Below are 144,179 nucleotides of genomic sequence, written 5' to 3'. Positions count from 1 at the left end.
AATAACACTGATTACTGGTCATTACAGTCAATGAGTGAATAGTGTCACCCGTCGCAATCAGCACCAGATCGAGGTCTACGCCATTTGAGGAAAAACTAGTTATATACACACAAAAATAAGAATTGAGTTTCACTTTCTGTGAATTCATTGGAGTATGCATGGACCTTCATAGAGAAGGAGGTCCAAACTGTATGAACATCGGAGCTTGCGACTCACTCTGTGAAGGTTCATACTGCAATGCATTCACACAAAGTGAAAGTCAATTCTTATAAAAAAAATTTATATAACTCGTTTTCCCTCAAAGGACGTAGACCTTGATCTATACACAAGTATATTAAGTATGTGTGACTTCCTGTTTACACTGACAGCCATACAACAACCAGCTGTATCGCGGAATAAAATAGTTCCTCAAAACGAGAGGTGACACGAGCTTATGTATGCTCAACATGCTCAACAGGGACAACTTTTGTAGTTTCCTTAGAACAAATGTACTCAAATAATATCCTCATAATGACATTAGATGAGAAAGGTCTGTTAAGAACTACCTTAGTAAGTCAGTCACAATGACAGCGCGTCGTAATACATTTACATCAAGTACAAGACGTCAAAATGGCCGACACGATAAACGTGACGGGAGAGATTTCCGAAGTTGTTAATGAACCTGTGGTGGTAACATGTGTTACTCATCATTGATCAACTCGTCGATCATTGAAAGGTGATTAAAGATGTGTCAAACAGACACTAAGGTAAATTCATAGATTGATGTAGACTGTCACTGTCAGCCTAGACACGGATCGAGTAGATACTTCGATTGTTTGCGATGTGCATTTCTTTGTTTTGTTCATTAGGATGGGCCAATAGGATCATATTCGTGAACAGTCATGCAGTCAAACTCTCTGACGTTTCTCAATGTATACTGACACTAGGGCCGTAGGTGCAGCCATTCGGTAAAAAAATACAAAGGGAATTCCCAGGGGTTTCCCCAGGAATGTGGAAGTAGTCCGTCAGTGTTTACGTCATTTCAAGAACACGGTCTCGTGAAAAACGTATGAACGTCAAATTGTGTCGGTCATACACTTATGAACGTCAATTTCACGGTTGTGAAATGATCACAAAATGACTGCAAAATGTCTCTTTATAATGGAGGCAGATAATGTTATACATTGGTTCATCTCGACGGCGATGGCTTGCTAAGAATTGTAACATATTCATATATATGTATATCCATTGCCTATAATCTATATCTACATGACCTAATGTATATCCATTGCCTATAATCTATATCTACATGTGTATCCATTGCCTTTAATCTATCCGTTTTTCGTTTTTCAAACGTTTATCAGATTTATGCTGAATGTGATGTCCTCAATGACGTGAAGATGAAAGTATCCTCTACGTAGATATTTGTTTTGGGTGTGAGTGAGCTAGGTTTAACGCCGCTTTTAACAATATTCCAGTTATATCACGGCGTGTCAGCTTAATGTGGAGGGGTAAGCCCGAAATGATGCAGGCCTCAGACGTTTACCACTTCGGTAAAACCCACGAGCACGGGTTTGGTGCTGACAAACCAAGAAACATAATCGGGGAGAACCGGGATTCGAACCCACAATCATAGGTTTCTGGCGTGCCCAAGGGACGCAACTCTGCACGGCGAATTGTGGCGCCTTAGACGACTGGGCCATCCATACCCCCGTTTATTTAAGAGGTTCTTGCAATTAGCTGTGATGTATTGATCTGGGTATCGCTGTGTTCAGAGTTCATCTGTTTCTGTACAATTTATTACATTACAAATTACAGACATGTGTAGGTCGTCTTTATTACACATGTTCATTGCTGGACCTCAAATGCACGAGGGCTGGTATGGGTAGCTCGGTACTCGAATGGGTCCTGAGTAGGACCCCGGTACCGACAGGACAACCTGGACCTATGGTTCATCACATACCTAGTCACATAATCAAACACCTTCACTTTGAGACAAAATCATCATTTATTCATTTTAACAACTTGAATAACAATGTCTGTACAGATCAATATGAAACAAAATGAACTCAGTTCATTGACTGAGTTGGGTACTACACCACTCTGACAGAGTTGGGTACTTCTCCGCTCTGACCGAGTTGGGTACTACTCCTCTACGATTGAGTTGGGTTCTTCTCCACTCTGACCGAGTTGGGTACTTCTCCCCTCTGACCGAGTTGGGTACTACACCACTCTGACCGAGTTGGGTACTACTCCCCCCCCGAATGAGTTGGGTACTACTCCACTACGATTGAGTTGGGTACTACTCCCCCCCGAATGAGTTGGGTACTACACCACTACGATTGAGTTGGGTACTACTCCACTACGATTGAGTTGGGTACTACTCCCCTCTGACCGAGTTGGGTACTACTCCACTCTGACCGAGTTGGGTACTACTCCACTATGATTGAGTTGGGTACTACTCCACTACGATTGAGTTGGGTACTACTCCCCTCTGACCGAGTTGGGTACTACTCCACTACGATTGAGTTGGGTACTACTCCACTCTGACAGAGTTGGGTACTTCTCCGCTCTGACCGAGTTGGGTACTACTCCTCTACGATTGAGTTGGGTTCTTCTCCACTCTGACCGAGTTGGGTACTTCTCCCCTCTGACCGAGTTGGGTACTACACCACTCTGACCGAGTTGGGTACTACTCCCCCCCCGAATGAGTTGGGTACTACTCCACTACGATTGAGTTGGGTACTACTCCCCCCCGAATGAGTTTGGTACTACACCACTACGATTGAGTTGGGTACTACTCCACTACGATTGAGTTGGGTACTACTCCCCTCTGACCGAGTTGGGTACTACTCCACTCTGACCGAGTTGGGTACTACTCCACTATGATTGAGTTGGGTACTACTCCACTACGATTGAGTTGGGTACTACTCCCCTCTGACCGAGTTGGGTACTACTCCACTACGATTGAGTTGGGTACTACTCCACTCTGACCGAGTTGGGTACTACTCCACTATGATTGAGTTGGGTACTACTCCCCTCCGACCGAGTTGGGTACTACTCCACTCCGACCGAGTTGGGTACTACACTGATTAGTATATCAGTCAAATACCCCTCACAACATGGGCACACCTTCCTTCATCAGGAATGCACAGGCTGTGTCCCTCCTGGGCCTGGTTACAAACATTCAGCACAAATGTTCCGCCTCCCTTTCATGTGATACACGTGATGTTCCTCTGGGTACATAGAAAAAACACCTGTATAAGGGAGTGAGTTGGTTTAACGCTGCTTTGAACAGTGTTCCAGTTATATGTGTCTCAGCTTTATGTGGAAGGAAATCCCTAAGTGATACAGGTCTTAGATATTTACCACTTTCGTGAAACCCATGAGCATTGGTATGGTGCTGACAAACCTAAAAACATAATCATGGCAAACAGGGATTCGAAGTCATGAGCATAGGATTATGGCATGCCCAGTGGACGGAGATCTGCTCAGAAAATTGTCGCACCTTGGACGACTGTTCCACCCATGCCCCCCAGGACTTGACTTGAACCAGTAAATGAAGTTACTCCATTAGACCTAGGCTGTGATAGTCCAAAGCCTGATACAAGCTTAGGCAATACAAGTTTTTTATATTATGAGAAAACAGAACACACAAAACAAGACTAAGTTTTTGGCACAAATGGATGTCTGAACTGTCAATTTCATTTTTATGTTACGCCTGCCCAATTTACTTGTTTTAAAGAAGAGTCTATATTTTTTTCCCAACAAAAATTACAATTACACTTTGTTTGATTACAAATATTCTTACCTTGTTCGTATTTTACTTCAGTCATAATTTCAAGAGTTCAAATCAAATCTGAAACTTGTGTTTTGTATTTTGCTCCACTTGCATATTGAACAAGTAGATCCGTTAATCATGAAAAGATCAGTCTCACCTTCATAAAAACATACATCATTAGTAGGACTGCTCAGTATTATTGATATACCGGTATACTGATCACGCTTTTCAAATGATACATATTGCAATATTTTGCGTGTTTCTGTATATTGGGTGAAAAAATTAGAACAAGTTTTGATATTAATTATACATTTAAACCTAAAATCTACACATAAAACCTTTTAAAATGATGTTCCCCTTTGAAATTGATTGACAAAATGGCAGAAATGAGGACTTGATAGTTATCTCACATTGTTTTGTTATCTCCCCTGTATCCATGACTACAAAAAGGCAGCTAGAAATGCTAAGAAATATTTACTTCAGTTTGTAGTAAATAGGATCAGAATGGACAATCCTTGTCAATGAGTGTCAAACACTTTAGCTCCTAATATATCCCAATATGTATTGCAATACAATTTTATTTGCAAATATCCCCGTGTTATGGGTTTTCGGACGGTAAAGAAACATTCGTAGTTTTCTTGCTAATGACAAGAACAACCGTAAAACATCTCACTCACTTTATCGTAGAATCAAGCCATCATCTCAGTACTTACAATGTCTGTGTGACCCCACAACCCTCATTTTAGCAGGAGTACTTGCAATAAACATGGCCGTATGAAAACGTTTGATGTCCGAAAACAGTTGATCCGACGATACACAAATCTATGATTCAATAGTGGACATAATTGCATAAAATATATAATATAGCTGCCTGGTTATAAAAAACTCCGCAGAAAGCTTTACCCTAAATCAGTTTAAACATGGAGGTGAAACAGTACCAAACAACCTCCTCTGTGTCTTGAGTCATATGGGCCAACACAGATCAGGTGGTCAGAAACTGGATATTAATTTTCAGAATATGGACCCTATGTTATAACTTGGACTTCGGGGTGTTTTGTGATCCGCTTGTACTATCATCATCATCATCCCAGCGATAAGCAGGAAGTTTCTTGTGCTCTGAAATCGTGAAATTGTAAGCAGGATTTCTTAACATGTCATAGGTTATCAAGTAATGTTCAAATCGTCTTGATTGTTGTTTCATAAAAAATAACTACGCAAAGAGAATTAAAAAAAGGTTCAAAGGTAATATTCCCAGGAACAATTATTAAAAATGCTTGTGTGAATGATTATAGCAATAAGGAGACTCAAGGTTGCTTAATGCATTATAATCAGCATGCTACCATGAATTTGGAAATTACTCGATTCTGATTGGTTAATCAGAGGTTATCAAATCACAACAAAACCCTCTGATTTAAACAGACAACTTGACGGACACGTCTCCATGGAAGATAATATTTATAGAACAGTATTTCTTTTGAAGTTATCATTGGTAGGCTTTTTAAACAGTTATATGTACAATTATAGGTTACAAAATGCAAAGTTGCTGTCACTACAATATTCAAAGGATGTGTGGTCATACATTTTGTCCAGAAATATACGAAGTGAATGTATTTCCAGTTTTGAGGACAACAGCGAGCTTAAATTTTGGCGCTTTTCTATAAATGACTGACACATCCTTTGTGTCATAATGAGCAATGTGCCTACTTCAAGTTTAATTTACGAAGTTGCTATGCTACATGCTTACAATGTCTGTCATATGTCTTAGCGAAATATTACGGTGTAAAATATCTTCTTAAGCATATACACATATGCCTCATAACAGCAAAGTAATGGTAAAAGACGGTTATTTAAATAAGGTTGTCATGGTGATCATGTTGAAAAAAAGATTGGAACCCCTTGAAAAATTAGGAGGTATTAGAGGTGTTCTCCAGTGTAAGAAAGGAAGAGACTCACCTGGTATAGAACAGTACCACTTGGTATAGAACAGACTCACCAGGTATAGAACAGACTCACCTGGTATAGAACAGACTCACCATGTATTCTCTTGGTCATAGAGGGGACCTTGATGGTATTCTACGGGTCATATATGGGACTCACTAAATATTCCACAGGTCATAGAACACTCACCAGGTATTCTCTAGGTCACAGAAGGGAGTCACCATGTATTCTTTGGGTCATAGAGGGTACTTTGATGGTATTGTCCAGGTCATATATGGAACTCACCAAGTATTCTACAGGTCATAGAACAGACTCACCAAGTATTCTCCAGGTCATAGAACAGACTCACCAGGTATTCTGCAGGTCATAAAACAGACTCACCAGGTATTCTCCAGGTCAGAGAACAGACTAACCAGGTATTCTGCAGGTAATATTTATGGTACCCACCAGGTATTCTGATCAGAGAGGGACTTATTGGGTATACTCAAGGTCACAGACCAGACTCACCAGGTATGGTCCAGGTCATAGAGGGGTAGATGCTTGATCCGGCATCCACTTTGAGGGTCTCTCCTGAGATGAAGGATGCGGCTGGAGAAAGCAAGAAACACACAGCCGCAGATACCTGTGGATGGAGACATGGAGACTGTGGAGATCTGCAATCATCTCCAGCCATTATCAAACTATCCTAGCATCTAGGTCCTATACTGGTGCTCTCAACTCCAAGCACCTAAATCCTATACTGGTTCTCGCATCTCCTACAGCATAGAGGTCCTTTACCAGTGCTCACAGCTCCAAGCTTGTAGGTCCTATGCTTACCACCCTGATTGCAACAGAGCAAAATATCTTGAGTGAGTGAGAATTGTTTTACACCGCTTTTAGCAATATTCCAGCAATATCACGGCGGGCTTCACACATTGTACCCATGTCAGGAATAGAACCCGGGTCTTCGGCATGGCGAGCGAACGCTTTAACCACTAGGCTACCCGACCGCCCAAAGATATCTTGATATGTTGCCACATAGATGTGTGTCGCATATCAATATTAAAACAATAATTAAAGTAATGCTCACACAGTGAGTGAGTGAGTGAGTGAGTGAATAAAGTATCACTGTAGGGGACACCAGAAAAGGGCTTCACACATTGTACCCATGTCGGGAATCAAACCCGGGTCTTCGCTTAACCACTAGGCTACCCATGCTACCCGACCACCTCTGATGTTCACACGATATAATCTTTCCTACTGGATAAGCAGCCAGGTCACATGACTAAGAAGCTGTGGCTTTGAGCCTTTATACTTCAATCAATTCAAAAACAGTGAAGAGCCTGCAGTTTGAAACATAATACAACTTGACATATGCCTCCACAGTCTATGTATGTTTACCTCCTCTGTTGTCCCGAGTCGTTTAGCTGGCACCGATGGAATGTTGCGGGAAAAGATATTGGAATCTCCATAGTTGGCGGCAGCAGTCTCCGAGTAGATGGAACTTCCCTGCAAGCATCAGACAATACTGTCCCAAGCTGGTACATGATACACACTGTCCCAAACTGGTACATGATACACACTGTCCAAAGCTGGTACATGATACACACTGTCACAAGCTGGTGCATGATACACACTGTCACAAGCTGGCGCATGATACACACTGTCACAAGCTGGCGCATGATACACACTGTCACAAGCTGGTACATGATACATATTGTCCCAAACTGGTACATGATACATTCTGTCCAAAGCTGGTACATGATACATTCTGTCCCAAACTGGTACATGATACATACTGTCCCAAACTGGTACATGTTACATACTGTCCCAAACTGGTACATGATACATTCTGTCCCAAACTGGTACATGATACATTCTGTCCCAAACTGGTACATGGTGCATTCTGTCCCAAACTGGTACATGATACATTCCGTACCAAACTGGTACATGGTGCATTCCGTCTCAAAGTAGTACATGATACATTCTGTCCCAAACTTGAACTTGGTACAAACTGTCCCAAACTGGTACATTATGCATTCCGTCCCAAACTCGTACATGAAACATACTGTCCCAAATTAGTATGTCATTTATGCATGCATGCAAACAAAAAGCAATGATATTCATGAAGTATGAATATGTTTAAGAATTTGTCTCTTCCATATTGTGCTGATTCTGTTTCCTATCACGGAAGTGATATAGTGAATACAGTAGCCCTATTTCATTGATGTTTTAATGGTACAATACTACTGAGTATGTCAGCTTTACTCACAGGTGCTACAGAGTTGACTCGCACACCGTCCGCCGCCCACTCGATGGCCAGAGACTTGGTGAGATTATCTACAGCTGACCGGGCAGCACCAGTGTGGCTGCAGACAGACATGGACAGTCCTCAACACACTGTAACATCCTCAACACACTTTAAAATCCTAAACACACTGTAACATCCTAAACACTAACATCCTCAACACCTATAACATCCTCAACACACTGTAACATCCTAAACACACTGTAACATCCTCAACACACTGTAACATCCTAAACACTAACATCCCCAACACACTATAACATCCTCAACACACTGTAACATCCTAAACACACTGTAACATCCTATACACACTGTAACATCCTCAACACTAACATCCTAAACATTAACATCCTCAACACACTGTAACATCCTAAACACACTGTAACATCCTCACACTGTAACATCCTCAACACTAACACTAACATCCTAAACATTAACATCCTCAACACACTGTAACATCCTAAACACACTAACATCCTCACACTGTAACATCCTCAACACTAACATCCTCAACATTAACATCCTCAACACATTGTAACATCCTCAACACTAACATCCTCAACATTAACATCCTCAACACACTGTAACATCCTCAACACTAACATCCTCAACATTAACATCCTCAACACACTGTAACATCCTCAACACTAACATCCTCAACACTGTAACATCCTCAACACTAACATCCTCAACACACTGTAACATCCTATACACACTGTAACATCCTCAACACTAACATCCTAAACATTAACATCCTCAACACACTGTAACATCCTAAACACACTGTAACATCCTCACACTGTAACATCCTCAACACTAACACTAACATCCTAAACATTAACATCCTAAACATTAACATCCTCAACACACTGTAACATCCTAAACACACTAACATCCTCACACTGTAACATCCTCAACACTAACATCCTCAACACTAACATCCTAAACACTAACATCCTCAACACACTGTAACATCCTAAACACACTGTAACATCCTCAACACTAACATCCTCAACATTAACATCCTCAACACATTGTAACATCCTCAACACTAACATCCTCAACATTAACATCCTAAACACACTGTAACATCTTAAACACTAACATCCTCAACATTAACATCCTCAACACACTGTAACATCCTAAACACACTGTAACATCCTCACACTGTAACATCCTCAACACTAACACTAACATCCTTAACATTAACATCCTCAACACACTGTAACATCCTAAACACACTGTAACATCCTCACACTGTAACATCCTCAACACTAACATCCTCAACACTAACATCCTCAACACACTGTAACATCCTAAACACTAACATCCTCAACACTAACACCCTCAATACACTGTAACATCCTCAACACTAACATCCTCAACATTAACATCCTCAACACATTGTAACATCCTCAACACTAACATCCTCAACATTAACATCCTAAACACACTGTAACATCCTAAACACTAACATCCTCAACACTAACACCCTCAATACACTGTAACATCCTCAACACTAACATCCTAAACACTAACATCCTCAACACACTGTAACACCCTCAACACACTGTAACATCCTTAACACTAACATCCTCAACACACTATAACATCCTCAACATACTGTAATATCCTCAACACACAGTAACATCCTCAACACACTGTAACATCAACATTGTAACATCCTCAACACACTTTAACATCCTCAACACACTGTAACATCCTCAACACACAGTAACATCCTCAACACTAACATCCTAAACACTAACATCCTCAACACACTGTAACATCCTAAACACACTGTAACATCCTCAACACTAACATCCTAAACACTAACATCCTCAACACACTGTAACATCCTCAACACACTGTAACATCCTTAACACTAACATCCTCAACACACTGTAACACCCTCAACACACTGTAACATCCTCAACACACTGTAACATCCTTAACACTAACATCCTCAACACTAACATCCTCAACACACTGTAACATCCTCAACACACTGTAACATCTTCAACACACTAAAACATCCTCAACACTAACATCCTAAACACTAACATCCTCAACACTAACATCCTAAACACTAACATCCTCAACACACTGTAACATCCTCAACACACTGTAACATCCTCAACACACTGTAACATCAACACTGTAACATCCTCGACACACTTCAACATCCTAAACACACTGTAACATCCTAAACACTAACATCCTCAACACTAACATCCTCAACACACTGTAACATCCTCAACACACTATAACATCCTCAACACAATATAACATCCTCAACACACTGTAACATCCTTAACACTAACATCCTCAACACTAACATCCTCAACACACTGTAACATCCTCAACACACTGTAACATCCTCAACATTAACATCCTAAACACTCATTTCCTCAACACTAACATCCTCAACACTAACATCCTCAACGTACTGTAACATCCTCAACACACTGTAACATCCTCAACACACTGTAACATCAACACTGTAATATCATCGACACACTGTAACATCAACACACTGTAACATCCTAAACATTAACATCAACACACTGTATCATCCTCAAAAAGCTGTAACATCCTCAACACTAACATCAACACACTGTAACATCCTAAACCCACTGTAACATCCTCAACACTAACATCAACACACTGTAACATCTTAAACACTAACATCCTCAACACTAACATCCTCAACACTAACATCCTCAACACTGTAACATCCTCAACACACTGTAACATCCTCAACACACAGTAACATCCTCAACACACTGTTACATCATAAACATCAACATCAACACACTGTAACATCCTCAACACTAACATCAACACACTGTAACATCCTAAACCCACTGTAACATCCTCAACACTAACATCAACACACTGTAACATCCTCAACACACTGTAACATCCTCAACACACTGTAACATCCTCAACACTAACATCCTCAACACACTGTAACATCCTCAAAAAACTGTAACATCATCAACACACTGTAACATCATCAACACACTGTAACATCCTAAACATTAACATCAACACACTGTAAAATCCTCAACACACTGTAACATCCTCAAAAAACTGTAACATCATCAACACACTGTAACATCATCAACACACTGTAACATGCTAAACATTAACATCAACACACTGTAAAATCCTCAACACACTGTAAAATCCTCAACACACTGTAACATCATCAACACACTGTAACATCATCAACACACTGTAACATCAACACACTGTAACATCAACACACTGTAACATCAACACACTGTAACATCCTCAACACACTGTAACACCCTCAATACACTGTAACATCTTCAACACACTGTAACATCTTCAACACACTGTAACATCCTAAACACACTGTAACATCTTCAACGCAATGTAACATCCTCAACACACTGTAACATCAAGAAAACACTGTAACATCCTCAACACTAACATCCACAACACACTGTAACATCCACAACACACTGTAACATCCTCAACACTAACATCCTCAACACTAACATCCTCAACACGTGGTAACATCCTAAACACTGTAACACCTTCAACACACTGTAACATACTCAACACACTGTAACATCCTCAACACACTGTAACATCCTAAACACTGTAACATCCTCAATACTATAACATCCTCAACACATTGTAACATCCTCAACACACTGTAACATCCTCAACACACTGTAACATCAAGAACACACTGTAACATCCTCAACACTAACATTCTCAACACTAACATCCTCAACACTGTAACATCCTCAACACACTGTAACATCCTAAACACACTGTAACATCCTCAACAAAATGTAACATCCTCAACACTGTAACATCCTAAACACACTGTAACATCCTCAACACACTGTAACATCTTCAACACATTGTAACATCCTCAACACACTGTAACATCCTCAACACACCGTAACATCTTCAACACATTGTAACATCCTCAACACACTGTAACATCCTCAACACACCGTAACATCTTCAACACATTGTAACATACTCAACACACTGTAACATCCTCAACACACTGTTACATCCTTAACACTGTAACATCCTCAACACTATAACATCCTCAACACATTGTAACATCCTCAACACACTGTAACATCCTAAACACACTGTAACATCCTCAACAAAATGTAACATGCTCAACATTGAAACATCCTAAACACACTGTAACATCCTCAACAAAATGTAACATCCTCAACACTAACATCCTAAACACACTGTAACATCCTCAACACACTGTAACATCTTCAACACATTGTAACATCCTCAACACACTGTAACATCCTCAACACACCGTAACATCAAGAACACACTGTAACATCCTTAACACTAACATCCTCAACATTGAAACATCCTCAACATTGAAACATCCTCAACACTAACATCCTCCAAACACTGTAACATCCTAAACACACTGTAACATCCTCAACAAAATGTAACATCCTCAACACTGTAACATCCTCAACACACTGTAACATCAACACACGGTGGTGTCATCATAATGGTTTACAAAATGGTAGTTAGGTCAAACCTATGACAGGACATCATACTAATAATGGGGCAAAGCATTGAAGTTTAAAACTTCTGATATTGCCAAACCAACCATGTACTGGTTGTAGCTTGCTCACCTCATTGAGGGGAAACCCTTCCACATGTCAGCGATGATGTTGACGATGATGCCTCCATGCTCCTGCATCCACTGGTTGTAGACTGGTTGTCACAGAAACATTGTTAAAAAGACTTTGTTTTGCAATACCCTGCATGCATTCTAGCGACCTTGACCTTTGATGAAATAAATAAATGACTAAATGGGAAGTACAACAGGTACAGAAGCTACACAAACCCTGTATTTGAGGGATGGAAATATGCTAATCATTTAGTAGGCAGTTGTTAGGAGGACCTACAATATACCAGGCCATGGTAAGGGTGGAGAGAGGAATACAGTGTGATAAGGGGGAGAGGAAGAGGCAGTAAAGCTGGATTGGAAGGGGGGAAGAGGAAGAGGTAGTCACGCTGGATTGGAAGGAGGGGGAGAGGAAGAGGTAGTCAAGCTGGATTGGAAGGAGGGGAGTGAGGGAATCCAGGGGATTGGAAGGAGGGGGAGTCAGGGAGTCAGGGGAGTTGGGAGGAGGATGGGTGACAGAGTCCAGGGGGTTGGAAGGAGGGGGAGTGGGGGAGTCCAGGGGATTGGAAGGAGGGGGAGTGAGGGAGTCCAGGGGGTTGGAAGGAGGGGGAGTGGGGGAATCCAGGGGATTGGAAGGAGGGGGAGTGAGGAAGTCCAGGGGGTTGGAAGGAGGGGGAGTGGGGGAGTCCAGGGGATTGGAAGGAGGGGGAGTGAGGGAGTCCAGGGGGTTGGAAGGAGGGGGAGTGGGGGAGTCCAGCGGATTGGAAGGAGGGGGAGTTGGGAGGAGGGGGAGTGAGGGAGTCCAGGGGATTGGAAGGAGGGGGAGTGAGGGAGTCCAGGGGATTGGAAGAAGGGGGAGTTTGGAGGAGGGGGTGTGGGGGAGTCAAGGTGGTTGGAAGGAGGGGGAGTGAGGGAGTCCAGGGGATTGGAAGGAGGGGGAGTCAAGGGAGTTGGGAGGAGGGGGAGTGAGGGAGTCAAGGGGGCAGGGAGTAGGGGGAGTGAGGGAGTCAAGGGGGCAGGGAGGAGGGGGAGTGAGGGGGGCAGGGAGGAGGGGGAGAGAGGGAGTTAAGGGGGGAGGGAGTAGGGGGAGTGAGGGAATCAAGGGGGGCAGGGAGTAGGGGGAGTGAGGGAGTCAAGGGGGGCAGGGAGTAGGGGGAGTGAGGGAGTCAAGGGGGGCAGGGAGTAGGGGAGTGAGGGAGTTATGGGGGCAGGGAGGAGGGGGAGAGAGGGAGTCAAGGGGATTGGAAGGAGGGGGAGTGAGGGAGTCAAAGGGGGCAGTTAGGAGGGGGAGTGAGGGAGTCCAGGGGATTGTCAAAGAAGAGGTGTAAGCTGCAAGACAGAGCAATACAAACGTAGAATAATGACTGGCCGAGTTATACATGACTTAACTGGTTATCAGATTTATCAGAAACTATGTTAAACTTCTTAAGCATTCATTCCTCTTCAACTGATTTCAGTGAAATACAAGCAAAGAATTTTACTGAAAATTGCTGCAGATCTGGGGCAAAATATCCGCCTCTGAGTATATAATTGATAGGTCCTTGATGACATGTACCTTCTCGGCAGCAGAGGAATGTACCGGTGAGGTTGGTCTCCACCACGGCGTTCCAGCCCTTCAGAGAGATGTTAGCTGCGGCACTGGGGAACTGCCCTCCTCCATTGTTCACAAGAAAGTCGATCTTCCCATACGTGGACAGTGTTTCAGACATCAGGTTCTTCACCTGAAACCATGCTCACACAGTTCAGATAATTTGTCTAAGGCCAGGCATTTTCATTTCTTCTATAACATAATATTTTGACGATAAAACAAAATACATAAATAAAACTCCTTCTTAAAAACAAAGCAGAATAACATGATGATAAAGAAAGTAGTTCTTTTTAGTTCTTGTTTTTTCCACTTTTTTATTTGTTAGTATATTCTTATCTAGATGCAAAACAAAAGAAATGTCGTCAGGGTTGATATGAGATAAACTGGGAGAAAACATTCCTTTTCTTTCTTTAAATTCTTTTAATCACCTCTTCCTCACATACTTTTATGGAATAATTGTACCTCTAATACTGCTCTGGGGTTTTCATTTTTTGAAAACCTAGTAGCAAAACAAATTATCTTAAGTTTCCGTAACACTTTCAGCGGTAGAAACTAACAGTTTTAGTCCACTAGTCCTTATAATGATAACATATAGCAAAACCCTTAAATTTCTACTAGTCCTTATGAGACCTCAACTATTGGGCAGTTTGGCAAGGACTACAGGACTAGTGCCAATTTCTACCGCGGCACTTTATTAATTTTCAGGTTTTCAGATTCAACAGACTGGAACCAAAGGCCACAATCAAACAAAATATATACAATATTCCAGTTGTATTGTCATTTACCAGACTCACATCAGCAGATACATAGATACAGCCACAAAACTAAAACAAAATGAAATTCAACTTTCAAAATAATAATTTATCAGTTGCATTGTTTGTTATCTCTGCCAGCTGCCGATCTCTTACAAAGAGAACAGAGCCTTCTTAGACAACTCCATGCCAAATGATATTTTAAGATATTAAGCAACACAACTTTATTCTAAATTATATTTAGACCTACCTATGCTACTGAGGAGCCAAAAACCAGTAAACAACACAAGAAATAATGTCACAGTGCCCCATCTTGCTGTCGGGTTTGTAACAATGTAACACTTGGGAGGAAATTCCACTAATTCTGACAACAGTGTAAAGGTATATACCTTGGATTCCAAAATAATTTTTTTTATTTTTTTCAAAATTGCAAATTTTTTAATGTCCTTATTTTCTCAAATTCCAAGGAATTTAAAATTGCATTAAATACAATAAGGTAAAACTAAGCATTAGGGCCTATTCCTCTGAGTGAGTTTGTTGTCAGTCATCCCTACAAAGCACAAGCGATAGTTATTAACTGTACTATCATAAATCTGGAAATTTGTTATTCCAATTTTGGAAGTTTTACTGACATTTGATGCATGTAAAACATTTGCTGCAGACTTGTGGTATAATAATAATAAATGGGGCGGTCGGATAGCCCAGTGGTTAAAGCGTTCGCTCGTCACGCCGAAGACCCGGGTTCGATTCCCGACATGGGTACAATGTGTGAAGCCCATTTCTGGTGTCCCCCGCCGTGATATTGCTGGAATATTGCTAAAAGCGGCGTAAAACCATACTCACTCACTCAACCTCTGAGCAGGCCAAGATAAACCCCTGAGTGCTTTCATTTCTCACAAAAAACAACAATGTGTCAACAAGCTCCTGCTCCTGACCTGCTCCTCTTTTCGAATGTTGCACTGTACGTGATGTAGTTGTGCAGGTCCACGGCCCTGTCTGTCGATCTGCTTACACATTTCCACGGAGGCCTTCTCCAGCTGCTCAGTCTTGCGAGATGCGATCATTACCTTGCATCCTTCATAACAAAGCAAAATGGGAATGCATCATCTTACATGCATCAAATTTTCCTTCAGTATGCACTCACACATGCACTGTGATAAGGTTATTTTTATAGAATTCAAATTGAATTTGTGATAATTTGAAAAATTGGAACAGGAATTAACAGTTTCCTTCAGTATGCACTCACACATGCACTGTGATAAGTTTTTTTTATAGAATTCAAATTGAATTTGTGATAATTTAAAAAATTTGAACAGGAATTAAAAGATTATCAACTTAAAATTTCATACAAAATAAGAGAAATTAAAATAAAAAAATCACTGTATGTTGCATTACAAAATGGAGAAAACTGTGACAAAAGAAAGTTCAGATTCTATCAAAAATTGAGTGCCCACAATGGCTACATGATAGCCTTGGTTTGGGATCCGATGTTTTTTTGTTTGTTTGTTTGTTTGTAGTTTAATAACAAACTAAGCAATTTTCCAACTATATATATATGATGGTGTTCTGTAAATAAACAAGTCTGGACCAGACACTCTTGTGACTGCATTATAATTTATGAGCATCAATCTACATAATTCGGATAGATCTTCTGTGAAATGCATCAACCAAGTCAGCAAGCCCGGCCAACTGATCAGTCGGCTCTTACGACATGGGTTGCTGAAGATCAATTCTAACCCAGATCGTCAATAGGGTCAGAGTCCATTTAAAACCTAGAGCCTACCACGCTAGCCTTAGGACACACTACTGGGGACTGGAAAGACGAAACATGTTGTCCAAAGGACATGACACAGGCCCGACCACAGGTGAGATGCCGACAAATCACGACCATAATGACTGGGAGGTATCCCGGATTGGACCTGTGATATGCCTGCTGGCAAGTCTAAGGGACATAACTCTGCATAGTGATTTGCGTCAAGATGACTGGGCAATATTTGCATTAAAAGTGTGTACATATGTTCTGTAAAGGGCCTGGTTCGATAACCAAGTTACACCATTTATTTAATTATACGTCATCCACCAAACTACATCTGATGCAGGTATGCTGTGGATTTCCAGTGGATGTCTCCGACCGGTTTTATCAGGGTTGCTGAGGTTTCCCTCAATGTCTTGCACTGACACGCTTTCCCTCTACAAACCTAGATACAGAAGCTCCAGGGCTATCGCCTTTCCTATTCCTGTTCCTCCTCCTGTTACTATAGCAACTCTGTCTTTGAAAAGACCGGCTCTAAAAACACTAGCGACTTTTGAACTTGGCACCACCATTTTGACCAAAGATGTGTCATGTGATAGGGGAGAAACAATTTTTCATTGGATGTAAGGGACCGATCATTGAAAATATTTTACTGGTTACAATGAGTGGTTTTGGTGATTGACGTCCGCAACTTGGACGTTGTAAGCCGACTTTATTATATTTGAATGTAAACAAATTGATATCCGCTTAAAATTTACTTCTTCCACATGATTTTGATAAATAATTATATGCATTATCATACACTTAGGTTAGGGTGCTGATCTCATCCGCTGAGAATACACAGCTAATGTTATTTCTATACAACTTCTATCCAGATAAACTTAGAAATTATACGTATTTTAAATGATCTTTACTGGAATGTATGCAAATTGTTCTCAATAGTCATACTCAAAACCTCATATCAATTATAAAAAAATATGCTAGCCAGAATGATATAATATTACATAGATAAAATAATATTATAAATGTTTTTTTCTGTCATTTGCACGGAATTAATTATTTTTCTACAGATGACTCTTTTATCTATCGTCTGAAAACAGAAATTTCGAGATAACTAGAAACTAGAAAGTCAACAATGCTAAAACAGCTATACGAATATTTTAACAATACGAGAGACCTGTGAAGATCCTGGGTATAGAATCTGTCTTCAGCCATCCTTGCTTACCATAAAAGGCGACCATACTTGTGGTAAGAGGATAACTAATACTAGTTCGAGAAAATCTCCATGCTTACCATATCCTTCTGATGTGATTCTGATGAACATATGAAACGTTTACTTCATAAGAGAGAGAGAGAGAGAGAGAGAGAGAGAGAGAGAGAGAGAGAGAGAGAGAGAGAGAGAGAGAGAGCTTGTCCGGACAAATGCTGGTTGTATAGTGCTAGCCCACTGAGATACCATGCCGCAGTTTAACAAGGATACCCCACTCCGCCACAGGTATACTGACTCCGAGTCCACCAGCCCGTGCAAGGATACCATATCTTAACGTATAATGGTATGATGCGTCCGGGGATCTGTAGCAGAATGTTAATATCGTGAATTTTAACTTACGTATTTTAAACTAAGGTAAACAAAATTAAGTACGGGTGCGGCTGCAGCTCCATAAACGAACCCAAGCACACTCTACTAATCCCTAGGTAAAGTCATTAAGTATTTTGTGATGTGGTCCAGCCGAGGCTTGGCCATCTTCCCAAGGCAAGTGAGTTACCTGACTATAAAAGTCCAGTTTCCACCCTTGCCGAACAAGGCGGGAATTCCGTGGCTCGATCGTAGCGCCACTAGTGGCTATTACGAGTTATGCCCCTTCTATGCCTCTCCTATGGACCAATCAGATTCAACCTCTCGTATCACTTGCATTTGCTTCAAACAAAATGGTGGCGCCCAGTCAAGATCTACATTGTGATAAAACGAGCCTTACATCGCGAAGTGCATCAAATCACGTGAGCGTCTTGATTAAAAACATGAAAAGATTTTGAATATTTGTTGACAACAATTTGGCGGTGCAAATGCATTGAAAATCCTGCAATCGACCGAAAATTGCATGACAGTTTAAGATTTCGATTTCGTTGCGCGATTTTGATTGGACTATGCATAGACTCGTTAGTCCAGCCAAAATTAACTCCATAATACCAGTCTAGTTCGGCAAGGATGGAAACTGGACTTTTATAATCAGTTAACTCTCCTGCCTCGGGAAGATGAGGCTTGGCCACTGATTGCCTTTTCTATTGTTTCTGTAGCATGTGACCAGATTTTTAGCTTTAAACACTTCGACATTAATGTTCTTTACAGCACTGATTGTGATAAGTTAATTTAAATTTCTTTAGGATTATATTTTAATATTTATCATAAGGAGGTTAGGGTCTGATATTTTAGTCTTAGTAAATCACCAATATACTCTTTATCATTTCAATTGCATGTCTGCTACAGAGTATACTTTGCAGTATCATCCACATGATATGCAATGTTGTACAATGTCATGATACATTAGTATGTATTGTGATTAGAAATGATTTGAGTAGCCAATTAGACTAATGTAATTAAAGGTAAGTCTGCAAAGTACATGATTTTGTTAACAAGATGATATACCGAAAACATATTCACTTTTTAGTCTGAGTAAATTAATGTCCATATCACACAGCAAAACAGCAACCCTTTTTGTGAACAGAGAACGTGCGCTATTGACCGAGAACGTCTGCGAGAGGCACACAGCAGCTCGCGTGTTTTCTCAGCAGTCCGTCATCCCGCTCGTATAACAAAATCCCGTCGCCAATCCCGGTCCGAATCCCACTACAGAGATCCTGATCGCCTAGCGAGTGTTGCGCGAACCGGCGCGCACCACGCCATCGTAATTTCGGATCCGCGAAGCCTGAAACTTCAGTCTGCTTTTATTCGGATCTGTGGCGGCGCCGGCGTACTGTGCTCACATTGTGAGGACCCGCGAAGCTATTTCCTTATTATTTTCCGTGTACTACTTTTCTGCGGAGCTTCGCCTGCATTTGAGGTACATATTTTACGGATTTGATGAAAGTAGTTGTGAAAATGTGTAAGATCGGGACATAGTACCTTCTTGCACGCGCTAAGCAGCTGGGAAGAGGCAATCATGCTTTGAGGGACCATTATTCGGATTTTATGCTCGCTTGATGCAAATTCTTGCCGTGTAAAGCGTCGTACGTCTAATTTCGGATCCATCTGAGTGATGTGTATATTCCTTGGAGCTTCGGATCCTAAAGAGGCATGTCCCCGTAGGACCAACTCAATCTGTCCGTATGTGAATTAGCGGCTATCTTTGCACGCGCCGTGTTGTGGAGGGAGCAGCGCAGCCCTGTACGCGTCAGTTGTGAATTCGGATCTCTCAAACTATTGCTAAATGGGTATGGGGGGACTTTTTTCTACAGGTGATTTTTTTACGTATGTGAAAAAACAAAAACAACATTTGTTTGATATATTAAAATGAATGAAGTAAGTTTACGTATATTTTTTCACATTTAGAAAGCAGTACCAAAAAAACCACTACACACAACAACAACAGCATCCCCCCCCCCCCACCACCACCACCCTCACACACACGCCCCAACACACACCCCTCAAAACACACACACGCTGAGCCTGACCCATACAGAATAATGTGTGCATAAACACTGATTTTTAGTGTGGTATGAAAAAAACAACATGCCGGGCACAAATCTATTGTACGCATTCAAAATAAGACAACAATTAAATGTGTACTGGGTTGCATGGGTTAAAAAAATCCGAGAGATCGCTCACACTGACTACAATCTGAATATACTCAGATGCTCGCTCACACTGAGCGCTTGCGTCTCACCTCGCCATCGAGGGCGATGATGTTTACGCGTACATACTACTATGTACATACAAAAGCGTATAATCTCTCTCGATCTTTCTCTCTCTCTCTCACTCTACATACGTACCAGCAGTTTTCGGAACACCACCATATTTGACGCGGTGATCCGATCCGAGTTTTTGACGTAGACATTTGGACATTATTTGCTGTGCCAGGTTTTGAAATATGTGTATTTCGCGGATCCTTTCGGATCTGCAAGCATAACCGCGTCTTCACGTTCGAGCGACGTCCACGCCGCGCACTCGATAATGTTACTTCGGATTCGCAAGCGTGTGCCGCGGCAATGTTTCAGATAGTTACTGTGTATTTGTGAAGCATGTCAAAACCGTCAGCCGCTCGCACCCTCATCACACGAAACAGGATTGGCCGGATTACGACGAAATATTCGGATCCTTCCCACGTTCCTCGGAAACATTGCAATTTCGGATTCCTAGGAGCGACCGTTGACTGCTTCCTGCTTATTGGATGGACGTTTACAAAATCCAAGCTTAAGCGTTCTCGTAAAGGGACTGCACGATACACCTGATTATTGATTGTTACACTAGTTCCTTGGCAAGACCTTTTTAAAAAAAATCATTTTAAAATAACAGGAAGACGTCAGCGTGGTTATATCACGTCGTAGCTAGTTCAGGATCAGCTTGGCGCGGGTTCGAAGCCCGGAATCGCACGACCGATGATGATCATTTGGTGGTAGAGCAGATGGAGTTGCCTCACCTTAGATCGCTGGACCCTTGATTAATTAGATATTACTTGCCATGAAACCTGTAGATTGATTAAAAATAATATAATCAAACAGCATGAGAACAGTTTGTAGCAGTTTAGTGCGTGTCTTTTACGAGTCAACAAACACATTACGGGGTTGAGGTCTTTATTGCAGATGCCAAAGATCAAGGATCTAAGATATCAGACACCCTGAAACACATAATTACATAATAAATAATAAGGAAACATTATCATTAATGCTAGATACATAGCATAGGCTTATTACAAGTATGTATTACATATATCACTCATCCATTAGACCACTAGATAGACTGTACGCTAAACGATTATAATAGAATATATGCAGTAATATACATGCACCACAATACCGACATACAAGGGAGATAACTCCTTGACTTTCATTTGCCTATAATATATACACAATAACGCTTACACATTCTGTATAAACATATACAATACTTTAAGACAGAAATGAATGATATTATATTGTATTAATTATATTAAATGTGGTCATCACAATTAGATTACATATTAAGTCTTAGACAAATATAAATAATACAATGCATACCCTGTGGATGATACAAGTGTGGGTATCCCAACTGCCACACGTATGGCAACACCATAGATGATCTGAATAAATAATACACTATTTAACATTAAGTAATACACACATTTTATTTACAATGATTTACAATATCTACATGTATCACCTCTGAATCTGTACACTATAAAGCTTTCTTGAAAACATTCTTGAAGTAAAACACTTTCACGCATATTTAATTGAAGTGATAGAATATATTTTAGTGATGAAGTATGGTTGTTTAGCTTATCTTATGCAGATTTGAATAATTAGACATAATCAACATTTTTTATTAGATTACATAGATTTAGTTTACTTAATATAACACTTTAAACATACTGTATTACTTCAATACAACACAAGACAGAGATTATAACGATTTAACTCACCTAATTTAAGATAATGTCTTTATGCTTTGCTGGTCTGAGCAGTTCTGTCAGTTCATGTACTGAGAGAGTATGCAGTGTAATCAAAGCATGCAGTTTAACAATAGGTGTTAGCTTGGCCAATCAGCAAATGAAGCTTCTGGCCATGGGGCAGTTAGTAGGCAAAACAGGTTAGATACACTTTGTTTACAGCTGACTGAAACTGACAACTAGTTATATATAATAGATATACGTAAAAACCTAAAATGAAATTAAAACAAATATATACCCCCAAAAATACATCGGCCACAATGAGTATCTCTGTAATTCTAGATTATTTTGCTCTACGTTGAGCAAGCTAATAATAAAAAATACCATAAAGTAACCAAGTAATCTATCAACAGCGCTCTGCATATTTGCATTATCTTCAATAATCTCCTACCCGGTACTTTTACCTGTAAATACATTTTCTTCCTGCGGGGCAAGGCTGAAGTACAAGTGGAAAAAAATGGGGAAATGATTTGAATTTATGCGTAAGAGATATCGTGAATTTAGATTTTTTGTCAAACAAATTCCATTAACAACAACATGACGTATCTGCGTTTGGCATATACGTCTCATTTTCCCATGTTATTTCATCTTCCCGAAGCAAGAGAGTCAACTGACTATAAAAGTCCAGTTTCCACCCTTGCCGAACTAGGCTGGTATTATGGAGTTACATTTTCTCTACAAAACATCAGCGTATTTCGCCAAAAATGTTGATGAAGTTACTTATTTCCTTAATGTTACCAAACAGTGTTTTCTGGTTGGATAACATCGGCCAAACGCACCGTGTGGTGATTTATTGAAATTCAAACCGGATTTTTGTTGAAATTGTCACGAAATAACTGGAGTGAGTGAGTATGGTTTTACGCCGCTTTTAGCAATATTCCAGCAATATCAAGGCGGGGGACACCAGAAATGGGCTTCACACATTGTACCCATGTCGGGAATCGAACCCGGGTCTTCGGCGTGACGAGCGAACGCTTCAACCACTAGGCTACCCGACCGCCCCGAAATAACTGGAAATAAAACTTCGGGGAAAGAGAGGGTTGGGCTGCAGGTGTAAAAGGTGACCTTCTTTCGATAAGCTGTCTAGTGTTGTCGATATGCCACCGTCAGACACTGCAACTCGAAATAACGCAATCGGGTGTTTGGAGGCTTGAGAGTTTCAGTCGTCATTGTAATAGCCATAGACTAAAATCTAGTCTCTGAAATGAACATATCGTACATAAAAAAACAGTTGTTTAGTTATCTTAATAAAAATATTAAAACAGCCTGATACTGCAGTGATCTAGACTTGCCAAACATTATAGACTTGCATGGGCTGTATTTGATATATATTTGTATCAGGGTCTGTAAGACAGACTATAACAGCCACCCCACATTCCGGTTCGTAAACAACATGGATTTCATCGTGCAGATTTCGGTCGACTGCACGGTTTGCAAAACAGGTGTACCATCAACTGGGCGTCGACATATATTTTGCAAATTCTTTCGTGCTTTTAATCAAAGTTCTCACGTGATTTGATGCACTTCGCGATGTAAGACTCGTTTTATCACAATGTAGATCTTGATTATCGATCAGATCGTCTTGACTGGGCGCCGCCTTTTTGTTTGAAGCAAATGCAAGTGATACGAGAGGTTGAATCTGATTAGTCCATAGGCGAGGCATAGAAGGGGCATAACTCATATTAGCCACTAGTGGCGCTACGATCGAGCCACGGAATTCCCGCCTTGTTCGGCAAGGGTGGAAACTGGACTTTTATAGTCAGTTAACTCACTTGCCTTGGGAAGATGATGTTATTTATGAGAGTGCCAACACCGTCCTCCCCTGAATCCCGAATACCATCTGATTGCTCACCCCGAATTGTATTTAACACTATTGAGAAATGTATGCTATTTGAAGTTTAATAGCTGAAAAAATAGCGAAAAAATAAAATATTATAACGGAAAGTTTAAGTACACCATTACTTTGTTTTACATGATGAATCTGCATACCAAATACGATATTTTCTGCGTTCCTCGTACCACTACCGTGCCCAGAATACCGTTTCCATAGACCCCCGAATCCCACTTGTTAAAAGGTGGTTGGCAGCTTCATCTATGGCACTGACTCAAAATCTTCACGAGAACGTTAAAAGACAAAACTAAAAAGCATATTATTAACTCTATGCATACGTATATACAATTATATAATACGCCGTATGTATGTTGATGCTGGCCAATAGATGGAGGGGTTGAGTAAACTTCTCCTTGTGAAACTCTGTTGATAAAAACAAAATCCGAACCCACCCCAACCCCTACGTGCCTGGTGTTTGGAACAACAAGAGGTGTGATACGTTGTTGGTGAAAAGTGGCGAGTAAAGCGTCCCTAAAATCCTCTAAATAGCCTGGGGATGCAAGAGTCGCCGGTGAGGTATGTTACAGTCATCGATCACATGTGTGGTTTCAATCCCAAGCAGGAATAATCGTATTGTCAAAATGATTAAAGAAATTGGCTTTAATAGCTGACAATGATTTCAGATTTATTGCCAATATTACAAAAGTTCAGACAGCACTGTGCAAACATCACAAGGACAGGCTGGGCATGTTGTACCAATGAAGAGATTTGAACGTGATTCTCGGTTATGTCGAGCGAACGCATTAACCACACTGAAATGAAGTGTAACCATGTGATGAAATAATAACCTTATTTTTTACATTTTCCAGAGACGCACACAACTGTGTGTACACCAATCCAGAGACGTACACAACTGTGTGTACACTAATCCAGAGACGTACACAACTGTGTGTACATAAATCCAGAGACGTACACAACTGTGTGTACATAAATCCAGAGACGTACACAACTGTGTGTACACTAATCCAGAGACGTAGACAGCTGCGTGTACACTAATCCAGAGACGTACACAGATGCGTGTACACTGATCCAGAGACGCACACAAGTGTGTGTAAACTAATCCAGAGATGCACACAGCTGTGTGTACACTAGTCCAGAGACGCACACAACGGTGTGTCCACTGATCCAGAGACGTACACAACTGTGTGTACACTTATCAAGGGACGTACAAAACTGTGTGAACACTAATCCAGAGACGTACACAAAGGTGTGTATACTAATCCAGAGACGTACACAACTGTGTGTACACTAATCCAGAGACGTAGACAGCTGCGTGTACACTAATCCAGAGACGTACACAGATGCGTGTACACTGATCCAGAGACGCACACAAGTGTGTGTAAACTAATCCAGAGATGCACACAGCTGTGTGTACACTAGTCCAGAGACGCACACAACGGTGTGTCCACTGATCCAGAGACGTACACAACTGTGTGTACACTTATCAAGGGACGTACAAAACTGTGTGAACACTAATCCAGAGACGTACACAAAGGTGTGTATACTAATCCAGAGACGTACACAACTGTGTGTACACTAGTCCAGAGACGCACACATCTGTGTGTATACTAATCTTGAGTCGTACACAACTGTGTGTACACTAGTCCAGAGGCGTACATAACTGTGTGTACACTAGTCCAGAGACGCACACAACTGTGTGTACACTAATCAAGAGACGTACACAACTATGTGTACACTAATCCAGAGACGTACACAAGTGTGTGTACACTAATCCAGAGACGAACCCAACTGTGTGCACACTAACCCAGAGACGCACACAACTGTGTGTACACTAACCCAGAGACGTACACAACGGCATGTACACTAATCCAGAGACGTACACAACTGTGTGTACACTAATCCAGAGACGAACTCAACTTTGTGTACACTTATCCAGGGACGTTCACAACTGTGTTTACACTAGTACAGAGACGCACACAACTGTGTGTTCACTAATCTAGAGACGTGCACAGCTGTGGTACCAGTTAATGGTCACCGTAGTCAACATAACATGAATGTATTGATTACACAAACACCAATTCTATCATGTCTTGTGGGTTGCTTGGCGGAATTAAAGCTCCCTATCGACCAAATATCATTCACGAAATATAATCAGTTACTTTTGTACGTTTAGGTTCCTAGACGTTCTATAAAGAAGGCGGTGTTGTAATGCTGCTAAGCTACAAAATCTGTCATATTTGAGTATATCTAGCTACTGATCAACTCTTGACAGTTCATCTATCGAAATCTACGATTGGTTGTTCATCCAGACAAATCTATCATGAGTTGTTCATCCAGTCAAATCTATCATTAGTTGCTCATCCAGCCAAATCTATAATTGGTTGTTCATCCAGTCAAATCTATAATTGGTTGTTCATCCAGTCAAATCTATCATTAGTTGTTCATCCAGTTGAATTTATCATGAGTTGTTCACCCAGACCAATCTATATTATAATTGGCTGTTCATCTAGACAAATCAATTTGGTTCATCAAAAAACAAATAATATTGTTCACCTGACCACGTGTGCCAATGATTGTTCGTTTAACCATATCTAAATTTACCATTGATATTCTGTCTTTAGAAACTGAAAACTCATATATATATATTTGAATCATGCACGTCAATCTTTAGAAAAAAAACATTTTCAATAAGCAAAAATTAAAATGTTTATGTTCTATATGAAAGCAGCAGGGGAGGAAAGGTTCTTTTTAAAAATATAGATTACACTTATTTTAAGGAAATGTTTTCATAGTCTAAGTGTTTGTCTAAAAAGAATACAACCTCCCACATGTATATTTTAGTTTCATAGTTCAGTGTTTATATTTCATTTCCAGACCTGGAACCTCACTAGGCAGTGACCATATACAGAGACAAGATCCTGTTTAAAAAAGCACACATCCTCTGTAATCATATTTCAATGTTACCTATAACATATAGAGCCTGCTCGCTACGCAAACAGACGGTTTTTAAACGACAGGATGAGTTTATATTTCGATCACGCAGGGGAAAGTTTTTAAAGCGAGCACAAGACTACTGTAGCCTCACTCCTCCCAGCGCCTCCACAGCAACCGGCCAGTCTCGGCCCAGCATGGCGCGAGGCCTCGCACTCGTGCTATTCTTCGCAACGCTCCCCACTCTCCTGCAATGCGAGTCCCAGAAGCTCATAGTGTTGTTGGTGGACGGCATGAGATGGGACTACCTGGACTATGACGGGTTTGGGGAGGGTGGATTCCGTCGAATCATGCGTGCTGGGGTGCGAGCCGAGTACCTACAGCCCGACTTCCCCACAACGTCCTACCCCAACTACTACAGCATCATGACAGGTGAGACATCTTCCTACCTACTTTTACAGCATCATGACAGGTGAGATATCTTCCTACCTACTATTACTGTATCACGACAGGTGAGACATCTTCCTACCTACTATTACTGTATCACGACAGGTGAGTCACTTACTCTCAACTATTACTGTATCACGACAGGTGAGACATCTTCCCACCTACTATTACTGTATCACGACAGGTGAAACATCTTACCACATTCTATTACTGTATCACGACAGGTGAGACATCTTCCTCCCTACTTTTACTGTATCGGGGCAGGTGAGACATCTTCCTACCTTCTATTACTGTATCACGACAGGTGAGACATTTTCCCACCTACTATTACTGTATCGGGGCAGGTGAGACATCTTCCCACCTACTATCACTGTATCACGACAGGTGAGACATCTTCCTACCTACTATCACTGTATCACGACAGGTAAGACATCTTCCTACCTACTATCACTGTATCACGACAGGTGAGACATCTTCTCACCTACTATTACTGTATCACGACAGGTGAGACATCTTCCTACCTACTATTACTGTATCGGGGCAGGTCAGACATTTTCCTACCTACTATTACTGTATCACGACAGGTGAGACATCTTCCTACCTACTATTACTGTATCGGGGCAGGTGAGACATCTTCCTCCCTACTTTTTACTGTATCGGGGCAGGTGAGACATCTTCCTACCTACTATCACTTATGACGACAGGTGAGACATCTTCTCACCTACTATTACTGTATCACGACAGGTGAGACATCTTCCTACCTACTATTACTGTATCACGACAGGTGAGACATCTTCCTACCTACTATTATTGTATCGGGGCAGGTGAGACATCTTCCTCCCTACTTTTTACTGTATCGGGGCAGGTGAGACATCTTCCTACCTACTATCACTTATGACGACAGGTGAGACATCTTCTCACCTACTATTACTGTATCACGACAGGTGAGACATCTTCCTACCTACTATCACTGTATCGGGACAGGTGAGACATCTTCCTACCTACTATTACTGTATCGGGACAGGTGAGACATCTTCCCACCTACTATTACTGTATCACGACAGGTGAGACATCTTCCTACCTACTATTACTGTATCGGGGCAGGTGAGACATTTTCCTACCTACTATTACTGTATCGGGGCAGGTGAGACTTTTTCCTACCTACTATTACTGTATCGGGGCAGGTGAGACTTTTTCCTACCTACTGTTACTGTCTATCAAACATCACCAAATGATTGATCGTTACCCTACGCTAAAATCACCAGACATCATTATCACGGTTCATGGACCAGGGTGCATTACAATTACATTCTCAGCTCACTGGGAAATATACAATCCATGCTACCTGTTAGGCCGTAGAGGGCTTTTAATCCCCGCCTGCGTGCATGTAAGTGTGACAAGATGACTGTGGAAAATCGACACGGGGCCTCAGCAACCATAGAAAGTTTTTCCTCTTGGCTCTTCCACCCTTCTTCTGAACAGGTGAGGACAGATGATATATTCCAACTTATCCTACCGAGATTTAACCAACCCTGACCTTGGTCATATCAAAGAAGAAGAACTCTTGTGATCCTTGGCCTGTCAGATAAGAACACCTAATGGTGCCACTTTAGTAGCAAAATTGTATTATTTTTTTCAAATCGTTATCGTTATTTTAATAATTTGTTTCGAAATTTCGAGTTTTTCTCCTTACTTCCATATTTTCTCGTAATTTCGATTATTTTCTCGTTATTTCAAGAAAATTATAGAAATTACGGAAAAATAATTTAAATAAGGAGAAAAAAAGCGTAATTTCGAGTTTTTTAATAAACTTAAATTGTGGAGAAAATAATCGAAATTTCGAAAGAAATAAACATAATTGAAATAAAAAGAAATTACTATTTAAACAAAGTAAATTGTGCTACCAAAGTGGCGCCATCAGGCTTTCGTAGTTGACCAAACTGGTAAACGCTCACGACATGTGACACTTCAGTCTCTTATACGGTCGAATCTGACAGGAATTATCAATGGCGAATACTCGAGGAATTATCGTTGGTAAATACTCGAGTATATTTTAGCTCACATACGTCATTGACCTACATGCATTCCTCCCTAGGTGTCGGATTTAGTTCGTACCTGATGTTCGAGCCAGTTCTGAGCAGCCTGGTAGTCGTAGTTGCCGTAATACACGATAAATGGTTACGTCCCGTAGACGTGGCAGGATTCGATGACCATGGGTTCGAATCTATTTGTCCTTGGTTGACATTAGTGAGACATGGGTTTCACCAGAGTGGTTAACGTCTTATTCAAACATCCCACTGGAGATATGACGCAAAAAAATTACGCCGTCACATAGCTGGAATATTGTCGAGTCCGGCGTTAAACAGCAAAGAAACAAACGTACATATTTTTTACAAACACACGTATGCTCGAGAACAGCGTAATGTAACGTGTTCCAATTACACCGTGAACTATGTTGCCAATTACCACAACGTCACATTACTTGTGTATTTTCAACGACATAGATTTCTCCTTTGTTTTCACAAAACTAAACTTCTGTTTATATTAAGAACATGCGTTTTGGGGGGATTTATTTGGCGATGCTTCTGTCAGTGAAGACAATCTCACGTGGTGTAATGTACGGTGTCTGTCCCTTTGTATGGAGCAGGCCGCGTCCATGTGTACGTCAACTGAAGTACGTCACAGGAAGTGCGTCAAGTGTACGCTCCGGAAATTATACTCGCCTTAAACTCTACGACTCAGCACATGCAAATCTAAGGGCAGATAAGAAGTTTCTAATAGAACCTGTATGCAGTGCTAGATCCATCTTCCCGAGGCAAGAGAGTAAACTGACTATAAAAGTCCAGTTTCTACCCTTGCCGAACTAGGCTGGTATTATGGAGTTACATTTTGGCTGGACTAACGAGTCTATGCATAGTCCAATCAAAATCGCGCAACGAAATCGAAATCCGGTTCGTAAAGTGTCATGCAGATTTCGGTCGATTGCAGGATTTGCAAAGCATGTGCACCGTCAACTCGTTGTCAACAGATATTTTCCAAACCTTTTCATGTTTTTAATAAGGTGCTCTCGTTATTTGATGCACTTCGCGATGTAAGACCCGTTTGTCACAATATAGATCTTGATTATCGATCAGATCGTCTTGACTGGGCGCCGCCATTTTGTTTGAAACAAATGCAAATGATGGAACGTGATTGGTCCATAGGGGAGGCTCAGAAGGGACATAACTCATAATATCCATAACTCATAATGTCGCATACGGAGATGGAGTTCATACCATAGATGTTCAATTTTGGTTTAATCGGGCAATCTTCATGGCCATGGAAGCACAGTAATGTTCAGATTCTGTAGGAAATCCATATTGACATCGCGCTGTCCTGCTGAGAAATCTCTCGTTGAGCCCCGCCGTGATATTGCTGGAATATTGCTAAAAGCGGCGTAAATTCATACTCACTCACTCACTCTCGTTGAGGGTCAGTAACCTGATGGTGTCAAATTGCCCCAGGTTGGTACTTAGGGTGTAGGATATAGATGCACACGATCGAATGTTCACACACCATCGAACACGTAAACGTCGGTGATAACGTCATAGACTAGTCCAATCTCCCAAAGACGATTTCGTATTGTTTGCGGCATCTTCCCGAGAAAAGGGCGTTAACTGACTGTAAAAGTCCAGTTTCCACCCTTGCCGAACTAGCCTGGAATTTCCAGGCTCGATCGTAGCGCCACCAGTGGGTATTACGAGTCATGTCCCTTCTATGTTCCCCTAATTGACCAATCAGATTCCTTCATTCACATATCCATTTCATTTGCTTCATATAAAAAGGCGACGCCTAGTCAAGACGATCTGCTCGATGATCAAGATCAATATTGTAATAAAATGGATCTTACTCCGCTCAGTGCATCAAACTACGTGAGAACTTTGATTAAAAGCACGAAAGAATTTGCCAGTTGGCGGTACACCTGTTTTGCAAATCGTGCAGTCGACCGAAATCTGCACGATGAAATCCATGTTGTTTACGAACCGGAATGTGTGGTGGCTGTTAAAATGACTTCTGAAACTCTCCAGCCTCCAAACACCCGATTGCGTTATTTCGAGTTGCAGTGTCTGACGGTGGCATATCGACAACAGTAGACAGTTTATCGAAAGAAGGCCACCCTTTTATACCTACAGCCCAACCCTCTAATTCCCCGAAATTTTATTTCCAGTTATTTCGTGACAATTTCGACAAAAATCCCGTTTGAATGTCAAAAAATCACCACACGTCGCGTTTGGCTGATGTTATCCAACCAGAAAACACTGTTTGGTAACATTAAGGAAATAAGTAACTTTATCAACATTTTTGGCGAAATATGCTGATTTTTTATAAAGAAAATCGACTGTGCGTTTCATTTTTGGGAGAGTATATACCCTTTTACCTACAGATGTACCTGTCAACCCGATCATGTACATTCAAACCCAACATATGTGTGTTTTAAAGAAATAAACGACGAGTGGGAGTTGTTTATCGTACAATAAAACATGTACGTACGTGTACGTGTACGTGTACGTGTACGCGCGCGCGCGCGCGTGTGTGTGTGTGTGTGTGTGTGTGTGTGTGTGTGTGTGTGTGTTTCTGTCTACCGGAGCTGACACTGTACACGTAGCTGCTGTTGTATTGATGAAGAAAAAAGATATAATTGGCACACTGCCTATCTTTATTTTCCCAGGTACATTAATAACAAATTACACGATATCATTTGGTGTACACTAGAATACATTTTATCGGCACTATGTACCCTTTCGTTCAACACGCGATGCCCGTGCGGTCTGTCAGTTCACATTCAGATAGGTTACCTGGGCCAGACACCAGCTGACGTCTGGATGGAGTCACGTGACTCGGATATGGGATACAGCCATGGGATATCTGAATCATTGAAAGTGATCACTTCCTTCCCTCGGCAACTCTCTCTCCCATCTCCCGTGTCATTCCCGACAACCAGCGCCAGCTGCCCCGTAACGCACCCCACCCCCTCACATTACTCCTGGAGAATTCTTGGAACATTCCTGGTTTTGATTTCCACCTAAATGTTATGGCAATATATCCACTTTCTACATGTGCTCATATACATTTTTTCATGGATACGAACAATAGCGTGTTATAGATATCGAATGATATCAAGGTAGACATGTCTATGGTATCGTAATATGAAGGTAAGGTGGTATTGTCATACCAATAGCCAACGAAATGAGTGAATGAGTTGGGTTTAACTCCTCTTTTAACAGTATTCCAGTTTATCACGGCGTGTCAGTTTAATGTGGGGGTTAAGCCCGAAGTGGTGAATGTCTCAGACGCTTACCACTCTGGTGAAACAAGAGCAGGATTATGGTGCGGGATTCGAACCCACAATCATAAGTTTCTCATGGTGTACCCACGGGCAAATCTGCACAGCTACTCTAAGAAGACTTGGCCACCCGTGCCCCGATCCCGAAAGGAATTAAAGTGGGTACTTTCACCAAAATAATAAAGGTAAATTTAGATATTTACCATATAGATTGTATACGGGATTAATACAGCCAGGCTATAATATTATAAGTATCACATGGCTATTTCATGATAATATAAAGGGGGTGGGGCGGTAATTATTGTGTAACACGTGCATACACAGTGTCAGGCCGCAGTACCACAAGGACAATATACATGTTACCGTATCATGGTTTCACAAATAAGGAATATGTGTTACCATACCATACCATTGTATCATAAGGGCAACGTGTTACCACACGTAGATACCGTAAGGGAAATATAAATGATCACAGTGCAAAAAATATTCACCGAGATACAATGCATATGTACAATACGTGGTATCATAATGCAGTAACAACAGGTGCCATCACATCGTGTTGTCATATCGTAATATCACAGGGATAGTAACACAGATATGTCGTCATTCAAATATACGTGTTACCACACCGTTGTTACAGGGCAGTATTCCTATTATTATTATTATCATACTGTAGTAACACGGGAAATATGATTGTTATTATACTGTTATAGTTAATACATGGGCAATATGACCCGTGAAGATCCAGGGTGGAATAGGTCTTCAGCAACCCATGCTTGCCTTGAAAAGCGACTATGCTTGTCGTAAGAGGCCACTAACGGTATCGGGTGGTAAAGCTCGCTGACTCGGTTGATGTATGTCATCGTATCCCAATTGCGTAAATTGATGATCATTATGTCAATCACTGGATTGCCTGGTCCAGACTCGACTATTTACAGACCGCCGTCATATAGCTGGAATGTTGCTGAGTGCGGCGTTAAACAACAAACAAACCAAACCAAAACATGTTCCAAGAAAATCATCTTGGGTCAAATCCTTCCTCATGATGAGGAATCAGAAAGAAGGCTTGACTCAAACCTCCAAAAGGAATCGGTTATTTAGAGACCGCCGTCGTGTAGCTAGAACATTGCTGAGTGCGGCGTTAAACAACAAAAACAACAACAACAATATACATTGGCATATCATCTGGCGGAAACTCTGCACTGGGTGAGTGACGCCCATCGTAGGATGACGTAAGTCTGCGCATGGTGCCGTTGTACAAAGCGATCTTAGCTCTAACGTGGTCATAAGCCCATGCTTTAACATAGACTGACGACAGTAGTAGTGCTGAGGTTGTTTTGAACAACGGCACCCAGGACTACATCAAGTCAAGGATTCGGATCATTGCAGTCAGGAGTTCGACTAAAATATAACCATGATAACATTCTTCAGCTTAACGTGTGCGTGGTACGTAACTGCAATGCTCTGTCCAAATAATGTTTTCATAGAGAGTTGATGCCTGTTTACTGAGTCAACACTGGATATTTGAGAACATGCAGATCACGTAACGTGTGACAACGCATGCGCACAGCAGGTGGGGCTGCCATACAGGTCAAGTCAGTCGTGACTTCAGTTGTCTGCAGACATTTAATCCCCCGTGCCACAGCGAAAACAGGCATTGCGTGTCCTTAGATTCAGTGCACTGCCCTCTTAACATGCTTGGCGTGTTCGGTTCTCAGTAAGTTGCCTTTCTCTTTGACATGTGGAATAAGGTGCCAAAATATGAAATTCATTCAACGCCTGTCAGGCTTTAAACACAATTTAAGATTAGCTGTATAGTAGCGGGTCGACGGATAAATATAGTTTCATAGAAAGAGTGAGTGAGTGAGTGGGTTTTACGCCGCTTTGAACAGAAGGTCACGGAGTGTCAGCTTATTGCCCAAATTGTTGCTGGGTACTTTTGGAGGTATGCGTGAACCCGATAGTCGCCTCTTCGCCTCTTACGACAAGCAAAGTCGCCTCTTACAGCAAGTATGTGTTGCCGAAGAACTATTCTAACCCGGATCTTCACGGGTTGAATCTGTCTTGAAAACCTGGCATTATATGCCGTATCTTCGATCATTTCCTCACTTACTGTGGTGGCACATGTTCTACGTTCATCTTTTGCCATATGGCAATGGACAATGTGGTCAACATTTGACCCTATCAGTAACACTGAGCCTAAGGATATTGTTTTCCCGACCTTTCAAAACATTGGGCATTCTACCTTCGATAATCTTGAATAGTTAGAGTTTATTTGTCTACCTATCATCTTACCCCGTGTAATTGTCGGAGTAGCCCCAGAGGAGTGTAGCTGCACCCCCGGGATAGCGAGCACCTGTCGCGGGATCGGATCAAGACCCCGGTGCCCTGTTAGATGCCTCAGGATGGAAAAGGTGGAGGGTGGTCGGAATTCCTACTAGAGGAGGGTGAGACTATAATCCCACTGGCTCCATGCCTCTGCGTGAAGGTGTCCAGATCTGATAGGAATTCCAGCTCAGTTGTCCTTCGTTTGTCTGGACTAATGAAACTGTTGTCATAACCGCGAGTAAAGGAAACGCCATTCTGAGCCAACTGTGAAATATCGACATGCATCACAGAATAACAATTACGTTGTTGTTTTAATCGGTTTAAGAAGACTTCCCTTGAATATGAAGTTCCAGGTTTCAAAATAATTAAACCTTGTAATGAATGCTATCGGTAAAGGAATAACAACTAACAATGATCCAGTGAACTGTGCTAGTTCTTAAGTCGACATGATAAAATCATGACGTACATGGAAAGGGCAAAAGATGCTTCTAAAGGACACGTTTAGAGGTTTGAGTGAAGCCCTCTTTCTGATTCTTTATCATGATGATTTTCTTTGAACATGTTTTGGTTTGGTTTGTTTGTTGTTTAACGCCGCACTCAACAATATTCCAGCTATATGACGGCGGTCTGTAAATATTCGAGTCTGGACCAGACAGTCCAGAGATTGACATCATGATCATCGATCCACGCAATTGGGATACGATGACATGCATCAACCAAGTCAGCGAGCCTGACCACCCGATCCCGTTAGTCACCTCTTACAACAAGCATCGTCGCCTTTTACGGCAAGCATGGGTTGCTGAAGACCTATTCTACCCCGGATCTTCACGGGTCGGAACTTGTAGTCAGCCACAGTGTATATATGTTGTGCAAATGTCAACTTGGGTAACTAATCCATCGTTCAAGTAAATATATCTTAAGCTTTTCTGTTTCCCATCCTTTAAACTGTTTGCTAGACGTAGTGCTGTTACAGACGAACCAAACAGGCCATACATTTAACTGAAGTGCTTAGCGGGGTAAAAATACTGTTGTTTTCTCCATTTTTTAATCTGTGGAGAAGGCGGATCCGCATGATAAAAAAGTGCTACTTTTTGTTATTGACATTCCCGACATTTGCTCGCCTCCCTTAACGCTGTTCGCACTGATGCAGACAGCCCCCAGTTAGTTTGTATGATATACGACTTGTGTGATCACCTTGTTGCGGGTTCTCCCGAGTCAGCTGCCCCCTTGTGTCCAACTGCCACCCCCCTGTTGCCCCCCGTGATGGAGGAGGACGTGGAGGCGCTGACTCCACGTACAGGTGATGTCAGGTGGCCGGAACCACCTCCCCGGAAACATGTTCCCAAAGTGGTACTGTGTCATTGTACATTAGGTACGCCTAAATAAATACTGGATAAATGGCAGTCAGCTGGCTCTAGATGTCTCCACCATTCCACGCCCTATCGCATGATCAGAGACTCGTGTCATTGCAAATTTCTCTATCAGTTTCCCATTTCCTATCATTTAAGCTATCTATTTGCCATGAGGCATTACGCCAGACGCTGACCTGTTAAACATTCACGTTAATATGTTGGCGCTTGGTAAAGGAAATCTCTTTATTTGTAGCTTATGGAATCACATGCCAAGGGATTCTTACCTGTTATGACACATGATACGATTTATGTAGAACCCTGAAAGAAGAAATGAGAAAGGCATGCTATATACCTGGGCATGTTGGTGAACACGACCAATCCGTCTGATTGTGTATACCCTGTCATCTATTTGACACTACATGTATAAACGTATCTGGTATGGCATTTTGTCGGATATATAACTTCATGTTCGACATTTAAAATCGGGACGCGTCATTCAAGATTTTATTTCGTATTGTTTCAGGGTGATGTTCTTCCATGACAAGGGCGGTAGCATAGTGGTTAAAGCGTTCGCTCGTCGCGCCGCAGTATGTGTTCAGCAACTAAAATGGTTACAATGTATGAAGCCTATTTCTGGCGTGCCCGGCCGTGAATTGCGGAATTTCTGGAATATTGTTAAAACATCGTAAAACCTCACTCTTCATCAAAGATACCACATTATCATTGACATATCAGCAGCTATACTACAATGCTACTTCACATCATTGCGTGCAACACATTGTAAGTTAACGCTGGTTACTGTAAGGAGTGTGTGAGTGAGAACTAGGACGAATTACCAGACATGTTGGAAACCCAACAAATGTTATCAGACTAAAGTCATGATACGAAGACACGAGATAATGACCTATGGCTAAAACCATCCCAAGACTATCAGTCACTGTGTGGAGCCCTGATCAGCTGGGACGGAAATAGCGCTGTAATGTATTTGTGGTAATTCACTTTATCACTTTTAACACACGGACAGAGAGGCAATTTACGGACAGTTACAGATCACAGGGCAAGAAACTGAGGTTCTTGTTTCTGTCACATTCTTTTCAAAAAGCAATAGGTTATTCTCAATTAATGGTCATAGGATCAGTGGCAAAAATGATGTTCGATACAATTCCTTCTTTCGCCGAGTACCATCTGTTCCCGTGTTTTTAAGATAAATAGTTGACTTGACTTTGCCTGTGTTTGTGACGGGTGCTACCCATGGGGCTCACCTTTTCGCGAACACCTCGCATCATCACTATTTGATAGTTTTTAATAAACATTTGTTCATGATATATTACATGTTATCGCTATATTATTATGCATGTCGATGTGGTATCTGTCCCGGTTAAGAAAAAGTAAGCTGATTATTTTCAATAACATACAGCACAAAATGGGACTTGCTTTATCAAGATCTTATCGTACCAAAGATTTATGGTCAGGGTGTGTGTAATCATTTCCGCGTAGGGATGACGGACAAAAAGCCTGGATTTCATCGTGTGCAGCTGAAAACTGGAACCCAACCTAACATCTTTTCCCCATAACCGTAGTTATATAACTTTCCATCGTCTGGGAATAAACGTTATCAAGATGCCCTTTACCCGGAACTGTCAAAAGACTCCACTTTCTCACACAGACAAAATAAAAATAAACATGGCCCTCGGTGCTTTTTCTACCTTCAGAAATACACTAACCAACTTATCGTTTTGGCAGTCGCGTCAGGCGGTCGAGATCCAAGCATTTTCAAACAGGTAATCTTTGATCACTGAGGGTTTATTGGGTCTTAGTGGGATCTCAGAGTGTAACTTTTTTTTCATAGTTTGAATGCTTCAAAGAACGGCAGCTATTGAAGGAAATACGTCTTGCTTAACCAGACTCACCGACGGGATTCTATATCGCGAGCAAGAACCATCATCGTAGTGTTATTCTATCTTGCAGCGAGATGGCACCCCACCCAGCTCAACTTTTTCGCCCAGATGTAAAACGCAAGCATATTCCCATTCACACTGCCATATCCGCGTTCTTTCTGCCGAAAAACAGCTGTTTTACTGATGATTTTAAGTCTCGTGTTGATGCAGGGGGTGAAAGTAGCGTTAATGTCTCACGTCTTATCTGGTTCACATTGTAGGAGATAGTCCGCTGTCTAACAGACAGTTTATTCATATCTATCACATATCATAGCATTTGCAGCCGCGTGAAATAATAATCAAGACGTATATCTGTAAACATGGTGAAATTGTTTTGGGGTGCAGAGGCAGATCTTTAACATCACAGCATTCTACTGCATGTTTATATTTATTTCTAAAAATAAATTTTCTTAACTACCTCATTTTTAATTCAAGCTTTAGTGCAGTGTTAGACTGACCGACAGAGTGAGTGCTACATGTAGTTTGGTTGGTGGTTAATTGTTTACGACGCAATATTCCAGCAACATGACGTCGGTCTGTGACTATTGAAGTCTGGACCCGGCAATCCAGTGATTGATATCCTGAGCATATATCCGCTCAATTTGGATATGATGACATCATGACGTCAGTACACTATCGTGACGTACTATGTCGTTAGAAATGAATCACACAGAAGCATGATAGCATATTGCGTCTGTTTGTTTGTTTGTTTGTTTGTTTGTTTTTGTTTAACGCCGCACTCAACAATACTCCAGCTATATGACGGCGGTCGGTAAATATTCGAGTTTGGATCAGACAATCCAGCGATTGACATCATGAGCATTTATCCACGCAATTGGGATGCGATGACATGTATCAACCAAGTGGGCGAGCCTGACCACCCGATCCCGTCAGTCGCCCCTTACGACAAGCAAGGGTTGCTGAAGACCTATTCTACCCCGGATCTTCACGGGTCCATACTGTGGACATATCGATGTAATATATGTCTGTGATTGTACGTAGGCAGGACGAGTCCGCGCTGTATGGCTTGATTAGATTACACCCACAGAGAAATGAATCCAGTTGATGTGTAATGTTTTAATACACTGACGGAACACCAGGTGTTTATGTTGCATTTGGTGTCACCGTATCATGGCGACAATGTTTACATACATAGTTTATTGATGCTATCCACACATTATCTGATATCAATATTGTAAGGCCAACCTCTTTTTATGTTTAACGTAATTTCGGCCCAGAAATTCAGATCGGTAGGTCAAATTTAAAAACAATATTTCCAATTTCCAATATATATTTTTATTTTCGTAAAATGTTAAGTAGGTAGGAAAAACGTGAAGTTGGTAGGAACAGGGGCTCGTCACAATTTGTTGTGTTTTGAAGTTTTAAGCATAAATTCTCAACAGGTTTTAATTGTAGTATTTTAAAGACTATATTTATATTGATAGCGGCAGTAAATGAAGTCTTTTTTAACATTTTACTTATTTTTCAAAACAAATATGTCGCATTTCAATTTTGGGAGTCGGTCAATTCGTAAACCAAGTTTTGATTAAAATGTCTTAATGTTTAACTGGCACGTACACTATAAAGTTAAAAAAACAACCTACCTTGTAGGTTAACAACAACTCGAGGTATAGACATGCGACTTGATGTGCTCAGTGGTATTATGTTACAAGACATGAATATTACATTGTAACACCACGCGTGGCTTGGCTGTGGGGTAGCCCAGTGGTTAAAGCGTTGTGGCGTCACGTCGATGACCCGGTTTCGATTCCCATGGCTACAACGTGTGAAGCCCATTTCTGGTGTCCTCCACCGTGATATTGCTAATGCGGCGTAAAACCACACTCATGCACTCACTCACCTGTTGGAGGTGCAATGAACATATACATATATACAACCATGCTGCATTTACGTGGATATATTTCTACGCTGTTTGACAAATACAATAATGACTATATCCTATACCACTATTTAACATAGCTGTAGCAATTATAGTAGACTAACGCTTAGATTAAGGCTTAAAATATGTAACTTAGATGGAACAAACAACTATATTTGAATTGAAAGGGGGCGCCGGTGAGATAGGGGATTCAGAATCTGTTGAAAATCTAGACTTGCTTCATTTACAGCTGTAGCGTTACAGAAAGAGCTGAATAGGCAGAAAGGAAAATACTATTCATGCACTGTAAGATAGAACAATAGCCTCTGTTACTATTCAACATAGAACAATAACCTCTGTCACTATTTAACATACTAAATCAGTAGCATCTACCACTGTTAAACATAGATTGAACAAACGTCTCCACCACAATTAATCAATGTTTAATGTATCGCTCTACGTTACTTTACTATCTAGAAAATATCATATCGCCCTAACACCTGTTTACAAACATGTTTTGTGCAAATTATAAAATATTAATACTTTATACTTGAATTGATTCCCAACAGGTCTCCACTGTGAGAGTCACGGCATGGTCGGCAACTACATGTACGACATCGTCAGGAACCAGTCCTTCCTTATCGGTACAAACCCAGACCAATACAACGCACACTGGTGGGACGGAGGAGACCCCTTCTGGATCACTGCAACCAGACAGGTTTGTTTGTTTGTTTTTTGTTTAACGCCGCACTTAGCAATATTCCCGTTATGTGACGGCGGTCTGCAAATAATTGATTCTTGTCCTGAAAATCCAATGATTGACATCAAGATCATCGATTTACGCAATTGGGATACGATCACATGCATCAAACAAGTCAGCGAGCCTGACCACCCGATCCCGTTAGTCGCCTCTTACGACAAGCATAGTCACCTTTTATGGCAAGCATGGGTTTCTGGAGACTTCCTGGATCTTCACAGGTTGATTCTGTCTTGAAAACCTAGCATTTTATACCGTATAAAAGTAGTAAACGTCTGAAACCTGCATCACTTCGGGCTTTCCTCCCACATTAAGCTGACACGCCGTGATATAACTGTAATACTGTTAACAGCGGCGTTAAACCCAACTTAAACCCAACTCACTCACTCCACGTCCATCTATTGCCATATATACGGCAATGATCAATGTGGTCACCATTTGACCCTACGGGTAGGTACACAGCGAGGTAGAAGAACGCAATGGTAGGTATATGTTAACTGTATGACTAACTGTTTTCAGATCGAAAGCCCATTAATTCAATAAAAGTGAACAAAGGAGACTGGGTGTTCATGATATGTGTTGAGTATAGAATGTAACTCTTATAACTGACCTGACTGAGATTGCAGCTCATCATGCCCTCATAATGTTGTTAATGACATGAATCACCGTTCTTGTAACACGGTACTTCATACCAGATAATCTTGTGTGTGTGTTCCTACAGGGAAAGAGGACGTACATGTACTACTGGTGCGGGTGTGAGGTGGAGATCCGGGGCCTGCGTCCAACCCAATGCCAGAAGTACCCCAACAGGCCCCCCACCATCAATGACACCCGTGGTGCTCTCACAGACGCACTGAACAAGCTGGAGGCAGACACGGCGGACTTCGCAGGTTTGGTGGTTTGGTTGTTGTTTAACGTCGCACACAGCTGTGAATATACGAGTCCAGACCAGACAATCCGGTGACTGGCTTCATGATCAACCATCAACCGCAATTCGTTGTCCAGAAACCCCAGGGGCGGTGGGGTAGCCTCGTGGTTAAAGCGTTCGCTCGTCACGCCGAAGACCCGGGTTCGATTCCCGACTTGGGTACAATGTGTGAAGCCAATTTCTGGTGTCCTCCGCCGTGATATTGCTGGAATAATGCTCAAAGAGGCGAAAAACCATACTCACTCACTCACTCAATCAGAAACCCCTCATCGTTGGCTCGAATAATACATAAACAATGGTTGTGTTTCTATGTTTATCTGCAAAATACGGTGAACGTCTAAGACCTGCATCACTTTTCTCTCCTCATACATCAAGATGGCATCCTGTGATTTGATTGAAATGCTGTTAAATACGAAGTTAAAACCAAATAACTCTTAAAATGTTTTATACCATCAAACTTACATATTATCAATAAAAAATGTTGTATTTACAGGAATTTATTATGAGCTAGCAGACAAGTACGGGCATCGCAGTGGGCCCTTTAGCTCCTTAGTGATGGGCTTTTTACGTGACGTTGATGCTCAACTTGCCTTCCTGATGGATGACCTTGACCGACGCGGTCTCACGGACAAGGTCAACATTATGATAGCGTCCGACCACGGTATGACCGCTATTTCCCCGACAAGGACGATAGATCTGACCAGGGTTATGAGTCCAGATGATGTCTTCATGACTATGGACAGCGGGACGCCTGTCTTGATATGGCCGCGACCAGGGAGGCTGGAGCAGGTTCGTAACGTCTGGTGTGACTGGTTAGTTGCATGGAAGCGTTTTAGACACGAAGGACTACCTCGTGGGGATATCGGGTTATAATAGTTGGTTGGTTGGTTTGTTGTTTAACGCCGCACTCAGCGATTTTCAAGCTATATGACGGCGGTCTGTAAATATTCAAGCCTGGACCAGACAACCAGTGATTGATATCATGAGCATCGATCCACGCAATTGGGATCGATGACATGCATCATCAACCAAGTCAACGAGCCTGACCGCCCGATCACCTTAGTCGCCTCTTACGACTAGCATAGTCGTCTTTTACGGCAAGCATGGGTTGCTGAAGACCTATGAAAAAAAACCAGACGCAATATGCTATCTTTTCTAACGCCATAGTACGTCACGATAGTGTATTGACGTCATGTTGTCATCGTATCCAAATTGAGCGAATAGATGCTCATGATAGATTATTCGAATATTCACAGACCGACGTCATTTTGCTGGAATATATAGCACTCACTCAGTCGGTCAGTCAAACACTGCACAAAAGCTTGGGTTAAAAATGTGGTAGTTAAGAAAATATATGTTTAGTAATAAATATAACCATGCAGTAGTATGCTGTGATGTTAAAGTTTGCGGCTGCAAATGGCATGATATGTGATAGATATGAATATACTGTCTGTAAGACAGCGGACCATCTCCTACAGTGTGAACTAGATAAGACGTGAGATATTAACGCTTCTTTCACCCCCTGCATCAACACGAGGCTTAAAATCATCAGTAAAACAGCTGTTTTTTGACAGAAAGAAGTCGGATATGCTAGTGTGAATGGGAATATTCTTGCGTTTTAAATCTCGGTGAAAAAGTTGAGCTGGCTGGGATGACTCGCTTATTTACAGACTACCGTCATATAGCTGAAATTTTACGGCATCAGAAAATCAACCAAACATCCAGACCAAACATTTGTCTATATAGTTCATGATCCTAGGCGTGTGACGTCAGATTCCCAACAGTACATTTCCGGGATTCTCCCTTGTCTCCCCTTCCAATAATACGGGAGCGGTGTATTAACGTTATGGCTTTAGCGTACGCCCGTCACTCCAAAACCCCGGGTTCGATTCCTCATATGGGTTCAAATTTTGAAGCCCATTTCTGTGGTCCCCACCTCTATATGCCTGAATATTGATAAAAGGGTAAAAGCGCAGCAACACTCACTCACTCACACGGTCATAGGATAAATTACCAATTTACCTTGTGCCCCCCATTTAATTTCCGCTGTAATGTGTACTTTCTTACTGATATCCAGTTGTATGGAAAGCTCGCTGGGATCTCCGACCACTTGAAAGTGTACAAGAAAGAAGATATTCCAGAAAGATGGTATTTAAAAAATGGCCGACTCACTCCACCTCTGCTGGCAGTGGCGGATATCGGCTGGACCATTCTCATTGTGAGTTATATCCCCTACCTTTACTTCGTGTATTTCACTTCTGCCACAAGTAGCTACAGTGTTTGCTACAGTGTTCGCTACAGGTACACAAAGATCTGAGGACATCCCATTACAGATCACGTCAGAACGACCTTTCATGCGACCAATCAGAACGTCGCATACAAGATCGCATATTCAATTTTCAATTTTCAATCGGGAATGAAAGTCGCCATTTTGAAACTAGTGCCGTAAAGCTCGACAAAGCTGTTTTCTGAGTGGCTTATGTCGACTTCCTGTTCGTCATTTCATGAGTCGGTCAATGTTCGCGAAAGGTCGTTCTGTTGTGGTAACGAGCACTGGGACCTGATTTTAATGAGACCCATTTCCCACGCATTATGTGCAACTCTACAAAGAGATATTTCATGTATCAACCAATATTTCGCACTGTCGTGTGTGTGTCTGTCTGTCTGTCTCTCGCTCTCTCTCTCTCTCTCTCTCTCTCTCTCTCTCTCTCTCTCTCTCTATATATATATATATATATATATATATATATATATATAATTATGCAGATTTGCACGTTTGTGTTTTCAGCCTAAATACCCTCATTTCCCTGCTTCCTCCGCGACTATGGGTCCTATGCAGGGCACACATGGATACGACAACACTGAACCAGACATGAGAGGGATATTTATAGCCACTGGACCAGGTGCGTGGATATACTTACTTGGTTACATGCCCAGATTCTACTAACGCATGTGTTCCCAATCTTACTGGATGCAATCATTATGAGAGGTCACCCCCTAAATTTGATAACGATTTTTTTTACCCGAACCGATGTAAACATAGAACCGAATACTAGTAATTGTGTAGTTCTGATATTTAGATTACACTGTTGGGTATATGAGGGTAATAAATGTTCTTATTTTACGTGGGGCGATGGGTAGCCCAGTGGCTAAGGCGTTCGCTCGTCACGCCGAAGACCCGGGTTCGATTCCCGACATGGGTACAATGTGTGAAGCCCATTTCTGATGTCCACCGCCGTGATATTGCTGGAATATTGCTAAAAGCGGCGTAAAACCATATTCACTCACTCACTCACTGCTACCGTATATTATGTACCAATACAATATCATTTTTAAACGTTCAATGAGGAATATATTTAGCTAATACCTGTAATATTTGTTTCTGTATCAAAATATATTTTATTTATTTAAACAGATATCTGCTTCTAATGTAATATAAGTACTATTTCGGTCGGAATAAATAAAAAGAGCGGATAAGAACCCAAAAGATCCAAATTATCATTCGTTTATTGCTTTGAATAATATAAAATCTGTTCAGGATATATTCCACTAATATCTTATCAGTATTCATGTACTCCCGTGAAGATCCGGGTCAGAATATGCCTTCAGCAACCCATGATTGCTGTAAAAGGTGACTGTGCTTGTCGTAAGAGGCGACCAACGGGGTCGGGTGGTAAGGCTCGCTGACTTGGTTGATGCATGTCATTGTAACCCAGTTGCATAGACCGATGCCCATGATGCCAATTATTGAATTGTCTGTAAAAGGCGACCACGCTAAAATCATTCAGACAAATGCTCCCGTTCAGCATACAAGTTGTGGGCGATCTCAAAATCTTTCACCTGGTGTCCATAGGCGTTAGTTGTATTCTCGTCCCGTGACGATCCGGGTTAGAACTGGTCTTCAGCATCACACGATTGTCTTCAGAGGCGACTAACGGGATCGGATGGTCAGGCTCGCTGACTTGGTTTATGCATGTCATCGGATTCCAACTGTGTGGATCGATGCCTATGATGCCGAAGACCCGGGTTCGATTTCCGATGTTGGTACAATGTGTGAAACCCATTTCTGGTGTCCCCCGCCGTGATATTGCTGGTATATTGCTAAAAGCGGCGTAAAACCATACTCACTCACTCTTTTTTTACGTGTCAGTCAGAACAATTCAAGTTATATTATGACGACCTGTAAATAGCCAATTCGGGACCAAACACTTCATAGTTGTTGACTGCATGAGCCACGCTCCGTCGGGGCATGAAGAGCATACACAATCATCCACTTCACACAGTGACCACCCGATCCCCATTTCCTATTTGCATAGTGGGAACTCTTTCTGGAATTCCCAGGGGCATTAGGACTACTTAAGATGCATGTCACTCCCTATTATTATTATTATTATTATTATTATTATTATTATTATCATTATTATTATTATTAATATTGGGCGGTCGGGTAGCCTCAGTAGTGGTTAGAGCGTTCGCTTCCCGACATGGGTACAATGTGTGAAGCCCATTTCTGGTGTCCCCCGCCGTGATATTGCTAAAAGCGGCGTAAAACCATACTCACTCACTATTATTATTATTATTATTATTATTATTATTATTATTATTCACAACGTTCCTGTCTTCCATTTCAGCGTTCCGTAAGAACGAGGTAACTGTCCCACTAAAGGTCACAGATTTGTACCAGGTGATGTGCAAGATCGTCGACATCCCTCCTTCCCCCCACAACGGCACGTGGGACAACGTCAGCGGCATGCTGGCTGAGACATCATCATCTGGAACGTTTTTCCAACCGCTTACTGTAGTTCAGGTGGCTCTGCTCAACTTTGTTGTATTTTCTTAAATTTCAGATTGTCAAATATATATATTTCCCGTCGTATATTTTGAAATGTATACATTAGAGAGAATGTCTTTTATACAAGTATCTATCTCTATTTTCAATAGAAATAAATATTGTTATGTTTAAAATATTGTGTTTCATGATAAAAGCTACATTTATAGTGAACGGACAGAATAAGAAATTAGAGAATAAGGCATGTGTATTTTACGAAAGCACAGATCACTTCAAATGTCTGAAAGGTAGAAACAATAAAATCGAAGTTCAATGTAAAGTCAACATGGCGTCTATGACAAGTCGCAGGTTAAAGAAGCGTTATAAAATCTTTAGCACTCAACAGGAATGTGAGTTACCTCCCTTGGAATAGTGACCTTCATCCGAATTCACCTGTTCCTGTACCCGATGGTGGGGGTCAGACATCGTCGTCAGGGACGCACACTTTTTATAAGCAACGTAATATTTGTTGTTCTATTTCCAATGGATCGACGAGTCCACATATCTACCAGCTGCCTGGGGATGTTGAATACATATGACATACCAATCGATACTTCATGTGGTATTTCCATTTATTCAAACATTCAAAACTTAAACATACAAACACTTGACGTGTGATCTAGTAACACACTAGAACCATGTATATACAAGATCAGATCGTGTCTGATATGAGAGTTTGAAACGACTTGAAGCATCCACGATGAACACAGCAGATGGAGAGGGTATATACATTGAAAACTACAAGTGGCTATTTCAGTGTCAGGCAAGCCACATGCAACTCATAAATCACCCCTGTGTGTTGAAGATGGTTCAACACCTGTACTGCTTTGGAACACATTCGTATGACATTACTAACAAGACCCGCCCGAGTAAAGTGAGTGAGTGAATTGTGTTACGTTGTTGTAAGCAACATTCCAGCAATATCCCAGCGAGATCAGACACGGATATCAGACATCGGTCACTACTCATAGAGGCGTTTTATAAATCTTTGCAGACTATTATACAACTTGCTTGTGATGATAAACATAACGTTAGTCTGGTCACTCTGTGTGGTAAATCAGTTTTAACAGGTTTGCTACATCAGAAAGCAGGATCCGCTGAAAGGGTTCATGATAATACGGTCCTCTGTACATCGACTTATCGACTAGTAGAGCCTGTTTCTTATCTTATCGACTACTATTCCCTATGCTTCCTCAAACTTCCTTATGTTTGTCGCTGTGTTTCCTGAACTTGACGTAGTAGATAATGGCGGCCACCAACACGGCAGCCAGGACTGGTCCGTATGTGAATGTTCTCTTCCACGTGATGAGAGGTCGGTAGGGGACCTTGATGAACGCTTCCTCAATGTTGCTCCAGGTTCCGTTGTTAGGCGCGGCAGTTATCCGTAAAATACGACACATCAGTTGATAAAGGTTTACGTTTTCTATCGCCGGCAAGGTGTAGCCTCGCTTCAGATCTGAAGATAAGGAGGGATATTTTGAACAAAACATTGGTATAATTTCACACAGTAATGGAAAACAGCATGATTGTACGTCTCATTGGCACATTGCAGCACTATCGCGTCAAGGAACAGGGTGAATGGATTTGCTTCATTGTACCAATGTTTGGAATTGAACCCTAAACGTATTCAATAGCAAGCTGTAGCAAGTCAAGTCATTTTTTTCTCCACGCTGGTACAAGACATATTTTGCAGAACGTTTCCCTCCATGTATAAAATTGCATTGGTGACAGGCAGACACATAAATACTGGTATCGTAAACAACATTATTTTTAGTTGACAGTAATGAAAATAATCGAAATAAATTTAGAAAATGTCTTGATATGTTTTATTCTTGTAGGGCATAACACATGTTTATATTAAAATCGCTTGTCCAAGTGAAATATTCTTCTGGTACATATGTATGTCCACAAGAGCTAAAATAACGATATTTTAACACATATAGAAATTCATCTGCAATAAACGAAGAGTCGCACAGATTTCTGTCTTCACATCAGCACAACTGAGTCGACACACATAGGTTACTCACTGGGCCCGAATCCGAAAAAAGTAGCCCTCATCCTGACCTCCTTGTTGTCATAGCCCTCGTAGCTCCGGAACCGCCGGCCTCGGTCACTCTTAGGCAGTCCCTGCTCCGGCTAGCAAAACAGTACATACAGCGTTAGACACAGGTACCCCGGGGGTATGTATTTTACTTAATCATTGCTACAATATGTCCTCGAATCATTTCAAGGTCAGATCAAATGTACAGAAATTGAGAGATGCCATTGCAGTTTGACATGCATACGGTACATCAGTACGATATATTTAGAATCTTTGTACTACAGAATGATAATAGTTGTGCTTTATGAAACAAACACCAGGCCTGAACATACATGAGACATTAAACCATATGTCTTGGTTTTCTTTAAAACACAACCCCACGCCATTGCAAAAAAACCCGACTACAATCGATAATAGTTTCAATTCAAACTGTTTAGAAACATCGCGGCAGTCGTTGACGACATGAGCATCGTAGTCATGACAATAAATACAACACATCCTATACAATCACTGAGAGCGGCACTTACTGTAGCGATCATCCATCCGAGACTTGCTACAAGGGTGACTGGAGCGACCCGGATGTTGTCTCTGTAGTGCCATGAGTCGGGGATGTCGTCCTTCAAGTATACCGCAACGTTGTCGTTATAATCCTTCAGCTTATCGTACACCTGTAGACAGGAAATACACATCAGCCTGTTACATACAAGACAGTGCATCCTCACAGACGCCTCATATTAAATGGGTTTCTGACAGATGTATTTTCGGAATGTAGCAGGTGTCGAAGTTCGTTTCTAAGACCAGCAAAGAGGACTAGTGTCAACCGTATTTTACTTTCCCTCCGAGTTTGTAGATAGCCCTGCTTGAAGAAGAAAAATCTGCGTACTGTGTTTTCATTGTTTGTCAGTTCGCTTCAGTTACAGCTTGGGGGAAATACAATCAGAGAACTGGTTCAGGAGTATGGCCTCAAATGTACTAGTCGATAAAGCTATCATCATTGGATTTTGTCCTCAGCACAATTTGATAGTCTCGGGCTAACAGTCTAGCGTGAATTTCGGAGTATGCTGTAGCCCCTAGTTACATATAAATGTTCTGTAGCAGCACTGCTTCTAACGTGACAATTTTAGAGGATAACACATAATGCATGCCTCTAACATGACAATTTTAGAGGATAATATATAATGCATGCCTCTAACAAGACAATTTTAGAGGATAACATATAATGCATGCCTCTAACGTGACAATTTTAGAGGATAACATATAATGCATGCCTCTAACATGACAATTTTAGAGCATAACATATAATGCATGCCTCTAACATGACAATTTTAGAGGAAATCATATAATACAGAGCCTCCAGTATGGGTCAGAGTACCTGCTGGACTTTGTCCGTCTTCGGCCAGACACTGACAATGGCCCCATGACCTACAATGTGGTCCACGTCTTCAGGGACAAGAACGGCCGTTATGTTGACCACCTTCTTCTTGGAGATGTCTGCGACGCCGTGGTCAGAAGCAACCAGGACGTTGACGTCGTACTCCAACTCGTCGTTGTCGATGTCGTGAATAAGCTTGTCGAATTCATTGTCGAGCCATCTACTCAGTCCTGTGTTGAAGCGAACGAACACGTTTATGAATAGACACTATGTTTTTTTAATGGTGCTTCATTATGGTTCTTCCGCATGTCCACAGTATAAGCATCAACAACATATTGAATGACATATCTCCTGCATGAGTGTTTTCTGGAGCTTAGATATTGTACATGTATTAGTGTTAAACATATTTATCCACTTTTGTCAAAATTATGTTAATCATCAAGAAGTGAGTGAGTTGGGTTTAACGCCGCTTTTAACAGTCTTTCAGTTCAATCACATCATGTCAGCTTAATGTGGGAGGAAAGCCCGAAGTGATGCAGGTCTCAAAGTTTACCACTTCGGTGAAACCCACGAGCACGGGTATGGTGCTGACAAACCAAGAAACATAATCGGGGCGAACCGGGATTCGAACCCACGATCAGAGGTTTCTGGCGTGCACACGGGACGAAACTCTGCACAGCGAATCGCCTCAGACGACTGGGCCACCCGTGCCCCCAAATCAGCAAGGAATTATTCCCTACTGCGTTTATCTTTCAAAAGATGTCTATATAGCGACTTTGCATATAACGTGTGCGTTGCACGAACTCAATGTGAATTCAATATCATTACAACTGTTTCGTCCATATTATATACGTTATCAAGTGATCTAATAATTGTCTCTAATAGATATTAGGCTGGAAGTTGTACATTGTATTTAAGTACAAGCTGTGGATTTACTTACATGTATAGACGTACAATATTCAAAACAATAAAATATCTCTCTGATCTGATATTTCCTTTAAAGAGGGCTGAATGTACAGAGTTTCCACTTAAATCGATTTAAACTTGCGTGTTGTTTTGTGTTATTTGATGTGTCACGCGCGAAAGGTGTGGGCTGGGAAGTTTTGAAACAAAAACGATAAACACTAATCATTTGTTCTGAAGTTTTATCCAAAAAAGTAAATCTGAACATACTTTATGTTCTGGAAAAGGGGATGTGGGTACAAAAACTAGTTTGGTTCCCCCTTTCAAAGAAAATAATTGTTTTGAAGCACTGATTAAATAAATATTATGTCTCTTACAAAAATCCAAGCCACCTTCCCCTTGTCTCGAATGCGTTATGTTACATATTGATATTTATCATTTAATGATTATTTTATACCAACAAGCCCCCCTCGCCCCCTCATCCAACCTCCAACCCCAACCCTTCCAGAATATAAAACGGCCGGCCACGAGGTAGCTGTGTTCTAAGACTCACCTTTAGATTCCTGGCTACCTGGGGAGTACAGGTGGGTGACGTAATCAGTCACCTCGTAATAAAGACCTGCAATTAAACACACCATGACCTTAGGGTATTGTTCATAGATCTGTCAGATTAACCACACCTCGGCCTTAGGGCTATTCATATCTCTGCCAGATTAAACAAGATAAACAGAATAATTATTGAGTATTATTATTTAGTACCCATTTTGTAGATGGACGCCAGCAGTTTATATCAAGATTAATCAGTTTGTACATTTTGAATACATGATGTTAATCAAGTTTGTCTCTAAACTATGCCTGAGGATTGTACAGAATACACACTACGGTAACCAGAAGTAATGATGAGATTACCATTATGCTATCGACCTTACAGTAACGTTTATTCATGGCAGTCGTCCTTGCATAACACAACTAAAAGTAAGTGAATTGTTTAATCTTCTCACCAACAAAATCCGCTGAACCATTCTTGAGCAGCTCCAAACCTTCTCGCTTGGAATTCATAAATTTCTCAAGGTCAGGTGTAAGGTCAGGTTTGACGTCAGAATGTGGGACACAGAACGTGGGCTGAAGAGACCGGATGGTTGCATCACAGCCTGGCCAGTTGAACATGTAGGACGTCTTCCCCTGTGGAAGAATGAGTGTGTAAGTGACGGAGTTTAACAGAATTCGAGTTATATGACATCGTGTCAGTTTGATATAGGGTGAAACCCCGCAGTGAAACTGGTCTTTGACGTTACCACGTTGGTGAAACCCACGAGCATGGGAATGGTGCCGTCCAACTTAGAAACATGATCAGGACATATCTTGGAATTGGAATCACGCCTCTCTTAACAGCTAATTTCGGCGCATTGGAGGTTTGACCACCCGTGCCAGATGGGGAATAGGAGCCGTCCTATCAGGAACAGAATAACCCTTACTGTCAGGTGTGTTTAATCGTATGTTTGTTTGTAGATAACCATGCCACATCAGATATATAAGAAACGTCGAAAGAACTATTTCACTACAATTACAAAAGATGTAGAAGATGTTTTCGATGGCGAAACCATATTATATTTGAATGCCCTTTTACACACTTACACAAACACATTGTAATTCCTAAGAATTTATATATTTATACATGTAGTCGACCCTCGTTAAGTGGCATATCAAGAAACTGCAGAGTTCTCCCGATGCCACTTATCCTACAGCCTGGTTGCCATCTTTAAGGAATCACTTCCTGTTGGTTTTCCATTTTAACAGAGAATATCACATAGATGAGTTTATTAATTATTTCATTGTAAATATATAGCGTCAACGCCGGAGAATGTCCACACTCGATCATCCGCCAAAACAGATTCCATTGGGCATAAAAAGGCAAAATGTCGGCGAAAGCTACATGAACTGATCACTGAAATTTGATGATACCAGGTGTTCGCGAAAAGGGTAAGCATACCCTGTAGTGATGAGACTGGAGACGTATATCATAAGCTTACTTTTTTTCATGCATTTCACTCTTGTCTACATTTACATACAGTCATTTATTCGCGTAGTTATTAAAATTAACAAACCCTTCGTATATATTCTTGATTGAAACAATAAATGTTTTTTCACATTCAAGCTAGCATTCACATTTCACAGTGGCTACTTCACCTATAAGTAGTTACAAGAATATATTTGGGATGTGGTTAACAATAGTGTTTGTATGGGTTAAATAGTTTTGGTATGCATCGCACCTGCTTTGCCGCGGTAACCCAGACTGGCTCGCCCATGTCCCACCAGTAGGGTTTAAGATACTCGGGGTTATCTCCCTTGGAAAATTTTCTCTTCATTTCCGGGTCCCACATCTCGTCGCCGACCACACCATGATTCTCGGGGTAGAGGCCTGAAGAAGTTGGAAAATATTTAATGTATAATATCACATATATATACATACATCAAACATATCATTTTCTTGATGAAATCAATCTTGTCCTTCACTAAACAGCCGCGGACGGTCAGGTGACTATTGTATACAATGTACGTGATGGTAAAATGTTATATTAATTGAAATAGTGAATGTATTACCATATATACATGAGTATATAATAATTAATATACAGCTGGATGGGAAGGTATACGTTACCTGTGACCAGGGAGTAGATGTTGGGGTAGGTGAGGGTCGGGAAGGAGGGGATGAGGTGATCAGCTTTCACCCCCTTCTCAAACACCTTGGAAAAACCGTCGACGTCGTACGTGTGGATGTTGAAGTAGTCCCAGCGGAACCCTCCGAGTACAATCAGCATCACTTTCTCCCCTGTGCACTGCCCGAGACAGGCCAGGAGGAGGAGGGACAGGAAGCACCCCCCAGACATGGTGGACGGAGACGGTGGTGGTGCTGGTGTCAAACACTGGACAAGGAGACACTCGGCTGTGTTTGAGGAGGGTGTGGGTGATAGACAGTCAGACCTGTACCCCTGGTCGCGCTACCCTCGTACGACCATGTAATCTACACACAGAAATGTCACAAACTTCAGATATCAGTTCTCCCTCTATCTGCACTGAGTGAAGCGTGTATCACAACAATTTAGTCACGGACCTGTTCAGTTCTTGTATTAGTATATGCCTGTATGGCGTGTTGACATACACGTGGGCACTGCTGACAAGTCAGACTGGTTTAGTCGAAAATGTACTTTTAACGCGTTACCCTGTGGTACGTATGCAATACAGTCTCGTCCTGTATCAATCCTTCAGTAAGATTCCATAGTCTTCACCCTTCACGTGTTTATCCACCTGTATCACTGAAGTAATGCGATATTTACACATAGAAGCAACACACCCGCTTTCAACACTCCTACCTGTACTCAATTTAACACAGATCTGTTCCAACTTGATAAATGAATCACTATACGTGCATTCACACAACCAGGGTATAGTCCGACTGTCTTGGGTAGACCGCAGGTGAAAACACTGGACCCACCCCCTCGTACACACACAATACCGGTATGTACACTTCCTTTCGCCGAGCGGCAGACTCTAAAACCTGTTTGCAATAATGAAAGAGTGAGTAGACCTCCTTGCATGCCCCCACGTCGCTCCGGGTGGGATATCCCGACACGCTTCGCTGCAGCTTGACATAACTCGTCGTAAGAATGAGAAACAAGTCGTGCCGGTAATGTTCTATTTTAAGATAGTACCCTTTCCACTTGTATTGTTGGGGACTGAGAATAGACTACGTAAATAATCGTAGATTAAAGCGAAATAGCTTGAAGACCCGTGGAACCGGCCTACGGCCAACGTGCCGTAACGGATCACTTATATAAATAAAGGCGTCGATAGAATTGGGCAGTCATAGACTGTGTGTGATTGTGCCAACTAAACAACAGTAACCAAAACAAGTGTAGTTAGTACATTAGCATAAGTATTAGTATTAATATTAGCATTTAGTTTTTCGTATATATTATAATGTATATAGTGTAGCTAGTATTTGTATTAGCATTAGGATTAGTCTTTAGTATATTAGTTTGCAGTATCGGTATTGAGGATTTTAAAGAAGAAGATTTATACTTAAGTGTCACCCAATGTACAGCATGAAAATTGCTACGTAGTTCGGGTAGATATGTACAATGCCCGACCAGTGTGACATGAGAAAAAAAGTAATTAAAATGCGTAAAACATTTATAGATTAAAAGGAAACACTATATGCCATACCCAGCATCGGTCGCACTATAAACTACATCCGCTCTCATGTATTCGTACTCGTGCTTACACACATACATACCACTCTCACCATAACACCACTTCCATCTCACTCCATCTGCATCAGCCCTCATGTATCCGTGTTCATGCTTAAATACACCCACCTCCCACCATTCCCCAACATCCATCGAACTTTAACTATATCCGCCCGCATGTATCCGTACTTACGTACATACATCCCCCGACCATTCCCCAACATGTATCGAACTATAACTATATCCGCCCGCATGTATCCGTACTTACGTACATACATCCCCCGACCATTCCCCAACATGTATCGAACTATAACTATAACCGCCTTCATGTACACTCGCGTAGCATTGCATGTATCCAATTACACGTTTAAAATATTGACTGTGAATATTTTACAATATGCACATATTAAATATCAGTAAACTGAGATTATTACAATAGATTCCCTCCGTCTAAACAAAAACATCCAGGAATTTTACAATGCCATCAGAACGCATTAAGAAGTTCGAATGGTCAGCAGGTGATAGTTGCGGATAATTACGGTAAACTTCAGTTACAGATCTCCATTACGAATATCTGATGTTTAGCAATTTGCATAACACCATTCTCCCAAGATTTACAATATCTTAAAGACCAAGTTTTAATAGAACTAATGATACGGTACCAGTAATATACTTGTATCAGATCGAAAGGTCAACACAGGATTTGGCAACTTTCTTTACGATTTCCTTCAAAGTTTTATGTTCTGTCTAATATGGTCAAAATAGGATGCTCTAAGATAGAATCGCGAGAGTGTCATTGCGGAACTGGTGCCCATAACATAGTCAAACACATCTTTATGTCATGTACTATTTATTACTATGCAAGAAAGAAATGAAATGTTCGATAATATCTTTGATATCACAGATGCGAATTCCTTTGTTGACCTTAGACCTTGAGCTTGAGATATGGGGCGAAACTATGTTACTAGTCTCTCATTATGTTAACAAGTGGCAGCATTTGTTCACACCCCTTCATTATAACATGTAACCACTTTATCGAGTTTTAATCCATATTCATGTATCTGCAATGCATCTTATATAAAGTATCTTCAATACCGGAGGAAAAAAAGACAATCCATACCAGCCCCTTTGTTTCAGCCAGGGCAAATGTTCCGGTTGAGTGGCTGACCCTATTGTTTTCCTTAGGTCAGCTTTGCATGCTTTTATTAACCCTCACTTGCACCTCAGTCACAACACAGACAAGACACTGACAGGCGACAGCAAGGGGACACGTTTAAAGACTTTTAACTGTGAAGGTATGTTTCCAATTAAATGCGTAAACATATATATGTAAATGTATCTGTATGTGTTATATATATATAAACAGGTGTGCGTTAAATGAAATATTTCTATGATGCGTGAGATTTAGTAAATGGCTTAGTCTCCAGGACAGACAGTTATTTAAATATGTTTATAATCTTTTATCATGTATGTGTTAAATGTATTGTAAATATATATATGTGGCCTTTTATGATGGTATTATCATGTTTGGTATTTTATTGTGTTTAATGATAGTGCTATGTTCGGATTTGTAAATATGTATTTAAAGTAGCACTGATTTGATAATAATGTCCACACGCGCAAGAGCATTGTGTAGGAAAGTTAGTTTTATTGTACATTTAAAATAATTTCCGTATTTATATATAGTTTGATGTCACTGTAGCCCTGACCATGTTTGTTTGTTGTTTAACGCCGCACTCAGCAATATTCCAGCTATATGACGGCGGTCTGCAAATAATCGAATCTGGACCAGACAGTCCAGTGATTGACATCATGATCATCGATCCACGTAATTGGGATACGATGAAATGGATCAACCAAGTCGGCGAGCCTGACCACCCGCTCCCGTTAGTCACCACTTACGACAAGCATAGTCACCTTTTATGGCAAGCATTGGTTACTGAAGACCTATTCTACCCCGGATCGTCATGGGTCCATGTAGTCGTTGGATACTGAAATGTGATCTACACCCTTCTGGTATGTCTGTTTATCATCGTGAGTAAATATATACAATTAGGTTTATATATTGATCACGTTTTACAGATTTGGCATTTCGTGCATATCTTCAATATCTGTGCAACTGTAATTCAAGTTGTTCTATCTTAATTGCCATCATATAAAGCTTATGTGTAGTAATGGCAGCGTCATATGTACATTTGCAATGCTTAATTTTCTGCCCCTACACTTACTTAAAGCTAAAGTATATGTCATTGATGTCTGTGTTATGAATACTTTGATTTGCATGTCAAAAGAATTACCATGCTCTCGTTTTATGTTGTATCTTATTGTATGTTATTGTGTATTTCATGGTGTAAACATATACACAGTTTACCAAGTCATTCAAATAAATTGAACTCATACCCGTCGCCGTGTTGTCAAGTTATTCAGCCACGTACACACCTTCTGCCATAGAAACACGCCAGTTACCCATTTCAATGAAAGACAGACAGTTTAGTTTTGTAAATTTCCGTAAATTTAATTGTAGGAAGCAGCAGGAATTCACAAAATGTGCATTTACACCAATATATCCACGAAATAAATTGTTATGCAAATGAGTGGTACATTTAATGCATACTACATGAGACAGAATGGACTGCTTTAAAAAGAATACAAGACAGAGTTTGTATTATGTAGGGCAGTAGCAATGTTTCAGCGTAATATTTTTTACACATCGCGTTTGTGGTGTAACTTTACATTCTCTCTACAATACCTACTTAAATAGCCGGTGAGGTTTTTTGCCTACCGAAAAAATAAGAAGTAAGATTAAGATTCCGAGGTCCACTCTTCTGTCAACGATGGGGCCAGTGCCTGGATCCCATTAGATAGAATGTGCTATGTGTATTATTATTTTGTATGACCCTCCCATCAGGACTCTCATAGTTTTCGGCGACCCTCCTCACCGATCATGTTTCTTTTTCCATTTTCTTATTTCCATTTTTCCCCCTTTCGAAAGCGTCAGCAATCCGAACAAATAGTGATCGCGCACGTCGCCGGTTGTAAAAAGACGCTATTGATTGGCCGGGTTCGCCGCTGTTACGCTCACCATACGTCAGCGAGCGAGCGATCAGAGAGAACAATTGACTTCGCGAGAACGGAGTGTGTGATAAATCGGATTTTAGGATAGTTTCGGATCTCTGAAATAGCGCGAAGTAGAAAATGTTAATTTCGGATCCGTGGCCAAGCGCGGACCTCAAGCGGTAGGAGTGTGTGTATACACACTCCGTGCCTCGCTTAGTTGTCACACGGTAGGTTTCCGTCACTCTTCCTCCCGGAGGAGCACGGCTACACCGCTGAACGCTTTGTGCTGACGCTATGCTATTAGTCGCAAGAAATCCGAGAAGTTTAGTCCGCGTGTTGCAACATGCCACTCAACACCCCTAGAGTATCTAAATGATGACCGTTATTGAATCACTTGATAACAACGTGGTTCCCAGCGGCAGACGATCCGAATCTAGCATCGCCTCCCGCTTGAGCTACGTACTGCAATTGTCGGATCGCAGGCCTGTCGTATATGGCGTTCTCGCTGGTTGTGAGTGGAACGCGTGTTGTGGGTGAGGCATTCCCAACGGTAAACACGCGAATGACTGCGTCAGCCCAGTGATCCGAGTTTCTCGCCCCATGGCGAATAGAAGACCGTAACATGAGAAGGAAAGCGGGATCAGTGCAATTTATTTTTTATTATACGCGTATATATATATATATAAAATTAATATACACAAGGGTAGTTTGCTACTTGTATTTCGCTGCTTTGTTCATGTATATCGGCTTAAAAAACGTCAGTTATTCGGTAAGTCTACCAAAAAGAGTGACGAGGCTTGACTAAATATAGTGCTCAAAATACGTTAAAGCACTATATATAATAAAAACGTGAAAGAATCGGTGTTGTTCAACTTCTTTTGAAAAGTATATTATTTTCGACTTGTAAATTACAAAACTTGACTCCAGACCCTTCTCGCCACGCGTACACTATGACGCTTGCAACGTGTCTAGCAAATTATGTTCATTCATTCATTCATTCATTCATTCACACAGACGGTTTCTCTACAGAGCGAAAAAAACAATTGAAAGCTTTTGTGGTTTAATAATTTTATTATAAATGTCATAAATAAACTCTCCTCACAAAGAAACAATACATCATGTTACATATACACACCGCAGTTAATAAACACATCACGTGCGTTAACAACCAATCTAGTTAAAACCAGATCTCTTACTTCCATGCAATGCTTGCGGATGAAGTAACAAACATTATCTATCATAGCTGATACAGGGAAGTATCTTTTTCAGTGAGGTTGGTTTTCAATAACGCTATCAGGTTCAAATGGACAGATGATACGCACAATACAAGGTGTAATATTTTTCTTGGTTCCTTTTTGCGTTTTCTGATAACAGGACTATTACTATTGATCAGTTCGCGACCTCTCCTTATTCATGACCATTATATATGACGGCCTGACTTTTCATAAACGCAGCATGCGTGACCCTCGTCTGACGACTCCTCGCAGCGAATAGCTGTAAAAGTAATGCTTCAGAGTGAAGCGTCGTCATTGCCTCCCTCCCTATTAATGTTAATTCTTAGGCGTAGGAAAAGTACCGTTAGAGAATTGAAAACCATGCGTTTATCAGCATTGATTAATGTAATTATATTGAAAAAAATCATTTCGACACATCTGTTAGAACCCTCACATCTACGTTAATATCACACGGCACAATATCAAAAGAGAGGATATTATTTGAGAAAATGAACTATCAAGAACTATGCAATTCGATAAGCGATCATCAATCTACGCAATTGGGATACGATGACATGCATCAACCAAGTCAGCGAGCCTGACCACCCGATCTCGTTAGTCGCCTTTTACGGTAAGCATGGGTTGCTGAAGTGTAGGTAGTATATGATGTAATATTTGATATTGAAACCACTGAAATGTTCATGACAGATATCATTTCTAAGCAAGAATTCCAATGTTTGAAAGAGGTGATTCTTGGTAGTTTGTTTGTCCATAAGTATTTTATTGAGAACCTTTACTGGTTTTTAACCAATGAAATATATTAAATGGTAAAATTGGTTAAGTAAGTTTCTTCAGCATCTGAATGCCCTGTTGCCGACAGTATTGCTCAATAGACTGGATCAGACTTGGATAGTTAAGATAATTAATTTTAATGTATTTCTTCCTGCATTGTACAAATGAGAGAATAAAATAATTAATAAATCTGATGTATTTTGTAGGCCATAGTTTCCTTCCCCACGTGTATGTTATTGTGTAACCAGACATCGTGTGAAGGAATGCCAACTGCAGGAATATTATTATTTTCTAGAACGTCCATAAAGGCCCACCAAGACTTTATTAGTAAATCTTAGAACTAGAACTTATTGTTTATTCTAGACAATATACATGGCTTATGCTTGTGGCAATTGATCTCGTACCCAACTTGACCGATTATTATAGAGGTATTTAGAAAGTTAAAAAAACACATTGACTTTACCATTAGAGGCGAAATAGGTTTATATATATCGAGTAAAAATACCAGATCTGTCTCATCACATATAGGTTTTGATATATTATGTTCATAGTGTCTTCCTTGACTTTGCTGGTCCAGACTCGATTATTTACAGATCGCCGCCCTATAGCTTGGATATTGCCGAGTGCGGCGTTAAAAAAGTGTTGATAAGCCGTATGTGACATTATACGCTCGCACTTGCACTGTCTGCAACATATTACGTAAAAAAACGCAACGCCGAATTATTTGATAATCCCATCATCACAGTTCAGGACCAGAGCTAAAGATTTTCTACGTGTAACCAAGTATTATACCACTTACAAAGTGAGGAATATTCAACCGTGTCAGTTTAAAAAGAGGTACTATGGTAAGAACATAACGTTTGAAACAATAACATCTTCACTATCACTCGCAGAACCACTTGAGGTATTATTGCTTCTGGCAAAGTCTCCACGTCTTGTGTCCAGGTCTCGCACAAACGCCCACACCCTAACCCTGCAATGTGAAAGGACTGCGTCGTTAATCTTGACATGTAAGGGAGAACCTACATCTCGCCCATGCAGAGTCTTAACTGTGAGATTACAAAAGTACGTATTGACATTCATATAATTATAGGTTTGGGAAAAAAATCAAATACAAAATTTCAAGTAACTGTAAATTTAACATAGGGCTTATGCAAGAATTACTTCACACGAACCTTCTATACACACGCGCAGGACAAGTCTGTCAGTGCACATGTTCGAACACGTATATACATCATAAGACAAATGTTATATTTGGGATAACGTAATCTAGCCTATCTGTTGTCGGACTTCATTTTTGTAGAAGCCTCGGTGGCTGAATGTTTTAGAACGCTGACTTTGTGTGCTGGCGATTAGGTTTCTTCACGCTGGCAGTGTGGGTTCGATTCCCGGATGGGACTCAACCCAAAAAAGTACTAGAATCTGATCTGTACTTTGTGGTGCTTTGTTGTACAAGAATCTGTAGTTTACTTAGAAAGTGTTATCCCAAATATAACATTTGTTACATTTGACCATTTTCTAAAATGACATTGTGTGTTCACGTTCATGAATACAGCCACATTCACCCCGTTCATCCTCAATAAAATATGCATGTATGGAACTTGTTGAAACAGTGAAATTGGAAGTGACTCCCTCCTGAACATTTGGTTACCGTCACTGTCGTTAATACTGTCAGAATACGGGAACAGGTTCACGCGACAAATTGTCATCACGCGCCATGAATAACCTCCCCTTAAGAAGCATACGTAAAATATAAACACACACTGCCATTTAGAGGTTCTACTACACCAAATCAGAAACAGTTCGGACAGTGCGGTTTTCGTAGGGTTCAGTGCAGACCGAGACATATCTGCAGGCTGTGATTGGAGGATATTCTGTAAGATTTTTATGTCTTTCAAATGTACATCCATCCTGTTATTATAACCGACCATGTTTTTCTATATTTAGTTCTGTCTTTTTTAACATGATGACTTATGCTGAATGTGACCACAGCTATTTTCAAGTAGGTGACATTTGGTGCGAAACTGGGGGTGGTGTGTTTAGCTTCCTGTACTCGGAAAAGGAGCTGGCTAAGCTAGTCATTTTTTATGTTTTTATTGCTGCTCTGAGGCCAAACTGTGCACACACGTACAGGTAATAGCTGTTGAATGCTTAGTTATTTTTAAAAAAAATATAACGTTACTATAGAAGTCTATGGGAAAACATTTGGTTGTGTGTAACCTGTAAAGTGGTCAATTGTAACAAATGTTATATTTGGGATAACACTTTCTTAGTAAACTACAGATTCTTGTACCACAAAGTACGTGATGTAGACTACCAGTTGGCAGACTTTCATTTTTGTGGAAGCCTCGGTGGCTGAGTGGGTTAGATCGCTGACTTTGTAAGTGGGATTACCCTACCCTTGAACACTCAACAGTGGTGTGAGGACAGGCTTCATCGCGACTCTTTATTCGAAAATCAACCGAGTCTCTGTTAATCTATTTGCGTATGAATGTAATAAGTACGAAAGTATAAACATTTTTTGGCGTAGATAAATCTCATACACCCTTCTCAAAGTTATAGCAGCCACTGCATACGTTCCAGCTTAAATATTGTCAGCAGAAGTAAATTACAGTAAACTACGGTTATAACGAAAAGGGACCACTAAGTTAAGTTCGTTATAACCGTTGTTTGGTATAAGCGTGTTCGTAATAAACGTAGTTTACTGTACATGACTGACCTTTTTTGGTTTCCACTTGGGATAGAATGACGATTTCTACTCTGTAGACCGTCAACAATCATTTTGGCACTAGTTTTTCGCAATCACTTTCCATTAAACACACTATTGAGCAACGAAAGATGGTTATCATCAAATAATAATCACTGACCTAACTATATAAAAATGTCCGAATAAAAATATTTTCTTCGTTGTCATCATGTAACTTTGTGACCGTCGACATGCCCCTGTAGTGGGGTTGGGGATGGAGGGTGGGGAAAAACAGGCGATTTAACGTCTCACAACAATGACATAATGCGTGTGAAACATGATTTAAATATAAAATGTACAAGTCCTATTAGCAAGCACACTATATAAAAATGTAAATAAACTCTCTCTCTCTCTCTCTCTCTCTCTCTCTCTCTCTCTCTCTCTCTCTCTCTCTCTCTCTCTCTCTCTCTCTCTCTCTCTCTCTCTCTCTGTGCAAAGAATGTGAGAGACTATGGTCCGCCTCACCTCAGATGCTGATCTTATCCTCATACAAGGCGATGAGCAGCATGAAGAGGAAACCAGTCAACATCCCAACGTTGTGCATCACAAACACCAACTTCCGGTTTCTCGACACATTGTTAATAAAAGACGGTAACTGAAAGAATATTGAAGTCCTATTCACAAGTGCCACAGTATAGGGTTGGATGGTATAGTAACGTTTATGTCGTGAAGAAGAACAGTGTTTTTGAGGAACTACCGCGTCGAGCGTGCGTTTAACACACACCCCTCCCCTCCTATAAATAAGATAAAATTAAATTAAAATAAAATAAAATAAAATAAATCTCGTGGAAAGACAGGATGTATTGAATGACAACTCCTAACAGTATATGCCTGGCGAATCCTGTTGCGTTACGCTTTACATACCAGTGATGCTAAGAGCTTGTGGGCCGAGTTATCTTGTTTTTTTTCTCCCAACTCTCCCTGACAGCGATGACGATCTTGGGGTACAAACAGCATCAGACTTTTTGCTGAGTTTAGTTACAGTATAAGACACTGAGAAATCCGTTAAGTTGACTTTGTCGGATGGAAATTCGCAGGGAATTTGCATAAGATTGTTTATCGACATCAAACTTTTGAATTTGTCCCTCAGACAATGGTGATGTGATGGTGCATACGATAACAAATATCTGAGTTAGTTTATGGTTTTTTTGAAGACATGTTTCAAAATGAAACACTGCTTTATTCTTTTATTATCTGTGGGGCTTATGGGACATTTAACGGGTATAAGATTGGCTCAGGCGATGCCTCTCGCGTTGCAGAGTTGCGTCCCTTGGCCATGATCCGCTGGTCAGTTTGAATCCACAAACACCACGTTTATAATGCTTTGTCAGCCTCATACTCCCGATTGTGGGTTTGACTAAAGGGGTAAATGCCGGAGACCTACATCACTACGAGCGTCCCCCCACAATCAGGTGACACGCCGTGAAACATTTTGCAAACCCAACTCAGTCTGTCATTTGCTGACCACAATAACACAGAATAATATCTGTTGTAACTGACCAGGTCGACCAGGGAGATGTAGACGAACATCCCAGCAGTGACGGCGAATATCCACCGTCGGACCAGCGGGTCTGTGGAGACAGACAGACCGATATACAGTCCAACAAACGCCGTCAAGGCAGACACGAAATTCCAGCACAGCGCCCGCTTGTACGACATCCCGCTCGCCAACAGCACTGCAAAGTCGCCTACGACAGTAGAAATGAAAGGAATATATATATATTGTATTGTTTCCGCAATCTCAGTTCTAATATGCATCGTCTGAAGGGCTGAAATGTGTTGTGTTGGGTTGCGTGCAGGAGGCTTGTCAGAAATATATGATTGTTAGTTCGAATCTAAGATTAATCCTGATTATGTTTCTTGGTTTGTACCACCATACACGTCACTTCAGTCTTGTAACATCATACACGTCACTTCAGGCTTGTAACACCATACACGTCACTTCAGGCATGTAACATCATACACGTCACTTCAGGCTTGTAACATCATACACGTCACTTCAGGCATGTAACATCATACACGTCACTTCAGGCTTGTAACACCATACACGTCACTTCAGCCTTGTAACACCATACACGTCACTTCAGGCTTGTAACACCATACACGTCACTTCAGCCATGTAACACCATACACGTCACCTCAGCCATATAACACCATACACGTCACTTCAGGCTTGTAACACCATACACGTCACTTCAGTCTTGTAACACCATACACGTCACTTCAGGCTTGTAACACCATACACGTCACTTCAGCCTTGTAACACCATACACGTCACTTCAGCCTTGTAACACCATACACGTCACTTCAGGCTTGTAACACCATACACGTCACTTCAGCCTTGTAACACCATACACGTCACTTCAGGCTTGTAACACCATACACGTCACTTCAGCCTTGTAACACCATACACGTCACTTCAGGCATGTAACACCATACACGTCACTTCAGGCTTGTAACACCATACACGTCACTTCAGCCTTGTAACACCATACACGTCACTTCAGCTTTGTAACACCATACACGTCACTTCAGGCTTGTAACACCATACACGTCACTTCAGCGTTGTAACACCATACACGTCACTTCAGCCATGTAACACCATACACGTCACTTCAGGCTTGTAACACCATACACGTCACTTCAGGCTTGTAACACCATACACGTCACTTCAGCCTTGTAACACCATACACGTCACTTCAGCCATGTAACACCATACACGTCACTTCAGGCTTGTAACACCATACACGTCACTTCAGCCTTGTAACATCATACACGTCACTTCAGGCTTGTAACACCATACACGTCACTTCAGCCATGTAACACCATACACGTCACTTCAGGCTTGTAACACCATACACGTCACTTCAGCCTTGTAACACCATACACGTCACTTCAGCCATGTAACACCATACACGTCACTTCAGGCTTGTAACACCATACACGTCACTTCAGCCTTGTAACACCATACACGTCACTTCAGGCTTGTAACACCATACACGTCACTTCAGCCATGTAACACCATACACGTCACTTCAGGCTTGTAACATCATACACGTCACTTCAGGCTTGTAACACCATACACGTCACTTCAGCCTTGTAACACCATACACGTCACTTCAGGCTTGTAACACCATACACGTCACTTCAGGCTTGTAACATCATACACGTCACTTCAGCCATGTAACACCATACACATCACTTCAGTCTTGTAACACCATACACGTCACTTCAGGCTTGTAACACCATACACGTCACTTCAGGCTTGTAACACCATACACGTCACTTCAGGCTAGTAACACCATACACGTCACTTCAGGCTAGTAACACCATACACGTCACTTCAGTCTTGTAACACCATACACGTCACTTCAGGCTAGTAACACCATACACGTCACTTCAGGCTTGTAACACCATACACGTCACTTCAGGCTTGTAACACCATACACGTCACTTCAGGCTAGTAACACCATACACGTCACTTCAGTCTTGTAACACCATACACGTCACTTCAGGCTAGTAACACCATACACGTCACTTCAGGCTTGTAACACCATACACGTCACTTCAGGCTAGTAACACCATACACGTCACTTCAGGCTTGTAACACCATACACGTCACTTCAGGCTTGTAACACCATACACGTCACTTCAGGCTTGTAACACCATACACATCACTTCAGTCTTGTAACATCATACACGTCACTTGAGGCTTGTAACATCATACACGTCACTTCAGGCATGTAACATCATACACGTCACTTGAGGCTTGTAACATCATACACGTCACTTCAGGCATGTAACACCATACACGTCACTTGAGGCTTGTAACACCATACACATCACTTCAGTCTTGTAACACCATACACGTCACTTCAGGCTTGTAACACCATACACATCACTTCAGTCTTGTAACATCATACACATCACTTGAGGCTTGTAACATCATACACGTCACTTCAGGCATGAAACACCATACACGTCACTTGAGGCTTGTAACACCATACACATCACTTCAGTCTTGTAACATCATACACGTCACTTGAGGCTTGTAACATCATACACGTCACTTCAGGCATGTAACACCATACACGTCACTTCAGGCTTGTAACACCATACACGTCACTTCAGCCATGTAACACCATACACGTCACTTCAGGCTTGTAACATCATACACGTCACTTCAGGCTTGTAACACCATACACGTCACTTCAGGCATGTAACACCATACACGTCACTTCAGGCATGTAACACCATACACATCACTTCAGGCTTGTAACACCATACACGTCACTTCAGGCTTGTAACACCATACACATCACTTCAGGCTTGTAACACCATACACATCACTTCAGGCATGTAACACCATACACATCACTTCAGGCTTGTAACACCATACACGTCACTTCAGGCATGTAACACCATACACATCACTTCAGGCTTGTAACACCATACACATCACTTCAGGCTTGTAACACTACACACGATTGAAAGTGTTGCTATAAACTGGAGTTCGACTTATCAGGACAATATATGTTTAACGTATTTTTACATCTTGAGACTATAAATTGAGTTCGACACACCCGGGTTAAAATAGCAGTAAATATGATTTTCCAGGAGCGCATTGAGTTTAACACAACAGGGTATTCGATACATCGGAGTTCGCGACAGAGGGATATATACACATCGTTCTTAAAAAAATGCATGGAAAAGTCCATCTTATTATATATTTTTTACATGTAATACCTATTGATGTTTGTTTCTTGTTTTACGCCACGCCGTCTGTAAATAATCGAGTCTGGACAAGAAAATCCAGTGATTAATATCATGAGCTTTTATCTACGCAAATGGGATACGATGACATGCATCAACTATATCAGCGAGCCTGACCACCCAATCCCGTTAGTCGCCTCTTACGACAACTTATTAATGAGTCGACATTATCACGTACTGATGACAGCTTTACTTCTAAGTAAACAGTGATAAACGTCCGAGACCTTCATCTCTTCGGGCTTTCCTCCCACACTAAGCTAACACGCCGTGATATAACTGGAATAATGATAAAAGCTGCGTTAAACCCAACCCACTCACTCACCCATCCTAAATTGACCACATGGAAATTCTCCGAAATATGAGAGAAACTTTCGAACGATTATGACAGTATGGGTCATTTTGAGAAATGTATCCTTATACATTATACAAAACTTTGGAGACCAAGAAGCAATGCTGACCGACCCAGTTCGTGCGGTAGTTCATGGCAGAAGACGGCGATGCTGGTGGTGAGGCCGCTAGTGACGCTGAGACTGAAGGCGGCACCAACCACCAGACCATCTGCGAAGTTGTGGATGCCGTCCCCGATTATCACCATAAAGGCAAGCGTTGAAAAAGCTGAAAACAACACCAATATGAATAAAACGCCAGAACATAAGCTGATCAAGCATCTGTGCCTTCACATTTATCAGGATGGTTATCTGGTATCACCAACCAGTACGAAACGCAATGCAGTAAACGATATAATTACATTACGTCGTACGTTGCAGAGATTTACTTGGAGCTGCTTAGTTTCAACTCCAGGGACTGTTGGGGGCAAGGGTGGCCCAGTCGTCTAAGGCGCCGCGATTCGCTGGGCACGCCAGAAACCTATGATTGTGGGTTCGAATCCCGGTTCGCCCCGATTATGTTTCTAGGTTTGTCAGCACCATACCCGTGCTCGTGGGTTTCACCGAAGTGGTTAACGTCTGAGGCCTGCATTACTTCGGGCTTTCCTCTCACATTAAGCTGACACCCCGTGATATAACTGGAATACTGCGGCGTTAAACCCAACACACTCACTCACAACAGGGACTGTTATGACCAGTAATAGATCCAAGGCTGATGCGCCCACTTGATTTTCAAGGATTTTACTGATGGTATATAGTTCAAGTGTTGCACATGCTCAGAAGCCTCACGACTATTACTAGTGAGTGAGTGAGTTTGGTTTAACGCAGCTTTTAACAGTATTCCATAATCGGGGCGAACCGGGATTCGAACCCACAATCAGAGGTTTCTGGCGTGCCCAGCGAATCGCGGCGCCTTAGATGACTGCCATGACTGCCATGACTTATTGACTGTCAGTACAATTTCCTTGCTCGCTGGTTTCACACGGTAAACCCCTATATACACGACCTGCAGGAAGTCTCCTCTCACATCAAACTGACAAAACAATCGAACATTTTTAAATACTTGGACAAAGGATCACCAACATGATAAGGTCGTTTGGAGAAATATAATACTTGTCTTAAAGGGTTTTTATCAAGGTTGGTTGGTCGGGTGAAATAAAACCAAATTGAAAACGACAATTTTGAGCGAAAATTTCAAAGGGTTATTTCAGTCCCTATACTAACCCATGACATTTAATTACTATTACTTAAGTTAGTTAACAAAATAGTCGGGAAGAAAAACAACCCCTGTCCTCATATCTTCCCATCCACCATAAATAAAAAATATAGAAAAAGTTAAATAACACTATTTAAAAGAGGCATCCAACCCACTTCCCTCACCCACTCACCCCCTCACCCACTCACCAACTCGCCCACTCGCCCACTCACCCACTCGCCACTACCCACCGATCCCCCTACTCACCTACACACTCACTCATCCATTCCACTCACTCACATCCTACCAGCCATACCCTCCCTCCCTCCCTCACTCACCCACCCACCGACCCCCCTACTCACCTACACACTCACTCACCCATTCCCCGACTCCGCCACTCACTCACATCCTACCACCCATACCCTCCCTCCCTCACTCACCCACCCACCGATCCCCCTACTCACCTACACACTCACTCACCCATTCCCCGACTCCGCCACTCACTCACATCCTACCACCCATACCCTCCCTCCCTCACTCACCCACCCACCGATCCCCCTACTCACCTACACACTCACTCACCCATTCCCCGACTCCGCCACTCACTCACATCCTACCACCCATACCCTCCCTCCCTCCCTCCCTCCCTCACTCACTCACCCACCCACCGATCCCCCTACTCACCTACACACTCACTAATCCATTCCCCGACTCCGCCACTCACTCACATCCTACCACCCATACCCTCTCTCCCTCACTCACTCACTCACCCACCCACCGATCCCCCTACTCACCTACACACTCCATGACTTATTCTCCGACTCATCCGCTCACTCACATCCTACCACCCATTCCCTCCCTCCCTCCCTCACCCACCCACCGATCTCCCTACTCACCTACACACTCCATGGCTCATTCTCCGACTCATCCACTCACTCACATCCTACCACCCATTCCCTCCCGCGCTGGCTCCCTCACTCATTCACTCACTCACACACCCTCTACATTCTGTGTTTACGTACATGACTTCTCTCGTGGACTCTTTTCTTCGATTACCCCAATGGGCTCTTTCTTCTGCAATGGAAATAGGCTGTTGCATGAAAATGTCAACCTTCGACACTCATCAATTTTGGCCCCGTGGGATATCGGTTTAGAAAAGGCCCCCATCACCAACTAGTACGAACCGACTACTGAGAATCGGACTGTGTGTCATCTTACCCGGGACTCTGTTGATCGGTGAACACTATTTCGACCGCGGTAGGAAGTAGGAAATACTTTTCACCCTGGTGGAAATATTATCATCGCGGAGGAAATACTTTTCTGTATTTTCATTTTAGTTTTTGACATTTTCGTTTTTGTTTTTGACATTTTCATTTTAGTTTTTGACATTTTCGTTTTGTTTTTGGACATTTCCATTTTAGTTTTTGACATTATCGCTTCACATTTCAGCGATTCAATAGCTACTTGAAAGTCCATTTTCCATGTTTTCGGTTGTTTTTATACATGATTTATCACATATGTGTATGCCAAATTGTGTTAATTTGCAAAAGGTTACGATAGAAGTGAGTGAAATATAAAAATATTGAAAAACACTCCATGTCCCTTATGGGCAACCGTACATAGTGGTTAAGGTGTTTTTGCTCGTCAAGCCGAATGCCTAGTAGGTTCCATTCCTCACATTGCTACAATGTGTGAAGCCCAGATATTGCCGAAGTATTGATAAAGACGGCATAAAACCATACTCAGGCACTCAGTCAGACACTCACTCAATCACTGATACTACAGCTTCTACATGCCACTTAAAGATAGCAAACAAAGAGATCTAAAGATTGTGTTTGTGAGATTGTGAACACTTACCACACGATCTACATCGATTTGGTTCAGTTCCACAGACGAGTGATTGTGAGAATGCTGCAATCAAAGCGTACAACAGCTGTATACAACAAGGAAGTTGACAAACTCTTCTGCACTGATAGCACTATTTCTACGATTTTTGGTATCTCTATATACCTATTTGGTAGTCATCCAACTATTATTTACGATATTAGGCCGAACATTACGAAATACAGTTGAAAAACTCATGATTATTATTAAAAATTTGTTTTTAATTGGTTAAGCAGCAAATAGAAACCCGTTCAGCTGTGCCCCTAATAAATCTGGCAAGCATCTTTCTGAGAGAAATACGCACTTTACAGTTCCCATAGAAACATGAACGATACCGTTCCCAAAAAAATCCGAACGGCATTGTTCCGAGAGGAATCTGGATAGCATTGTTTACAGGGAATCCTGATTGTATTGTTCTCAAAGAAATCTGGAAGGTACTGATACCAGATAAATCAGGATGGTGCCGTTCCTACAACAATTGGGACGGTGGCGTTCCCACAGAAATTGTCCGAATTAACCAAACATGAGTGCATTAAAATCAGATCTATATTTCAATAAAATGCTTTTCTGCGTAAAGACCTGGCAACCCCTTACAGAAGGTCGTGTCTGATGAAGCAAACTTTGACCGCCCAATGTAAAAGAAGAATGCGTTGGTTCTTGAGCCAATCAGATTTCAGATTTCTTAGACGATTCGGCTTCATTTCTTGATCCGAAACGTTCGAATGTAACAAATGAACACCAGCAGAAAGTTTGGGTGAAGAGGCAATGGCGCGTCGCCTTGCCATAAATGCCTCGTTAGCTGATTGGCTGATTAGGAAGTTCATATGACGCGCCCTCCCATGAACGTGTTGTCAGATCTTCACGTCGAGGGTTATCTCATCTTCCCGAGGCAAGGGAGTTAACTGACTATAGAAGTCCAGTTTCCACCCTTGCCGAACTAGGCTGCAATTATGGAGTTACATTTTGGCTGGAATAACGAGTCTATGCATAGTCCAATCAAAATCACGTAACGAACCAGACATCCGGTTCGTAAACAACATGGATTTCACCGTGCAGATTTTTTGTCGACTGCAGGATGTGCAAATAATGTGTACCGTCAACTGGGCGATGACACATATTTTGCAAATTCTTTCATGCTTTTAATCAAGGTGCTCTCTTGATTTTTAGACAGTTAACTCCCTTGCCTCGGGAAGATGGGATTATTGTAGCGAAGTAATGAATCTGATTGAAATAAGATTGATATTGAGACGAACCCAAAAGATACCATTCTGAAGGTGGGATTTGCAGACTAGGGGGGTTCACTGTACAACAAACAAGAAGAGTAATTACCGTGTGCCCGGATCCAAGAACCGCCATGACAGACTCGATCAGGTAGAAGACATAGGTACCTGTCAGTTAGGGAACATGTCATACACATACTTGTATATAAGATAGCTACGCGATAAATCGCAAAAAAACAGTGAATAACGAAGAGTGGTTAATTTCACGATAAAACATTGTTTTATCATGACGTCCTTTCTCGCACCTTTATGACGCTCGCAGTTTTATGACGTCGTGTATTGGACGACGTTACTTTTGAGAGGGAGGTGTCTAGTGAGTTGTTCCCCATTGATGTAGCTGGGCAACGCAGATAAACGCGATGGCTGAACGATCGCATCAAAAAGCGGGAGAGATACGACAATCGGTACTGGGAGAAAAGGTACAGGCAATCGACATGATGATTGTGAGAATATGCGCGAAATAATCATATGTGCATAAAATGGACATGTCGGACACTGCTGAGGTCGGATTCTACTGAGGGCGTCATCATTATTATAATACGGATAACTATCAGTATGTTAAAATCTTGTACATTTCATCATCATCCTTAAATAGGATGTACATAATGTTGATATCTCATATAAGAAATGAAAGACGAGTGGGAGTTGTTTATTATACAAGAGACAAACAGCAAAAACGTCTCAAACAAACGGTACTATGTGTCGTAACCTTGTGACCATCTGCTTGACACATATCAAGGCTTCAACATCAGACAATTCATGCATGGAACCGTGAACGGGAGGTATGATTTTGCCCAGTTGTTCACCCCTTAGCCCGCCACACACAAAAAATGGAGGATTGCCTGGCATCCCCTATGTCTCCAGGGCTCGTATGTCGGTAAACCTTCACTAACCCTGTATGGTACCCATCCACAAGGTTTTCGCGATCTTAAATTATCTGCGCTTTATTTTCATTAACATTTCAAGATAAGTAAAAGTCTTGAATTTAAAGCCATTGCCAGTTTTTTTGTGGACATGAAGACAGCATTTCCATCAGAAAGATTTGTAAGGGCTTTCTATAGCGTGTCAGTCAGTTTTTCAACGTTGAATTTCTCGCAAACTCCATCGTAATCAAGGGGAATGGCAGCAATGGTGTTGATATCGCCAACCCAAGATTAGGGCGGATTGTCACTCGCACAGACCTAGTAGCGTAGCCAAACAAATTGACTGAAGGAAATCAAGGGCAGGTAATATCTTCCAGAGGGGAACCAAAGTTTGCGAGTGTGACATTGTTTGAATTCCCCTTATTGAGTATTTATTTTGCTTTTGAAAACGATGTACATGACAGATATTACAATGCTGACTTAAGACAAGAAGTTGAATGATATAGAATCCAACAACAACTGGTCCTAACATTTTAGTGGGATCGAACTTGCTACCCTCGGCCCCTCCCTATCGTGTTTACATTCTCAAACAATGCCCGGGAGTCGTGTTTTACCTTAATATCTGCTAAAAATGTATATTGATATCAACAGATAAAATGTGCCTCACCAGCGATAAGCGCAACAGCATACCAAGTGTATTCTTCTGTCACTGGACCGGAAGGTTGATTGTGCGCATGCTCGTCTTCGTGGTCGTGTAGGCCGAAAGCCTGACAAACAGGTTTGGTGTTAACTAGTACGAAAATATTATTCAAAACGAAAGTTCAAAGAATGAATCACATACTGAATCACAGTGAAATGAGTACTATTGCTCGGTACAGAATATGTTTCTACCGGGTACCCATGTTCACAACTGACCTGAGGAATGAGATGCAAGATGGCGTCAGAGAACAGCGTGCCGACAGCAAGGCCCAGGAAGACGGACATGAACGCCTCGTGGCAGGTGCCCTTTGGGAGGGGGAAGAGGAGGACGCCCGGTATAGCACAGAAGCAGATGATCAGAATAGCCAAGGAACCGTACCCGTAGCCTGCAGCAAATACAGTTGTACGACTCATAGCACGGAAGATATAACTAGTGTCCATTGTCAATTTGAACATCAACCAAGCACAGGCTGACGTTACAGACATGGAGGGCATGTCTGGTTGTGTGTTGTACGATAGGAGAGACGCAGCCCTGCCACCTGCATGTACTCCACGGTGGAGACTTATGCTCTACCATGGTGGGCGTGGCTGTTAGTGTGGTGTTGTACTCCAGGGTAGAGACACAGACTTACGTTCGGCTATGGTGGCTGTGGCTGTTAGTGTGGTGTTGTACTCCAGGGTAGAGACTCAGACTTACGTTCGGCTATGGTGGGCGTGGCTGTTAGTGTGGTGTTGTACTCCAGGGTAGAGACTCAGACTTACGTTCTGCCATGGTGGGCGTGGTTAGTTGTGTTGTGTTGTACTCCAGGGTAGAGACTCAGACTTACGTTCTGCCATGGTGGGCGTGGCTGTCAGCGTGGCGTTGTCCTCCAGGGTAGAGACTCAAACTTACGTTCTGCCATTGTGGGCGAAGCTGGTTGTGTTGTGTTGTACACTAGGGTAGAGACTCAGACTTACGTTCGGCTGTGGTGGGCGTGGCTGTTTGTGTGGTGTTGTACTCCAGGGTAGAGACTCAGACTTACGTTCTGCCATGATGGGCGTAGTTAGTTGTGTTGTGTTGTACACCAGGGTAGAGACTTAGACTAACGTTCTGCCATGGTGGGCGTGGTTGTTTGTGTGGTGTTGTACTCGAGGGTAGAGACTCAGACTTACGTTCTGCCATTGTGGGCGTGGCTGTTAGTGTGGTGTTGTACTCGAGGGTAGAGACTCAGACTTACGTTCTGCCATGGTGGGCGTGGTTAGTTGTGTTGTGTTGTACACCAGGGTAGAGACTCAGACTTACGTTCTGCCATGGTGGGCGTGGCTGGTTGTGTGGTGTTGGGGGTGGAGACGCACGACCCTGCTACTTGCATGTACACCAGGGTGGGACATAGCTCCACAAACTTGTTCTTAGTGATGACGTCAGCATACCCCAAACCGTTGATTGCCTTGATCTCACCAACGGAGTAACACTTTTTGGTGACCTTTGAACAATATTAACTGTGTAATTATTTTTTTTCAAAGTTTTCATTATTTCGAAAATAATTTATATAGAGATCTGATTTCAAATTATATTGACGTTAATTTACTTAAAACAATATTTCTTCAGTTGAAGTATCAACACCTTCCGTGCACTCACGTCATGGAATGGTATAATTTATAATGTGTAATGTTCATCGACAAACTCAACAATATTCGGTCTATAAATAATCGAGTCATGACCAGAAAATCAAGGGATCGATATTACGAGCGGAATCAACCAAGTCACCCGACCACCTCATCTATTACGCCGCCTAAGATGCCGAGGACCAATCCTTACCAGGAATCCCCCGGTTGGAATAGCAATTTTACAGTTGTGAAAAGGCTTCAACCTACCAGGACTGTTGTAGGATCGTGAATATCATCAACCTGTCTCCGCACACGGACAGCACTGTCTGCAGCAGCATCAACGTCGGCGCTCCTCCTCCTCCTCCTCCTGTGGTCGTTGTCTGAGTGGTCCTCCTCTTGTTCACCCTCCAAGTTCAGCTTGGCCAGCAATGCACTCAACTCTATACACGGGAAGTTGTAGCTGTCATTTAGCGACTAACTCGACCGAAATATCAGACTCTTGGTATATATTTATGTTTGGTCAATGTACTTTCTGTTCGTTATGTTATTTGTAGAACCACTGAATTAAAATTAATACGAAATGCGTAATTAATGAGGCTGTTTATACAATTGTCGCCATAATGGCCTAATGTTAAACAGTCAACGATATTGCACAAGGAACGTTTATATATATTTTTGTGTTACTAAATATACAAAATGCCCCTTAACCGATTCTGTATTATGCCAAATGGATATTTCTGATGTCCATCTTTGAAGCATGACCCGTGTTTTACTTTATCAAAGAATTATTGAGTATTGTAACCTTCTGTCTCGGAGGATTTAGGACAAATCAAATGTACTCAAGGTTAGTAGGGGCCGACCATAGGACATTGTGTGTGTGGTGGGGTAGAGGGGTAGTGAATGGTGTATGTGTGTGGCGTGCGTGTGTGTGTGTGTGTGTGTGTGTTTGTGTGTGTGTGTGTGTGTGTGTGTGTGTGTGTGTGTGTGTGTGTGTGTGTGTGTGTGTGTGTGTGTGTGTGTGTGTGTGTGTGTGTGTGCGCGTGCGTGTGTGTGGTGGGGGTGTTAGTGGATCATGTATTTGTGTTGCGTATGTGTGTGTCTGACTATGTGTGTGTGGCGTGTGTGTGGCTGACTATGTGTGTGTGTGTGGGGGGGGGGGGGATTTTGGGTGGATGTGTGAGGCAGGAGAGAAGGGGTTTAGTGGATCGTGTATGTGTGTGGCGTGCGTGCGCGTGTGTATGTATGCATGCATGCGTGCGTGCGTGGTGGTGGTGTGTGAATGTGTATGTGTGTGTGTGTGTGTGTGTGTGTCCTCATGTTTTATATACAATCGTTCACGGGACACGGCGGAGGTTCTGAAAGTGTTGTAGTCATGGCTGTTGAAACAGAGCTCTCCCCGTCGCCAGGATGTCAAATGGTCGGTCCTGAAGTTCGCAACATATAATCTACAGAAAAAATAATATAGAAAGGAAGGACAGTACTTATTCGTATGTCTGCATGTAGAAACATTAACTTGGTTAAAGTTAACCATCGAGTCATGCTTATAGACTGGACTACCTAAACTAACACGTGACCAAAATACTTCATTATGACATTTCATCGTGGTACCAGTGTTTGTGATGGTGTTGTTGGGGGCGTTGATATGGACAAAGAGGTCGTTGAGGATGTTCTGTCTGGAAGGGAGCACACGACACTTCTCTTTTATTGTCGACCCTGCAATATGCACCAAGGATGAACATAACTGTTATGAAATCATACAGTAAAAGCCCTCCTGGGCGACAACAGAAATACATTACTCTAGGTAAAGTTCGTGATGTTACTGTGTCGTGTTGGCTTGGTGAGTGAGTTGGGTTTAACGCCGCTTTTAACGGTATTACAGTTATATCGCGGCGTGTCAGTTTAAGGCGGGAATTAAGCTTGAAGTGAAACCCACAAGCACGGGTATGGTGCTGACAAACCTAGAAACATTGTCGGGGCGAACCGGGATTCGAACCCACAATCAAAGGTTTCTGGCGTAGCCAAGGGGCGCAACTCTGCACAGCGAATCACGGCGCCTTAGACGACTTGGAAACCCTGAGCCCCGTCTAGATTTGAGTGCCAGGAATGTCTGAAACATGCCCCCCTAAGACCTGCCTCACTTTCGGTTTTATCAAGCTGACTCGCTGTGATGTAACTGAACCTGCCTCACTTTCGGTTTTATCAAGCTGACTCGCTGTGATGTAACTGAACTACTATTCACAGAGGTTTCAAACCAACCAAAATCACTATTTCTATGAAACGTTGTTTATCCGACTGTCACTATGTTCTATGTGTACAACGCCGCACAGACTGGATAATTTTAGTTTTGGAAAATAATGTCCCAAAGCAAAGTGACAGAACAACAACAGAGAACGGATAACACCAATGTTTTATAAGGTGGAAACTGGTGCACACGACACTTATTCCAAGCACACGCATTGCCTGTTTTTGCGGTTGCGTATAAATGTCAGTGGACAACTGAAATCACGTCTGACCTAATCCGCGTGGCAGTGACACCTGCTGTGCGCATGCGCTGTCACGCGTTACGTGAAGCACACGTGGGTGAGGTGAGGTGAAATGGGGTTTAACGTCGCGTCCAAGATTATTGCACCTACATAACGACCTGCATGTTCGTGTGTGTGTTTGTGTTGCTGCTTGCATAAGTCCGGACTGATGTCGATTTATAGTGCTAGCTCACTGAGACACCATGCTGCAGTTTAACATGAATACCCTACACAGACACAGTATACTGACTCCGAACCGACCAGTCCTTGTTTTAGCTCCTTAATGCCTAGCGCAAGACAGGGTAACGTTTTTAACGTCTTTTGGTATGACGCGGGCGGGGATCGAACCCCGTACCTTCCGCTCTCCGGGCGGACGCTCTGCCACTAGACCACGGATGCGGTGCTGAAGCACACGTTCTCTGACATCATATGATAAAAGGGTTGTGAAACGTTACCCTCAAGAAGGTGGTACACAATGAAGGCGGTCATCTCTGCAAGGTTCTCTCCCTTGATATGCCCACTCTCCTCACCCAGCTGGTAGAACACTGCATCTGCACTCACACACTGAAGAAACAAGACAAGAGTGTATTTTGTTTGTTTGTCTGTTGTTTTACGCCGCACTCTGCAATATTCCAGTTATACGACGGCGGTCTGTAAGTAAATCGGTATAGATCCTTATACCGTTGTCACGCCTTATACCGAAATGTCGATTTTCACAGTATTAAAGAAGTTGTTACACATAAAATTGTGTCTATCTGGTCTGTAGATAATGAGTGTGGACCAGACAATCCAGTGACTAACACCATAAGCATCGATCTACGCAATTGGGATACGATGGCATGTATCAGCGAGCCTGACCACCCGATCCCGTTAGCCGCCTCTTATGACAAGCGTGGGTTGACCTAATCTAACCCGGATCTTCACGGGTCTCAGGTGTGAAAGAAAGGGATGCGATACCTGTAACGCAAGAAGCTTATTCACATACCACTCACAACACGTTAAATGAGTATTGAAGGTAGGAGTTATGCCCTCGGTAATGTCTGATTGCCAGTGAAAGGCCTCAGCTGCGCCCCTGACCCCAACGGATACCGTTTTCAACCATTGGCTTTATCCAGCCGAGAAACATACCCATTATACCCATGGTAGAGATTAACTGTCAGTTTCATGTTACCTTCTCCTCCAGCACTGACACCTCCTCTACGTGGGTATCGTCGTCGTGGAGTTGATGCCGGTGCTGTTGAGCGTCCCCTGGCTTGATGAACTCGGCAATGTGCTCCAGCGCATGCTTAACAGGCGCCGCCTCCACATCACCGTGACCCTCCTCGAATAATATGCTCTGAACCTTCTGGAGATAAGACTCAAACGTGTTGATTTCCGGGTTGACATTCTGTCGACAGTAGTTGGTGAAGTTGTAGATGTAGTAGAAGATGACAACGGTGGCGTTGTGAAACTGCTCCTTGGTCAGACCCTGGGTGCTGTCAGCACCCACGACGGTGAACAAACCCGAGACGTTCAGACACTGGCGATTTAAACGATTTCATATGTAAGTTAAGTGCCGTTCTTGACTACACTACCTTGCTTCTAAAATTTACCTGCATGGAATGATATAGAGAGTTGTGTTTAAAGCGGCATTGACGGCCATACTGGTTTATAGTATGCTGGTTAACTATAACATAATACAGTACTTCAAGACGTTACAGGTTTGATAGTAAGTTACGTCCAGAAAGCTTGTATTCAGTTCAGCATCATAGTAGGTGAATATGCAGGATTACTCCCCTTTGTTGTGGAGGGATGCGCTGATCCAGATTCTCTCTTTTTGTGATCACTGGTCTGTCAGCCCAGGGTGTAGACAGTTAATATACGATGTATCCCTGGTCAAAAGCAGTGCCATGTTTGTGAGCTTTATAAAGTCCCACAGCAACTCACTCACACATTGATGCACGGATGGCCCAGTAGGCGCCGCGATTCGCTGTGCAGAGTTGCGTCCCTTGGCTACGCCAGAAACCTATGATTGTGGGTTCGAATCCCTGTTCGCCCCTAATATGTTTCTAGGTTTGTCAGCACCATTCCCGTGCTCGTGGGTTTCACCAAGGGGTAAATGTTAGAGACATGCATCACTTCGGGCTTTCCTCCAACATAAAGCTGGCACGCCGTGATATAACTGGAATACTGTTAAAAGCGGCGTTAAACCCAACTCACTCACTCACACACTCACTCGCTCAGCCGAATTTGACGAATGAATAAACATTAGATAGTACGTACTAGTATCTATGTTCAGACCTCTTCAGGCGAATAACGTTAGCAGCTACCAGGCCGAACAAAGCTATGTTTTGACAATCACTTCGTCCATACACTGGATGCGTTCAATTTACAGTAACAGTACTGAACCAAGCGAATTAAGTTAGTAACAAACCTAGCAAGTCAAAAGCGTCAAGCTCTTTCAAGAAAAAGTCATAATCAAGCGTGTTCAATAACGCGTTTCCATTATTTAATATCAACTACAAAGCATATAAGTGCACCCATACATACTTTTATTGAAAATGCCTCAAGTACTAACAAGCATTTGTAATTCACAGAGGAAGCACCAGTATTTCCATGTTAGCCCTCGTTCACTGTATCACTTTTTCCATAACAGATGGTAAACAGTCGTATAAATGAGAGGTCAAAATAGTCAGGTAAGACTATTAAATTACACCAATAAGACGTCCGTCCACAAGAGGACATGGGGTATGACGTCATTTGGCAATGTTAGTTTTGATCTGCCCGTGGTCTTGAGCAGGCTAACCAATGCTACATGAGTGCGTCCATACCTTCTGCCTGTGACAGATAAGAACATGTACATGCATATATTTGTCATGTTTTTGTTTGGGAGCATGCGTTGAGTCATGCACATATCACATTAACAGGCTTACAGCTAACGTTTATCTTAACAGAAGCGTTAACATCACTGCCACATTATCTGCGTCTGCAACAATATACAACGTTTATGTAGTGCTTGATTACTCATAAATGGGCATGATAATAATTATGATGATTTGTATACAGATTAAAGTGAACAACTGGATGAATCAGCCCAGTTGTCTCGGCTGGGGGTCAGTCAGTGCATGTCACGGCGACCTGGAAATAATCGAGTCTCGACCAGACAAACCAGTGACTGACAGAATGAGCATCGATCCGGGGTATGGTGGCACACAATCATCCAGGTAGATATTTTATCCACCAGATACTCATAATGGTTTTACGACACGCACAGTTTTGTCTTTTGAATGGTAGCTTCATGTTTGATGCGCAACGTTTGTTTGTTTGTTGTTTAACGCTACACTCAGCAATATTCCAGCTACATGACGGCAATCTGTAAATAATCGAGTCTGGACCAAACAATCCAGTCATTGACATCATGAGCATCGATCAACGCAATTGGGATACGATGACATGCATCAACCAAGTCACCGAGCCTGACCACCCGATCCCGTTAGGCGCCTTTTACGACAAGTATAGTAGCCTCTTACGGCAAGCATGGATTGCTGAAGACCTATTCTTACCCGGATCTTCACGAGTGTTGATGCGCATGAGAACCTATATAACTAGACACTGTACATTGTACCCACAAGCCCGGTCAACCAACCTGTCGCTTTCTGTTAAATTCGCAAGCGGTCAAATATCACATGTCACATGTAATATGGAAAGTATTTAGTTTTTTCTTACTTTTAAGTAACTTTCAAACACTTCTGATACTTTTCCATCAATGTTAAACCGATATCGATAGATCAGTGTTAATTAGAGCCTTGTGTCATACGCCATAAAACGCCTTTGAGATATCAATCACATATTGACCCATCTAATGCTGTGCACATCAGTGTTTATTTATTTTACACAGAGAGTGTAAAACTTTCTCACGACCTCAGACGGATATTTACATAAAACGCTATTGGCATCACGAAAAGTGTGTTTTTTTATCAAATACAAGACTGCAGAATTGTTTAATCTCTCTCGCAATTCATTTTTGGCGGGGGTTTATGACGGAGTATGTGACATCACGAATTTTCGGGATGCTTTTAAGATAGACGGAATATTATTGCAGTGAGCACATGCAATTTGTTTTTCTGACAGGAGAAGCCAACACATATTTTTGTTCGACCCAGTTGCGTGGGAGATGGTATGTTTGAAAACATTCCCAGTACCCTACATTACATATCTATGAGCTGACAAAATAGCAACACGTCTAAAGGAACAGCCGCGCGTGCAAACCTGGGCTGATGCAGCAACGCGTCTAAAGGAACAGCCGCTCGTATAAACCTGGGCTGATACAGCAACACGTCTAAAGGAACAGCCGCTCGTGTAAACCTGGGCTGATGCAGCAACACGTCTAAAGGAACAGCCGCTCGTGTAAACCTGGGCTGATGCAGCAACACGTCTAAAGGAACAGCCGCTCGTGTAAACCTGGGCTGATGCAGCAACACGTCTAAAGGAACAGCCGCTCGTGTAAACCTGGGCTGATACAGCAACACGTCTAAAGGAACAGCCGCTCGTTTAAACCTGGGCTGATGCAGCAACACGTCTAAAGGAACAGCCGCTCGTGTAAACCTGGGCTGATACAGCAACACGTCTAAAGTAACATCCGCTCGTGTAAACCTGGGCTGATGCAGCAACACGTCTAAAGGAGCAGCCGCTCGTGTAAACCTGGGCTGATGCAGCAACACGTCTAAAGGAACAGCCGCTCGTGTAAACCTGGGCTGATGCAGCAACACGTCTACAGGAACAGCCGCTCGTGTAAACCTGGGCTGATGCAGCAACACGTCTACAGGAACAGCCGCTCGTGTAAACCTGGGCTGATGCAGCAACACGTCTAAAGTAACATCCGCTCGTGTAAACCTGGGCTGATGCAGCAACACGTCTACAGGAACAGCCGCTCGTGTAAACCTGGGCTGATGCAGCAACACGTCTACAGGAACAGCCGCTCGTGTAAACCTGGGCTGATACAGACTTACCTTCCGGCTTCTGAGGCACCTAGGTTATACATATCACACGAATTCGTCAAATATTACCAAAAGTTATGAAAGTTAATGCAATTAAAAAGACGTTTATATTTGCGGCTTCCGCGGATTTTAAATTCTTGAATATTTCCGCTGTGAGATGCTTAGTTGTGACGTAATATGTCTTAATAACTCTCGTCACGTCTTAAGCTTTTTTGAAATCTTAACTTTTGTTAATACATTTTTATGACTGTTTTTTTATGGTATGTTATACTTTAGAATTACATTTGCCTAATATAACTTCCATTAATTTTGCTTGTTGACATAGTCAACGTCAGATGGGTGAGTATGGTTTTACGCCGTCTTTAGCAACATTCCTTCAATATCTTAGCGGGGTTCACAAGAAATGGGCTTTACACATTGTACCCATGTCGGGAATCGAACCCGGGTCTTCGGCGTGCTCTTTATTATTTGTTATTGCATCTGTCGTTTCATTGGAAAGCTTAAAAGATTACTTTCACAAATTATTTATCATCTTATTCAAAATAATTTGTAACGTCAACTAAAATCCGTAACGAGCATTTGCTGAAGCCTAATACGCTAGGTACTTACACACAAGACAAACGTTCACGTACACATGTTGTGTGACCGTTTAAGGACGGATGAGGACCTGAACTTGGATATGAACATCAATATTTCTCTGGGTGTCTTGTTTCGTTATACAAAGACACTACTAAGAGAGGAGTGAGTTTTATTTAACGCCACTTTGTGCAGTATTTCAGGTATATCACAGTGTGTCAGTTCCTTACTACTGGTGTCCAGATTAGAGGGGTTTCTTACTACTGCTGTCCGGAATAGAGGGTGGCTTACTACAGGAGTATGGGGTTTCTGACTATTTGTGTGTCGGATTGAAGGGTTTCTGAATATTGGTGTCCTGATTTGAGGGGTTTCTTACTACTGATATACGGATTAGAGGGGTTCTTTACTGCTGGGGTACGGATAAGAGGGGTTCTTTACTGCTGCTGTACGGATTAGAGGGGTTCTTTACTGCTGGTGTGCGGATTAGATCGGTTTCCTACTAGCGATGTAAAGTACAGATTGGAAGAGTTTCTTACTATTGGTGTCCGGATTAGGGGGGTATCTTACTATTGGTGTACAGTTTGGAGGAGTTTCTTACATGTGGCGTACGGATTAGAGTGGTTTCTTACTATTTGTGTACCAATTGGAGGATTTATTTACAACTGGTGTCCTGATTAAATGGGTTACTATGTAACATAAAAATCAAAGCACCAGCAGAAGCGTAACCAGTGTCCTGCTTAAATATCAAGAAACGGAAACATAGAGTGAGTGAATATTGTTTAACGCCCCTTTAAACAGTACTCCAGTTACATCTCAGCGTGTCAGCTTAATATAGGAGAACCACATGGAAGCTAAAGCATGTTAAACGGACCAATGACCGAGTTCTTGGGTACATTTTTGTATACGATTACACCAGATTTCCGTGGAGCCAAAGGTCAATTCACACGTTGATGTAAAGATGCCGGGAGTTATGTAGCGACATAATAACACTACTCCAAGTTGTAAACCCAGGGTATCTCTCCCCTCACCTTGCGGTCACGATCGCCGTCACACAACAAGGAAGGAAATCACTGACTTCCTACGACCTTTGACACGTGACCTTCAAGGACGTGACATTTGGCGGAAATCAGGTATTGAAAAGGTGATTGGTATGGCGAATCATGTGGAAACTGTTAACCCATGAGTGATAAAACATCTCTAATTTGTTGGCTGAGAGGCCACCACAGTAGGTCAAACACCTACTTGAAGACAGATTCAACTTGTTGACGTAAAATATTAACTCTTACGTACAAACAAATATGGCGCTCCTTCAAAAAGCTCTTTTGTGTGGTTAACAAACAATGTTCTTAAAATCTAAACATGAATGAATGTGAAACTTTTGCGTGACTAAATCGTGTGAAATGATCTTCGACTGTGTTGTTCTACATCCCAGTAGAAACTGGAGTTAATAAAAGACAGGTTACGTAGAACGTAAAACATTCGCTGAACAGATGACGTACGTATGCATGAAATACATTCTGATTACATATGCCTGAGTACCTTTATGTTTATACATAATGGCATTATCATCAACTTCCATCGGTGATAACGGCCGAAATCATCTGGTATGTTTCAAATCATAACGATAAATTCAACTGGAATATCAGTATAGGGGACTAAATATCAACTCATGACATCGTATTTCTGGTTCCACTCTATGCTGATATTAATGGATTACAATCATTTCGTCTGCCATGATTCGTTCATGCTTGGATACTTGTTGGAAAGTCAGTCTTTGCACAATAGATCTTCTTCCGTTTTCAATAGGTTCAACTTCCTCCTGTTTTTGCGAGCTATGTTGTGCTTGAGTGAGGATGGTTTTACACCGCTTTAGCAATATTCCAGCAATATCACGGCTGGGGACACCAGAAATGGGCCTCACACATTGTACCCATGTGGGGAATCGAACCTTGGTCTTCACCGTGATGAGCAAACGCTTTAATTACAAGGATACTCCGAGGCCAAATTGAGCGTGTACACAAACAGGAACTTTGTTTGACTTGGACGTTATATGATTGTTTATGTCACCTGTTTCACTGAGATGGTCACAAACAACAAACCCTTACGTCATGTTGGGAGCAGGATACGCAGCGAGTGTCAGCATCATGGGGGATGAAGCCCCGGAGTGGTGCTGGTTGCAGACGGTCCAACTATGGTGAGCCCCACACACTATTGTATGGCGCTGACAGATGATGGATCATTATCAGAGAAAATCAGAGATTCGAACCCATGACCAGTGGACCAAGGAAGCTGGGAAATGTAGAGTGTTACATGCGCTTGTTTCTGAGTCGGTGAGTTAATAAATAAAGCGACCCTTTCCATATCCATGAGAAATCTCTGTCAAAAAGAGAATCGATTGTATGATTCCGACTATATCATGAGCATGTGTTTATGAATCATTATCAAATAGTGATGATACCAGGTGTTCGCGAAAAAGTCCAAGTTAGTTCATACACCTCGGATCACCAGCGGGAGGGCAATGTCCTCACACCTAGTCGCATAAAACGTTCGTCACGTGGACAAATATCACGCGTATATGTCAAACGATTTTGTTATGTCTTCTCTTCCGCCTACACAAGGACGTCGTACACTAGCGATAGGGCATCGACTCAACGTGTGCGATATTAAATACAACAACTGTAACATCGGTTGCCTGCTGCTGTCAAACGTCTTTGATTTCATATCAGGGTGTGTGTTTGGAAATATAGCTGACTGACGACAAAGATGTATGGCCCAGAAAATAGTTTACCACGTTGTCAGAGAGGCGTATTCCATATCTCCCATAAAACACAAACTTGGGCTAATAAAAAAAAACGTCAAACCCGAACGTGTAGAGTCCATACGAGTTGCGTCCCTTGGGCACGCCAGAAACCTATGATGGTGGGTTGGAATCCCGGTTCGCACCTATTATATTTCTAAGTTTGTAAGCACCATACCCGTGCTCGTGGGTTTCACCGAAGTGGTAAACGTCCGACACCTGCATCACTTTGGGCTTTCCTCCCGCATTAAGCTAACTGGAATACTGTTAAAAGCGGCGTTAAACCAAACTCTCTCACTATAGTCTTCACAATGAAACAGTTAGGTTTGCAGAGGAATAATGGATAAGAACTGTGGTATAAGGGGTGGTACCTCCTCGTGCATTTACGGCATTGCGATGAACGTGTCGAAGCGTAAAAAAAATAGGTTTGTCAAGCTATTCTCGCTTAGTTTATTCTTTTCAGTGTCCTTAATCCTCACACAAAAGCAAGCAAGACCAGGGAGAAATAGTTTGGTGTTGAATAGTTTGGCAAGAAGAAACTGTCGTGGAAGCTCCACCCCAAGCAACGTTCATACAGTTCCAAGTTTTGTTTGTTTTTGTAACGCCGCACTCAGAAATATTCCATCTTGGCAGGACAATAGGTCTTCAGCAACCCATGCTTGCCATAAAATGCGACTATGCTTGTCGTAAAAGGCGACTATGCTTGTCGCAAAAGGCGACTAACGGGATCGGGAGGTCAGGCTCGCTGACTTTGTTGATGCATGTCGTCGTATTCCGATTGCATGGATCAATGCTCATGACGTAATCACTTGAATTTTCTGGTCCAGAGTCGATCATTTACAGACCGCCGTCATATAGCTGGAATATTGCTGAGAGCGGCGTTAAACAACAAACAAACAATCAAACATCATTTGATAGGCACGCTACTAACAAAGGAAATAATATCTTCATCTAAATCTCAAACACAGGTCCTTTCTGAATCTTTGTCAGTTAAGCAGCTAATATCGCTACACGTATACTAATGCCGTAGTATTTGTTGAGGAACGTGTCACAGACAAAGGATTCTTTAACAGGTAAATATCCCATGCGTGAAAAGTCTAATTCCCCCTCAATGCCCACACGTCGGTAATATTTGTCCTTGTAACGGTAATCGGCAGTGCGGCGACCGTAACGGCCGTTGATGTCCGATTATTTACACAAGAAGATGGTGCATGTCCGAACCACGGCGCGAGAGATCGCACGTTCACTGTAACCTTTGCATGCTCAGTGTCTAAATTCCCACCTCTATCCAGGCCCTCGTGTATCGACAGCACACAATGAACACTTGGACTGTGGGAATGTGTTATTTTAGAAAAAAAAAGTGTGAAATTATTTGATTTGCTAGTTGCATCTGGAACAGGATGAAACGAGTTTGTGGCATTTGTCGTGCTCGTGGTAACCCACAGTGCAAAACGAACCTATTTCTTACACACCCTTTTTTGTCTTTACTTATAAGCAGCAGAATATCTGCACTTGTACACGGCTAATTAACATATCTCTTTAAGTTTCAACAAGGTTATTAGATGCGCTACCGTGTGACTGGATTTCTGGTCCATCACTTGATTGTCTGGTTTGTTTACATGCTGTAGGGGGAGTGCTTCTATGCGGCATCAACAAGCAAACACATACGTTTACTTTTTATGGTTGTTGGTTGGATTGTTGTTTAACGCCGCACTCAGCAATATTCCAGCTATATGACGGCGTTCTGTAAATAATCGAGTCTGGACCAGACAATCCAGTGATTAATATCATGAGCATCGATCCACGCATTTGGGATCAATGACATGCATCAACCAAGTCAGCGAGCCTGACCACCCGATCCCGTTAATCGCCTTTTACGACAAGCACAGTCACCTTTTACGGCAAGCATGGGTTGCTGAAGACCTATTCTACCCCGGAATCTTCACGGGTCTTACTTTTTATGGAAATTGTGTGAATGGTTGGTGCTACCGATAGGACAGGATATAATTACCCTTTTCGTGAACACCTGGTGTCATCAAAGAACTTCGGTGATCCATTCATATAATGGCACCGCTAGTTTACCTTTTACACGCAATGTAATCCGTTTCATCCCATAGTCGAGAATAGTTCTCCTGTCGTGTTGACGTTTTACATTTACATAAATAGATCAGTGCAATCGATGATATTTCTATAAAGCTTTGCAAATTGACACATTTACCAACAGCGTATACACACAGTATCGTGAAGATGGTAATACTGAGTATGGGTGAATAAAACAAACAAGTAAACAAGCGTCATTACAAAGAACCCGAAATGCAGCTAGGATAATTGGCCAAGAGTCACACCGTCGAAAACATGTTTATTCATATCATACTTAACTGTCCAAACTTAACACGTTATATGGCCTTAATGCTATCGTGAGTATTTATATATTCATGACAATATGATATATTATGACAACGGTAAATTTTGTGGAATGAATGAATACATTTGTTAAACACCGTAGTCTGACATAATCAGACGGAGTATGTTAGCCGGTGGTTGATGGCATGAGCACTGGTTAATACCGCCGGGTTGCGATGACACGCACTCGACTAGATACATGTATCATATCTGTTGCTGACTCGACGTGATACATGTATCATACCTGTTGCTGACTAGACGTGATACATGTATCATATCTGTTGCTGACTCGACGTGATACATGTATCATATCTGTTGCTGACTCGACGTGATACATGTATCATACCTGTTGCTGACTAGACGTGATACATGTATCATATCTGTTGCTGACTCGACGTGATACATGTATCATACCTGTTGCTGACTAGACGTGATACATGTATCATATCTGTTGCTGACTCGACGTGATACATGTATTATATCTGTTGCTGACTCGACGTGATACATGTATCATATCTGTTGCTGACTCGACGTGATACATGTATTATATCTGTTGCTGACTCGACGTGATACATGTATCATATCTGTTGCTGACTCGGCGTGATACAGATGTTGATGATGTTACTTTCACGGCGATATACATATGTGATGTTGCTGTCACGGCTTGATACGGATGTGATGTTGCTGACTCGATGTGATACAGATGTGATGTTGCTGACTCGATGTGATACAGATGTGATGTTGCTGACTCGACGTGATACAGATGTGATGTTGCTGACTCGACGTGATACAGATGTGATGTTGCTGACTCGACGTGATACGGATGTGATGTTGCTGACTCGATGTGATACAGATGTGATGTTGCTGACTCGGCGTGATACAGATGTGATGTTGCTGACACGGCGTGATACAGATGTGATGTTGCTGCCACGGCTTGATACGGATGTGATGTTGCTGATGTTACTGTCACGGCGTGATATATATGGGATGTTGCTGATGTTGCTGCCACGGCTTGATACGGATGTGATGTTGCTGATGTTGCTGTCACGGCTTGATACGGATGTGATGTTGCTGATGTTACTGTCACGGCGTGATATAGATGGGATGTTGCTGATGTTACTGTCATGGCGTGATACAGATGTGATGTTGCTGCCACGACTTGATACGGATGAGATGTTGCTGTCATGGCGATATACATATGTGATGTTGCTGTCACGGCGTGATATAGATGGGATGTTGCTGATGTTACTGTCACGGCGTGATACGGATGTGATGTTGCTGAGTGGAAACATGACTATATGATACCCTTCTGGTTGGATCACCGATATGTCACACAACGAACAGAAACACGATAAGAATGCAACTTTGCACTGCATACTATATATACAATAAGCAGTATCAAAATTGAAACAAACCAACAAACCTTGTCGTTAAATGTTGAACTCAGGTTCAAGTTCCCGGCCCCTCGTAAGTTTAATGTGAGAAGCCCATTCTTGGAGTCTAGTCAGTACAAATTACAACCCGAGCTCTTGTATGCTTGCAAGATAAGTTGCTTGCAACAGGTTTTCACAAGACATAGTATATTATTGACTGATATTGCACATACCAAGAATCAACTAAAATATGTTGAACTATCAAGTATTTACGTTTCGTTCTGATTCCTGGTGTCATTGCTGATTATTCATAAACAGTAAACTACGGTTATAACGAACTCAACGGGACCACTACGTTTAGTTCGAAATAACCGCAGTTCGTTGTAAGAATATATACGGGATATATATAGTAAATGGCCGGGACCTAAACCAGTTCGTTATATCCGTTATAATCGTGTTTGTTATAAATGTAGTTCACTGTAGTGGTCTGAGATCCATTCATATAGTTTTTACCTCTATTTTCCCTTTTGCGCACAGTCGGGTGAACGAGACTGGTTGTTCTCTGGCGTTGACATTTTATTTTGAGAATTATGGAAAGAGCTTTGTTGGTTTTATTCAATACACCTTGATTTAACCGGGTTCTTGTTCTCAAGATACCATTTATACAAATTCAAAATGTTGCTGTACATTTCCAGTCGTTGTAATTCGGTTCAGAGGTTCATGTTTTGGTTTTTTTTAAAACAAACAAAACCAATATATGACAACTTACCAAAGAGACACATGGGCCCGGTTTGGTTGACTGGCACTTAAAGCTGCGAAATAATACTTGCAGGAACTCCCTGGTCTTGTTCGGACTGAGGGTATCGCTGTCTGTGACGTTTAAAGTGGTGAGCACTTGCTGATACACATTAACTCGGCCACGGCTGTGGTGTTCCTGACTTGAGACCCCCAGATGGATCGTTGATGAAAAAATAGCAATAATAAGAACAATATCCACAAAGAAGGTTGCCATGTCAAAGCTGTGTTTTCACCTGTGTGTCTTTTAGCATCTAGGGACTTAAGAGGCTCTCGTGGGGTTGATAGGTGGGAGCCGTGTGCAAAGGTTTCACGACACAATATGGCAGTCACGTGACAACAACGTGCTGACTCATTGAGTTGTGAAGCAATCCCCCGAAGACGTTTACGTATCTGTAAAAAGCGTAATATGACACGGTTGTAATTTTCTTGTCTCAGTGACAGACCATTTATTAAAAAGAACATCTTTCTGAATGGAGGAACTAAATAACCATTTGAACCTGCAACGCATTATTTCCCAGAACATTCACCATGTCCAGTGTTCAACCTTTATTTAGTCGTCTCAGGACAATCCTTTCCCAGCAGTTTCGGGAAAGAATTATAAGAAAAAACCCATAAACTCCCCACCCCGACTAAGATTCTCAAGTGGTCTTCCCAGGATAAACATGCACTGACGCAATTACACAACAGCGCTGAACGATATCATTTGAAAATGTAACTCTACAAGGTTAATGTATCGGGCCATATGCAAAGTCACGATGAATAAGGTTACTAGGTCTTCATATACAGACCTTCTCCTTAGGTCTATGTACACTATGAAGTATCGATAGAATAATGACATTGTTCTTTATACGTACGTGGTCCGTTTCATGTTTTCGTGGTCTCCTTACATTTTGAATTTGGCTTTCCCTGTTATGTTTTTGTAGACTGCATCAATGATGCATCTGGCACTCCCTATCATGTTTTAGTGGGATGCGTCAATAGTGCGTCGGACTTTCCCTATCATGTTTTAGTGGGATGCGTCAATAGTGCGTCGGGCTTTCCCCATCATGTTTTAGTGGGCTGCGTCAATAGTGCGTCGGGCTTTCCCTATCATGCTTTAGTGGGATGCGTCAATAGTGCGTCGGACTATCCCTATCATGTTTTAGTGGGCTGCGTCAATAGTGCGTCGGGCTTTCCCTATCATGTTTTAGTGGGATGCGTCAATAGTGCGTCGGACTTTCCCTATCATGTTTCAGTGGGATGCGTCAATAGTGCGTCGGGCTTTCCCTTTCATGTTTTTGTGGGCTGCGTTAATAGTGCGTCGGGCTTTCCCTATCATGTTTCAGTGGGCTGCGTCAATAGTGCGTCGGGCTTTCCCTATCATGTTTTAGTTGGATGCGTCAATAGTGCGTCGGGATTTCCCTATCATGTTTTAGTTGGATGCGTCAATAGTGCTTCGGGCTTTCCCAATTATGTATTTTTGTGGACTGCAGCAATGATGCATCTGGCATTCCCTATCATGTTTTAGTGGGATGCGTCAATAGTGCGTCGGGCTTTCCCTATCATGTTTTAGTGGGATTCGTCAATAGTGCGTCGGACTATCCCTATCATGTTTTAGTGGGCTGCGTCAATAGTGCGTCGGGCTTTCCCTATCGTGTTTTAGTGGGATGCGTCAATAGTGCGTCGGGCTTTCCCTATCATGTTTTAGTTGGATGCGTCAATAGTGCGTCGGGCTTTTCCTATCATGTTTCAGTGGACTGCGTCAATAGTGCGTCGGGCTTTTCCTATCATGTTTCAGTGGGCTGCGTCAATAGTGCGTCGGGCTTTCCCTATCATGTTTCAGTGGGATGCGTCAATAGTGCGTCGGGCTTTCCCTTTCATGTTTCAGTGGGCTGCGTTAATGGTGCGTCGGGCTTTCCCTATCATGTTTCAGTGGTGTGCGTCAATTGTGCGTCGGGCTTTCCCTATTGTTTTAGTGGGATGCGTCAATAGTGCGTCGGGCTTTCCCTATCATGTTTTAGTGGGATGCGTCAATAGTGCGTCGGGCTTTCCCTATCATGTTTCAGTGGGCTGCGTCAATAGTTCGTCGGGCTTTCTCTATCATGTTTCAGTGGGCTGCGTCAATAGTGCGTCGGGCTTTCCCTATTATCGGGAATAAAGACATTCAATTGGGAACATAGACAATCAATTGGGAATATATTCCATCAGGAATATTAACATTCCACCGGTAATACAAGACATTCAATCGAGAAGAAAGACATTCGTTGGAGAATAAAGACTTTCACCCGGGAATAAAGACATTCAATCGAGAATAAGGCATTCACCCGGGAATTAAGACATTCAATCGAGAATAAAGACATTCCACTGGGGGAAACCTATGTGTATACGGTGTCTGTGTGTATGCGGTGTCTGTCTCACCTGTGTGTATGGTGTGTCTGTCTCACCTGTGTGTATGTGGTGTCTGTCTCACCTGTGTGTATGGTGTGTCTGTCTCACCTGTGTGTATGTGGTGTCTGTCTCACCTGTGTGTATGTGGTGTCTGTCTCACCTGTGTGTATGGTGTGTCTGTCTCACCTGTGTATGGGGTCTCTGTCTCACCTGTGTGTATATGGTGTCTGTCTCACCTGTGTGTATGGGATGGCTGTCTCACCTGTGTGTATGTGGTGTCTGTCTCACCTGTGTGTATGTGGTGGCTGTCTCACCTGTGTGTATGGGGTCTCTGTCTCACCTGTGTGTATGTGGTGGCTGTCTCACCTGTGTGTATGTGGTGTCTGTCTCACCTATGTTTTTTGGGTGTCTGTCTCACATGTGTGTATGGGGTGTATGTCTCACCTGTGTGTATGGTGTGTCTGTCTCACCTGTGTGTATGGGGAATCTGTCTCACCTGTGTGTAATGGGGGTCTGTCTCACCTGTGTGTAATGGGTGTCTGTCTCACCTGTGTTTTGCACCTGTACGAAATCTGAAATCTGAAACAGACGTCCTGATTTTTTAACCATGGAATCCCACCACTCCAAACCTGGCTATATTGAAAATATTTACTACAGTAAGTAAAAGGTATATCGAAAACCTGTATGTACAATAATAATCACACGGCAGCTTGAGCGAAGTAGGTTTATAATGCAATAATAACCACAGTGGCTTGACGCAAGGGACGCAAACCACCCAGGGCTGCAGTTTACTGCAGCGAGAATTACACGTAACGTTTCTCTACACATGACAAAAGTTTCAAGCAATGAGATCAATTCCCCTTAAGTCAGATATGTGACAGGATCAGATAGTTGTATCAGACTGATTGTTAGTTTTGTCATTTAATGGTACACATAGTAAACATCCAAATACACACCCACATCATCTAGAGCATGTTATTGTCAACGGATGGACAACGCCTCAATTGGGCAACGCATATGTATGTAAAACATTTGGTTTGGGTGTCGTTTGGAGTAGAAAAAATAGCACAGGTCGTTTTAGTATAACGTCCTGATCTCGGCAAGTCCCTCACATGTCGAGTCACTGTGTGTTTTCTAATGAGTCGACTGACAACTGTATGATTAATGTTCAACATTGGGACAATAGCCCGACATAACATGCCAATTTGGTGCACGCCAAGGGAATTTTTTTATGGATAGTACTCTCAGACATTTTAGTTACAATCGTTCCAAAAAAGGGATTTTCAAATTGGTAGAACTCTCATCAAAATTAACAGTAGTAAGAACGCATGAACTTTCAGTCATGAAACATGAATGGAAAAGTGTGCATACGACTCGCATTAGCACCCACAGGTTTGGGCAGTTAAGATGGTTACCATTCCTCAGGCAGATGGTGTATCAATGCACAGTGCACCATTTGAAAATCTCTACACTCCCACTTACACTTCAAACTTGGTGGTGCGACACTTTTGACGAGGTGTATTTATTTTAGGTCATGGAAAATATATCTTAAGTCTCAGAATGCGTGACTATAATTGAGTGCTATTCAAGTTGAGAAGACTTCCTTGATAAATTCTCATACTTGATGTATATGATATAATTGTACATTTTACTCAAGTTTGCAAGAACCCCTAAATAATACATGGCAATAACTATACTCCACAGTGGCTATGCCATTTCACAAATGTCACTTTTCAAGTTCCTACTTTACTATTTTCAACACGATAACAACAAGAAATAGTCTCACTTCAATTGCAAAGTGTTGAAAATAAGGTATATACTTTAGCCTCTTGAAACTGCTATGCAGACTTGACGTCACGCCATAACACAGTTCGCACTATATTCAATGTTGCATTTATTGAACTCTAAAAAACTTATCGATCATGTTATGTAGAAATACTGAATATAATGTATCTAATCATGAATAATTTGAAGATACGCCTCCACGTAGACAGCCATCTAAGCAACAACTGTTGTGTTATTGCTTTGGTTTGCCAGCTGTTGTGTGCATCCCATAACTGATCAAACTGCCACAGCCATGAATCCAAAAAGACTAGCGGCAGAGAGATCGATCAGGCCGTCTGTATTGTGTGTGTTTTTCCCGCCTTCAATATCCCACTGATCTTAATACGCAACAGTTTTAGTCTCTATCATAAGTAGTTCAATTTATTTTATAGATTTCGTTTCACTGCCTCCTTCTGAAACTGAGCTGGGACGTGAGAAACACATATAGTATGAGTGAGTGAGTGAGTTTGGTTTTACGCCGCTTTTAGCAATATTCCAGCAATATCACGGCGGGGGACACCAGAAATGGGCTTCACACATTGTACCCATGTCGGGATTCGAACCCGGGTATTCGGCGTGACGAGCGAACGCTTTAACCACTAGGCTACCCGACCGCCCCCACATATAGTGTGATATGGCTGGCGTAATAGTGTTGTATTTAAGTGTAATGGACCGAATCGCTACAATGCTGTTCATAACATACATAATAATATGTATGTCAATGGCAAGGTTTGTGGTAATCGGCCCAAGTACTTCAGGTAAAGTTTGAAATGTTTCAGATATTGAGACAGCAAAAGAAGTCAGTCCTTTGCGCGATCAACTAGAATGTTACAGGTGAGGTGGATGGGTATTATCGGTATTTGACTCATATATCGACGTGCATGCACGTGTGTGTGTGTGTGTATGTGCGTGCGTGCGTGTGTGTGTGCGTGCGTGCGTGTGCGCGTGCGTGCGTGTGTGCACGTGTGTGTCTGCTTGTACTTGTAAAGATTTATTCAGGTTTTTTAGAGCTAGAACACTCGGATACCATGTCCAAGTTCCACTCAGACATAGAATACTGACTACGAACCGACCTGTCCTTGTCTGTTCCCTTAATGCCGATTCCAGGCAGGGTAAAAACAAGTACCATTTTTGTAACGTGTTTGGGTATGACGCATCCAAGGGGTCGAAGCACCGACCTTCCTCTCTCAAGGTTCTATCCACTACTCAGAGGAGACGATTTTTTTATCGAATAAGAATAAAGCCACCGGTGTTATTTGAAATAACTATTTCCTTGTATTCTTATCATTTAATATTTTCTTTAGATTAGATGGGGCACGAGAAAGCCAAATATGATCTCACAAAGTGAGTTTAACAACCCGTTTAGCAACAGTCTTTTTAAAGCATAGGGGACCTGAAGAATGGTATCACAAATTGTACTCAAGTGAGGAATCGAACCCGGGTCATAGCTGTGACGAGCGAACGCCTTAACAGCTGGGCTACTGCACCGCCCAGTTGTCACATACAAACAATAGGATACAGTGTTTCCGCGGCGAACGAACAATCCATTTAATGTGGCTTTGTACATTATCATTGTGTGGCTTGTGATTATCATTGCAAACTCATTTGGGGATTAATCGTTTAATGATGACCATCAGTGGGAAGCACTCAAGTATACTGTAGCAGCTGGCCACCACACACACAACACATGGGGCGGAAACTATGTCACGCGGATGTAATACTATGGCGATCTACCCCTGCTTCTCTAAATATGGTATGATCTACAATGGCAATTGCTAATACGAAGTAAATTTTCTAAAGAAAATGAAATAATCAATAGAAATGAATTGCATAATGGTTCAAACTGTGAATTTGAATTGTGTTAAGTTCGGCGCAACATCTGTCCCCAAACAAGGGCGTGCAACCATGTTGTTTGTTCATAAAGGGAGATCGATAGATAAATGCCCGGATGAATACAAAAGGGGCAGATTTGTAACAGAAAGTGTCACAGTCGTGGCAGGGTATTATTGCCTTAAAGGTCAAGTGACTGGTTAGGCGGTATACCAAGAAGCTAAATTGGCCTTAAGAGTCGACACTTAACTATGTCGCCATCTGGTAGTTATATATGAGAGTTCTGGTTGTCCGGCTACAAGCGGCTACGCTTGAAACATTCATTACGTACCTCTTGGGGAGACAATGATCTGCTATTAACACAGCCTTTAATATTGTCGTTATCACGCCTCAAGATATGAAATACGATATTCGAATGTAGAATCGTTGTCATCTCTAGTTAATAAACACATTCAATACTTATGATTAATACTTGAAGGAAACACAACAACCTAATGCTACACGTTACACATGTATGATATCATCGATTGAAACCATCGACGCCTCTGTGTGTCCGCAAGCCCACATAGCAATTATTGCAACAGCTTGCGAAGCAAAATGAGTTGGGGTAAGATGCAGACACGCGCGACATGAAGGTACAGCATGGCGGATACTAAACCTCACCTGAAATCTCAAACCTCGGAAGAAACGAAAGAGAGTGACCTAAGTAAAGACACTCCTAGCAAATCGTCCCCCAAAGAAGACAGTTCCTTGTTGGATCCTACGAGGGAAATCAAGTCCTACAAACGCCGGTGGTATGTTCTTGGCGTCTTTGCCTATGCTGCCCTTCTTCAGGCAGTGGTATGGAACACTTTCGGACCTATTGCTCAATCCGCTAAGGCTGTGTTCGGGTGGACGGATGCTAATATAGCACTGTTTTACAATGGTGGGAATATTGGCTATATGTTTTTCATGATTCCCGTGGCTTGGCTGATGGACGTGAAAGGTATGTACCCGTCCTTATATTTTATTTGAGAATGGGTAAATGACACTAGCTGCTTGTTGATACAATTAAAATAAAGCTCTTTTATATTGCCCAAAAGGATAGAGTTGATTTTAGTTTATAAAATATAACGAGGCTTGATCAGATGTGTGAGAATTCTAAATAGATTATGGATTGTGATCTATGTACAGATGTTGGATATATTTTATGACTATGTTTTTTTCTAGAAGATTAACAAAAATATCATTTCTACTCGTAATTCAAATATCCATATGTCATTTTATCAATTTGAAAGAGGGATCAGTAACAGAATTGTAATATATTTATCTACACGCTAGATTAGTCTGATCATAAACTGTTGACTGAATTTAATGAAGTAAGTTTAGTAGATGTCTGGTATTTATTTTTGTACAGCTGCCTGTGAAATGATTTAATTTCAATTCTGTCTTTTGGGTAAATATTTGTAAAACTGTATCGAAAAAACAGCTTTGAGATACTCGGAAGTGGACATTGGTTTTTATTCTTGCAAGCAGCGTAGTATTTCCACAATACCACAGACCCGTGAAGATCCGGAGGAGAAATAGTTTGTTGTTGAATAATATAACAGGAAGAAACTGTCGTGGCAGCTCCACTCAAAGCCTCGTTTATACAGTTTCAAGTTTTCTTAAGTTTGTTTTTTTTAACGCCGCACTCAGAAATACTCCAGCTTGGCAGAACGAAAGGTCAGCTTGTCGTAAAAGGCTACGAACAGGATCGGGTGGTCAGGCTCGCTGACTTGGGTGATGCATATCATCGTATCCCAATTGCGTGGATCGATGCTCATGATGTCAATCAATGGATTGTCTGGTCCAGACTCGACAGCCGTCATAAAGCTGGAATATTACTTAGTGTAGTGTGGCGTTAAACAACAACCAACAAACCAACTACACTACCACAACGAAACAAACCTGCTAAGATTAATGTACCTGATAATGATTATTTAAAATTGTCTCACGCTCAGGCAGATATTGAACAGAAGAAACTATACGAACTATACTGTGCCCTGTTCCACAAACCGATCGCTTCGACTTTCATAAGTCAATGTTAGAGCATGGGAGTTACAGCAATCCTAACTAAGATCGCTTTGTGGAACGACACCTAGGTGTTATTAGAAGGTGTCATTTATATCCTTCGTAACCATCAGAAATTGACTCTCGTGGTATGTTATTCTTTCCATTTGTAGGCTTGAGGACATCGATGTTGGCGTGCGCTGTGCTGATGGTGGTGGCGACGTCAATAAGGTGCATCACGACTAAACCAGAGCCTGCAACATGGTCAGTATTAAACGTACAATGTGTTCATGTAAATTGTCGGAGCAAACATCAAGCATGTGTATCTCCTGTAAATATTTTATACATACGATTGTCCACTGAAGATGTGTTCATGTAAATTGTCGGAGCAAACATCAACATGTGTATCTTCTGTAACTATTTTTATACATACGATTGTCCACTGAAGATGTGTTCATGTAAATTGTCGGAGCAAACATCAAGCATGTGTATCTTCTGTAAATATTTTACTACATACAATTGTCCACTGAAGATGTGTTCATGTAAATTGTCGGAGCAAACATCAAGCATGTGTATCTTCTGTAAATACTAGTAATTATCTGTGGCATATAGATCAATAGACGAATTAAATGGCGTATGGAGATAACGTTGCACATAAACGTGATATGGAATCGAAGCTTGTGTAATATCGTATGTGACAGTTTGGCCTATATTAATAGAAAATAACGCATTTCAGCGGATGGCTTCAATAATGTAGCTGTATAATATAGAGTCATACCCAATTTGTTAATACAGATTAAATTGTGAGAGGACCAACTAAAAGCAGGTTACACAGATCGAGGTTAGAAAGTCAGCTGACCAAACTACGGCAAATATCTTTGATTTGACGGTATGGTAATGCATTATACTATCAAGGGAACCTTAAGTCATATTACGTTCAGGCGACTTTCTAAGATGCTAGAATACAGCAGAAATCCTTGATCAGCTAATCAAATTTATCTAAGAGTGAATAGAGTAAACTATGTTTATAACGAAGTGACGGATATAATGAACTGGTGTTTTGGGCCCGGCCATTTGCTGTATATATGATGTATATATGCCTATAACGATTATAACGAACTAAAATTATTATAACCGTACTTTACTGTACCTCCACGTTTAATGTTAGGATACCATGACTGTGCCCATTTTGGTCAATCAGAAGTTTCAAATCGCAATAATATTCATCCGAGGCTCATTCGTCTCTCTCAATCATGGTCAGAAGGCAGATTCAAATAGTGATATTAGTCAGTGTGGATACCGAAATGCCGGAATACAGTTTCAGGAATATTCATATGATTTCTGACAATGAGACTTGACGAAAACTGACGTATAAAATCTGGGGACACCAGAGGCCTTCAAATCTGGCACTTTCTTATCTTGGATTGCAGCTTTCGGGAAAGCTTCTTGTCAGGACAACATTTAGATGTTATTTCAATGGCCTGCATGTAATAAACATATTTAATATATACTATGGTTTTTGAAGACTTTAACCATAACTTTTCGTTTTTAACGACGGTCCATGGCTACTTCTTGCCCTTCAGCAAGTGAATGCTGATTAAGTTGAGTATATATGTACCATTCTGTGTTTGTGTGTGTGTGTGTGTATGTGAGTGTGTGTGTGTGCGTGCGTGCGTGCGTGTGTGTGTGCTTGCGTGCGTGCGTGCGTGCGTGCGTGCGTGCGTGCGTGCGTGTGTGTTGGTGTGTGTGTGTACGTGTGTGTTTGCGTGTGTGTGTTTGCGTGCGTGCGTGCGTGCAGGATTAATGTACCAAGATAACAATATGACGAGGAATCCTTTGGGTTTATACCATATTATAAACACAAAATGCCATTTAATTATGTGCCTTTCTATGGTAGTGAGGGTTCGAATACCGGATGGGACTCAACCCCCCAAAAGTACTGGGATCTGTACGTTATATCCTAAATATAACATTTGTTATACCATATTGTTGTTTACACTTTTACCAACTCTAAAGTACTATTAAAGTACATATTTTGGTTTGGTTATTTTGGGCAGGAAGATGTTCCCACACTTCACATCCAAAGAATTGGTAGAATAATTGCATCAAGTAGCTTAAGGGTTAAGGAGGTAAGCACCAAATGTCCCTGAAATGAGAAAAAAAGATATAACAGCTTTATTTGTCTGCGAGGTTACACAACGTTCAGCTTTGGTCCAATGGAGCCAAGGCGTGCAAACAATGCATAAATGACCCGTGAAGATCCGTGAAGATGCTTGTCGTAAAAGGCGATTAACGGAATCGGGTGGTCTAGCTCGTTGACTTGGTTGATGCATGCCATCGTATCCCAATTGCGTGGATCGATGCTCATGATGTCAATCACTGGATTGTCTGGTCCAGACTCGATTATTTACAGACCGACGTCATATAGCTGGAATATTGCTGAGTGCGGCGTTAAACAACAAACAACTAACCAACCAATGCATAAATACCTGTAGAATGAAACAATTTCCAACTGCTTACATTCAAAATACCATTTTCACAACTTTCTTAAGGAACCGAATGTCTAAAGTCCATGATCTAGCTTTATTAAGATTAATCCTCATACCTGCATCTATAATGCTGTGTCACCAAACATCATCCACAAACAACAAACATCCGCAAACAACAAACATCTGTAAACAACAAAGCATGAACATTATCTGCATGGTCACTAACATTAATACCTATTCAACCTTTAGTTTGTAAAACTGTAAGAAGCTTATTAATGAAGGTACTAGAAAGCTGTGGACCTAACATACAGCCTTGACGGATACCCAGATTACACTTAACTTTTGAAGAAAGGTCATATGCAGTTTTTATACATACTGTAAGTTAGAATACATTGAAACAATAACATACAATCTGTCAGTTCTGTCAAATAGAACTTGATGATGGACTGTATCGAGTGAGTGAGTATTGTTTTACGCCGCTTTTAGCAATAGTCCAGCAATATCACAGCGGGGGACACTAGAAATGGGTTTCACACAATGTACCCATGTCGGGAATCGAACCCGGGCCCTGGCGTCACGTGCGAACGCTTTAACCACTAGGTTATCCCGTCGCACCTACTGTATCGAACTCCTTGGCAACATCAATAAATACACAGTAGAATATATCTCTTTTCTTATATGCATATGTCTGCATGATAGCATTCATGGCGAAAATACGGTCAATTGTAATGAGGTACATGTTCAGTTCAATGTAGAGCCCCAATCGGATGGTCATACAGACAAACAGATGCCAATTTGGTTAATTTACAAGCAATACCGTGAGCAGCAATGTTAATGCGATGTTCCGGAAGGTCTGACTTTGTTCTGGTGTCTATGGGGCATTAAGTGTCTCCAATGTATTTGTCTCTCACAGTACCATGTCATCTTATACATACATGAGTAGGGCCTTCACCATTGGCATGTAGGATGTTTCTAAGTGTCTCGTAGGAGGTGAATGTCACATTATATTGGCTATCTTCTTCGAGAAACATGGTCAAATATACTTAATAAACATTCTTTGCTCTGGTTTATATATAATATAGGTTCCGGTATATATAGTTATGAGGTTCTGATATACTTTAAACTCTCAATATGTATTCTCTAAATTCTGGTGAATATATACTCTAGGTTCTTGTCTTCTTTAATCAGGGTTTTTGTAAGGAGCCATCACGAAGTTAATTATAGAAATATAAACACGATAGCTTTCACGTGTAATTTGATTTTAAGCACCAACCTTAAAACATTTTTCGTTGCTAAAATGTAAAAATTTGTTATGGGAAAATAGTACATATACGCAGCTGGTCACCCGAGAAGATCCGGGATAGTATAGGTCTTCAATAACCCATGATTGCTGTAAAAGGCGACTGTTCTTGTCGTAAGAGGCGACTAACGGGATCGGGTGGTCAGGCTCACTGACTTGGTTGATGCATGTCATCGTATCCCACTTGCGTAGACCGATACTCATGATGTCAGTTACTGGATTGTCTGGTCCAGATTATTTACAGACCGCCGTCAAATACGTGGTATATTGCTGAGTGCGGCGTCAAACAATAAACAAAAAATGTAGTAGGTGATCAGGCCATTGCGTCCCAAACATCGTATGACAAAATGCAAATAACAATGGAAATACATGTAGTTACCATGATGGGCTTATTTTTCACATTGATGAATGCTGGTAATATCAGATCCATTGTCGAGAACCAGTCTTGCATTCAAGGGTATATTAAATCGTTTTTAGTTATCAATACATACATCTATTTGCAGGCAAATTCCGCCTGTGTTTATGCACATAGTTATATCTGTATAATAACAGCAAGGAAAACTGAATTTATATGCTCAGTTTACTTTCCATTTATATTTTTTTCGTTGGAGGCAAACAGAATGTAATGTAAACAATCGTCAAACAGAAGCAACAACATGTGTCGCCCCAGCACAATAATCAGTAGGTGTGATATAGACGAGCGCCGGCTGTCATCACCGCGTGAGGCTTATCTCTATAGCTCTAAAAAAAAAGTTGTTTTTAAATAATTATCCTTGTAAAATAAAGCTATAATATTAAAAAATATCAATAATTGTTACTACCTGCACCTAAAAGACCGTACCGAAATATGAAGCGGGGTGTGAATAGAATTGGCCCAGGGGTCGTGACGAGGTTGAGCGAACGTGGGTACTCGGTGCATCTGTGACATACCGTAGTATTGACGCTGAAACCCATGCAAATAATGGATTTGTGTGTTATTGAAAGGTTCACGATCTTCTGCAATCTGACCTAAATACATATGAAACGATTATGCTATGCAAAAGCCTAACAAAATCCCGAAAATGTTTGAAAAAAAACATTTCTCCATTAACGAGCTTCTGCAATCTGATATAAATACATATGACACGATTCAAAAATACTTTCTACGCCCAAAACAAGTGGTTTACGGCATGTTCTTCATATGCTGAAAAATAATGTGTTGTGGGCAAAAAGACTTGGAGTGAGCGTCATGAAAATATTGTATGATTTGAATTACTGACTGAAAATATTCTGTGTGATACAAAACCAGCCCCAGCCTCCCACCACCCATAACCAACGCCTCCTCCACCTTCCCTGACCCCCACCTCCCACCTCCCCTCATCTTTATTGAACACCTCAACAATATTAGACAGTATGACTATATGCTACAGTTTTAGATGTGTATATTTCTATGTAATGTATTAATGTGTTCGGTATGTTCTTCAATATATTTGAATCTTCTTCTCAGGTTGATAAACATCGCAGCTGTTGTGAATGGCGTGGCTGGCACTGTGCCATTCGCCGGCCCCGCCCTCCTCTCTGCCACGTGGTTTCCCCCAAAACAGAGGGCCACTGCTACAGCCGTGTCAACTGTCTTCTTCTATTTGGGCATGTCTATCGGCTTCATTATTGGTGAGTTGGAATTACACGGTCCACAAAGCGATCTTAGCGCTGAGGTGATCGTAACTCCCATACTTTTACATTGGCTTACAACAGTCGTAGCGCTGAGGTGATCGTAACTCCCATACTTTAACCTAGGCTTACAACAGTCGCAGCGCTAAGGTGATCGTAACTCCCATACTTTAACATAGGCTTACAACAGTCGTAGCGCTGGGGTGATTGTAACTCCCATACTTTAACATAGGCTTACAACAGTCGTAGCGCTAAGGTGATTGTAACTCCCATACCTTAACACAGGCTTACAACAGTCGTAGCGCTAAGGTGATTGTATCTCCCATACCTTAACACAGGCTTACGGACCCGTGATGATCCGGGGTAGAATAGGTCTTCAGCGACCAATTCTTGTCGTAAGAGGCGACTAACGGGATCGGGTTGATGCATGTCATCGTATCCCAATTGCAAAGATCGATGCTCATGATGTCAATCACTGGATTGTCTGGTCAAGACTCGATTATTTACAGACCGCCGTCATATAGCCGGAATATTACTGAGTGCTGCGTTAAACAACAAACAAACAAAACATAAGCTTACGACAGTCGAAGCGCGAAGATTGCTTTGTAGAGCGGTCGTTTGTCAGGAACCTCTGTTCAGCGGGACACAGAAAGTCCCATGTTACCTGCACAAACGTACCTGTCAACTACCAACAGAACGTCGTCTCCGTAGATAATTAACCTTAACGGATCATGCTCACAGAAGCTTTTATAATACAATGCCGGGCAAAAGAAAGTATACGCCTATGATTAGTGGCTAAAAATGAATCAAACTGGTTATCCGATGGTGATGTATTTGATACGAGTATCATAGATGTGTTTAGCATCTGATGTTTGTGGTGGTTCAGCGATTGTTTTCGGCCTAGTGACGTTTTAATAACGTTTGTATTTTTCGGGGCAAACCCAAGCTTATACCTCTGCCCGTCGGCTTATATCATCTGATGTTAGATGCACGTACTCTTATGTACCGGCCGTGAAGCCTGATGCTAGGCTCCAAGGTTACAGCCATTGGCATTGTGTAGCCTCGACACCACTCTAGTCCCTCCGGGTAGCACGGGTGTCCAAGTCGTCTAAGGCGCCGCGATTCGCTGTGCAGAGTTGCGTCCTTTGGGCACGCCAGAAACCTATGATTGTGGGTTCGAATCCCGGTTCGCCCTGCTTCTGTTTCTAGGTTTGTCAGCACCATACCCGTGCTCGTGGGTTTCACCGAAGTGGTAAACGTCTGAGACCTGCATCACTTCGGGCTTTCCTCCCACATTAAGCTGACACGCCGTGATATAACTGGAATACTGTTAAAAGCGGCGTTAAACCCAACTCAGACACTCACTCACTCGAGTCCCTCCGTTTGTCACTTTCCTGTCAGAAGCCGTTGGTTTTGGATGTGACTTCCAGATTAATATGTCCGTGTTATCTCGATTATATATCCGTGTTATCCCGATTATATATCCGTGTTATCCCGATAGTATATCCGTGTTATCCCGATGATATATTCGTGTTATCCCGATAATATATTTGTGTTATCCCGATAATATATTCGTGTTATCCCGATAATATATCCGTGTTATCTCGATTATATATCCGTGTTATCCCGATAATATATCCGTGTTATCCCGATTATATATTCGTGTTATCCCGATAATATATTTGTGTTATACCGATGATATATCTGTGTTATCCCGATAATATATTTGTGTTATCTCGATTATATATCCTTGTTATCTTGATAATATATTCGTGTTATCCCGATATATATATATTCGTGTTATCCCGATGATATATCCGTGTTATCTCGGTGATATATTCGTATTATTCCGATGATATATGCTTGTTATCTCGATAATATAATCATGTTATCCCGATATTATATTTGTGTTATCCCGATTATATATCCGTGTGATCTCGATGATATATTCGTATTATCCCGATGATATATCTGTGTTATCCCGATTATATATCCGTATTGTCCCAATGATATATTCGTGTTATCCCGATATTATCTCCATGTTTTTCCGATGATATATCCGTATTGTCCCGATGATATATACGTGTTATCCCGATGATATATCCGTGTTCGTTGGACTAAACCTCTACTGCAGACGTCACTTTGAGCTATCCTCTCACGTGAAGCTGACGGGCGTTATAGTGAGAAAATACTGGACAAAGAGACTTCATGGTCCCACTTTCCCACATACCCTCCTCCAATATGCAGTCTATCTCTGGTTTCAAGCTGCCACGACCCGTGATGATCCGGGTAGAATAGGTCTTCTGCAACCCATGATTTCCGTAAAAGGTGACTGTGCTTGCCGTAAAAGGTGACTAACAGGATCGGGAGGTCAGGCTCGCTGACTTGGTTGATGCATGTCATCGTATCCCAATTGCATGGATCGATGTTCATGATGTCAATCACTGGATTGTCTTGTCTCGACTCGATTATTTACAGACCGCTGTCATACAGCTGGAATATTGCTGAGTGCGGCGTTATTCAACAAACAATCAATCAATCAAATCAAATCAAATCAAGTTGCTACAGTTGTTGTTCATAAACAGTTACTACTTTTGTTGATTAAAGACATATTTAGGTTGATGTCATATATATTCAGCAGTCAAATCTGTAATACCCGAAATGTTCTGCTCCTCGCATGTCTACACTATTTCCTATGTGACGAGGGGCGGTCGGGTAGCCAAGCGGTTAAAGCGTACGCTCGTCAGGCCTAAGACCCGGGTTCGAATCCCGAAATTGGTACAATGTGTGTAGCCCATTTCTGGTGTCCCCCGCAGTGATATTGCTGGAATATTGCTAAAATGGATGTAAAACCAAACCCACTCAATCACTCCTATGTGACGAAGAGTGTTAACTCACCGAGATTAAGACTCACACAGGAAGATGTATCTAGCGATCTCAAGCAGCCCATGATGGAGGTAAATGAGGGTCGGATGGTCACCGTGACTGTGACCTGGATTGAGGTCATCGTACCCGTCGCGGGACTTGATGCATGCTGTGAATCAGTGGGTTGCCTGGACAATGTTCCAATATGAACAGCTGTTCTATGGCGCCTTTTGGTCTGACTGCGGTAAAAACAACCTTCACTTACTAATTCTCGTCGATGCATCGGGGATGCGTTACCTTGCATCTGACTGTATTACCTCCATGGAGATCCGAGTTAGAACTGATCTTCGGCAACCCATGCTTGTCGTAAGAGGCTCGCTGACTTGGTTGATGTATGTCATTGGTCCCATTTGAGTAGATCGATGCTCATGATATCAATCACTTAATTATCTGGTACAGATTCGAATACTTACAGGCAGCCGTCATATAGCTGTAATATTGCTGAGTACTACAAACAAACAAACTGTATTACATGTAATTAATTTTATTCCTATCCGATGATTAGATTTCCATCTATTGATTGCAGGCCCCCTTTTGGTGCCAGAACCAGGCGGTTCGTTCTTGAGTGTGGACCAAATGATTCCTCTGAAGTAAGATATATTCGTTTGTGTTTGTATGTCTCGTGATAGTGTCTGACAGTATATTGACTGTTATGTATATAAACATTGTGTTTTAAAACACTCGCAAATCTGAAAACACGATGTTTAACGCCAAATATTCTTTTTAAATTGAAGTTTACACGATATACAGCTTTTCATTTGGACGAGAGGTCGTCCACCTGACCGAAAATTGACGTTTATTTAAGAATTGACTTTCACTTTGTGTGAGTTCAATGGAGTATGAACCGTTATAGAGTGAGGACCAAACTGTATGAACGTCGGACCTTGTTCTTGAAATGACGTAAACACTGACGGACTACTTCCACATCCCTTGTGAAACCCCTAGGAATTCCCCAGCACGAATACATACAGAAGCGTTTATTTGTATCATTTAGACCCTTTAAACTTGAACTCAGCGTTTTAGGATACATTGAAAAATGTCAGAAAGTTTGACTGCACTATCGTTCACGAATATCCTCGCTACGACCCATCCTAGTGAACAGAACGAAGAAATGTACATCCAAACTATGTATCGACTCGATCCGTGTCTTGGCTGACAATGACAGTCTGCAGCAATCTATGAATTTACCTTAGTGTCTATTTGACACATCTTTAATCACCTTTCAATGATCGGCCAATTGATCAATGATGACTAAAACAAGTAACTGACATAGGTGGATTTGCAACTTCCGAAATCTCTCTCGTCACGTTTATTGTGTCGGCCATATTGACGTCTTGTACTTGATGTAAACGTATTACGACGCGCTGTCATTGTGACTGTCTTACTGAGGTAGTTCTTAACAGAACTTTCTCATCGTATGGTGATATTATTTGAATACATGTGTTGCGTATTTAGCAAGTTGTGCATCCATACGCTCATGTCACCTCTCTTATTGAGGAACTATTTTATTCCACGATATAGCTGGTTGTTGTATGGCTGTCAGTGGAAACATGAAGTCACACCTTCGAAATAAAATTGTGTATAGATCTTGGCCTACATCTTGCGTATAGATCTTGGAGTGAGGGACAAACATTGTATGTACGTCGTCGCAAGGTCCGACGTTCATACAATTTGGCCCTCACTCTATGAAGGTTCATACTCCAATGAGCTCACACAAAGTGAAAGTCAATTAAGCAAACTACAAACGTTTTCATTAATACTGTTAACACTAAACTAAATCGAAGTTGTTCTTATAACTATTGATACTTCTTCATAGTCATGCCGAATGGCATAGATTTATCTATTTCCTTTCAAACTTGGGATTGAGAAAAAGAACAACTCAACTTTTCAACGAAAGTATTCATACGCAGTGAAAACTGAGAATCTTTTTACCTGGATCCAATGCCATTTACAATGTTTTCATCCAATCAGACGACCATAACCTAAAACTTAAGTTTGATATGACGTTCATTCACTTGGCTACAGCACATCTCTCCAAAACGATGAAGCAGCCTACATCCACCCTTCAGCCACTGACATCACAGCGGAGAGAGACGGTATCATGAAGCTCATGTATGTAGGTGCGTATACACTCGGAGCACTGAGTCTGGGATACCTTGTATGTATGAAGCTAGGGACAGTGAACAGTTTTGATCCCAAATTGATATTTTGTCGGTTTGCCCTGCATGTATCGTTGCCTGTTTTTTGTGCCCCGTTCTAGACGCCCAACTACCCCGCGAGCACCTCACGCCGAAGGGAGTGCACCTCTTACAAGATTATATGAGGATCGGTGGTCACAACGCGTGCCTGTATGAAGGTGATGTGTCACCAACAGGAAAATCGAAATCCCAGCTGTGACCACACTGATGATGTATCATCGTGTCCCAAGTCCTGGATCGTTGACACGCTATTGATCCCTGATTTGTATGATATAGTCATGGCTGCTCTGCTGATCGCTATTCACTGGGCAGATACTACTGGTCAGTTGGCGTTCCCTTCCGTTCACTTTCATCCATCGCATGGCTGCATCCGACGTGAATGTCGATATATCACTCTGTGTGTGCTTCATGTAGGTGTCCCTTCAATGTCCTTCTTTCTATGTCCCTTCTATGTCCGAGTCTCCAGCAAGTTCTAGGTGTACTGCCATACATTGGTTAGCAGCCCCCCCCCCCCCCCCCCCCCCCCACACACACACACACACCGACCCCCGAGGTCTCCAGCAAGTTCTACAGAGTAGGTGTACTGCCATACATTGGTTAGCAGGACCCCCCCCACACACACACACACACACACCGACCCCCGAGTCTCCAGCAAGTTCTACAGTGTAGGTGCACTGTCATAAATTGGTTAGCAGGACTCCCCCGAGTCTCCAGCAAGTTCTACAGTGTAGGTGCACTGTCATACATTGGTTAGCAGGACTCACCACAGGCTCTACAGTATAGGTGTACTAGGATCAGGTGGTTAGCGGGACTCTCATTACACAAAAGTACCGATTTTTTTACATCCTGTGAAGATCCGGGGTAGAACAGTTCTTCAGCCATGCTTGCCGTAAAAGACGACTAACGGGATCGGGTGGTCAGGCTCGCTGACTTGGTTGATACATGTCATCGATCCAAATTGCGTGGATCGATGCTCATGATGTCAATCACTGGATTGTCTGGTCCAGACTTGATTATTTACAGACCGCCGTCACACCGCTGGAATATTGCTGAGTGCGGCGTTAAACAACAAATAAACAAACAAACATAAGTACTATTCGCGAACCAAAGCCATATTGTGGCAAATTCCAATCTGACCCAATAAGAGATAAGATTTCTCACCCCCTGTCATACCTACAGAGTAAGACGCACTTACTCACTGCTTTTACCTTCAGAATGTGCGGCTTGTGTGCTGTTGCTGCTCCTGGTGGTGGTGTACTTCCCCGCCAAGCCCCCCTCTCCCCCCAGCCTCACAGCGTCCATGGAGAGGACAAACTACCTCCAGGGACTAAAGGGGCTTTGCACGTAAGATGATGTTTTCACTGCTTTGAATTAAATGATGGATCGAGATTGATTTTCACCAATGTTTTGTGTCTCACATGTTATTAATATTTTAAAAGCCAAATGAGGCAAGTATAGCGCTGCTTTGTACGAAGACGTCAGCAGTTGAACTGTAGGGACATCCAATTAATAGACCGAACGATATTCAGAAGAATACCCCGATACTCATGAGTGCAAGAGTGAATGAGTTGGGTTTTACGCCGCTTTTAACAGTGTTACAGTTTTATCACGGCGTGTCAGCTTAATATGGGAGGAAAACCCGAAGTGATGCAGGTTTCAGACGTTTACCACTTTGGTGAAACCCACGAGCATGGGCATGGTGCTGACAAACCAAGAAACACAATCAGGGCGATCCGGGATTCGAACCCACAATTATAGGTTTCTGGAGTGCCCTAGGGACGCCGCTCTGCACAGCAAATCGCGGCGCTTGAGACGACTGGGCCACCCGTGCCCCCCGTAACGCAGGAAGTCCTAAGAATCGGTCTGCGTAAGAAATCGTATACTACCGATAGAGAACGAAATAGCGTCGTGGAGCTTGAGGGATTTATATATAATTCCGCTGCGATCACTGTCTCTTGTAAATGAAGGAGAATCGTATGTTTAAAGTAGATTTTAGCGTTATTTACGGTCATAATTATTTTTAATAATAATGATAATTGATGAAATATTTATGAGATTAGATGACATAGTTCTTAACCAGAATGATCACGCAATGACCATACTAAACAAACGCACATATTTGGATTCCAGACACAGACGGTTCCTGTTGATTCTCGTCGCCTACAGTGTACCAGCAGGAGTCTACAATGTCTTTGTCGCAGTCCTTGACGTCAACCTCAACGGCTTAGGAATAACGCAGGTAGATATCGACCCACTTAGTGTATGAGTTGCTAAACCTGAATGGAAAAAAATTATTATTATCAATATGTTTTACAGATTAAAATAAAAATGCAGGAAAGGGAGCGCGTGTGATCCTGGCACTGTCAGGCTGGTTGGGCTTATCATTAGCTCAGGACCATTGTCCCCTCTACACACACACGCAGCCCAGACAACGAATAGGACTTCTCCCAGAAAGCGCTGCCTAGTCAATCCCACCCAGAACTTACCGGAGAATATGAAGGCCTAAAATAGGTCATTTGGGGATATAAACAACCAATATCTGTCAGATTTTCAATTCACACCCCAAATCACTTGATTGAGTTCCCTTACGGCCTGGTGGTAAACATTTTACGTGCGAATCATATAGGTGTCAAATCCCAATGAATACTTGTTTCACGACGGAAACTGATTTATGAAATCCTTTAAATACGTTCAGCTTTAGCTTTAGGTATCTGGGCCCAATGAGATATGCCGTTACGTTATGTTGGCATATTTTTCAACCCAATTTTCTACACTATTCTGCGTTTTGCCAACCAGACATTATTGCACATAAGTACTTGTGGCGACAGTCGTGTTCCAATATGCATGCTGATGTACCTGCCCCTGATACGTTTCACAACAGCGCATCAGCGTTCAGCCGGTTTCAAAGTAACCGCTGTATAGTGTATAATATGCCGCATCTAACATCATACCTTACTTTTTCAGAATCATGCCGGTTGGATTGGGTTCTATGCCACGATTGGTGGTTGTTTTGCGGCGCTAATTATGTCCAGGTACACTCCAAACTTTTTCCAGGCGCAACCGTGATAAAAAAACAAATATGTCCAGGTTAACACGAGCCCAGTAACATGCTTATATCCAAGTTCATTCTCTTTAACTGCGATACTGAAAAAAACACCCGTAAATCTGAAAAGCGAAATCTATATCTTCACATTAACACATAAACGTCTCATTCACAACAGACAAGGAATCTTCCAGAGGCAAGGGTTTTAAATGACTTTAAAAGTCTAGTTTGGTGGTGACGAGACATGAAATGGGGTTTTAACGTCGCTTTCAAGATTATTGCACATATATAGCAACGTGCATGCACATGTGTGTCTGTGTGTGTGGCTGCCTGTAGTAGTCCGGACTGATGCCCCACTGAGATACCATGCCGCAGTTTAACATGAATACCCCACTCAGACACAGCATAGTGACTCCGAGCCGTCCTTGTTTTAGCCCCTTAATACCGAGCGCAACTCAGGGTAACAACAAGTACCATCTTTTAACGCGGCTGGGGATCGAACCCCGAACCTTCCGCTCTACCACTAGACCATGGAGGCGGTCTCTAGTTTGGAAACAAACTGGTCTTTTATAGTCCGTTAACTCCTTTGCATCGAGACTGGCCTAGTCATCAAAGGCGCAGAATTCGCTGTTTTGAGTTGCCTCTCATAAGAGTGCCATAAAACTATAATCGTGGGTTCTAATCCTATATACCCCCACTTCTAGGATTGTCAGCATCCTAGCCGTGCATGACGTCGGGTTTTCCTCCTGAAGTATGCCAATATGCCGTGATGTAACTGGATTACTGTTTAAATCGGCTTTAAACCTAACTCACTCACTCACTCACTCACTCACTCACTCACTCACTCACTCACTCCAGGATCGCCGACTTGCTGGTGTACCACATGAAGTGTCTGTTGCTGATCCTCTTTCTGCTGGCTGCAGCATCCACAGTCTGGTTCGTCCTGCTGCGTCTGTCCTACCTCCCCTTCACTATGTGTAAGTTCGCCTTCAGCCCACCATGACAATCAGATTGAAATTTGTCAAAAAAGTGTATCTTGTAAGGCTTGTCGAATCTAAATTATAAATTTACTGAAGACATTCTATTTTTTTGCTATCAGTTAGTAATGAGATATTTCTTCCACCAGTGTACATTTACACATCGTCTATACTGGTTGGAGTGTTCATCAATGGTTCTATACCGCTGTTCTACGAGCTGGGCTGTGAGGCGTCCTACCCTATAGCTGAGGGGGTGACGGCCGGAATGCTCACCCTCATGTACAACTTGGCCGGAATCATCTTCCTGTCAGCCCTCATGATACCTAACATAGGTAAGCAACTCACTGAGTCCATTTACAATAAGCACCATACCCGTGCTCGTGGGTTTCACCGAACTGGCACACGTCTGAGACCTGCATCACTTCGGGCTTTCCTCTCACATTAAGCTGACACGCCATGAAATAACTGGAATACTGTTAAAAGCGGCGTTAAACCCAACTCACTCACTCACTCATTTACAATACACTGTTTCAATAACATACTGTTAAATATTCATATGATGAATGCCCACTTGTTAAATGCTAAAGGAAATTCTTTAACTGACTAAGTTACATGACCAAATTTATATTTTGCGACATGATATCACAGGCTCTCAGTAACAGAAGATACCCTTTCGCTTTGCATGTGGGCATTTTGTTCTTCTGGTTCGGTATGTGAACGCATATTTATCACCAAAATATAATTTCTCTATTTCCAGCTTCATAGATATAGCTACATCTTACACTAAACAATAAAAATATTGATAATATGTCCTTATATGATAATTTGGGTCATGCTTCATCATAGAATTTATTATTCCATATTTCAGGTGTCATCTGGATGAACTGGTGTCTACTGGGGACGGTCATTTTCGCCATACCACTACTTCTAGTCTTCAGGGCTCATTATCCACGGACCAACATCGACACAAAGGATATACGAGAACCATTACCCAATAGCAATGAACCAAAGACAGGCAGCACGGAAGCTAGGTGATGGACAGATGCCGTCCTTCATTGGATAGTCATACATGGAGGAATACAGCTGTCGTTTAGTTTCCGCTGTCCTGCGCAAAGTGAACGTGTTTATAAGAAAAGAAAGAACAATCCGATACATATCAATTTATTCCTATTTTATTAAGCTGACTGTGATTAACATTGTGTGATATTGTACATGGCATTACTTATATTTAAGATCCCCTATTACCTCAGTAATACAAAGTAGGGCGAGTGCACTAGTGTTGACAACTCAAGACATGACCACTCTGGAAGACGTGTCTTCCTGGTAGACAGTCATATAGAACATGCTGTGAGACAAGGTGGACCACCACACGCACACAGTCGTGATGCGGCAATACTACACTGGAGCGCCAAGTCAAGGGGACAACAGTACTAGTATAGAGTAATCTCATGTTCACGTCTATGTGCCATCACTGTGTAAAAATGTATATACGTATATCATTGTACTAATTCTTGAAAATACAGGCTTATGTTTACACCCTGTTCCCGTGGTGAAATGATTCAGGCTAGTGTTTACACCATGTTCCTGTGAGGATATTATTCAGGCTAGTGTTTACACCATGTTCCCATGGTGACATTATTCAGGCTAGTGTTTGCACCATGTTCCTGTGAGGATATTATTCAGGCTAGTGTTTACACCATGTTCCTGTGAGGATATTATTTAGGCTAGTGTTTACACCATGTACCTATGGTGAAAGGATTCAGGCTAGTACTTCCATCGGTTCCCATGGTGACATGATTCAGGCTAGTACTTCCATCGGTTCCCGTGGTGACATGATTCAGGCTAGTACTTCCATCGGTTCCCATGGTGACATGATTCAGGCTAGTGTTCAGACTCGTATTGACACAACATTGCTCTGTCGAGAACATTCAAGGTAGTGTTTGCACCACGTTGCTCTGTCGGGAACATTCAGGGTAGTATTTGCAGTACATTCCTCTGACGGGAACATTCGGGTAATTTGTGCACCACGTTGCTCTGACGGGAACATTCAGGGTAGTGTTTGCTCTACGTCCCTCTGACGGGAACATTCAGGGTAGTGTTTGCTCTACCTCCCTCTGTCGGGAACATTCAGGGTAGTGTTTGCTCTACCTCCCTCTGTCGGGAACATTCAGGGTAGTGTTTGCTCTACCTCCCTCTGTCGGGAACATTCAGGGTAGTGTTTGCTCTACCTCCCTCTGACGGGAACATTCAGGGTAGTGTTTGCACTACGTTTCTTTGTTACCGTGGAACTGGGTGTCACTGTCATGGAAGAGGACGGAACGCCGATGATGAACGCATGATGAAAGATATTGTGCCACGATTTGTAACTGAGAGTCCTTGAAAATATTACAACCATTCTCCACTGATCACTTCTTCAATATACATATAGCATATTGCTTATCAAATAGCTCACTATCGGAGATAATATACTCATATAATATCAATTTTAAATGTATCATATATTATTTTATGTATCAAAATATCTTTTTTTTTGTTTAAGCAGATACCTATAGTAGTGTATATAAATATATCATTGTACTCATTCTTGATAATACAGGCTTATGTTTACACCCCGTTCCCACTGTGGAATGATTCATGCTAGTACGTGCAGCGTGTTCCCGTGATGAAATGATTCAGGCAAGTGTTTACACCCAGGTCCTGAGGTGAAATGATTCAGGCTAGTATTTACACAACATTGCTCTGCCAGGAACATTCAGGGTAGTATTTGCATTACATTCCTCTGCCAGGAACATTCAGGGTAGTATTTGCATTACATTCCTCTGCCAGGAACATTCAGGGTAGTATTTGCACCACGTTGCTCTGACGGGAACATTCAGGGTAGTGTTTGCATTACATTCCTCTGACGGGAACATTCAGGGTAGTATTTGCACCACGTTGCTCTGACGGGAACATTCAGGTTTGTATTTGCATTACATTCATCTGACGGGAACATTTAGCGTAGAATTTGCACTACGTTTCTCTAACGATAACATTCAGGGTAGTGTTTGCTCTACCTCCCTCTGACGGGAACACTAAGGGGAGTGTTTGCACTACGTTTCTATGTTACCATCGTCAAGGGAGAGGACCGAAAGCCGATGATGAACGCATGATGAAAGATATAGTGCTACGTTTGGTTACTGAGAGTCCTTGAAAATTGTACAGCCTGTCTCCACTGATCACTTCTTGAACAGCATATTGCTTATCAAACAGCTTACTACCGTCTATATAGGGGCGGTCAGGTAGCCTAGTGGTTAAAGCGTTCGCTCGTCACGCCGAAGACCCGGGTTCGATTCCCGACATGGGTACAATGTGTGAAGCCCATTTCTGGTGTCCCCCGCGGTGATATTGCTGGAATATTGCTAAAAGCGGCGTAAAACCATATTCACTCACTCACTCACTACTACCGTATATTATGAAGCAATACAATATCATTTTTAAACGTTCAATGAGGAATATATTTAGCTAATACCTGTAATATTTGTTTATGTATCAAAATATATTTTATTTATTTAAGCAGATATCTGCTTCTAATGTAATATAAGTATTATTACGGATCGGAATAAATAAAAGAGCGGATAAAACCCCAAAGATCCAAATTATTATTCGTGTATTGCTTTGGATACTATAAAATCTGTTCAGGATATATTCCACTCATATCTTATCAGTATACTCCTGTGAAGATCCGGGTCGGAATAGGTCTTCAGCAACCCATGATTGCTGTAAAATGTGACTGTGCTTGTCTTAAGAGGCCACCAACGGGGTCGGGTGGTAAGGCTCGCTGACTTGGTTGATGCATGTCATTGTAACCCAGTTGCATAGACCGATGCCCATGATGTGAATTACTGGATTGTCTGTAAAAGGCGACCACGCTAAAATCATTCAGACAAATGCTCCCGTTCAGCATACAAGTTGCGGTCGATCTCAAAATCTATCACCTGCGGTCCATAGGCGTTAGTTGTATTCTCGTCCCGTGACGATCCGGGTTAGAACTGGTCTTCAGCATCACACGATTGTCTTCAGAGGCGACTAACGGGATCGGATGGTCAGGCTCGCTGTATTATGCATGTCATCGGATTCCAACTGTGTGGATCGATGCCCATGATGTCAATCACTGGATTGTCATGTCCAGTCTCGATTATTTACGGACCGCCGTCATATAGCTGTAATATTGCTGAGTGCTGCGTTAAACAACAAAGAACCAAACAAAATCTTATCATTATAACGAATCAGCTCGTAGTATCTCGCTCGTAAACTAAAATAGCCCATTCAAAATGAATGTTATTATCTAATAAACGCATAATAACTGGTGCCACTGTATTGCATGATGTAATGTGTCTAACATTTTGTTAGCGAAGAGATGAAACTATGACACAATCGCATATTGCACTATATGTAAGTGAGTTGGTGAGTATGGTTTTACACCGCTCTTAGCAATATTCCAGCAATATCACAGCGGGGGACACCAGATATGGGCTTCACACATTGTACCCGACTGCCCAACAACTATATGCGATCATAGCGTGCACATAAATGGTGAACGAAAAGTTTGTATATTAAAGCAGGCAAAGTGTTTTTTGGCTGAACGTCTAAACTCAGGTAACCTCACTTACACTTACTTACGAAATGTTACTAGTCTTAAAAGCTTCTTGAGGAGGACATTTTTAAATTTGATGCATCATTGACAAAAAAAAGATGGCCGATGCAAGTAACTATTTTGACTTGTGACATGTTCCCATCTATTTGCTGGCGAACAATTGCCTTGCCCTTGCATGTGTTTGCGACGGGTGTCACCGGTGGGACAGTAACGTAATACGCTCATCTTTTCGTAAACACCTGGTATCATAACTATTTGATAGTGATTGGTAAATGCATGCTCATGATATAGTCGGACTTAGCAATAAACAATGGAAGCCAACTCTTGACAGTTATTCAAAGAAAACAGTCCACTGGGCAGATAGGTCCCTGATTATTGTCTGTGCTAATTATCCAGCTGGCTTCTATTTGTCCATTCTATTACCAATCCGTGCTATTTACCCATCCCTCCCGTTTTCCATTGTCCATTACCTATTACCAATCGCTGATAATTTTAAGTCTTTGCTTCCATTTGTCCATCACTATCACCTATCAGCGTAAATTAACTGTTAAGTGTTGGCTTCCATTTGACCATAGCTAATCACCTATCAGCGCCAATGTTGGCTTTCTGGTAAAGTTTCCACCTTTGTTGTGTTATTACCTTCGTTATTACAGGTACATATATATGTTATCTGCTTCATAGCATTTATTCACCTGATGAAGGAGTAAGTATATACTCCGAAACGTTGTTTTGTTCAAAATAAAGAAGTTGACATCCATAAATTCTCTTCCGTATGTGTATCACAGCTTAATGCTGTGTCTTACCCGAAATCTTGACCCTGTCAGTGTGAAGTTTGAAAGTTTATATATTATTATATTGAAATTGATATTTCGTAGGATCATTATATTAGCCCACAGCAAAGACTGAATGTAAATAGGTTTTGCTGGCCGATGGAAGCCTGCTTAACACAAGAACACCGTTCCATAACCTGCAAGAAGACTCGTCCCCCTATCGATGAATTTTATGCGCAAATATACGACAAACCAAACGGAATGCGCGTATGACTTCAAGTACTTCGGTCACGGAATCCTTAAGGATAATGTTTGATGTTACATATGTACCCCAAACTATACCCAAGACACGGTTGAATGTGTTCAATCATACTGTATAATACTGTATAATAAGTCCCGATGTGTTTTCAATTGCATCTGGGATACATATGACACATGGGAGAAATATACGTGAATCATAACGCACCCAGTCGCAAGATTGGCCACAATAGGGGTACGAGTCGCCATTCTGCTTGTCCCGAAATAACACGAGTTGGTCACGAATGCTGGCAGGGGGTGGGAGTCACATCTTAATAGGACGTTAGTCACCGAAGAGGAAAGCGATCCGTCACGCTTGAGTCACACGTCCATGAAACACATGGGAATTTACTTTTAAGTTGCAGCCTAGGTATGAACTGGAAGCGAACTCTGTGAAGCGAAGTGTTAATAAGTAGACTGGTGTACCACATCTCAGTAGTGTGTTTCACAGATATACAATACTCGGTATGTGGTGGGAATAACAGAATCTCCACGTGTGAAATCAGGGAAATCATTCGTGACCATGTTCTGTCATCCAGTGGTAGCGATCGACGATGACCGTTTGACCCCTGGTCGTTGTTGCGTGGAGTCCTGCTGACCCCCTGCCCACCCGGCCGGTCAGACATGTTCATTATTTAGTTGTGTGAGAGGTCGTGAGCTTCAGCGCCATGTTTGACTGCTTTGACAACGTCCGAATAAAAAGTTGAATATTCTGGAAGGGGCTTCTCGTACGCAAATTGGATGAGGTAAATGACTGTGTTTACCTATTACACTGAATAGCTAGCTTGGACACTCAATAGATGCTCCCGATTCAAGCCGCATGAGAAGACAGACAGATTGGTATTCATAACCAGTTCTGTTAAGCAAAATGGAGGACGTGGAATATGTTGATGGCCATCTACCCCCCTCAGAAGAAAACAGGGTACGCAGAGCACATAAAATCTCCAACGCATCCCCGAAGGCATTAGATGAAGACACTCCTTTGTTGGACTACAGGGGGAGCATTAAGTCCTACAAGAGCCGGTGGTATGTTCTGGTGGTGTTCTCGTATGCGGCTCTACTTCAGACAGGATCGTGGAACACTTTCGGACCTATTGCTCAGTCAGCTAAGGCTGTGTTCGGGTGGACGGATGCCAATATAGGCATGTTGAACAACTGGGGGAATATTATGAACGTTGTGTTCATGTTTCCGATGGCCTGGTTGTTGGATGTCAAAGGTAGGGATCTGTACTTGATGTAACACGTGTTTGAAAAATTTATGTCGTACACGCTTATATTCACTGGAATTTATGCCATTACGAATGTGGAATAATTTAATTGAATGCATTACATACATTAAATAGCATAGAAATGAACTGCTCACAGTAAAGACAATATTGAGATCATAATAACTTGCAATAAGTACCTCGATATAAGCGATAAAATGTGAAAAAGCATACCACTGCAATAACGTTTGCTTTACCCTCAGGGGGCACGGGTGGCCCAGTCGTCTTAGGCACCGCCATTCGCTGTGCAGAGTTGCGTCCCTTGGACACTCCAGAAACCTATGATTGTGGGTTCGAATCCTAGTTCGCCCCTATCATGTTTCTAGATTTGTCAGCACCATACCCGTGCTCGTGGGTTTCACCGAAGTGGTAAACGTCTGAGACCTGCATCACTTCGGGCTTTCCTCCCATATTAAGCTGATACGCCACGATATAACTGGAATACTGTTAAAAGCGGCGTAAAACCAAACTTACTCACTCGCTGCTTTACCCTCATGTGTAGTGTGATAAAGTATAGTTTTGCTCTGATCTATTATTGCACAAGGGGATATAACTTAAACAGCGTCATGACGTCTAACCATTATAACGTAACTCAAAAAGTATTCTGATAAAGTACAATCGGTACCTTTGATCTTTTAGCGAAGCATCTTAGAAAGATATACAGCAAGCCAATAAAACTGAGAGCCTAGAGGGCCAGCACATTTTTAAAAAAAACTGTAGGCCCAGTTGAAAAACTGAAGGCCCAAACATTTTTGCTAAAGCAGAGAGACATACTGTTACAATATAAATTACAAAACACAACCAGTCAACCAGAAGCAGTTACTGCTATCACACCGAGTTCCCAGAGACTCGGTTGTGATAGATGAAGCCAACGTTTATCAAGGAAAATATCAGCTTGTAAAACATCTTTGCTTCTGCTTGTCATACACAATCTGAAAGGTCTAATCCTACTACTGTTAATAAATATGAAAGTTATGTTTATCACATTATTTAAATCATGCCTTTTTAACTTAATCAAGTGCGTTTTTAATACAAAATTAAGCAAACACATTCATAGCGTCCATATTACACACCAAGGAAACGAAAATTATGGCGATTTTCGGCAATTTTAAGATTTCATAATAGAGCTATCCACTAACTGATTTCTTTTCATTTTCATTGTTAAAGTAATCGGAAAATGATGATAAAAAGAATTTTAAGTACGATCTATCATCACATTTTTCCAATGGTTAAATCGCGTTATTTTGAGCGTTTTATGCAGGAAATCGCAACCTAGGCTTAAAATATAGACATATCGTGCTAGGTTACGACCTGTGACAAAGATTTCTCATGCATATAGTTTGGCATTCAACTTCATGTCCAAGCCTAAAAGTCGAGGTGACACGAAAAGATTTATAGTAACTTAGATATGAGTTTGTCATTTATCTGAAATATGTTTTCTTTCGGTTTTATTTATTACTTTATTTAATTTATTGACGATTTGTTTGATATTGCTCTTCGACATGTTCGATATAGCCCCATTGTTGAAGCATGTGTTCCAGGGTATTTGTTTTTACAATAATATTGTGGGAAATAGTTCTTAGGTTTAAATCTGTTGATGAAATGTGATAAATTAAAATGAAATAAATATTTTCTGACTTTGTTAAAATTGATAGATTTTATAAATGAGTGATATAACAGGTAGGTAAAAAAACTAAATATTATTTTGACGTGGCTCAGGTGTGGCCGGTACATCGGCCTGCGGTGTTGGAAGCGTGAACAGGTGGAATACTTTGTAGCTGAACCCTGTTTCACCAAGCAATCTCAGTGTTCTGATTCATTTGCCATATTTACAGCTTAAAAGCAACTGCATTCCGTAAGGGCCTGCTGAGATTTAAAATTACCAGACCGAGAACAAATCTGTCGGTCTGAGGTCTAATTCGAACACTGCGACAGAGGGTTGTCATGTCCACCTTACTGGCACGCACACACACGCACACACACACGCACACGCACACGCACACGCACGCGCACGCACATACATACGCACGCACACACGTTTCAATAGTTTCCACAGTACACCCGTATATTCGTTGTGTGTATACCCAGTGTGAATGTTTAAGTACGTGACTTACAAGACAGATATGTATCTATAATGTATGTATCTATAGAGGACGCTTTCAAATATGCTGTTTATCACATCGAGTGGTGTGTTACAATTGACAGTATCTTCTAATCGTGATATAATAGTGATGTGACAGTGTCGTGTGGGCGGGAGACGTATCACGTTCTCCGAGGGAACAGTCATATTGTTCTGGGCGACAGGGAATGGTCATTCCAATCATTTTAGAATCAACAATTATGATTACGTTGCCATCGGTAGGGAGTAACCGATAGTGTTTCCTGTCATCATGCTTATCAGGAAGTTCTATGTTGAGATGAACACAACAGCAGACAACATATAAAGGGACACAACTCTTTGGTAGGAGAATTAACTCTTTATTCAGAAAACGTAGACTAGGTTGAATATATTGAATAACATCACGTTCATTCACTCGGTGAAAATATGGTTTTTATTTTAACTAATAAATACCGTATTCTATCATTAGAAATATAATAAATGATACGATTGAAATTAAACTGTTCGTAGCATTTACGCTGGAGGGGGGATGGTGGTGGGATGCGAGGATGTGGAATGGTGTGTGCGTGCGTGCGCGTGTGTATGGTTTTGGTTATCCCATTGAGATAACGTGCCGCAGTTTAAACATGAATACCCAGCTTAGACACGGTGTACTGAATCCGAGCCGACCGTTCCTTGTTAAGTCATTAGTGTCGCGTTCCAACAAGAAGTTCCATCTTATCAAGTCTTTTGGTAAGACACGGGCGAGGATCGAACCCAAGACATTCCCCTCTTGGGCAGACACTCCATCCACTAGACCACATAGGGGGTTATGTTGTTACAATTTTCAGCAAATACGCGAAAGCCAGCTATCACAATGTCAACGTATTACTACAAAAACAGTTAATTATAACTTCTTCTTAAACACTGTGGTATAACTTTAACACTGTTTAAGTAGTGTCCTACCAAGCCAACTCACACAACACCTGAATACATGACTGTAACCAATAATATGGCAAAAGGTTAACGGTTATGTGTTCCCGGAAATAATTATCATTAAGTTTAAATATGGCCAATGTCATGATATAGTTCATTTTCATAATAGCCAGCCCACATTTTAAGCGAGTATCAGAAAACTCCTTTGTAAAGTTACAATGACTGGCTTTCGTCATTGCTACACTGGACCATACTGCTATTATATGTACGGGGCGGTCGGGTAGCCTCGTGGTTGAAGCGTTCGCTCGTCACGCCGAAGACCCGGGTTCGATTCCCGACATTGGTAAAATGTGGGAAGCCCATTTCCCGTATCCCCCGCCGTGATATTGCTGGAATATTGCTAAAAGCGGCGTAAAACTAACTCACTCACTTACTCACTACTGTATGTACATGTTTTGAAGCCTGAAATAAATTAATACAGTATATACTGTGATATGAAAACGCGTCTTTCTACTGGTGACATATTTTTTGTAAAACTCACACTTGTTATCGCATAATCAAAATGAACATGCCATGCACATTATAAAAGACATATACCAATCACCATAAGTGCATGATACAACTCTGCTTTTTGTAGACGTTATGAAGGGTTGGTTGGTTTGTTTGTTGTTTTACGCCGCACTCAGCAATATTCCAGCTATATGACGGCGGTATGGAAATAATCGAGTCTGGACCAGACAATCAAGTGATTGATATCATGAGCATCGATCCACGCAATTGGGATACTGCTATGCTTCAACCAAGTCAGCGAGTCGGACCACACAACCCCGTTAGTCGCCTATTACGACAAGCATAGTCTCCTTTTACGTCAAGCATGGGTTGCTGAAGACCTATTCTACCCCGGATCTTCACGGGTCTTCAAGGGATTGATTTGTCATGTTTTGAGTGTACGAAATGATTACCAACTTGATATATAAACATTTTGAAAAAGACACAGTAGGTGAACTGTTGTATTCAATTGCATCGTGATTTATACTGTGTGTTAGTGTCGTTAATTATTATATACTTCAGTGTGAAAGACTGGAATTCCGAAGTTGAGAAAATATTTTCATTGCAGTGGACATAACATTTGATATTTCTCTGCTGTGAACATAACACTTTGACGGAACTATTGTAATACAAGAGTTACCTCCCCTCATATTCTCTCCCTTTGTCGTAAGTGTCTGGCCCGTACACAAACTGTTGACGTGCTTTTTATGTTAGTTCCACATTGACAAGGCAGCATAATGAGAGATGGTAATCTTTAGAGTTAATATCGCTTTGTTATTCTCTTGAAAATGTTTCGTTACAAACTGTAAATTTCTCAGTTGACTCGTCAATCGACACTGTTCGTTTTTTTACTTGACCAGCGTGTATTCTTCCGCGTCCAACTGCGGTGATGTTGGATATACCTTATTCCTGAGAACCTGGATTGTTACTGTTTAGATACTTCTTAATGCCTGTTTTCATTAATATAACTGGAATCATAAATATAAGGCAAATATGACTGTGGAATATACAGCAAAATAGTAAGTCATTAAACAAGTTAGGTCATCACAAAATATGAGAACCTGTATAAATAAGTAGTGAAAACATTGCATACACGTGAAGGGATGTATGTTTTATAGTCCAAACATACAGTATTACACATGTTTCCCCATTCCTCAAATATTATATCACTGGATAAAGGTGAGCTTCAGTGCCTGTGGTTGTGAATGGAGTAGAGATCTAAAAATTTGTCACAGCGATTAGCTACTAATTGTAACTGTGCTTTAAGACGTATTTATCCCACTCTCTCGCTCCAGGACTGCGGATATCAATGCTGTTGTGCGCTGTGCTGATGGTGTTTCTCACGGCCATAAGATGCATAACGAGTGAAGCAGTAGCAGCGACATGGTCAGTACCGCACCACTGTATGTTAAATGTGACAATCCAGTGCATGTCACATTTTATGCTGTAACATATAAAATCAAACACGTCCCATTTGAATTCTGTAAATCCATTTGTCTAGAAACTCTACGGTCTACGGCCCAGTCTCGGTCAAAGGTATTTACAAAATTTAACATGCTGTTATCATAGGAGCATACTAAGGAAGAAAAAATTAAAACAAAATTGTGCAAAAACTCAACATTTACACTATGTCGTCAATGGTCGTCTTGTTTTTCTTTCGCAAATACATAAATGTATTCCTTCAAGTATCATGACACAAAATTTAACTCATTTTAACCTAATTCAACGATTTTGTAGCGATGTTGAAATGTTTCGCCCATGGACGAGAAAAAGGTTTGGCTCCGGACCATCACTGTAGAATCTCAACTGAAGGGATGCACATATACCACAAGGACATAGGTGTCTGCTTGACCTTTGACTTAGTGAAACATAACTTTCAGAGTCTTTGTAATCGCATTGCGGTCAATAGTGGATATGTCATGCTTTAGAAACAACATCTTTGAAACAATTTGGTGCAGTATTTCTGATTTGAGAGTCTCATGATCTATATCGTTCCATTCAAATCCTTCAATGGATACCTTTCTTGTATTGTACGTGTCTATTTCTCGGTCGTCTTGTTCAGCAACTCCTAGGAAATCGTACCCACCTAGTTGCTCGCCTCTTGCAGTTCGTCAAGTGACTTCTCCTTGTATTCCCGACATGACCTGTCTTTCCTCAGGATGTAACGCATATCTAAAACTGTGGGTCTAGCAAATCCTTTATTGAGGTTGATGTGTGTCTTGTAGTTTGTGGTAGAAATACTCGATGAAGGGTTGCACGTAATGGAGAGACAATTGGGTTCTTTTTCTCCAAGTCTCTGAAATAACTCTCATGGAATAAGGTTCCATCCTCAATTTGTTCATTTAGCCTGTCATCAATCAGTTCATCCACTAGCCCAAGAAACTGGTCGCTGTCGTACATATGTGTAAAGTATATGAGCAATATGCCACCCATTGAGTTTCTCAGTGCACAGATACTCTCAAAATACGATCCTTTTCCTCTTTTGTTTTCTTTCTTTTGGTTTTCACTTTGTTCACGACCCTGCTGTCTGTCCAGTTTTCCTTTCTTTGGCGAGCTTGCATCCGTGCACAGACTTCCTGGTGAATCTTTAGTCTTTGATGGACAGATGCTGCTGATGTCAACATGCATAGATAGGACACATTGCGAGCTCTTGATGCCACTAACAATCGTCTTGCATTTTGGACAGTCTGAAAAAGTGCATATCTAGAGTTTAGATGTACTGGACGCCTTGAACCGTTCTCAAAATGGGTACTTTATGTGTATTATCCTTCATACGCATATATGCGATTGTATGTATATATTGTATGTGTTTCGTAACGATAAAACTCTATGAGCAATAATTAACACACACACGTTTCATAAACTAGCAAAACCCCCGTAATTTGAATGGCCACATTCCTTTGCTCATATTATTCTTATATTTTACTTACTTTCATCATCTGTTCCATGTCCACTGTCCACTGTTTCTTCCTCAAGCTTTCTCTTCATTTCACGTTTAGAGGTGCGTTCCATCGTGATAGCATACGTCTCACGTCGCTGCGTATATCACGCATACCTGTACAGTCAGCTGATCAACTGATTATTTATAAACGGGAACATACACCGCGGAGATTGTTCTGGGTGTGTTACAGATCATTAACAGCTGTTTGTATTTTATTGAAGGATAGGCTAAGTCTCGCCTCTAGCGTATCATTACTTGGGTGCAGTGTGCAACAACACAATCTATGTTAGGTGCATAATGTGCGTCACAATATGTGAACATAAAGAACTTGGAGTAAAGTAATCCATTTCAAGTCGAGAGCTTTCAGCGCCAACGAGCCTCTTCAGGCCGATCTGTACCTTGCCTAAACTTTGTATAATGTATATCTTCATAATATTACGGTCGAACAGTTGCCCGAGACGCCTCAATTCACTGTTGAACGCCCGTTAGGCGTGCAAGAAACATATATCATCGCGGGTTTGAATCCCGGATCGTCGTCATTATTTTCTAGTTGTGTCAGTACCACACCCGTATTCGTGGGTTTTACCAAAGTAGTAGGCTTGTATAACTTGTGATTTGTGATACCATTCCATACCATTTTGGACCCACCCCAAAAGCGATCATACTGTACGACGTTAACGTCCATAAAACGCTGATTAGGACATATCCAAATTCGATTTCTTCGGTCATGGAAGTCGAGAGTGAAACACAATTCCTCAGAAAACATGACATTAGCTAAACGTCGTTTTCCCAGTGCTGACGTTCCCTAAACCACTGGCGCCTCTGATTCAAATGACGTGCATCAAGTTGTAGGATGACACGTGGACGTCTTGCTTGCAAGAAGATTTCTCACCGCCTGGGCATGTACTCTTATACCAGCGGCCTGTTGCTATTATCTGAATGTCAGTTTGCAACCGATATCTTGATGCCATCGTTCTGACTAAACTGTCCTGGGCTGGAGTTGTTGCCCTTGGGCGTCCAAAGCGGCGTCCATCAGCGACGTTATGTTATTGCTGATGATTAAATGTAATAATTATTGTTATAGCATGTTTTATGTTTTGTTATAGTTCTGACAAAGCTCTAACGTTGTGTTAGGAAATATAATTTTTATAATATTACAGCTTTATCGTTCAGACGTTGTGTTAATAAAAGCGACAAAACTCTTTCCATATTCACAAGAATTATCCACTAAAGGCAGAGTCGAATGTACGATTCCGACTATATCATTAGCATGTGTAAATAAAACACAATTAAATAGTGATGACACCAGGTGACGTCATTTGCTGCAGTTAACCTTCCACCTACAAGACTCCATAGAAATGCATCAAGGATAACAAATGTCAGATTCAATTTTGAGTATTACCCTCAGCTCATCAGCTATCACTTCAAATAGATACGTGAATGTTTTAATTGTTTTAAGTCCATGACGTTTACCTTATGTATTAAGATATCTCTCATGCTCTGTTATTCGAATCTTCTTCTCAGGTTAATAAATATCGCCGCTATTGTGAATGGTGTGGCTGGCACTGTGCCATCCGCCGGCCCCGCCCTCCTCTCTGCCACGTGGTTTCCCCCAAAAGAGAGGGCCACAGCTACAGCCGTGTCATCTGTCTCAGGCATCCTCGGCATATCTATCGGCTTCATCATTGGTGAGTAGAGCGTTTACAAGTCATCGGTCCATCAGCAATTGTTTCAAATACCGTCGTCCGAAATCACAATATCGGTTCTGAAAAGGCTTTGATGCGGGGTATAAAGGATCATTTATTCTGCCTCTCAGAAATCCACGTGCAGCCTGACTTGCTCTTGGTGGGATATAAAAGGTTTATTCCCAGCTGAGTCATTTATTCTCCTCCTAGGCGGGAAACACAGTATTTTATTAGATAACGTGGACCATTCAGATATCATCATTATGACATGGAAGTATGACAAGACATTTTACAACATAAAACTAATCAGCAACTGATGTCACAAAATGTCACATGCAAAGGGATGACGGGAACTACGATGTTTTGAGCAGGATTACACATCCAGGTGAAATATGATATGAATGCTTCATAAAAAAAACTAAATGATACTTATCTTCGATGTATCAAAAGTGTTGCATTATTCCATAAGGGCATGTAGAGTGTTACCCCAAAATGTGCTCACGTAGCATAAGTAACCATTCTGATGCAATTTCATTAAAGCAATATCTCATAGGAGACATCGCTTGATATCACACAAATGATATCTCCAACTTAAGCCAGGTTTGGATGATAAGTACAATTTTTATCTACAGGGCCGCTCTTGGTGCCGCAACCAGAAGAACAATCCTTGAACATGACGGACACACTACACATGAAGTAAGAAACGCATCCATTCATTATTATGTTGCGATGAATATGATTACGCAAGATAGCATGATATATGAAAACATATTTAATGGACATTCTTAAAGTGCTTTACCATAGCGGTAAAATATTTTGTCTTTTCTTTTTCCAAATCGTTTTGTGCATCTTTGATAACATTATTATGTCTTCCCTAGTAACCATGAGAAGCGGTTGAGCTGAGTGAAGATGAATATTGATTTCTGTATGCCTCACATATCCAATATATGAATGGATATAATCAAAGTTAAGAATTAGATGTAATTTTCAAAATACCTTTTCATAATCCCATCAATGAAGACAGGACTAACATCAGCTTCTTTCAGTATTTTGCCAATGCGACGTTATATATTTTATGTTAATGATGATATCCATCCCCCACACCATCACATCCCCCACGCCCAACACACAACCACCCACCCACTGAACACACCCCTGTGGTTTATGTTATTGGGTTTTGACTATATTCAATTGAAAACATTGCTATACTTGTTATATAATAGAACTGACCTTGTTGCAGTTCGTCAAGTCAGGGGAAATCCAATGCATTCAACGTGACGACATCACCCGCTAACCTGTCCGAGATGAGAAGCGGCATCATGAGACTCATGTATATAGGTGATCAACGTTTTCTGCATCCACTATATCAAACCGTGTAGAAATACCATTTTAATTTTAATAATTTTAAACCGTATTTTTTCTTTTTCTCACTTGTTATGTATGCACGTCACCTCATTGGGTCTTAGAGAAATCTTGTGTTTAAAGTGTGTCGTCGTCATATCGAAAGAGTTGGGTTCGATTCCCCCATGGATGCAGTTTGCGAAGGCAATTCCTGGTGTCCTTTATAGAGTTTGCTTGGATATAAATGATGTGTCGCATCTTCTGCATTTTGGAATAACAGTATTAGTCGTACGTAAATAACTTCTAAAATGAGTGTAACTCTGTGTGTCGTGTTTTATGCTTCTACTGACAATATTATCTCTGTATTCCACGTGTTAACTGTGCTGTGTACAGAATGTGGAGCTTGTGTGCTGCTGCTGTTCCTGGTGGTGGTGTACTTCCCCGCCAAGCCCCCCTCTCCCCCAAGCCTCACAGCGTCTATGGAGAGGACAAGCTACCTACAGGGGCTCAAGGGACTATTCACGTAAGATGGTAGTGATGTTCTTTAAAAGTGCTACACATTTTCCGAACCCATTTCCTTACTGTCAGTACGAGTAACTGGTGTTACCTTAAGGGCTACCGCTCGATGGGTGAAACAGGAATGCTGATATGCTCTGTAGGATTTAATACGACCGGCTGCAAATCATGTCATCAAAAGTGTACTTTGTATTCCGGATTGAACAAGGCGATAGTTAATCCCTATTCAAATTACCCTTTTGATGATTCGATCTAGCAGTCAGAGTTGTTGACGTCCGCTGTAAATCCATCTTTCCGAGGCAAGGGCGTTAACTGACTATTAAAGTCCAGTTTCCATCCTTGCCGAACTCAATTGGAATTTCCAGGCTTGGTCGTAGCGCCACAAGTGGCTATTACGAGTCATGCCCCTTCTACGTCCCTTTAACCGACCAATCATGTTCCAGCTCTCGTGTCACTTGCATTTGCTTCAAACAAAATGACGGCGCCCTGCCAAGACGATCTGATCAATAATCCAGATCTATACTGAACAACAAAAGTTCCTGTGACATTGAATAAGATTTAATGCAAAGTTATGTTTTTTACCAAATCTGAAACAATTTCGGTTTGCAACAGATAAAAGACTCCTGTAAGTGTTCAAATGGTTTAATTTGCCATACTGACTTCAGAAAATGCGTGATTTCATAAAACCATGAAAATGCCAAAATGTCAATTTACAAATCAATAGCGTGTGTGTCCATCTCTGGTTGCGATGCAAACAACACATCTTCGTCTCATGGAAAGGACCAGGCGTCGCACAAAGTCCTGTGGGATATCTGTCCATATCTGCTAGAGCATGTTTCGAAGTTCCTGGAGTGTCTGTGGAACACGTGGTTGACGAAGGCGCCGATCCATCTCTTCCCACATGTGCTCGATTGGTGAGAGATCAGAGGAGCGAGCCGGCCAGGGAATGACATTCACGTTGTTTTGTTGAAAAGAATCCTGAACAAGTCGAGCAATATCAATATCGAGCGTTGTCATGTTGAAAGGTAATGCCTGGGCCATGACGACGCAAAAACGGTAGAACAACAGGGTCGATGATCTCGTCGCGGTAGCGCTGTCCATTGAGATTCCCCTCTACCACAATCAAACCGGTCCTCTGTCTTGCTGTAATCCCGACCCATACCATAACGCTGCCGCCCCCGAACCGATCTTCTTCCATGACACAATGATTGACGTAACGTTCACCTCGACGTCGGTACACTCGAATCCGTCCATCGCTTTGGCTGAGATGAAAACGAGACTCGTCAGTGAATAGAACTTGTCCCCACTGCATGGCCGTCCAGCGTAGATGCTGTATGCACCACTGTAGACGTGCTTGACGGTGGTTTCCTGTCAAAATGGGACGTCTGGCGGGTCTTCTGGCGACAATCCCTGCACATCTGAGGCGACGACATACGGTTTGTGAAGATATTCGTCGAAGGCCAGGGATGCTTCTTGCAGTCACTGTTGCTGGCTGGAATCGATTTCGTAGGTGTGTTGTTCGAATCCAGTTGTCTTGTCGATTATTGGTTATGCCTGGCCTGCCACTCCGAGCATTGTCTCTGACTGCATTCGTCTTGCAACATCAAGTTGACTCGATCCTGCTTCAAGCATACCAATGGCTCGCAGACGCTCATTTTCGGACAGGCGTGGCATTTCGTAATGTTGAATGATTGCGTAATTTTGTTGTTTTTCTGAGTGGTTGTTGTCAGCACGATGCTAAACAATGCATATGGAATCCCGTTAACCCACATGTTTTTATACCCATTCGTGGGTAGTGAAATGCATGGGGCTTGCATAAAAGTCAGCTTTTGCATGCTTTTCTGTAGCAGTTGCGTTTTTGTGACTTGATTCCATACATTTACTACACTATTGAAAACCAAACTTTACTTGTTTGAAAAATATACTAAAATATTCGTGTCACAGGAACTTTTGTTGTTGAGTATATATTGTAGTAAAACGGGTCTTACCTCGCGAAGTGCCTCAAATCACTCGAACACCTTAATTAAAAAAATAAAAAGATTTGCAAAATATCTGTCAACGCTAATTTGGCGGTACACATGCTTTGCAAATCCTGCAGTCGACCGAACGTTGCACATTGAAATGTATGTTGTTTGCGAACCGGATGTCTAGTTCGTCACGCGATTTTAATTCGACTGTGCATAGACCCATAGGTTCAGGCAAAATGAAACTCCGGAATTCCAGCCCGAAGTATTGCAGTTCTCACTGGTGAAACTCTCGAGCAAGGGTATGATGCTGACAAACCTAGAAACATAATCTAAAACGGATCTGGGATTCGATCCCACAATCATAGGGTTCTGGCACGCCTATATCTGCACAGCGAAATGCGGCACCTTGTGACCGATGAACGGATGAGGGGCTACAGAAACCGCAGATAAGGTTGTCATTTTTCTTTGTGCAGACATAAACGCTTCCTGGTGATCATGGTGGCCTTCAGTGTCCCGACGGGAGTTTTTAACGTGTTTGGAGCTGTACTGGATGTGGTATTGGACGGTATCGGAATAACGCAGGTGATAATGATAAAGATGATACAGTCTAATAATGCTGGACACATGGATGCATACATATAACACTGTATGGACAACTGATCTGTGGGATTAGGAACTGAACTTTGTCTTGGGCAGATTATAATGCTCTGATCGAAGGCTTCTTGTTTTTAGGAAGGTGCCATTTTAGATAGTCATCTTCAGAGAGCCATCATCATCTTGTTGCCACAAAGTATCCCCGTAAACTAGCTTATTGCTAGTAGTTACAGTAGTTAGAACTCGTTCACTGGTGAGATCGTTCAACCAGGGAGCAAGCACTATTATTTTTTTTCAAAATGTGAACAACAAATTGATCGGCAGAATATTTGCCTATATCTAAAATGTGGAACGATCAGTGGTATATCACCTAAAATTTATCGAATGCTTCACATGTATTAGGATTATTTTAATAACAGGGAATATGGTTTATTGAGCATTGTTTCAATAAGTATTCGGTAAAACACATGACGTCGTGAGGTGTAAAATCCGTACAAAGAGAGATACAGTGCTGGGTCCAGCAAATGTACCACCAAATCCCTGTCTCAAAGACTGACCACAATCCTCAATACAATCAAGGAAGGATTTTCTTTATATTCACGGAAAGTATTTATATCATGTGGATTCTCAAAAACGCAAAGGATTTGCTTGACATTTTGGAATATCAGAGGAACCAAGTTCCTATCTGTCAAAACCTTTGATTTTTCAACTATCCCACAAGCCAAACTTGAGGGAAAACACAACACTCTCCATAAGGCTGTATGACAAGAGGGATGACTTCAACTTTTCAAATGTCAACTTTTCCTTTATGTCGAGCAATATACCGGCTTCTTCAACCTTTGGTACCATATGTTCCCGCGTTTGTTCAGGCGAACAAATAACTTGCATTTGCATGTGTTGATGACGGGTACCACTGGTGGTGCAGGATATGCTCACTATTTGCTCATGATATAGTCGGAATCATACAATCGACTCCAGTCTTTTATATCGATGTACTTTCAATTTCCTAGTCAATCAGAATCTATCCCATTCGGACTCGTTTGGAACCGGTAAAAATGTTCGGTTTAAGGCAATGTCCAGAAGACAAAAAGTTCGACTGAATACAAAACGAAAAGCAACGATCAGTCATCTTTAAACGCATACACATTAATTGTACACGAAATATTGTCATGGTCTGGCAGTAAATACACATTAAAACATTCCTTACTTGTTTCTGATAATTGTTTTTTCATGAAGTGCCAAACCAGCTCTTTTGGAATTGTAAAATCGACACTATTTTCTTTCAGTACCATGCCGGTTGGATTGGGTTTTATGCCACGACAGGTGCTTGTGTAGTGGCACTACTGATGTCCAGGTATGTACATGCATGTCGGGGGTGATTGGGGACCGAATATACGACAAACATCGATCGTTCAACTTATGCACATTATGCTTTATGCTTGACACATTTGACTGTATCGAAGCGTTAGGCATAACATAAGGTATATACTGTTCACAACCAGTCAAGTATTGTTGATTGCTGTCCCCTCTATTTCAAGGATTGTTGATCTGTTTCTACGTCACATGAAGATGCTGCTGTTGGTCCTATTCGTCTTGGCAACAACCGCCACACTCTGGTTTGTCCTGCTGCGTCTGTCCTTCATCCCCTTCAGTATGGGTAAGGGTGAATATTGTGTGTAAATAGGCAAACAGATTGAGATATGATATGCTTACTTTATCGTGTAAACATGTTCATGTGTACGTGTCTGTTGAACAAGTGGAATCAATTTCAGTGTTTGAATAACAAACTAGGTGTGGTCTGCTTGTGCCCTGTTTCAGTGTCACTGTACATCTCCTGCATCTTGATGGGGGTCTTCATCAGTGGTGGTACCCCGCTGTTCTACGAGCTTGGTTGTGAGGCGTCATACCCTATAGCCGAGGGAGTGACAGTCGGTGTTCTCACACTTGCCAACAACCTGACTGGTGTCATCTTTTTGTCTGTGCTGCAGATCCCAAAAATAGGTACACCACCATCTTCACATCTTAAGTAGGGTTACGAATGGTGTTATTTGGGGGCCGGTAAGTTGTGTTAAATGCTGCATTCAACAGCATTTATGTCATCTCTCAGCATGTCTGCTGCACGTGGGAGGAAAGCCAAAACTAAAGTGGACAGTAGACGGGGTTTGTTCACTTTGATGAAACGCTGACAGGCTTAATATTATATCCCGGTTCACTAATAGATTCCAACTCGTATCCTGACAAGGTAAGGCTACCACTGAACCACCCATATCCCAAAAGACATGGATATATTCAAGTCCAGTCTTTTAATATATTCGTTATTAAAACACTTGCTTTGGCATTAATATTAATATTATTTTCTGCGCCTTATGAAAAGGTCCCATTTTTTAAACATCTCCAATGTTGATTTGTGAGGAAAGTGCATGAGGCGAATTACACAGAAATGTCTTGATTTACAGACAGACATACATTTCATTCAATAATATGACACTGGACATGTAACAAGCCTACACATATCACATAAATATATTTCTTACCTTAATAATTTTGTACATGATGTAGGAGTGAGTGAGTGAGTGAGTTGGGTTTAACGCCGCTTTTAACAGTATTCCAGTTATATCTCGGCGTGTCAGCTTAATGTGGGAGGAAAGCCCGAAGTGATGCAGGTCTCAGACGTTTACCACTTCGGTGAAACCCACGAGCACGGGTATGGTGCTGACAAACCTAGAAACATATATGGGGCGAACCGGGATTCGAACCCACAATCATAGGTTTTTGGCGTGCCCAAGGGACGCAACTCTGCACAGCAAATCGCGGCGCCTTAGACGACTGGGCCACCCGTGCCCCCACATGATGTAGGAATAAGGCATTGTTGAATTGGACTTTCATGTGTTCGATTACTTAAGTTACTGCACCTAACTTTGATCTTGTTTGAATTAAAGTTGAACGACCAACATAATCAAGTGATCTCAACATTTAATGAAATATTGATGTTAATTCTTTTTTGTGGCAAGTGAAACTGTATATGTGTATCAGGTTCACCTTAATATAAACTCTAAATATGCAGTTTCGACATGTAAGTGTTCAATCTTAATGGTTTAAAATGCATCCATGTATGTGACTGAAATCAACCACAAACTATTCATGTGAAGTCCCCGTATCTCTTCAGGTGTTGTGTGGATGCCCTGGTGCATCCTGGGATCTGTAGCAGCTACAATACCCCTACTCCTGTTGTTCACAGAGAACTACACCAGGACTGACATCGACACACAGACGATCACAGTTCCAGAGCCAGAAAAGGGTGGTTCTGCTTAATCAAAACAAACAAGAAACTTGGTTGATGGTAAACATCACACACGCTGACACCGCAGATTGTGTATCAAAATACTCCTTTGACAGGGGAATCGGTGCCTAATCTAAATGGAGACCTAGGTACTGGTATTACTGCCCATGGTATAGGGAGTTTATCTTGACTTGTTAATGAATCTAGCTATCTGATTGACCAGTGGACACTAGGCTGGTGGGCTTCAGCGAAAATAATGACATCCTATTGTTTGAAGCGACGTCATTTGCTTCTTACGTTGCATCTGTTCGCACCTACCTAAATACCTAACTGAAAGTCCGATGTTGGTAACAATACAGATCAAAGCGTCAAAAATGTTATCACAATAAGTCTTGTGAAGACATAAGGTTAATATCGATACATGAGTGAGTTGTGTGATTTACGTTATTTTACGAGTTTTTGTATATTGGTGTGATTGTGTCTAAGAAATGTGTAATGTACATACAACATGTACAGATACATTAGTGCTTTGTTGATTTTAACAAGCATTATTATCAAGACGGAGAATATCATTCCATCGGTCTTAGCGCTAGTTCATTAGCTACGCTAATAAAAACAGGGATGCTATTCCGGAAACCAGGGCCCCGTTCCTCAAAGCGATCTTATAATTAGAGCTAAGATGATCGTAAGCCTTTGTTAAAGTATGGGACTTACGATCACCTTAGCGCTAAGATTGCTTTTAAGGAACGGGGCCCAGGTCTTGGTATTTAAAGAGTCGTTTAGCAATATTATTGTATCACGCGCTTGTGTTAATTAATCACAGTTTGGGTTTAATGTCACTTTGAAAAGTATTCAGTCATCCCACAACGTGTCAGTTGGATGTGGAAGGAATATACAGATTTAATATATATACATCCCTACATGTGCACATACACACAAAAGTGTAAGCTGTAATCAGAGACCATATAATAGGTCTATTATATGGTCTCTGCTGTAATATTATTCAATGTGGCCATGCGTTCACCATGCATGGGTTAACAAAATACACTCATAACATGTGAAGATAATTGTATTGTAGGCTTGTAAATAAAACAATATGTAGTGAGTACTGATGCAATACAAGACAAATTTATTTTAAGTAATTCATTATGTGACAAGCTACACTACTGCCTAGAAGTTCATTCCCCTTTCACGCATGGGCAACGCGTTACGCAACCCGTGTGCACCCCGTTGGTCACTCGTGTGGAACCCGTACGCCACGCGTGTGATACCCGTGTGCAACGCGTGTCACACTCATTAGAGGGGGACCAAACTTTTGACCAAAGGAGGACCCATGTCCAGCTGAACCTGGAGGTGGTAACAAGGGTATAACTTTTTGATTTCCTGACGAAAAATTTTAATACACATTTTATTATATGTATTTGCTGATGTTTCATTTTTAGATGTGATTACATGGTGTCTTGCGATGGTGTTAAGAGAATACATGATCCTGTTACATGTTATTGCTATTCAAATGGGTTTTTTGTGATTTGACATTAAACGTCTGTATACGACTCTCAGTGATCATGTTTATTAGGTTTGGTGGAGCATTGTTTTTATTGGACCCTAATTACTTTATGATGGTTGGGCCTCTTCGTCTCAGCTCCATAGCCGTGACGCTGGGAAAGGGCAGCATTTAATTATTGAGAGTAGATTATATCATGGAGGATACACTTGAGGGAGAGGGTTATACTAATTACCGTACCACAGGAAGAGACCTGTAGACGTGAGCGCGCGGGGTTATGTGTAAGATGGCCGTCGCATATTGACCGCCAGGCGATAGCCGACGAGTTTCATTATTTATTTAAATGCTCCTTTTTTGATACCATGAGATCACATTATATTCCAATTTATCTTTGTAAATGGCCGAATCTCGCAAAGCTCAAAGTTTTGTTTACCTAAAATAATCGTGAAAAATATCTCCAGATTTATAAGAATTATTAATAATGCTGTCAGAAGATGAGAAGATGAGTACAACACTATAATCTACAACTTACTAAGTGATCACTACAATTTATTGTTTATGTTATAACTTTATTTGTATTGTTCCTGTACCACCTATGGTGGTTTGTTGGAATAAAACATTGATTGGTAAACATTGAGCTAAAGCAGTGTTGTTTTCACGGGCCTGTTGCATAAATTCCAAGCGCTGCTGTCCATATATCTTCTACTTGATCCTGGATACATCATTTTGGCATTTACATTATAATATTTTTCATAATAATATTCAAATCGCATTAAAATACAATGATAATAAGATTCATATGTAACCCTAAAGCCTGTGTTCCACATTCATAGCCAGGAGGACAGCTACTGACTAACCAAAGGGAAGAAGCTTGCCCTTACATATATGTAGAGACATCATCTGAATATGACTATATATGCAAATGTTACGAAACTGTACCTATCTTCACGAATTATTAAAAAATGGGCATAAAGTTCACGGAGACGAAGGCTATAGATACAATACCATATTTTATTTTTTAGATGATAAAGTACATCATTTGATAATAAATTCACTTATTGATATCTAAAAACCGATTTTCCATATTAATAACCATTTCATGATAAAACACAATCAAATGTGTGATATAAATTCATTCTTTAGTATCCATAAATGAATTATTGATATCATATAACGAATAAATAGTAAAAAGGCGCCCTATATATTGTTCTTTGTGGACTGTATTAAGTAACGCATTTGCATCACGGTTATAATGTCAATTGCTAGTCTTTTTTCTGCACCATCATTTCTTTCATCTTATGAAAAACTGTTTAAAAAATGGCAACTTATAATTAACCAAGGTAATAATACTTACCCGAACTGCGTTTATTTATCTCTCTGTCATTATTATCGTTAACATGTGTCTACTTTTAAGTGTATATACTTATGCCATAGATCGTACTGGTTAAGGAATGACACATCATCGCGAGATATATGTACTCCATACACATGATTCTGTAGCACAGAAAATCGTTACCCCGAGTTACTGTGTAACGGTTCACCCCTTGTTTTCAGGGTTTATACACGCCAGAGCGACATTGGGGTGAAAATAGCTCAGTTTGACTCGGCTTGTATGCCGCTCTCGTTAGATTTGCTAACGAACCAATTAAGGTCGGATTTAGTGCACAATGCGTTTAAGCTCCCGTGTGTAATCCTAATGAAAACACATTAAGGGGTTCAAAACAACACAGTAATCCATATCATGTTTCACATCACCACGAAATATGTCACATAAATAAGATATATTTCTTCTTTTAATAACAAAATAAGATAATAAAAAGTTTTGTCACTTATTGACAATGATTTACCGTATGATGTTCGAAACACTGAGGCATCTCTCCGTACCCTGGTGAGAGAGATGGGTAAGGACAAAGAGTACCATGTACGTGGTACCCGTCTCATCAGGAATGGGAGACAATAGGACACCAGGCGTCTTAGACTGAGTTGTTGGAACTGTGGTGGGTGGTCTTGGTTTAAACATATTCTTATTCATTGAAATGAGTTGGGATTGGTGAACAAGCTTTACAGCTTATGTTAACACCGCTCCTATACAACATATATTCCATATTGAAATGAAGGATGTGACGTCATCGATATAGACATTATTTAAATAATATGTCTGTACATATTACATCAGATACAAAAACATAAATAGAAAGTTACAGCTTGTGTGTGTCTAACAAGTCGTTTGTAACAAAAGTAATAGTCAATCATGAGGTTATTGTCCGGTTTATTTAATTATTAATTTGTGAGGAGCTGAAACGTTTTGTCTTGATGATAAAATCGTGGACGGATTCAACTAATTTCTGGTTTTCAGAGTGAGCAAGTTCATTGTTTCCGTTCATAATAGTATCCAGGTTATAACCGGTAGTGTAAAAGTGCATATTAAGTCTTATCTGAGTAAAGTTACAGCAAGTAAACAAATAATGTAGGGCGTTTTCACTCTGATATCCACAGGAGCAACACGGACTGTCAATTAAATGTCTGTTATAATACTTATCGGCGTTTAGGTCGCTACAACCGAGTCTGAGGCGGCAGTGAACGATTTGACAGAATCGAGTGCCATAGCTAAGGTCAAAATAAGTCTTCGGTTTTCGTAATAAGGTTTTTAAATTCTGACAGACTACTTGACTCTTTGGACTTTGGTAGAGCATTCCATAAGTGTATTGTGTCTGGTAAAAAGGATTTGGCGTAAGGGGAAGTACGGCTATAAATTCCTTGTATTTCAACCTGTTTCTTAAATTATACTTTGTAGTTTCGGAGACAAAGTTTGGGATCAAATCACAAAGATAGTTTGGGAATTGGTTGTTATACATTTTAAAGAAAAAAAATATTTTTTGGCAGTATCTTCTATCTTGCAAGGATTGAGATTTAGTTTCGTTATAAAGTTTCTTATGACTTGTGCCACGAACGGCACCACATATAGTTCTCAGGGCATCAAGATGTAGGCTTTCTAATATACGCGATTGCTCAGACGTACAGTTATCCCAAATATGCGAACAATAGTCAAATGTTGGCAAGATATAGGACTTATACATAGTATCCAAGGTTTTACGTGATAACCGGTATTTAAAACTCCTCAGACAACTGATCATAGGGCGAACTTTTTGTACAATATCATTAATGTGATCAGTCCATGTACAGTCGCTTTGGAGTGTCACTCCTAAATGTTTATGACTTTGGACTTCTTTTATGATTGTTCCGTCCATAAGTAGGTTCGGCTTTAGAGACGCTTTAGCTTTACGTGAGAATTGGATGGTTTCGGTCTTATTTGGGTTAAATGTAACCTGCCACTTACGGGCGCATTGTGAAATTGTATCTAGATCATTGTTAAGACAGGTAGCAGCAACTGATGGATCTTCTATGATAACATATAATGAAGTGTCATCTGCAAAGAGACGAATGTTACTGTCAATATCACATACAATATCGTTAATGTATATCAGAATAAGAAGTGGTCCAAGGACTGAGCCCTGAGGTACTCCAGCCAGTACAGCTTTCTTGTCAGATTTGTACCCGTTAATTGCTACCCGTTGTACTCTATTTTCTAAATAACTTTCAAACCATTTTAATAGTTCGTCTTGGATACCATGAGTTTTCAGTTTATTAATAATTCCTCTATGCCATACCTTATCAAAGGCTTTACTTATATCGCAGAAGACTGCTCTAACTTCTTTTCCTTCGTCAAGAGCTTTAGCTATGAAATTATACAAATAGGTTAATTGATTTGATGTGGAATCTCCTGGCATAAATCCTGATTGTAAATTTGTTAGTAGGTCGTTATCTCTTAGGAAGTTGAATACATATTTAAATACACATTTCTCAAAGACTTTTGATAAACAAGATGTGAGTGCGACAGGACGGTAGTTTTAACATTCATGTACGCTGTCTTTTTTGTGGATAGGTATTACTGATGCTTCTTTCCATAAACAGGGAAAAATTGACTGGCTAAGTGATAAATTAAACAATTTCGTAAGTATGGATGTTAGACTATTTGCGGTATATCTAAGTACTTTATTTCCTATTCCGTCCGGACCGGTCGCTTTTGATGTATCCAATGACAATAGAATATCTCTGACGTCATCGCGGGTTAGAGTGATGTTAGATAATGTTGAGTTACAGGGAACCGGGGGGTCGGGCACATCTTGATTTTGATCTTCAATTGTCGACTGAGCGGTAAAGTAGTTATTTAAGACATTTGCGATTTCTTCGGGGCCATTGTAGACTGCATCATTGAAAATAATTGTTGGGAATTGGCTGTTATCGTTGCGTGATTTTATAAACACTTTAATCAGGCGCCACCACGTTTTGGTACAAAGCGAGTTATTAACAGTATCTTCAATTTTAGAGACGAATATTTGTTTGGGTGGTCTTTGAAAGACAATGATAATTCGAACTTTAGAAACGATGTCTTATTGTCAAGAAATTATGCTTTTATAGGTTTGTGTGAGACTTTTTTACGTGATGATGAGAAAATCACAGTAGATGGCTACAAGTGGATAGGGCATAACAGAATGAAATTCGATAAACATGCTAAAAGGGGATCAGGTGGGGTTGGGTTTTTAGTTAAGGAAACACTTCTTGATTTTTATGACTGTTCTGTACTTAACAATGAATATGAAGGGATTCTGTGGATAAAGCTGAGCAATAAGAGCGCAACCTACATATACTGTGTGTGTTACCTACCCCCTGCAGGCTCGTCTCGCTATGGGACTGACCCCTCAGCGTTCTTCTCTACACTGCGTCAGCATGTTTATACTTACCAGAACGATGGAGTGTTCTGTATATTTGGGGATTTCAATGCTCGGAGTGATGACAGTGATTATATTGAAGGGGTAGACAGAGTACCAGCACGTTCGGTCATAGACCAAACATGTTAATGCGCATGCGCGAGACAGGCAGGTCACGGATTTGAATGCTCCGACTGAAAAGTGAAAAACCTGTCATTTCGTAAGTCTTAATCGCCTTTTACATGTTTTAAATCAGCCCAGATCTTATTCTTGTGCTCCGTCTTCGATTTTACATCAAGAAGAAACTTTTACACGAGATATTTTATACTTGCAACCTCGACTATGTGTGACGTGTTGAGAGACAGTGACAGTGAATTTGTTGAGACGGTCATGGCTGCTACACTCATAAGCCAGTCCACAAGTGAAGACAGATTAGAACGAAAAAGAGCAAGAGACGAAGAAAGCAACGAAAGTTGTTCTAGGCAAGACGAATCGAAGAAAATGAAAAGTTCAGGAAATGCGAGCGAGCAGGACACAGTCGGCACAAGCCAACATGGCGGGCTCAGGGAAGTTTCAAATCCAGCCAATGACACTGAAGTTAAAGGCATGCTTACCTTTCTGGTTAAAGAAATGTCACAAATGAGAACTGATCTCAACGACAGAATGTCAAGCTTTGAGAATAATCTAGAAACAAGGCTCACTGAGAAAATAGCAGCAATAATTGACGAGAAGATAAAGTTGGAAATAAACAGGGCGAGAAATGATATAGACTCAAGATTGGATAACTTCGAAAAGAAAATACAACAATTTGAAAAGACTTTCTCAGAAGCTGCAAAATCCAAACCTCAAGACAGGATCATCGAGAGATCTGTTGTTATCAAGAATCTGCAGGTTCACACAGACGAAGCAACGGACCCACAAGTTACAGTTAACAAGGTAACGGCTCTTATCAGGGACGGGTTACACCTACCAGA

General features: G+C 41.5%; 7 protein-coding genes across 10 annotated transcripts in view; 4 read left to right on the top strand and 3 right to left on the bottom strand.

Moving 5' to 3' along the window:
• The window catches only part of LOC124120211, a 20,285-nt gene extending 19,664 nt beyond the window's left edge, over positions 1–621 (top strand). Inside the window, exon 4 of the mRNA XM_048382168.1 lies at positions 1–621. This exon is cut by the window's left edge and continues 419 nt beyond it. The gene's annotated coding sequence lies outside the window, so the exon portion shown is untranslated.
• Positions 622–1,968: 1,347 nt separating this feature from the next.
• LOC124120217 (peroxisomal trans-2-enoyl-CoA reductase-like) lies at positions 1,969–17,321 on the bottom strand. Of its 3 annotated transcripts, XM_048382150.1 has the most exons (10): positions 17,187–17,321; positions 15,924–16,063; positions 14,204–14,369; positions 12,653–12,734; positions 7,950–8,046; positions 7,079–7,186; positions 6,206–6,320; positions 2,757–4,876; positions 2,314–2,573; positions 1,969–2,130 (listed from the first exon to the last, which is right to left on the bottom strand). In XM_048382150.1, exons 1-8 carry the CDS (start codon positions 17,311–17,313, stop codon positions 4,791–4,793), a joined length of 921 nt encoding a protein of 306 aa, XP_048238107.1. In that variant the 5' UTR covers positions 17,314–17,321; the 3' UTR covers positions 1,969–2,130; positions 2,314–2,573; positions 2,757–4,790. The 3 variants fall into 3 exon arrangements, with proteins under 3 accessions (XP_048238107.1, XP_046338939.2, XP_046338941.2); XM_046482983.2 differs by having other exon boundaries at positions 1,969–2,573; XM_046482985.2 differs by lacking the exon at positions 17,187–17,321 and adding an exon at positions 16,772–16,940 and having other exon boundaries at positions 1,969–2,573.
• Positions 17,322–27,283: 9,962 nt separating this feature from the next.
• Positions 27,284–47,227, top strand: LOC124120210 (glycerophosphocholine cholinephosphodiesterase ENPP6-like). The gene is made up of 7 exons (XM_046482976.2): positions 27,284–27,595; positions 40,999–41,147; positions 41,908–42,076; positions 42,608–42,903; positions 44,192–44,332; positions 44,903–45,017; positions 46,746–47,227. Exons 1-7 carry the CDS (start codon positions 27,361–27,363, stop codon positions 46,952–46,954), a joined length of 1,314 nt encoding a protein of 437 aa, XP_046338932.1. The 5' UTR covers positions 27,284–27,360; the 3' UTR covers positions 46,955–47,227.
• A 269-nt stretch (positions 47,228–47,496) lies between these two features.
• LOC124120209 (glycerophosphocholine cholinephosphodiesterase ENPP6-like) lies at positions 47,497–54,880 on the bottom strand. Of its 2 annotated transcripts, XM_046482975.2 has the most exons (9): positions 54,630–54,880; positions 53,918–54,280; positions 53,529–53,677; positions 52,260–52,440; positions 51,812–51,877; positions 50,356–50,585; positions 49,511–49,651; positions 48,970–49,078; positions 47,497–48,398 (listed from the first exon to the last, which is right to left on the bottom strand). In XM_046482975.2, exons 2-9 carry the CDS (start codon positions 54,144–54,146, stop codon positions 48,136–48,138), a joined length of 1,368 nt encoding a protein of 455 aa, XP_046338931.2. In that variant the 5' UTR covers positions 54,147–54,280; positions 54,630–54,880; the 3' UTR covers positions 47,497–48,135. The 2 variants fall into 2 exon arrangements, with proteins under 2 accessions (XP_046338931.2, XP_046338930.2); XM_046482974.2 differs by having other exon boundaries at positions 53,918–54,880.
• A 4,746-nt stretch (positions 54,881–59,626) lies between these two features.
• LOC124120212 (zinc transporter ZIP4-like) lies at positions 59,627–91,809 on the bottom strand. The gene is made up of 15 exons (XM_048382628.1): positions 91,398–91,809; positions 79,675–80,022; positions 78,959–79,067; positions 77,590–77,694; positions 76,249–76,421; positions 75,677–75,857; positions 74,611–74,780; positions 74,363–74,462; positions 72,882–72,940; positions 71,526–71,579; positions 70,691–70,742; positions 68,550–68,702; positions 64,815–65,002; positions 63,780–63,909; positions 59,627–61,541 (listed from the first exon to the last, which is right to left on the bottom strand). Exons 1-14 carry the CDS (start codon positions 91,638–91,640, stop codon positions 63,781–63,783), a joined length of 2,064 nt encoding a protein of 687 aa, XP_048238585.1. The 5' UTR covers positions 91,641–91,809; the 3' UTR covers positions 59,627–61,541; position 63,780.
• Positions 91,810–97,967: 6,158 nt separating this feature from the next.
• Positions 97,968–118,165, top strand: LOC124120216 (solute carrier family 49 member 4 homolog). The gene is made up of 11 exons (XM_048382329.1): positions 97,968–98,432; positions 99,652–99,742; positions 104,754–104,917; positions 108,369–108,432; positions 109,868–109,962; positions 111,255–111,384; positions 112,171–112,279; positions 113,005–113,072; positions 113,942–114,060; positions 114,210–114,392; positions 114,929–118,165. Exons 1-11 carry the CDS (start codon positions 98,090–98,092, stop codon positions 115,093–115,095), a joined length of 1,533 nt encoding a protein of 510 aa, XP_048238286.1. The 5' UTR covers positions 97,968–98,089; the 3' UTR covers positions 115,096–118,165.
• Positions 118,166–120,248: 2,083 nt separating this feature from the next.
• Positions 120,249–138,189, top strand: LOC124120215 (solute carrier family 49 member 4 homolog). The gene is made up of 11 exons (XM_046482980.2): positions 120,249–120,977; positions 125,904–125,994; positions 129,074–129,237; positions 129,867–129,930; positions 130,475–130,564; positions 130,889–131,098; positions 133,532–133,640; positions 134,939–135,006; positions 135,191–135,309; positions 135,471–135,653; positions 136,819–138,189. Exons 1-11 carry the CDS (start codon positions 120,629–120,631, stop codon positions 136,962–136,964), a joined length of 1,593 nt encoding a protein of 530 aa, XP_046338936.2. The 5' UTR covers positions 120,249–120,628; the 3' UTR covers positions 136,965–138,189.
• Positions 138,190–144,179: the final 5,990 nt, after the last annotated feature.

Source organism: Haliotis rufescens, unplaced genomic scaffold (assembly GCF_023055435.1).
Source record: "Haliotis rufescens isolate VD_foot unplaced genomic scaffold, xgHalRufe1.0.p SCAF_4, whole genome shotgun sequence".
NCBI lineage: Eukaryota > Metazoa > Mollusca > Gastropoda > Lepetellida > Haliotidae > Haliotis > Haliotis rufescens.
Note: the sequence above shows the minus strand (reverse complement) of the source record. Positions and strands in the feature narration are given on the sequence as shown.

Bases quoted from the DNA above. Each gene is read 5' to 3' on its own strand.
- LOC124120217 (XM_046482983.2), bottom strand. From the start codon at position 17,313: ATGGTGGTGCCAAGTTCAAAAGTCGCTAGTGTTTTTAGAGCCGGTCTT. The intron at 12,735-14,203 runs GTACATGTCATC...TGTGACAACCAG, and splicing joins ATTCCTCTGCTGCCGAGAAG to TCTACAACCAGTGGATGCAG. The intron at 4,877-6,205 runs GTGAGTCTGGTC...TCACGATTTCAG, and splicing joins TATGACCTGGACCATACCTG to AGCACAAGAAACTTCCTGCT.
- LOC124120210 (XM_046482976.2), top strand. From the start codon at position 27,361: ATGGCGCGAGGCCTCGCACTCGTGCTATTCTTCGCAACGCTCCCCACT. The intron at 27,596-40,998 runs GTGAGACATCTT...GATTCCCAACAG, and splicing joins CTACTACAGCATCATGACAG to GTCTCCACTGTGAGAGTCAC. The intron at 41,148-41,907 runs GTTTGTTTGTTT...GTGTTCCTACAG, and splicing joins GGATCACTGCAACCAGACAG to GGAAAGAGGACGTACATGTA.
- LOC124120209 (XM_046482974.2), bottom strand. From the start codon at position 54,146: ATGTCTGGGGGGTGCTTCCTGTCCCTCCTCCTCCTGGCCTGTCTCGGG. The intron at 52,441-53,528 runs GTGCGATGCATA...ATTCTTCCACAG, and splicing joins GGGTTACCGCGGCAAAGCAG to GGGAAGACGTCCTACATGTT. The intron at 49,079-49,510 runs GTAAGTGCCGCT...CTGTTTTGCTAG, and splicing joins TCGGATGGATGATCGCTACA to CCGGAGCAGGGACTGCCTAA.
- LOC124120212 (XM_048382628.1), bottom strand. From the start codon at position 91,640: ATGGCAACCTTCTTTGTGGATATTGTTCTTATTATTGCTATTTTTTCA. The intron at 76,422-77,589 runs GTACCACGATGA...TCCCGTGTATAG, and splicing joins CAACACCATCACAAACACTG to AGTTGAGTGCATTGCTGGCC. The intron at 74,463-74,610 runs GTCAGTTGTGAA...CCTGTTTGTCAG, and splicing joins TCTTGCATCTCATTCCTCAG to GCTTTCGGCCTACACGACCA.
- LOC124120216 (XM_048382329.1), top strand. From the start codon at position 98,090: ATGGCGGATACTAAACCTCACCTGAAATCTCAAACCTCGGAAGAAACG. The intron at 112,280-113,004 runs GTAGATATCGAC...TTACTTTTTCAG, and splicing joins ACGGCTTAGGAATAACGCAG to AATCATGCCGGTTGGATTGG. The intron at 114,061-114,209 runs GTAAGTTCGCCT...TTCTTCCACCAG, and splicing joins CTACCTCCCCTTCACTATGT to TGTACATTTACACATCGTCT.
- LOC124120215 (XM_046482980.2), top strand. From the start codon at position 120,629: ATGGAGGACGTGGAATATGTTGATGGCCATCTACCCCCCTCAGAAGAA. The intron at 120,978-125,903 runs GTAGGGATCTGT...CTCTCGCTCCAG, and splicing joins CTGGTTGTTGGATGTCAAAG to GACTGCGGATATCAATGCTG. The intron at 129,931-130,474 runs GTAAGAAACGCA...ACCTTGTTGCAG, and splicing joins ACGGACACACTACACATGAA to TTCGTCAAGTCAGGGGAAAT.